At 36.5% G+C, this 129077-nt stretch overlaps 1 protein-coding gene across 2 annotated transcripts; it reads right to left on the bottom strand.

Annotated features, from left to right (window-relative positions):
- Nucleotides 1-50601: 50601 nt before the first annotated feature.
- On the bottom strand, nucleotides 50602-120840 carry epha3 (eph receptor A3). Of its 2 annotated transcripts, XM_046844446.1 has the most exons (18): nucleotides 120537-120840; nucleotides 114120-114184; nucleotides 108765-109425; nucleotides 80389-80544; nucleotides 77356-77691; nucleotides 73577-73701; nucleotides 69897-70059; nucleotides 68781-68883; nucleotides 68213-68277; nucleotides 67942-68067; nucleotides 66867-67052; nucleotides 64537-64598; nucleotides 62400-62609; nucleotides 60634-60783; nucleotides 59867-60060; nucleotides 56576-56725; nucleotides 54051-54143; nucleotides 50602-53411 (listed from the first exon to the last, which is right to left on the bottom strand). In XM_046844446.1, exons 1-17 carry the CDS (start codon nucleotides 120622-120624, stop codon nucleotides 54068-54070), a joined length of 2916 nt encoding a protein of 971 aa, XP_046700402.1. In that variant the 5' UTR covers nucleotides 120625-120840; the 3' UTR covers nucleotides 50602-53411; nucleotides 54051-54067. The 2 variants fall into 2 exon arrangements, with proteins under 2 accessions (XP_046700402.1, XP_046700394.1); XM_046844438.1 differs by lacking the exon at nucleotides 54051-54143.
- Nucleotides 120841-129077: the final 8237 nt, after the last annotated feature.

The following is a 129077-nucleotide window of genomic DNA, read 5'->3' as shown; positions in this document are numbered from 1 at the left end:
ACAGTGTCTGGGAGGCTGTGGTTGCTGCTGCATAATGTTGATGGTGAACAGATCAAAACACTGACAGAATCCATGGATGGCAGGCTTTTGAGTGTCCTTGCAAAGAAAGGTGGCTATATTGGTCACTGATTTGTTTTGTTTGGTTTTGAATGTCAGACATGTATATTTGTGAATGTTGAGATGTTATATTGGTTTCACTGGTAAAAATAAATAATTGAAATGGGTATGAATTTGTTTTATGTTAAGTTGCCTAATAATTATGCACAGTAATAGTCACCTGCACACAGATATCCCCTAAAATAGCTAAAACTAAAACTACTTCCAAAAATATTCAGCTTTGATATTAATGAGTTTTTTGTGTTCATTGAGAACATGGTTGTTGTTCAAATTAAATCCTCAAATAAAATTAATCCTCAAAAATACAACTTGCCTAATAATTCTGCACTCCCTGTATGTATGTGTACGTGACAAATAAAATTTAAATTTTAATATAAAATGAACATTTCTTAACATTATTTTAAAGCTGTAATTGTACAAAACGTAATAATATTTCAGTAATGTATTTAACATGTAGTGTCCAAGTACAAAGACAAAATACATCAAGAGTTTAAAGCAGATACATGGACTAAAATTATATTGATTAAGAAAAACAATGGCATGAATGAAGTTATTTCTCCTCAATGGATGTGCATAGCAACAATTGAAGCAAAAATAAAAAATAAAAAATTAATAAATATAGAAAATTTATTCCTTTTCACTATTGTATTTAACTGATATATTTTACTTCCATAAATGAGTGTAATGCATAATATAAAACGTATACGGTCTGCTGTGTTTATGTTGATTCCTAGCCATGTGCACTTGTTGTTTTGAATTTAAATTAGTGCCTGAAATCATGTTCAACACTGAAAAGCTGCTCAGTCTCAGTGACTGGAATAGTAATCAGCCAAAAGCACATAAACACCAATAAATATAAACAGTCACTATATCAAGCCTCTGTGGAGGTTTAAGCTATATGAAAGATGTAAAAGAGCTCTGAAGTATCTGCAGCTGACATTAGCCAGAAGACAGATCTGTGTTTTACAAGTTCACTTTTCAACTGACCATCACTGTAACACTGACACACACTTTAAACTGAATACAGTCAGTCATAAATCGTCACCTGATTTGAAGAGATTACAGTTTTACAGGACTCCTGTATGAACCACCTGCCAGTGAGACCACCTGCCCCAATAAAGCCACTGTATTCAGTCTGTCAGAAAGGTGAGATAAACATGAGAAGAGTTGGCATTTGAAAGCTTCCGGTTTTTCTAAAGCAGTTTACATTAATACAGAGACAAAGCTAAGCAAAAAAAAAAAAGATAGATCAGCAATTCCTAATTAAGTCTTTTACAACAAATTATTTTTACTCCTTTTATTTTATTACACCACAACTAACTATTATTTTCAAAAAAAATTTTTTTTTATCTCTATAGTGCTAGTTTTACTATCTACCTAACTTCCTAATACAGTGGTATCCCCCGCAGCCCCTATGGAACCTTAGTAAATTCACCTAGACATTTTTTAACTTTAATACAATAATGTGCTTTAAGAGATTTTATAAAATGTATCAGTGAAAACAGTTTAAAATGTTATTCCTAACCTTCCTAAACATTCGGCCCGCTGCGACATTACTTTGCACACACATTATTCAATTTCAAAAATTAGAAAATAACCTAAAATTAAGCATTAAAATACATTTTATATTGTTGGGAAATGCAGCAGATCCACACAGTTTAATGGTGTAATTTCTTCAAATAAACACTAGGTGTCACAACAGGAAAGCGTGTGAGTTTCCTCCAGGCTCTGTTAAAGCGCAGATGTTTCTCTTTATTTAAAAATAAGCAGAATTTCTGACATTTATGTTGCATTAAATATGGCTACTGCCACCTCTAATACTACTAATACTTTTACTATCAATAATAATAATAATAATAATAATAATAATAATAATAATAATAATAATAATAATAATAATAATCATTTAAGGTTAAATCTAGATATATGTAAAGGATAGTTGAACATGCATTTCAAATTTAAAAAATCATCACAGCTAAAAGTTATTGGTTTTAATTTTATACAAATTTATTTAAACTTTCAATTCCATATATTTTTTTTTAATTATAGCTTCAAATACAAGATATTATCAATCCATCAAAATAAAAAAAGAAAAAGAAAAAAAAAAGACTACAAACCACAATGGACTTTAATTCCATTTGCTCAATTGGATAACTCCTTTTGACTTTGTTATCCAGTCAGAAAGATTGGGGAGAGTGCACTGCATTCAGCACTATTATTGCTAACGCAATCAATATATAAACCTGTATATTTTGTCTTCTAAACCTACAGCCTAATTGTCCTTGTAATAGGATAGTAAGGTTCAGTGTTCTTTCTGTACTCTCTGTAATCTGGAAAGAACAAACAATATACAAATGTGTTCTTCATAAAAGGGTAGCTGGCTCTTGCAATCCAATTATAATAGAGAAGTGACCCATGCTATGGCATAGAGTATACATTACATTTTTAATCCTCATCTCAGAAGACCAAGATCACTAAGCATCATCACAGGAGAGAATTACAGAGCTAACAAACTGTTCTGTGACATGAAGCAGGAAGCTGAAAGGTCAAGTACAAACCCTCATTCTGAATTATGGAGTGCATGTAGTGCTTCCTCTCTGATTTACTCATTTAACAAAGCAAGGCAGAGGATTAATAAACGTTCACAATCTGACCACAGCAGTGTGGAATGAATTTCGGTTCTTTGTTGTCAGCCGATTCTGTAATACCCTGGCTGGGAATGTGAAGTCCTGACGTAGTTCTTAAGGCAGATGTTACTATACCTGGAAGAGGACTGGAGGAGTTTTACACCAGGCCCTGAAACACATACACTGGAGCTCCAGCTGGACAGACTGATTTACTAGGATCTGTGACACCCATGAGCTGAACCATGACTATTTGAGAATGTTGTAATATCCAGATTTCTCTGTGCTTAGCGCTCATTATCTGAATGAGGCACCAGAGAGAGCTGTATGTGATCATTAAGGAGTCAGGTTGGAATTAAATCATTTAGCAGGTGTCACCCAGCTAGTACTTTCCTAGAACATGAAAGTTTGCTGAAATTCTGGTTTTAAAATTATGAGGGGAAACAAAATACATTATATTCACACACTTGCTTTAATAATATTGGAGTTGACCTGGAAAAAAAATTCACAGTCAAATTTTGACAATTTTTATAATACTGCAACATAGATATAGAGCTTTAGGTTTTCCTGAAGTGAAATTTAACTCTTAACTGCATATCTACCAACATCTGGTCTAAACCGAGAATAAAGTTATTACATTTGAATGTCTGGAAACCTCAAAAGTGAGAAAACTGCAATGCAAAATATTTCATCTGTTTATGGAAAAATTACTGACAAATAGGAAAAATGTTTCTAATGGGAAATGAGTTTTAACTTTGGTTATCTTCATCCACCTCCCTATACAGTCCCTGAGGTAAAAGTTTCCTTTGGCATTGGAACACAGGCTTCATCATCGTCTGTTCACTCACTGCTTACTGCTCATGCTAACACTGGTGGGAAAATCAAATGAGTAATTTGCTCTTTTCTGTTTACAAATTTCTTGTTATGAATGTCTTATCAAATCTTCTCTGTTTTGCTGAAGATTTGATGTTGCAGGAGTATGAATGACATTTTGACAGTTATTACCTTAACACACACTGAACTGATTAATACTTATGTCTATGTTGCTATTCAATGTACAAAAGGCGAAACATTATAAAAGTTATAAAGTAATCAAAATACAAATATTTCCCCATTGTTCTGGAAAAATCCTTAAAAAAATTCTTAAAAATTCCTTTAAAAATATATAATTTTTAGTTTGTAAAAATTGTTTTGCCTCACAAGTCTTACAATAAAGTATTATATGGAACCATCTATGGCCTCTTCTGTGAGCCCATGTCTACAGAAGTTGGCTTTAGGCATTTAGCTCTATCCTCCAATTGTGTACCATGTACCTCAACATGACAAGCAGTTAAGAAATATAAATTACCTATTCAGAAAACATTCAAAAATAATTTTCTGGCTTCACCAGTCTTAGAGGAAGCACAGGTTAAGAAATGACAGCTGAGCAAAATGAGAAGAAAAATTGGTAAAACAAGTCTGGCATTCATTTTTCATAAATGTTGGAAATGTTAAATGTAAAAGTATGGCTTTAATTTGATAACATTTTCAAACCAGGCATGTAAGGTAACATTTCTATGTAAATTGTTGATCCTCCTTTTTTCAAAAGAGAATTAAATACTCGCAGAGAATTGAATACTCACTGACAGAATGAGTAATGGAATAGAAGAGTGCTGTATCACCTCTACAATGGAACTGATTATACGCCACAGGAAAAGGATGTAAAAAGAAAAAATGCAAACCTCTGTTACAATGTGAAATTCCATAAATATTACAGTACTTGTTGGCATTAAATTGTGTCTGGGGATTAAACAATACACAAAATGAATAAAGAAGAATGAGACAGTATCAAAAGACTACAATGGATTTTAATCTTATGCGCTTCTAAGGCAAATTAAGAGATGCTTGGTGGAAAGTTTTTGCATTCGAATAAATCATATCTGCTGGTGAATAGGAGAGAGAGTGATGGTTTCTGAGGGGGGAACGAGTCGCCACAGTGGAGTTGACTCTTTTCCATGCGTACAGTGACACAGCAGATCACTGCCACACTGCCAAACTGGGGAGACAGTAGGAATGCTGAAATGACACCACAGTTTGACAACTTCCTTATCTATGGTAGAATATCAGGAATAACAATGAGCTGCACACTGTGTTTTAGAGACTGTTGAAGCTCAAGTGACTTCTGGAACATCACACACAGCTATGTTAAAGTGCCTCGGATTTTCTGCCATTCAACTTCATGTTTTCTTTTAATTTTTATATTCAACACGCATTTGTCCAGTTTACTTAAGGAACTATAACTGTCCTAAAATATCGTTTATTTTTTAAAAAGCAATCAACTTTAAATTTTAATGATGATATACAGTTGGTTTATAAATCATTTTAAATAATGTCAAATTGTTTATCACCCCAAATACAAAAGTAAAATCAGTAGTAGTTTTTTTCTACTGGATTAGTCACATTTTGTCATCTGTCACTTTCCCAGGCTCCTCTAAGGTTCTGTTCTGGCAGAAAGGTCAGGATCTGCTGAAATGCGTCTCTAGCTCTGTTTCCCTGTCTAAGGGCAGTGAGATGCACAAGAGTGCTGTAACGACTGGCCAACTCTGGAGGAGTGATGGAGTGATGGTCTGGCTTCCGCACTGAAACTGATACTCATGAATTCCTAGTTGCAGTCTGAAGACTGAAGACATTTTGATGTCACAGCTGCCACAGTTGTACTTCTTAAATTTCTTATTCGAGCAACTTCCATACATATTAGCTATAAATATGTGAACTTTCCTGCAGCTGTTTTTCAGCAACATATTTCCTCAAACCCATTTTTTTAAAGGGTTGTTCACAAACAACTTCTAGCACACTGGATGTTTAGAAAGAAATTCTGACAAAATGAAATATCTATATTGCATCGTTTTGTAATATAATTTTAATATATTGTAACGCAAAACATAATATTTGGGTAAAGTATATATTGTCATGACTAAAGATTTTTCTTTCAAAATATATTTTTAATGTTAAAATATTAAAAATAATTTTTGTCAATATGCATACATAAATAAATAGATTCCACCACACATCTGAGTATTTACCAATTACAGAACACACTGAACTTTTTTTTTTCGCTTTATCGACAATTACTTTTTATAACATCAGTAAAAGGATCCAAAAATGCTAAATAAATATCTCATCACATAAAACGAAACATCAAATTTGTTTCTGATTTTTATGTTCATATTTTTTATATTATTCATATTTAAAAACAAAAAGTTTTTCCATTGCCTACATTATATAGAAGTTATTTCTGATTTATTCTAATTGTATTTTTTTTATCTCATAGGCAGTAGGATACAGCATTTCACTGCATGTCATACTATGTATATGTACATGTGTGTAAGGTCAAATGAACTTTGAATTTGAAGTACTTAAAGTAAGGATTAAAAAAATAAGAACTACAGGATAATAATTTATTATTTATGACAAAAATTGCATTATTATTAATGAATGATGTGAAAGAACAACAGCATTTGGTTTAATCACAGGGAAATGGATGTGATGGGTTTGTGCAAACCAGATGGGTGTGATCATGAGAAAAGAATGAAATGAGAATTACAGAACAACAATGACAGCAGGAGCTGTGGGAGATTCTGCGGTTGCTTTTTGAAAGGCTCTTGTTTCTCTGAGCTTCTTTTTTGGATGTGACAGACAGACAGTGACAGACGGAAAGAAAGCACTCAGCATCATGTCCCAAAAGCGCCAGGCCTTCACCTTCACCAGCCCTACAAATTTCCCTGCTATCCCTTAGGCCAGCAGGCCCTGCTCACATCTGTTGGCAAGTAGCACTCATGCAAACATCGATCAGCTGCTAGCTTATGTCCAAATATTTCACTTTGTTGTACATCAAACTTTTCCAGCATAAATAGCACCATTTATTATTTATGGTGCCATGAATTATTCTCCCCAATATGAGCTGCAGTCACGTAATGCTAATATGAAGATGGTGCTGCGAAAGCCTGGTGATGCTTTACACACACACACACACACACACACACACACACACACACACACACACACACACACACACACACACATTTTTCTATTGATATAATTGTTAATGTAACTAATTACCACCATGTAAACACCAAATTTTAACTTTAACATAACCACATGACCAGAAGAAAACATTTAGGATATTTTATTTATTTATTTTTTATATTAAAACATAACAATGCAAACAAAAAACAAATCCTGGGGACAACCCAAATGTTTTTGTCAGTTATTCTTACTTGTCAGTTATATACTTGTCAGAACTCTCACCATTTCCTACATATATTATAGAGAAGTGCACATGAAAAATAAATCCTAATATAATCGGCTGCTTTCCCCACTAAAAGTAATTGATTCTCTACAGTTTATTTGCTGGCTGAAATTAGAAGAGAGCTTTTAAGTTCAAGCTGACTTTGGTCTATTTTGATGGGATAAGTTAAACGTTTGCAATGATAAAACAAAAAAAGAAAAACACACAAAAAAAAAACACAAATAAATTTTCATTGGTTCCCAAGACAAATAAAAAGTGCTGATTCCGTTTGTTTACAAAAGAATTATTGGCCGTGTCACTGTATTGAAATTGCCATTTGAAATGTTTTGTTATGGGCACTCGTTACTGTTGACTGTTTCCATATGAAGATTTCCACAGAATGGTTTCAAATGCTCCACAGGGAACATTCCCTTCTGTAATTTTCCTTTAATGGACTCATAAATTTTTACTTCAAAGTTTTAGGATTATATATCTCTAACATATTGTTCAGCCATTTTAATTGATTTCGAGCAGAATAATACAAGAATTTTAAAAAAGTGATGACTTTCTTCACCTGAGCAACTGCTGCAAGAGAATAAATATTCCTGTAAAGGTTTTATAGACCTAAAAATTGTCCATGTGACAGAGTTCCCTTTCCCTCTCTAACTCTCTGCCTCACACACACACACACACACACACACACACACACACACACACACACACACACAGAGTTCTGAGGGGCAAATTACCCTCTCATTCAGATAATAATGTTTTTACATCCTTGGGCGGTAAAATACATTTGACGATTTCTTTGAAATTATAGCATAATAAATGAGCTCTGAGCTGTGAGTCTGGTCTGTTTGATCTTTTTTATGTTAAGACATACTAGAATTTTTCGTTTTTTTTATCTGGATTTATATTTTTCCAGGTAGAATCACTTACAGGAGCATTACTTCATGGAAATGAAAATATAGAATAAGCATACTTCAGGAGAACCTCCAAAAATGATTGTGTAGAATAAACATTCATGATTTATCATTTTTACCTGAACTAATATATATTTAAGGGCAGATTTTCCAAAAAATTATGCAAGCAATTTATGCTGTATTATTTCACAAAATATAGTAATGTGCTGCAGTAGTAAATAACAATATACTGTAAATGCTTCAGAAGAGTGAATAATATGTTGTAGTAGACCTGGGGATTCTGATAAAATGTTTTCTTTCTGCTATTTTATTGCTTTAACATCATTACCTCCTAATGTAAATTTTGGAAACAAAACCTAACCTAACATCTAAATAGTGCAATCCTGCAAGGTAAACTATTAAATAATACTAAGAAGTCAGTGTGATTTATGTTTATTCTGAAGAGAGGATGAAAGTTATCCTGCTAATTACTTCACACATTCCAGGATTGCTTAAAAAATAATTCCATCCCATAAATATTAGTATGATATGTACCAACCCATGTATAGCTAAAATATAGATAAAACAGTATGCATAGTTTATGACCCCTAACAAATATTACTTCTAATGTATATTTGTATAGATTTTTTAAATAAATTTCATTTGGCCAAATATGTCCAGTTGAACTTTTAAACAGTTGAGACAAGTTTTGTAACAGCAGGCAATAATAATACAGGTAATCAAGAAAAAAATACATATGCAGTTAGTTATATATTCAATCATTTTAATATCTTTCTACATTTAACATGACAAGATGAGCAGTTATAGATTCAGCTATATTAAGTTAGAAACAATTCTGTGACTCTTTTGAAAATACCCAATTCCACTGGTTAGTATTCCATTTGCAGGTGAGATCAATAGATCGGTTCCTGAGCACTATAATGGCCCAGGCGTATCGGGTTTGGTCTTTTTTGTTGAAAGTGAGGTGAGGGGAGGCATTAGATAATGCAGCTGCTTAATCTCTGTCACTGAATAAAGATTGGTTCATTTTCTTGTCTGCCCACCGGCCGTCTGCCAGAGCACAGCGCTTTCATGTTGGATATGATCGCGATCATGCTCAGTGTCAAGTAGTAGGAAACACAAAGATGAATGTGTTATTACAGCAAAGCAGAAAAGACACCAATACAGAAGCACACACACACACACACACACACACACACACACACACACACACACAGCAGTTTTGTGCAGTTTTACTTATTTAGTATTCTATATATATATATATATATATATATATATATATATATATATATATATATATATATATATATAGCTTTGACTCTCTAGCAATGAATAAATCTACACTAGTATGCAAGATTACAAACTTAATATAAATATAACTTTTGAATTCTACAATGCAAACTTACAAAAAGCTAATTTAAGTGTTTCAGGTATATATATATATATATATATATATATATATATATATATATATATATATATATATATATATATATATATATATATATTTCTGTAGTTACCTACAGTACCTAACCTACAGAACAAGGTCAGAATTCTGACCAAAAATCTAATTTTAAAATGTTACATGGACATGAGACACATTTTAATGATCACTCCATAATCTATTTAAAGACTGGAGCCTGCCCTATAGTTAGAGATACTAAAGTACATTGGGTGGATTCTAGGACTATAATTGAGAATGGAAACCTGATAATGCCTATAAAACCAAATGACTTGAAAGCTCATTTTAGGGCATAATGCCAGGCTGCCGCATTAAATACGGTGTGGGCTGATTATCTTTATGCAGGATTGCATTCTTAAATCAGCTATTTTTTTAAATAGTAAATGACACTTTTAAATGAGAATGTCCTAGTTCTCAAACTCAGACAATATTTGCTGCCAACACCTGATCAGGTGTTTTTATTTTATTTTATTTAAAATTTTCTTTTATTTTAGTAATTACTGCATTTACCCACTAATTGCCATGACAGACAGACTGGAAATCAAACTGTGGCCAGTCTTTTATATGTTTTTTTTCCCCATTTAATCATATAATAGATCATATAATCTCATAAAATCTAATATCATCTTACATTGTAAATTCAGTCTACAAAACAACAGGAAAATGAGAGCAACACTGTACATAATCAAAAATATCTCCAGACATATAAACATGCTTATTACCTGAGCACTGACAGTTTGAATGGTAGCGGACTGGAGATATGTTACGGTTCAAATCCATATTCACAAGGAGCGTAACAGTACACATATTTGTACCAAAGTTTTTCGATACAGAGCTTTCGGTTCACATGTGTGCAGATAGAATCCTTTTTATGTGCGGCACATAGTTAAAATCTAAGTTCCCTCAGGAAAGTATTAAGTGGCAGACCGCAAGTTTGTTTAGTCACCACTTTTTTGAGTGCATATTATTATTATTATTATTATTATTATTATTATTATTATTATTAAATTAAACTTGAAAGCATACACAACAATGCCAGGGGTATAAAAAAAGAAACTAGAGTTAGCGCAGTGTCAGTGTGGCTACTCACTCCATACCAGAAATAAGATTTGTTTTGTGCATGCATGAAAACGCTAAAGAATCCATAGAGCTAGCGTTAGCCGCTAAACACTTCCAGTACTAGCGCTATGGATACTTGTCCAGTGTTAAGAATTTCTCTTAAAAGGAGAAAATCTTGACAATTCCTCATATCGGGGGAGTAAATGAATGAAGGAATGGAAGGAATGAAAACATTTTTTTTAATAGATCACACACACATGCACACGTGCGCGCGTGCACACACACACACACACACACACACACACACACACTTCCATACACATCTGTATTACCCAAATGGGGTCTAAAAATATAAAATATTTAATTACATATTTCCATTTATTTTATTTTATTTTTTCATTTTAATTTGTGGCAGTTTATTTGATTACTCAATTTAACCAATAAAATAAAAAATATTGCATTAATTTGATTTATTCTTTCATTTTTTTAAAATAAAATATTATAAAATATTATTTTATATATTATTTAACCAAGCAGGCATTTTATTTAATAAAAAAAATATAGAAACTGTTCAAATGTTGATGATCACTAATGCTAAAAATAATAAATTGCATTAATAAAAAAACTACAAGCAATTTGATGTTTTGCATTTTTCCCCCCAAACCTTACTGAAAATGAACTGAACTGTGACTTAAAAACTGTGGTTTATAGCGAACCCTGAATTTTGTGTATCGATACAGCCCTAAAATTCACACTTTCGTAAATACACATCCTCAGCTTAATGCTGTCCAGATCTCTGTTACCAATTCAATCTACATGATATAGATGTGTGTTTCATAATATTATTTTCAGTTTTGTCATTAAGATAATACTGTGTACTGTAATATTGGTAATTAATTTCCACTGATCCAAATGAACACTGTATAACACTGAGAACTGCAATTTTACTGCAAACTGAGGTAAGAAAATCACAATTACACATATTACACATTACACAACACAATTACACATATACATCTGAATTTGATTATTTTGGTTATTATTCTCACTGTAAACATAAAGCAGGAAGATCAGCTGTGCTCCAAGCTGTGTTCTAGGACAAACAATAAAAAAATGAGCAAATAAAAAAAAAAAACATAGCAGAGAATATTAGAGAGTGTGTTTGACAGAAACCATGCCGAAAGTGTCATGTTTTAGGCACATGTCCTGCTGTTTCCAAACTCACTTTTGATGGATGACCCACAAACGGGACCCAGGACTATCGAATGCAATGTGTGAGTCACTTTGTATGTCATAAATTAAGTCTGGATGGATGTATTGAATAGCATGTCTTCCTTCTCAAATTGCATCCAGATGTCACTTCGTTTAGATTAAATACAAAGGCAGAAGTACGTGTTTCATAAATGTCGAGTTTGCAGAGCAGGTGCAGGATGATTAGAGTGTTCAGAAATGCACAGGCAATACATGTCCTGTTCTTCTCAGTGATGACCAGAAACATAGGCATGTCCAACTGAGTGAAATCCAAACTAACAAATCATACCCCATGTGGTCATTCTCTCTTATCAGATAGCGTATTATTTCTGCTACATTTATTTTTCCATTTTCCTCGTCATTTATTTTTGTTTAGAAGAAAAAATAAAAATCACTAATAAATGTTGATTTAAACAAGCCCAGCCATATATTGCTTATATACATGTTTTTGGTGGCTTTGGTGAGTCTCATGCTCTCATACTCTAGGCAGGTTTTTCATCATAAAAGCTAAAGCCTTGGGAACAAGCCAGAGTTGTTGCTTGTTAGTGACATTGTCTCATGACCTATCTTTTCATGGCACATCATATCTAAAATAAATGAAGTCAATGGAAATGCCATTATGCTCCTGCACCACTGGCCTATAACTCAATAAATAAAAGTGCACTGTGCCCTTGCTGCTCAGCTGAAGAAGACACTTAGATACAGCTTGTAACAAGAGGTCTACCCTCACGCACAGCCACATATACACTGATAATTGTGAGAGTGCTGTAGGCAATGTCACAAGAACACGGACTAAAATCTCCACACAGTCAAAATGCAGCAGAAAGAGTCAGGCACACACATACACATACACATACACATACACACATACTCTCTCTCTCTCTCTCTCTCTCTCTCTCTCTCTCTCTCTCTCTCTCACACACACACACACACACACACACACACACACACACACACACACACACACACACACACACACATACTCCCACTGGTGGGTAGGATATAAAATGCACTTGAGTAGCATAAAGAAAACACAATAAATTACAGCATTAAGCTTTATGTTACACACAATGTGGGACTACCATTTCCAGTCCATATATAACAATATATTTTACGAGTCATTTAGTGAGCAAGCCACAAACACCACAGGTGCAAAAGCTAAAAACCATGAATTAAATCATATGACTCAGAATCCACTTTGGGGTCTCTGCTCGAAATGTGGTGTGTGCTCTCATCATGTTGGATATTATACTGTTCTAAATATTCTCATTACTTCAGGCAAATACTTAACCTACAAAGTAATGGCTTCTCCAATCTTGCATGATCGAGGTGTCAGGCGTAGGCATTGGCACATGACCCTCTGTTTTTACATGTGTAGTCTGATTTGCAAAAGCACAGGTCTGGTTATATTTTCAATTCATTTCTGTGTGATTCTATATGATTTGTTTCGAATATTTCACTGATTCATTCAAATGCATGGATTTTTCTGTTGTGGACTATGCCAAGGTAAACAACTTGAGGAGGATAAACTAGCTAATATTTGCTATGTGTTATTTTATATGCTTATAAGTATATTTCTGAGGTAATATATTTTATGTACAGCCCAAAATGAGCTGTACAAAGAATAAATGAGTGAGCTGAAACAAGACTAAATTAACTTAATGACAGTTGATTTCCTGATTAAGAAAGAAGCAAGACCATTATATGAGCATACATATGCAAATTTCTGTTGGATAAGCATCAAGGTTTGAATAGTCATTTTGGATTTGCACGAAATAGCCATTTTACGTTTTTGGGGAATTTTAGTTTTTCAAAGGCAGTTACCAGTGACAGAACTGGCATTCAAAAAGAGGAGTAAGTCTGCTGTCTGCACTGTCAGTACTTTGCACCCAGAGCACAGGCCACTGATGAGTAACAGTTATTCAAGCAGGCACATCTGCCCTTAAAATGGATGTCAAAATGCAGTGATGGTGAAAAGTAAAGAAAGTGGAAAACAATCTTTTTTTTCATGTGTAAAGGGTCAAGAAGGGGGACTTTAATGTACAAGGGATAAGTAAAACTAACAAAAATCCCTTGAAGTTTTGTAACATTTTCTGTGATTAACTAAGTGAAAATATTTGCACTTCTCTGAGGTCTGAGAGGCCTGTCTGACATTTAAAAATGATATTGTAGTATTGCAATCTTATTTTACCAGTATGAGTTCAGATTATAAAATGTTTTTTCAGCCTGCAGTTCTTTAAACATTCTGCTTCATCAAATGATGCAGTATTCCTCAGTTGTTGACCTGGTTTTTACTTATGTTGTGCTCCACTGCATTAAGGCATTTGTTGTGGCCAATGATTAGCTTTTATTGCTACAAATACTTTTTGAAATATATCTGATACATGTCCTTTAATACATTGCCGAAGCACAACAACCTTGCTGAGTTGGGGAGAGAGTGAGAGAGCTGGTCACACAGGCTGAACAACGTGGAGGCATCAGGCCAATGGCAGTGGGAGGTCAATGTCTCCTTCTATCACATATGCACAGCCATCAATTTTCCTCGTACGGGTCAACACTGGGGCCTCTAGGAGAAGCCTTATTTGATTTTCTCAAGGCTAAACACAAACTCCAGGCTGAGGATGTAGAGTCCTGGGCTTCTGAATTCTCTAGGCTGAGAAGCAGGAACATTCAACTGCTAAAAGTGATGGCAAAAAGTTTACAGAAGCAGGATAAGGTTCCTGATTAAAACTTCATGCTGATGAAGTGAATGCTGTCAGTGAAAATTTTTACTTTTTTTATGTTTTATGTATTGTGTATGACTGGGATAAAATGGTTATTAAAAAAGAACAGATGATTGAATGCATAAATGGAAACTAAAGTACGACTGATTGATCCTGCTACAATTTGGATACTTTATTATTTACCTATCTTGTCTCAAATTTTGTAAGAAGGATTAAAAAAAAAAATACAAAATTACTATTTTTCTTAAACCTAAATTTTTACTTGCAAAAAGGATGGAATAATGCTGAAGACTTTTAAATGAATTAAAATCAAGCAAAACACATTATTATGAACGAGGTAATCAACCTTAACTAATTTTATAGTAATGAAAGCAATTCTACAAATCCCCCACAGACAGGAGTTGTTTTGCAGCTTAGCAGCAGTTGATGAATATTAACTTCATTTTTGCGCATTTTCCCTTTTTATTTTTAGACCTTTCGCCAGAGGATAATCGTAAGTCAAATTAATTACAACTGCCGGTCAGAAGAGGGCGATCTAGTGGCATGCCTTGGGGTGCAACTGGCGGGGAACCTCTGCGTGCTTAAAATAGCTTCTTTTAAAAAAAAACAAAAAAAATTATTCCCCTCTCTGGAGCAATATAAAATCGACAAAATAAGCAAACATAAATGAGCCTCATCAAATTCACATTCAGCCTCAAGAGGCTGCAAATTCAATAATAAAATAAAAAGCAGCTACAATTTACAGACATGGCATTGGGGCACACAAACTAAATTTGGATTGTAGCTTTCTTTTACACAGAGATGTGAGTGACTACAAATAAGCAAGGATGCTATAATTGCAGAGATATCTAAGCAAAATGCCATATAAAGAAGTCCCTACCGTGGTGTCGATGATTTAAATTCCCCCCTGTGAGAGAACATTCGCTGCTGAAATTCAATGGTGATAATTAGCTCTACATTGTGTTCCCCTGCTCCCCTCCCATTCTGTCTCGTTCCTCTACTCTGCACTCCCGAAAAGGCCCAGGTTTTTCTGCTGAGGGGTTTTGCAGATGAGATTAAGGATCGAGAAGAAGAATAGGAATAATATGCAGACATGATTTGCACCGAAATGGCCTTGAGCTCACACCACATCTATTCATTACTGCATCAAAGACCCTCTCCTCTCTCCCTCCACTAGCATAGGTAAATAGCTATCTGGCTTGCCCTTTTGAAATGAAGAATTAAATAATTTCTTCCCTCATCGCAAAGTTTTAACTTTTTCACCCTTACCAAAGGCTTTTACCCTTGATTTTAGCTGCTTTAATAGGGTCGTTTTAGGTTTCAAGCAAAAACTGTTTTTATAGGTGTGGGATAGTGAAAAATGCTGTAGGCCTATTAAACTGAAAATGAATTTGTAAGTGGCACACAGATTTGATATCTATTTTATTTCTTTAGTGTATTTAGCTGGATGTTCTGTGGAATTTAATGTTTTTATAGTTTTTGGACTTAGCTTAGTTGTATTTACGGATCTGATTAATGAGCACTAAAACTCTGCACAATTTCCTGGAGGGGTTTGGTCTAGTTCAGGCATGTCTACATTATTTTTTTTTTATTAGGGCCACATCAAAATTCCTGAGTGACAGTCACCAAAATATTATCTTAAAGCTCCAATATAGTGAATTTAATTAGCATCACATCTCAGCTCGATTTGCTTTATTTGTGTGCTTCTGTTTGGAAGAAATGATACTGACCAAATTTGTTTAAGAACATTTTCAAGAATTGATTAAACGTTTTCCATGCTTAGTTTTTAGAAGCATCTGCACAGACTAGCTAAGGTTCTTTGTTCCATTTGCTCGATAAAAACTTCTGCCAGAAGAGCTTCCAGTTGCTTCAGTTTCTCTGGCCTCTCATCGTCTGCATATTTTTCTCAATGCCTGTTATTTGTTCTAAAAAAGTCTTATGGTATTAAATTCCTTGTTCATGTAACATTCTTTGAATATATAACGCACATGCATTTGCTACAGCTCAAAAAGTATTCTTTCTCTAGTTTTATCTTTTTTTATTATTATTATTATTATTGCTCCTTCTCCCTGTTAACTTTGCAAAAATACATCAGTGGTGTATATTCTGACACACACAGATTTTTACACACACAGACACAATCTTATAGTATTTTATTTTAGAGGGATCAACTCCTACAGTGTGACAAATAATATTCTTAAAAGTCAACTGTAATCACACTGAATCACCTTTCTGAAATCCTCTCTAATTTTCAAAAACACATTTTGTGCTGAAACAATATCAGAGCTCAGGCTGCACATTTAGCTTGCATAGTACATACAGCACCTGGGACAATGTATGCTACATTTCAGCAAGAGCTGTGCAGTCAGTTAACTAGGTCAGCAGTGACTGGGTGTAGAGAATATAGCCCTCCTGCATGTTGCCTTTCTGGGAAGAAACAGAGGAAGGGGACACCTTGCCAGAGATATCCCCAGCCTTGTTCTAACAGCAGGAGGGAGCGCATGAGTTGACCTCACCTGACAACAGCACCTTTAGAGCATCTACATATAGAAACTGGACCATATCACAGTGGGTGGATTATGTCTGGAATGCAACTGATATTATTACATTGCAGAACAGCACACTGCTAAAATATACACTGAATTTAAACTGCAAAGCATCAAATGGTGAATTTAACTATCTACAGGTACTGTTTAAGTATACTACATATTTTATACCTATGTAAACTTGTTTAATTGATTTCCTTTTTTAATCTCGGTATATAGTTATTGACATTTTGTGGCTTTTTAAGGTTCAAACATATTCTATTAGCAGTGCTAAAGGATTTGTAGTCATAACCCTGTAAAAGGCTATGGATTTTACCAACGTGTACTATCTTACAAAAAAAAAAAAAAAGAAGAGGTAAGCTTGTATGACTTTCATTACCGGTTAGGCCGATTAAAGCAATGCTGTTATCAGATGGAAGATTAGCTTTGGAGCTGGGTTCAAGCGATGTCAAAAAAAGAGTAAAAGGCAGGATTAAGTCCGATTTGAGGGAGGGAAAAGAAACAGCAAGAAATTAGAAGTGTTTAGAAGTCCTGTTTTTGAGCCTCTCTTTTTGACTGAGTTTAGACCAGAAAGCGATGAAGTCACAGAACACCCAGAGCTCCATGCTGTCTGTCTGGGCCCAAACAGCAACCAAGATCAGATAACAGGGATCAACAGACCTGCCTCTGCTGAGAGCCAGAGAGATAAAAGGAGATAAAGAGAGTGACTTATCAAAGCTCTTTCTGTATAAAAAAATACAAAAGCAAAATTTCAAATAATTTGAACAAGTAGCATCAAGAGATTATATCTTTCATATACAAAATAAGATGATAAGAATACGATATCTTCTAAACTACATCCTCATGGGTAATTAACATTGCAAAAAAAATTCACATCTGTACCCATATTCTTGTAAATTACCACAAACAAGTTGCTCTTTTTTCTCCAACCGAGCTAGTTCACCTTTCCTATTGTTGGAGGCAGCTGAGACAGGGCTGTATATGCCAAGCTTGATTACAGCCCCATGCAGCTGTCTGTGTTCAGAACAAATATATTGGCCTCCTTCCATGGCTAATGAGCATAGCCATATTACGAGGCTAGACATTAAGATGTTATAATTTTGGAGATAATTAGTTTGCTTGTCAGTTTTATGTTTGGTACCTCTGCGGCGTTGGGAACAGGGTCTCGCAGACTGGGTGTTTGTAAGTCAAGTGTCAGTGGGTTTTATAATTCTATTTAATGATCACTTCATTATATATTTGTTTAGTTATTACTGTTATCACTTATCACTCTGCGAAAGTGTATTTTTACAATTTCTTTTAAAAAATAAAATAAAAACAACAGAAACAGGAGATTTGGGAATTTTTGCATGCCCACACACACACACACACACACACACACACACACACACACACACACACACACACACACTGCTATGCAAAAATCTTAGGCAGTTTTGAAAAAAATGCTGTAAAGTAGAAATACTTTAAAAATAATAGTGTTAACAGTTTAACACCAAATCAGTATTTGGTGTGACTACCCTTTGGCTTTCAATTTCCTTTACTTGCAAACTTTGTACACTAGCACAAAACCAGGGTTTTTTTGTAGGATCATAATCAGGTGTATGATTAGCCAATTATATCATGCAAGTGCTAATGATCATCAGTTTCATATGCAGGGTTTAAACAGTCATTAACTGAAACAGAAACAGCTGTAAAGAAGGACTAATTCTGGGTGAGGAACAACCCAAATCTGCTACTAAGGTGAGGTTGTAGAAAACAGTTTCATGGCAAGACTGAGCACAGCAACTAGACTCAAGGTAGTTCTACAACATCAGCAAGGTCTCTCCCAAGCAAATAAATTAAAGCAGACTGGGGTTTCAAGATGTGCTGTCCAAGCTATTCTGAAACAGCACAAAGAAAAGGGCGATGTTGAGGACCAGAGGTGGCAAAAGTACACACATCCTTTACTTAAGTAGAAGTATAGATACTCATGTTTTAAAATACTCGGGTAAAAGTTGAACTACTGATCAAACTTTTTTACTCAAGTGAAAGTAAAGAAGTCTTGGCTCTGACATGTACTTAAGTAAAAAGTAGTTTGTGTCGCCATTATGAGGGAAAAACCCACAAAACGCCACCTAGAGGGTTAATTGTGTAAAACATGGCGGATTTTGTGTTTGATTTGAGACTTGGCGCATAAATAAAACAAAAATTTACTGATTAAAAATATTTTTATCTGGAGTTTATTTATTTATTTATTTAATATCTAAGTAAAGAAAGGACATCGTGGATAAATTTATTTTTTTCCGAAGGTTTTATTTTCGCCTCTTTTATTTTTAGATATTTATTTATGTATTTAAATTTTTTATAAAAATGGTAAAAACAGAAATGCGCGCTGAATTGATGGCGCGTTAATAAAACTTAGTGCCGTTTATAATAATTTTAATCTTGACAGCCAAATATATATATATTTATATATATATATATATATATATATATATATATATATATATATATATATATATATATATATATATATATATATATATAAATACAAAACGAATTAAAAATGTTGTTACCGAATGAATGTATCCAGGCTGAAGATCCACATATAGAACACAAGCAGAGAAAAGATGATGATGATCATGAATGTGTCTGTTCTCAGTCATGTTTACATCACTGACTCCCTCTGTCTCATCCACATTAACCTCAAACTTCTTACCACCTTCTGCCTGCTCATTCTTATCTTCGTAAACTAGTCTACATCTGTGGTGAGTGAGAGTCAGGACTTTATACACCAGCGGATTGAAAAAGACGCGCAGTAACAGGAAATCGGTTGTTCGGCTGAAATCGACGCGCAGTGAAAATTACAAATTCTTTTTTTTACCAAATCAGTGGATTAAAACTAAAGTAACGAGCCTGTTTTGAAAATGTAAGAAGTAAAAAGTACAGATATTTGTGTAAAAATGTAATGAGTAAAAGTAAAAAGTTGTCTAAAAAATAAATAGTGGAGTAAAGTACTGATACCAGAAAAATCTACTTAAGTACAGTAACGAAGTATTTGTACTCCGTTACTTCCCACCTCTGTTGAGGACTGTAGATACAGTGGTTGGCAAAGGATGAAATGTAGTAGTGATGTAGTGGATGAAAGACACATCATGTTAACGTCTCTTTGACAGTGAAAGACACCCAGCATTGCCATTAGCAAAGAACTGGTGGAAACCAGTAGGACCCAGGTACACTCATGTACTATCTGTAGAGGTCTGGCAATGTATGGTTTACATGGAAGAATTGTGGCTAAAAAGCCATACCTCTGACATAGATACAAGGCTAAGCGAGGCTATGGCTATGCATTAGAACCAAGGAACTGGGGTGCAGAGAAATTGCAGAAGGTGCTCTGGAGTAATAAGTCAAAATCTGATATATTTGGTTGTAAAAAAAAACCAAGTTGTTTGCCAAAGGGAAAGAGAATGATACAATAATGAGTGCCTGCAGCCAACTGTGAAGCATGGTGGAGGAAGTTTGGGTCTGCAATTCTGCAAATAGAGTTGGTGATTTAGACAGGATTATTGGTGTCCTTAATGCTATTATTTAGACAATAGCAGAACATCCACCCCAAACATACAGCCAATATCATTAAGAACTATCTTCAGGAGAGAAAAACAAGGAGTACTGGAAGTAATAGTTTTGGCCCCCACATAGCCCTGATATCAACAACATCAAGTCTGTCTGGGATTACATGAGGAGACAGAAGGATTTAAGGCTGCCTACATCCACAGATCATTTGTGGTTAGATCTCCAAGATGTAAGGCCACAACAAATATTGATTTGATTTAGATTATTATGTATATTTACTTTCCCTTTGTTAATTGATAAAAAAAAAACTGTTAGTACTCCTATTTTTAAGGCATTCTTACTTTAAAGCATTTTTCCACAAAACTTTTGCACAGTAATTTGTGTGTGTGTGTGTGTGTGTGTGTAGGTCCATGCCAAAAATACGTTCATATGTACAACTCTATATGTAGAACATGTGCCATGTAATTTCTAATGCAATTATCACATACACCCAATACATATTAGCAGTTGTGTTAGTGGACTGTGTGTAGGGACAACCCAATCCAACCCAACATGTGACCCATGTCCCTTATTAATGCAAAGAGTACCATTCCCCTAGGTTCTGGCTCTGGGTTTCAAAAACAACTTCAGCCATTGCATTGTGTGTACATTGCACATTTGCAAATCATTTGGGACTTGACTTGGCAACTTGTGGAAGCCTGAGTGTAATTTCCTCTTTTTGAGTGGAAATTGCACTCAAGGGTCAGGAAAAAGAAAAAAAGAGAAAATCCTTCCACTTAATTCAGACAATCTATCATCCTTCAAAGCAGGAGCAGCATGTGAAATTCTTAAAAACAGTGTTTACTGGCCATAACCCATTAGTTAATTGAAGCTCTTATTATTCATTATTCATTAAAAGGATTGTTGATTTACACTTGATTATTCTTGATATACAATATCAACATGACGATTTCCATAATCATATAATACCTCAATCAATTAAGGTTTGACAGGAGGCCAAATTCTTGAAGCAAATGTTTGATAATAATGTAGTTAAAATTTATATCAGTGATCAGTGATGGATTATTTCTTCATTTTATTGGCTCTATAAATGTACCTTGCACAATGACAATAAAGTTGAATCTAATCTAATCTAATCTAATCTAATTTAATCTAATGTAATGTAGTTACTTTATTTTGTTGATATAATTTTTTCAACAATATAAAGAATTTGATAAACCATATCAGAACTGAGTTTTTTGCGGGTGTGTTTTGCATTTTGTCCTATATATTGCTAAGACATTTTAAAATACTGAACCAGAGAAAAATTGGTAAAAAAATTAGCTGTATGCTGTATGTACATTCTAAAAGTAAATCTGTATATTTACATACGTACATAAGTGAGATTATAAATTAATACGTAATAACAGTACTCTTACAACCGTAATTTACTGACACATGCTGAAAACGTTTGGTTTATGCCAAAACCAACATTGTCTCCTTTTCCAAATATGTGTGTTACCACAATTTTTTTTAAATATTATTATGGCCTATTAGCCACAAGTCCTAAACAGGTAAAAAAAAAAAAATAATAATAAAATTAAAACAATTATATCACATATCAGTTTCTATTTATTGCTTCTATAAAGCAGCTTTGTGTGCACCTGAATAGACTCAACTGTGATAATTGAAAAGAACAGATGATGATAATTCCAGGAACTCTTTAAATTGAGTTGAAATATGATTAATTCTGTGACACTGCCACAGCATGTGTCATGCTTTGCATAATAATTGTCTATGGGAGTAAAATGGGTCTAAACACTGCTTCTTTCAGCCACATCACTTAGGCTATTGTTTATTTCTATTATAGAATATATAAATATTCTTTATTAGGATCAAAATGAAACCATCAGTATCAAAAGTATCAATACAATATTGGGTCTACCAATCACTAGTCTCTAGTTAAAGGTAGTATTAGCTAATTTATTTCAAAATGTCTTCATGGTAAGACAGGATTCAATATTTTATCCCAGTTTTTAATTCTACATTATTTAAATGGGTTTGGATTTAAGACAGATTTACTCCTTATGAAAATATGCTAGAACTCCAGACTGTTAAAACAGTGAAACAAGTGAATTACTATTGTTTGTTTGAATTCCCAGCTCAAGCTTGAGTCCTGAATGTGATGCAAGACCTGTGTTTGGACTACAATATGCAGTGGAATCAGTCATTCATGTGGCATCAGCACTGGGGATAAACTTGTGCAGATACAGGTCAAAAGCTTCACCTAATATTCCTACCAAACTTCAAAAATGAAAAAAATGTGATCTGAGTGACCTTGACCTTGCATGGTAGTATTTTAGAAAATGCTAATCCCCTGGGCTTTCCATGGACAGCAGTCTCTAGAGTTTAAATATACAAAAGAAAAAACAGTTGCAGCCTCTTTTCTTTGGGAGGAAACACTTTGTTGATGAGAGGAGAAAAAGGAGGAAAAATTGGCTAGACTGGTTTGAGTTCAGAGGAAGGCTACAGTAACTCAAATAATCATTTACACCCAAGATGAGCACAAAAGCATCTCTGAATGCACAACATGTCAAACTTTGAGGTGGCTCTGCTATAATAGCAGAAGACCACATCAGGTTCCACTCCTGTCAGCCAAGAAAAGGAAGATTAGGCTATAGTGGACACAAGCTAACCAAAACTGGACGACTGACGATTGGAAAAACATTCCCTGGTTCCACATATGAGCAATAATAAGTGTATATGATTAGATTGACAGGTATTCTGTGAAATATACAATTTTCTTTCTGATATGATTAGAACATTGAAAAAAGCCATTATGTACTACTAGAAAATGTTGAAGGTAAGATTGGTAAAATTATTCCATAATACCTGAGTTCACTTAACAAGCTAAGTTTTCAATAAACCATAAAATTACTGTATATTTAAAGGTAATTGGATACTGATGTATGAAACTCAAATATCATCCTTTTGGTACCAAGGCAGTCAAAAATAACTAATATTTCATCTTCAAATGACAAGTATCCTGCCAGAAACTGATATGGTGAGACAATAGGACCAGAAGACAAGTGTGTAATCCCCGATAACTCATCACTGATCTTTTTCCACCTCAAAGAAAGGGAACTGATTACGGTTCTCACCTCTCTCTACATCTTTTATCATTCAGAAAATATGAAAAAGCCTGGAGTTCAAGGATACCGTACTTTCACACATAATAGGAGGTTCATTCTTAATAGTCTCTGCTCTCTCAGAATGCACTCTTCAACACTGCTCATTCCTATTTATATAAAATTCCCTCTCTGGAAAGGATAATGAGAAAATAAATAATAAAGCAAATACCAAAAATAAAAGACACCTCTCATCTCTATTTATATGCATAACACATGGCTGTATGATAGAGTACAAGTAAAATGCAAAGTCTTGGAATAAAAAGAGTATTCTGTGCTCAATAATTATTTTGTGAATAATTTGCATCTGATTTTAAAATGTCCTGGCAAAACAGGATGCAGTGTCCTCTAACCCTAGGAATACGTCAATAAATTTTTTCAGACTTATTACAGGTTTATGCTAGTTGATAACTTACTTAGTGTACATCAGTTTCATCATGGAACAATTTATATAGCTCTGTTTATTCTGGTTGCTGCTACGTGCTGCTAAAAATAAACTACTCATGCTGAGTTTGTGTTTAAGGTACTACACATATGTGTCAGGGCTTTGCCGAACTGAAACGCACACACTTTCTTCACACATTCGCGTCACACCATTGTGTGCATTCAATCTGAAGCACTCTGCAATTATTTTTATTGACCACACTTTAACACCATGCACTAACTCTCTTTCAGATACTGTGTAAATGCTATCTGATGTTTCTACAAGTTATGTCTATTACATTGAAATCGATTGTAACAACTGTGATATATTTACAGAGCACAGTTTAGAGTCGGTTTTGCATTTATTGCCAATAATAATAGCTAAATAAATTCTGATAACTGTCATTTCATATGGTCTGTTTTTTAACATGACACTAAATAGCTTAATCATAAAGCATTTTAATCAAAAATTTTAATTTTTTTGCATAGCATATACTCTACTTTCATCCATTTTCTTGAGAATAATCTACTCCATTTCTTAGATCAACACAATGCTTATCATCATGTTAAATACATCTTTGACAATGCCTTCTTTTCTGGTTTTATTTTTATGTGAAGCACAAAACAACAGACAGCAGACCATCAGAGTCAAACTCTTCCATATCTTTGACTGTTAAAGATGCATAATGAACAGCAGACAATTGATGAAAATAATCAAACATCAGCAAAGCCCTTTTAGTCTTTTATATTGTAGAAAAAAATAAGGAATCTTTAACCTTTCTATGTGAGTTGACAGTAGTAAATCTCAATTACATTATAGAAACAAATGCATGTGTAACTTCACTCTGTAAAGCATGGTTTGTTTAAACATTTTTTTTTTTCAAAGCTTAGATATCTATGGCATTGAGTTAAACAAAGTTATACATGACTCTTTATCTTATCCTAATCAAACAAGTTACATCGCTAATGCCAACTGCTGTTAAAGCTGCCCCCTCACTCCAGGATGTTTGTATAAGGAGAGAAACTCTTCAGTAAATACAGGCCTATCATGATTCCATTTATTTGAAAGATCATGTGTGTTGATGTCCCATCTGTTTATTCAAATAATACATTCAGCAGAACATCAACAGTATGCTTCTGAGTGATGAGGCGTACAAGGATGGTTAATAGGACAGAGGGATGTGTTATTCTTGTCTGTGGCCTCTTACCACTACCAGGCTCTCTTTCTCTCCTTTGTCCCTTCTGTGTTGTGTCTGGTCTCTCCTTGTCTCCTTCACACCCTGTCTGTGGCCATCTGGGCCGTCATAGTGTCTTTTCACTCAAGGTGAAAGTAAACTACAGTCCGTTCTGTCTGAACACCCATACCACCAAGACTGCTGCCCCTAAAAGCACCACTTTTGGGTCAGAAAGTTATTATGCATGAAATCCAGATACGTCTATAGAGAAAACCAGAGCAAGAAGCCACTAACACTGTTACATGACATTTATGCAAAGGACAAATAACTAAAATTCATAACAGTACAGGAATATGATCAGCCAGATTTAAGTCATTGTCTTTATGTAAAAATAAGGTACGCCAACAGATGTTAGTCCTCAGAATAGTGGCCACCACACCACACACACAGTTTGAGACAGCCATGCTTCAGAAGTGTTAATAGGCTGAGGGTATTGCTTCGCAGGTGGCAAAAAAAAAAAAAATAGTTTTTTTGTCTTGGGGCTGAGTTTGCTATTATATTTCAGCTCCAACCTTTACGCTTCTGTAATTTTTCTACTGTGTGAATACTGGGAACACACATGCTCTAACATGCTGTAAGAAAAAAAAGTAAAAAAAATTGCCAAATGAACATCCATTGAGCCTTGAAATATCCTACGGACATATGTTATCTCATGAGCACCCAATCCAAATGCATTATAAATTTGCTTGTATATACTACTGTTCTAAACAAATTTCTTCCTATATAGACAATTCTGTCAAGGGACAAAACTAAATCTCCAAAAACATACTGGAGAGACCAAATCTCCACTGAGTTTACAGTGCACAGTTTCCAGAATAGAGCATTTCTCAAAGGAGAACCATGGCGTAGACATGAATGTGTGAAATGTCTGACAGTTTCCCCAATGTGAAGAATGTCTGCAGTTAGAATCTCTTCAATATTTTCCTTATCTAGGGAATTGAATGCAAGAAATTACTCTTAATCCGGTCTTGGACAGTAGCATTATTGCCACCAAATTAGTTGTCAGCATTAGAGTGTAATCCTAAACAAACTGTGATTGGAGATCAGTGTTAATAGAGGTCATGGTTGTAATCCATACACCCTGCACTGGATGCCCTCCTGTGTTGTATAGACTCAGTAGCTCAGTAGTGTTATATGCAATTAGGTTGTTTGTTTTACATGCATTTATGGGTCCTGGAGGTCTGACAGACACAGGGTAGATCTCGCTTCCTATTGAGAACCATCTGCCACACAGTCACTTAATATTCAGCAGGCATCCTGCCACAAGCTCACATTCACTTTACCTGTTCACAAAGCTACTGATGAACGGCTGCAGATTCAGCACACTTCATTTAATTTACAGAAAGGTAGTGTGATGGAAAGTGCTGGCAAATGTCTTTTTGGAAGCATATTAAAATCTATTAGAAGTATAGGGTCAATTGCCAGGCAGCACATTTGTCTGAATGTATACACAATCTGCACACAAAGTAGTGTTCTCAGGGCAAGAGTTTTGTATTCAGTCTTCTCTCAGAACAATACATAACATAAATTGTGTTCTTTTCATTAATTTATCATAGCTCCAGAGCCAGTGATTACAGTTTATGAGAGAAATCAAGGCTATGTTCAATGCCACATAATAATACTTGAGTTGTTGGTGTAAGCGGCATCTTTAGAAATGCTATTGTAAACATCAACAAGAGTGAAACATGAGTACTATGTGGAATAGAAATATGCTTTTATAAACATGCAAGTGTGCTTTATAAAACTTACTTAACCATTGAGTCAAGTTGTAAGGATACACAAAGATTTAATTCAATTTGATGCTCGATACAATACATTTTCCTTACAGGAAAAGCAAGCAAAGCATAAAGTTGTCCATTTCTATTTTCAGTTGTACATTGTAGAAGTAGGATAATATAAACTTAATCTTGATAGAGTTTGCATAGTGCTTGTGTAATACATTCAGACTCTTGGCAGCATATAATAAGACAGAAGCTGTGCATTAGAATGTAACAAATTTAAACATTATCAATTAAACATTTGCTCTCCGGCCATGCTTTTCCTGGTGTGGCTTTTAGGCAGGATTGTCTGAAGTGCTGGGCTTTTTACTTTATACTCTGCTGTTAGCTAGTTATGCTGTCCAATCCACGCAGCTCTCTGTAGCCCTGGGCATGTTTTTAATCCTGCATATTTCCCTACCAAGTAGAAACATATCTGCAGATATCTGCAACTTCCTGTTCACCATGGTGATGTTTTTAACCCAGAATAAATCAGCTGAGAAATGCTGCCTGAATGCAGCAGAGAGAGGTGTGTGTGTGAGTAAGAAACAGAGAGAGAGAGAGAGAGAGAGAGAGAGAGAGAGAGAGAGAGTGTGTGTGTGTGTGTGTGTGTGTGTGTGTGTGTGTGTGGGTGTGTGTGTGTGGGTGCATTTTGTTCTGTGATTGACTGACATCCCATCCAGAATGAATGCTTGCTTTCTGACAAGGACAAAGTGGCTACTGAAATTGAGTGAATGATCTTGGTCTCTGCACGTTTCTCCAATCTGATTTGTGTCATACCATACGGTATACAAAACACACACATAGACATACACTATCTAAACAGTCTAGACCTACTTGCTCTAGTTTTGCCTAATCACTGTGAAGTAGAAATATACAAGGAACACAATCTAATCATTATGTTTTTTGCTAGATGTTTCTTTCGTTTCCCCACAAAATTAGAGAACAAATAAATGCCCTACATGTTTGCAAGAATAAATCTAAACCCCATAATTTCCAGCTTCTTTATTAAGTTATTGCAGCATTAATATTTTTTATTCTCATGTTCTCGAGCCCCTTTTGATTTATTGTGCACTTTTTTTTTTGCATTCATGTTATTTATGTAGAACATTTCCAGTTTTCAAGGCTGGTGTATCTAATGTTATCATATTAATAAGTCCCAATTTTTCACGGGGGTTTTAATTGTATCACTTGTAACTACCAGCTGATATTGTCAGATAAGTGACTGGAAGGAGGTTCTTTGATAAAAGTCAGCAGAGAAAACAAAGTTCATAAGCAGTTCCGGGTTTCTGAGCTGACAGACAATATGGGCGAAGGCAAACCCAAGTCCGAAAAACAGTACAGGGTCTGAAGACAACAGAAATGTTTAAAGCAGGCTGAGAGAAAATCGAATCCAGGAACTATACAAAAATCAGACTACTGGACTGACACAAACCTCCTTGAGCCTGGGCATGGGGAAGGTCGGGTGCCAGCAATTTGGAGGTCGGGAAAGGACAGACGAAGCGTGAAGCGAGTGTCCAGGTGGCTGCCCCCAACGGCAGGTCTCTGGTAAACACCCAGGCTTTCTGGACGATGTGATGAAGCAGAGTGACGCCCTCTGTGGCGGTCTGAGGCAGAGTGACCCCCTCTGCGAAGATCTTAGGCGGAGCGATGACCTCTGTGGAGGTCTGAGGCGGAGCAACGCTCTCTGTGGAGATCACGACATCAGCCAAGCCCAGAGGTTAGGCGAACACCTTGGAGAAACCCAGAGGCGGAGTGACGTAGTCAGCAATGTTTGGACGTGCAGTGGTGGAGCATTGTTTTTGTTGGTGCTCGAGAGCAGAGCGTCCCCTTCTTTGCCCTCTGCAAGGTTTTAGAATGAAGCATCATTTTTGTTGGGGCTCAGGTGTGAAGTGGCTTCCTTGTCAGGGCTTGGGAGTGGAGCAACTTTCTTGTCAGGGCTGGGGAGCGGAGAAAGGACTTTGTCGGGCTTCGGGAGAAAAAAAAAGGACCTTGTAGGGGCTCATGAGCGGAGAAACAACTTTTGTGGTGCTGAGGATCAGATCAGTGTGTGTCAGGGCTCGGGAGAGGAGCGACTTCCTCAGCAGGGTTCGGGAGCAGAGCTACGTACTCAGTAAAACTTGGGAGTGGAGCGACGTCCTCAGAGGTGCTGTCAGTGGGGTTAAGGAGTGGAGAAACATTGTCTGCAGTGCTCGGGAGTGTTACAACAACTTTTCTGGGGCTCTGAATCAGATCAATGTCTGTGTCAGTGCTCCAGAGCGAGCAAGGCCTCCCTTGCTGCTAGCTTGGTTAGAAATGGAGATCGTGGCCGACACCACAGCCAGAGTGGATCCCAGCGCTGTAACAGATTTCAGGAACGCCGGTTAAACTTCAGGTGCTGACATTCTCCGAATGCAACCACCAGTTTCAGGGAATTTAGCTGGGACTGCAGGTCCTGGGCATTCCGGGGTCTATTGTTATCTAGATTATTCTGTCAGCGAGTGGAAGGAGAACCCAAATGCAGAATGCAGACTGAAATATAATAAAGTTTTTTAATAAAAGCCAGCAGTGAAACAAAGTTCATAAGAAGTTCAGGGTTCAGAGATGACAGACAAAGCAATATGGGTGAAGGCAAACACATTTCCAAAAAACAGTCCAGGGTCTGAACACAGGCAAAATGCATGAAGCAGTCTGAGACAAAATCTAATTCAGGAACAGTACAAAAATCAGACATGGCAAACTGAGCAATATAGGGCAGAGCAAAAAGACAAACCAAAAACAGTCCAGAGTCCAAAATAATATTTAGGCAGGCAGGGCAGAATAGGGATCTGAGAAGGTTGGGAAACCTCAGGGATTTAAGGAGCCGCTGAGATAATCTGGCCTGAGTAAATGTCTTTTGTGTCCTTAAATAACGGGTGGCGAGGGAAAAATGCCAAGATGGCTGCGGACACAGAAGCGCGCACCGTGAACCCTGAAATGAGTGCCGCATAACTGGAAGTCCCAGAAGAGCCCAGAAGATCCGGACAGTAATGGAAAGCGATTATTTGTTAGTCAGTCTACAGTAGCTCCCTATTAAATCTTGCATTGATTATAAAATACTACTACTGACGTATAAAGCACTTAAAGGTCACTCGCCACAGTATCTGAGTGAACTTCTGTACCATTATGACCCCCCATGCCTACTTAGATAAAAAGTTGCAGGCTATCAGACTACAGCAGGAGGGCACACCTTTCTCTTACAAACCCACACAGTTATTGAACATCCTTCCAATTAGTGTTAGGGTCTCAGTGTCAAAAAGTCGAAAACATATTAATTTTGTAAAGCCTTTTATTGTTTTTTTTTTTTTTTTATCTAAAGGAGCAGATCTGCAGGGATCTTGGATATAGAGTATTCGGTGAACTGGGATATTTGTATGCCGTCATCCCCTCACTCATGCGTTCACTCAGGTTTATTGACAGTGGTCTGGTGTCTCTTATCCCAGAGATCTCCCATGTCTGTGTTACCTTCTGGCTTTCCCTTTTAGTTTTGCTGCCATAGCGATTCTTGCCAGAGTCCCCAACTGCACAGCGACCATAACTTTTATACAACAATAATGATACTTAATAATCCATATCTTCCTCTCCCATTAACCTCTCTTCTCTCTGTCTCTGTCTCTGTCTCTCTCTCTCTCCCCCTCACTCGAGTTTAACATGCTCCTGAGGTACCAGTCACCAGTGTTCCTGCCCCTCTCCTCTCGTAGGATCTGCCCATCTTTGTTCTGGCTTGTCTCTGAATGGTGTTGTCTTTGATTAAAAGCCACTCTGTGCAGCTGGGGATGTTTCAGATCTACGGCCTGAGGATTCATGAAATTATGAAGTAACACAGGAGCTTTGAGGATGGATTTGGACTTTACTTAATGTCAACACTCTGCTACAATGACTCAGGACTACAGTTTGCATTTGATCACCATCACTGCACACCTCAACATTGTTTAGCTGTAATAAATGGACATTCGTTGCCTGACTAAACAAACATGCGGTCCTGAGGGAGCTCAGATTTTAACTACGTAAAAATGGTTGCATTATTATTGCACCGAAAGCCCTGTACCTGTATATCACATATACATACATACATACATTATATATATATATATATATATATATATATATATATATATATATATATATATATATATATATATATATACACATTTTAATTCTATAATTGTAATTCTTCTAACAAATTTTCCTACAGTTAGATAAAAATATATAACATTTCACCTTGAAATGAAAAAGGCAGGTAAAATGAACACCAGCTGCTCTAAGCACCTTTTTGCTTGACTAACCTTGAATGAAATCTCAGATGAGAAGCTATTTTCAATCACCTCACCTCACCAAGGATAGAAGATATGTTATTATCTCTTCTTTGCTAGGCTTTTTTTTAACTCGTCTTTGTTTTCAAATACTGACCATGACGAGTTCTCACAATAAAATACTGCCTAATTTATGCTTTCTATATTTATAACATTCATAACGTGTATGTTGCATTGCATTATTAATATGGGTCAGCCATTCTATTATTCCACTCATATTATGCCTGAAATATGTAATTTAACAAAAGATTTACACATTTTTTTTTTTTAGAACAGGAGATCTTGTCTGTTAGTGTTATTCACAAAAAAACAAAAACAAAAAAAAACAATAATACATGTTTATAGGAAACCGCACCTCTAAATAAACTAAAGTGGTTTTGTCAATCTCACTTTAATAGCTACTAGTAAATCATAAATATTAACTATGGTGGCTCTTCTCACCTTCTACTTCGAATAGGCAGCTATTCAGATATTTGCTGAAGATCGGTGACTTCAGTCAGCTACAGAACCGAACTGTCAGTTCTGCATTTGGTAGAAATGGGTCACAGAGCCAGATGCAATGTGTTTCCCACATCCAAGTACTTCGGCATACTTCGTATCGTATTTACAACTCTGCTCCTTGAACTATCACATCATTTGTGTCAAGTCTTAGAACCTCACTCTCTGCAGGCCTGACCTCTGAACTGCACAACCTCAGCCTCCCTCTGTCTACCGCTGCATTGTTGGCGTCTTGGAAAACCATCAGATGACAGATTTATTGGCATGAGCATTAGCTAAACTCAGCAGAGGGTACAGTCCCATAAGGTTACACTCCCAGACTGTTCTTCTTCTCTTTGAATCGTGAGTAATTTACTGTAAGGGCACCTCAGTGAGCACTGTACAGGATATATTATTATTATTGTTTTAGGAGATATGAATCAGACAGCTGTCTTGGGTTAATTTATAACTGCAAATAATTCTGTTTTATGATACAGGATATGATAAGCACACTGAAGACCTGAAAAAAAAAAACTTAAACAGAAGGGATCTATAAAAATCCACTGTGCCATCTTCCTTATAGTCAAATATTATTAAAGAAATAAACATAGACACTCTGTTTATAGTTTGATATAAGTATAAACATATAAATTGCAAAAGAGAATAATAAAATATAAATTAAATTTGTCTAGTAATGCCAAAATGCCTCTGGCAATGAATAAAAATAAATATCATTATGTCATGAAATTGTCATTAAAGAGAATAGATAAAACTAGTCCTCCATAAGCTCAGAAACTAAAACACCTCTGTGTTAATGTCAAACCAAAATTAGATTAGATTACCATATTTTTTGGACTATAAACCGCTACTTTTTTCCCACGTTTTGAACCCTGCGGCTTAAACAACGAAGCGGCTTATTTGTGGATTTTTCCTGGGTTTTTCCCGGTTTCACAAACTTCAAGCCAAAAAACTGAACCCCATAACATTAGATAAATGAAATTTCCGAATGGAAACGAAAAAACGCACCTCGGCTGTGTTCTGAGCTGCACGGCTCGGGAGAAAAACTTCCACTGGTGTTGATTTTTTGAACGCACGACGATGCAAAAAGATAAATTCGAGAGAGAAATAGTTGTGAAAGGAAGGAGGAAGACAGTGAACAATGACTTTCTTGGTCGGCTACTGTTTAGATACAAGCCGTTGTAACGCGTTGAGTCTGGGTCATGGGAGAGCTCACTAACTCTAGTTGCAAATGAAATCATATAAGCACAGACAGGTTCCCAAAAATCGTGCTTTTTTATTTTTCTTGGCAACAGCGTTATGGGTTGAATTGGGGTGGGGGGTGGGGAGGTGGGGGGGTAGAATTCAGGTAGGGGGTTTACATTCAGCCTGCCTTCCGTGTTTTTAGTGCCTTCTACAGGAAATACGACGGTACTGTCCGCGTGCACGCGAATGGGGGTTGATTTTAGACCGGGGGTTTGAATTAGGCACAACACCGGCAGAATGCAGTGACGTGCTGTTCCCAAAATGCCGCTCTGCTCTTAAAGGAGCCACAACATATTTCACCCGTTACACCGTGTACCAGACACTCTCTTTCGGTAAAGCCTGTGTAAAGTTCATTAGTTTTAGTGTGGCTTATACACAAGGTGCGGCTTATTTATGTTAAAAATAAAAATATTTGTAAAATTCAGTGGGTGCCGCTTAGAAATGCGCGCTGAATTAATTGTGTGTTTTTTGCCAGCCTTAATTAATATATTTATACAAAACTAATTAAACATTCTTTTACCTAATAAATGTATCCAGGCTGAACATATAGAACACAATCAGAGAAAAGATGATGATGATCAGGTGATCAGGAATGTGTCTGTTCTCAATCATGTTTACGTCACTGACTTCCTCTGTCTCATCTATGTCAGCCCCATACCTCTTGTTGTCTTCTGACTGCTCAATGTTAGCTTCATAAACTAGTCTAAGTCTGAGTGTAAGAGCCAGGAAATTATACACCAGTGTTAGATTGAAAAAGCCCTGTATTGAACGGAAATAGGTTGATGGTCTGAAAACGGTACGCAATGAGAAGGCAAAAAAATAAATTTCACCAAATCAATTAAAAGTAAAGTAATGAGCCTTTTATGAAAATGTAGGAAGTAGAAAGTACAGATATCTGTGTAAAAATGTAATGAGTAAAAGAAAAAAGCTGTCAGAAAAAAAAATATTGAAGTAAAGTACTGATAAAAGGGAAATCTAATTAAGTACACTAACAAGTATTTGTACTTCGTTACTTACCACCTCTGGTTGTCATTGTGCAAGGTACATGTGCAGAGCCAATGACATGCAGTTAGCATCTAACAAGAAGTGCATATATCTCTTATTTACAATAAATTAACAGCAGAAAAAAAAATACACCCCCTCCCCTTTTTTCAGTTCAATTTTAACATAACAGACCATAGCCATCACTGGTCACCTCTCAACTGTTCACTTGGCTATTGGTCCAGATAGATATGCATTTGATCCTGTTGATATTGTTGTGCCCTTTTTTTGAACATGTGACAGAATGAGCCTTGGATGATAATTTATGGAAAAAGGTCAAATAAAAAATGTACAGTTTTCATTAATTCTAATTTCATGTAAATGAAGTCATAAAATACAAATGCATCAATGATCTAACCAAATTTGCATAAACAGAATAATTCATAACCATAAAGTCATTAAAATGATGTACTGATTAATCAAATGACATGCACAAAGAAAACGAATCAGGACATGGGTATGATGTCAACATCATACTATACATTTTTATACAACACTGAATATATATTTAAAACTTATAACCTTTATACATAACCACAAGTATAACCACTCTGTATAACCATAGGTTTAAGGATGAAAGAATTCATGTGGTTATTTATTTTTTGTTCATTTACCATTGAGACATTGATGTTTGAAATAAAAGTACATAATAATTTCACCACAGAACACTGTAAGATCTTTACAAAAAAAGTGATTGCAGATGCATGGACTTCAGAAATGACAAATCTAATTAAAATTCATAGAAACTGGATTTTCCGGGCCAGACTATGAAGGAACAATTGGAAATTACTCTTTAATCCTATTAAGATAAGGCTGTGATTTTGGCCTTTTCTCTATCTGCCTCTCAACAGAGAGAGTCATAAATTGAATCTCCTCTGCGACAAGTACAGCCTCAGACCTCCCTCAAGTCATTATCAATCCATTGACCAACACCACACATGCCACAGTATGTTAGAACACTTTAAAAAGAAAATTAAATGTGACTAACAGCAAGCCTTTACCACCTGCTGATAAATAAAAGCAGAAACATTGTAGATAAAGTCTAACTCTTGTTACACTCTTAATATTCACACAAGTGGCGACATGCCAAGCTTCAGATCATTCATTAAGTGTACACATGAACATTTTTTCTTTAGATTTTTTTCCTTATGCCAAACATTTGTTTCTTTAACAGGACTTCAACATGTGTGAAGTTTTAACTTAAACTGAACATGCTGTTTGTTTTGTACCTTTTGTGCAAGTGTACCTTGATTGTATTATTTTTCTCAGTCGCGGGCCGTGCATTTATAATAATAATAATAATAATAAGTTTAATTTTTATAGCGCCTTTCCCAAGCTCATTTGGTACCTGGGTCTTCAGTGAGGATTTACCCGACTTAATCCACCTCTTAATACCACCACTATCACATCGCAATTATAGAAACTATCAATACAATACAAAAAATGCAATATAACAATATGTGGCATTACATAGAGAGAGAGAGAGAGAGAGAGAGAGAGAGAGAGACATTTTACATATGGAGGGTAAATACGATTTTATTAAAGCAAGAAACCCAGTTAAGACTGTGGCACCCACATCATCTGGAGCAGTTCAGAATCAGTTTTTGTTTAATAACGTGACCAAAACATTAAAATGTAAATAAAATACAACCTACTCACCAGAGATGCATTCTCATAATTTGCACCGGTCCTCAGAGGCTGTAATCCAGTGGTATCACTTGTATTCACTGGTCTGGAAGTGGCGAACAAACCCTTTCCCGGGCTGAGACAAGCTAGCTAGCTTTAGGGTTGGCCAACCTCTCCAAATGATGTCTAGCTTTTCTTAAAAATTGATTTTTAAGTATGTCCACAACCAAATCTATTACTCTTCCTCTGTAAGCAGGAACATCTAACATAGATGTATTAATGTGTGCAGCGCTATACATGTGTTTTGTGAAGTTGGCTGTAAAAGCTTCCCTCTGACCAACCAATCAGAGGATGGAAAAATGCTGACACTATTCTGGGCCAGCTAGCTGGCCCTGTTTGGCGAATATGAAATCTGATTGGTTAAAGAAACCGATCCGTTGTTAATTCTCTCTATGGCCAAAAAGCCAGAAGTACTGACTTTGAAGGCCCTGGGCAGATTAGATTGACATGGCAGCACATCGAGGTTGAAATCTGATTAAACAAAAAAATCTAACATCCACATACACATACTGGAAGCTGTACAGCCATGAGAACCGCTACGAAATGAAGAGAATAAACTGTTGGGAATAAATTAATACAATTTCATGGAACAAATATAAGAATTTAGGTTGTAAATGTAGGTCAATGCTTCTGACTGCCCGCCACTGATTGTTCTTTGTGTATTCCTTTGTTTCTCATGCAGCACTGTATTCTAATCTGTTTTAAACATCTGTGTAAGCAGACATCTTTTTCTTAGTCAGCTCTTTATCACTAATCTTGTTTGTAGATATTGATTTACACTGTTCTTTATGTGCTCCCACTTTTTAATTAACATTGTATACTCAGCTGTACTGACACTAGTCAGTTTGATGTTTTTCTGAGAATGACATTCATTCTGAGCTAATTTCTCCTTGATAATGCAACACAGCTTTAGATTTTTTAAATAATGCCATAAAATCACAACAAAGCCAACAAAGTATTTTACAGAAAGGTATAATTTCTGTGATTCTAATATTCAAAATAAGTTTAACCAATCATTATTCAGCTTATTCAAATAATTTCATGATTATGTTGATCTGTTCCCAATAAAAAACATTTTTACATTCATTTCAATCTCAAGTATTGTGCTATCAAAGCAACTCATCGAAATTGCAAGGCAGCTTTTATCTACCTTTCTCTTTCTATGCTGCACCCCAATTTCTTTGTTTAACACTTAACCCAAGCAATCAACTCAATGCCTGCTCTTCCAATCTTAGCCTCATTTACAATTTGCTCCAGATATATATATATATATATATATATATATATATATATATATATATATATATATATATATATGTATATATATATATATATATATATATATGTATATATATATATATATATATGTATATATATATATATATATATATATATATATATATATATATATATATATATATATATATATATATATATATATATATACGTATATATATATATATATAAATATAAATATAAATATATATATATATATGTATATATATATATATATATATATATATATATATATATATATATACATATATATATATATATATATATATATATTTATATTTATATTTATATATTTTTTTTTTTTATTTAAACAAATAATGGATCAGACCACCATATTTGGTATGTATCCCTGTCTTTTTCTTTCTTTTTTCACCTTTCCTCTCACCACTTTGCTTTTCCCCAAAACAGATTTAAGGGCAAATTTGTGTGCCCTTTCTCACCTGACACAATTTGTCACTGGCTGTATTTGCACCTTAATTCAACCAGTGAAATAATCCGACCACACTCTGCAGAATACATTAACAACTCCGCTAAATGCCACCGGGACCAAAATTCACTGTGGCTTGGCGTGACTTATTGAATTGTAGTCCAGCATGAAATACCACCCACAGCATGTTTTCCTCCATGCAGGAGAGCGTCTGTTATTCTTAACTGAGAGTGCTGTGAGACTGCACCTCACCAATGTGGAGAGGAATGCACAATCAAGGATGGTCGTTAATGAGAGCCATTTACAACAGAGCCTGCATCTCATCTTGTGTGTGTCTAATTGCAGTGTGTGCAAGCTCATTTAGTGTTTTGTTTACCCAGGCCTGTTCTGGCCATGCCAGGGCTCAGCCTAAGACCAGGGTGTGGGAATAGTGGATAGTGGATAAATGCCAAAATGGAAATGATCTGCATCTATATGTCATCCTGAATAGGTTAAGAAATCCATCAGAATAAATAGAGCGATCATGCTGTGGGTACTTTATTTTGGGTGGATCTGTAGAGTCCACATGTATTTTCTCCTGTTGCCCTATTATTATTACTAATATTGGCCTGCATTAGGCTTACCATTACTTTTACCCAGTTAAATCAATTTGTTTCAGGGAACCTCTAAAATCAAAGCATAATGAAGGAGCATAAGCTTGAAAGGGTGTGCCCCAAAGCGTGTGAAAGCCTTGGGAACAGAAAGACATCCTACTGATGTATGTTCAAATCTTCAGACTCAATAAAGTGGATACAGTGTCCACAGAGCTAAAATCCAGATGGTGCAGACACACATATACACACATTGCTGTCAAAACATGCTGTCAAATTTATATGGCATAGTGAGTAGTCGTTTCATTAAGGAAATGTGTTGTGTCTGAAATAATGACAAACTGGTGTATAATCATATTAAACAGGAGTTTTTTTGTTGGTTATCAAGTTGGGGCATGTTTTTTTTCTAGCTATTTCTAGTTGTGTTTCATTCTATTAAAGGTAATTAAGATGTCCTGAGCAGGAGGGGGGAAGCATTAAACATTAAACACAGAGTTAGATGATTTATACTTCTTCAGGATTCCAGCAATTTTCTTTGGTTTGGAATTCTGTAAGGAAAAATACCTCTCACTTACAGTCTCCAGCCATTGAGCATCGTCTATGACCACTGTTATTTCATAATGTTGGCGAGCACCAGGACAAACGGTAGCCCTGGTACTTTTATTTCTAACCAATGCTGCAGTGGAAAGCATCAATAAAGAGTGGTGCATAATCCCAGTTGTTTGTATCTTAAGGGAAACAATCGTTTACAGGGTTACAGGAGTAGTTTGTCATGATGACAAAGTAGTAAGGTCCTACATAAATACTGGGTTGTTCATTGGTCTCTGCTGAGTGATGAAAAAACACACAAGCATATTTAAAAGCGTGGACTGATGCTGGCCTGATAATGGTGGCAATGCAATACTTAGTCATCTGAATGGCAGAGAGGAGCAAATGGAACACTGAAGGTGTGGAAGTGTTTTGCAGCAGAAGGAGTGGATGTGGGGGGTGCATAGTGGGGCATATATCATACTGCCAGGTGATAAAGAGAATGCAAATAAGTCATTTTTCACAGCAAGCTTTGGCTTAGAATTAAAAACAGGGCAGATTACAGTCACAAAATGATTTGGTTCGGGTGAATGTTTTCCTTAAAGATTGTAGGTATTCAAGTATGTGAGGAAACTTACTTGCAGAACAGAGAACATGGTTCGAAATATGTTCCATTTTGCTCTTTAAAGAAAATAAAACCCAATTTTTTTCAGGGTTCAATTAGTAGGACTAGGTCAGAAGAGTACAATAAATAAGGATCTACTGCAAAATATTTACGTAAAAGTTAGGACACTGCAGATGTGTTCACACTAAAATTTTGAGATGCTTTATTTATCTAGTGCAGGCAGTTTCTAAAAACAGTCACTTTTTCTGCAGGAGCATGCAGAAAAGTGTCTTTAGTTGTTCAGCAGAGTAATTATCTGACTAGAGGCAAGTGCAGTGTTTGAATATGGATGAAAAGACAAAATATGATGAATTTATTAAACCTGGTAATCATTTGTTATTCATAATTCTGTATATGGAATAAAGCTAGTTGATTTTGAGTAAAACAATTATCATAGCATAGTTAAAATGGGACACATACTAATAGCCAGTGTGTGCTCTTCACATATATATTGTGCCCTTTGTGATGTTTCACCATGTATGTATTAATAATAACCACAGTTAATAGTTTCTTATACATGGTGAATTACATACTGTATGTTAAAATGATAATACATGTGGCAATATAACCAACTGCAAAGTAAACAAAAGTTCTCTTGTCACGTATTGTACTGAAAGACTGTTCAGTTTCTATTGTTTTAATAACCGAAGCAGTACAGTTACATAAGTGCATGAAAGTAGCAGGTGTAAGTTGTAGCTGTTCATTTGTGTGTGGACCAGTTTGGAATTTGACCTTAGGTTCGTTCTTGCTTTTAATATTTTGCAGCGTAGTAGTTTCTGTTTCTAAAGATTTATGAGGGGCCATTTAAAACTATGTAGGTTTGCCTACTGGTGACAGATATCAGAGTAGTGCTAGTTAGCTTTTACCCAAGATGTTAGTAAGTAATGTTAGTGAGGTTTCTTAACATTAAACACCTGGAGAAGTTTGTGGTAGATTTGGCCCACAGCAATGATGGGATGGCAATGTGTATTATTTAACTTTTGCTTACAGCAGGTAGACAAAGGTACAGCAGTACAGCAGTACAGCATATATATATATATATATATATATATATATATATATATATATATATATATATATATATAGTTCCTGTAATGTGTTGCATAGTAAAAAACAAAAACAAACAAAAAAAACCCCTCAATAAATAATTGCTATTGTTCTTGGACTAGCCGCTGGTCTGGTGAATAGTTTTCTGTATTGACTTGGAAATTCTTGGCTTACTTCTCTCATCTCATCCCTGGACATTGATCTCATTGAATGTGTTCTTTGTCTTGTAATAAATGAAGTTTTTCATTGTCTTTGCTTTTTCTATAAAACATAGCCAACATAGCAATCATTAATATGCACAAATGAAGGCAGCTAACTAACTATGTTTGAACCCGAAAATAATTTGATGTTTTTTAGACTCAAGCATGACTCATTCTCATCTTGTCCTGGTCTTGGACTGGTCTTAGATTTGACAATAGATTTAGTAATTTCATGAAAGTATTGCACCATTCAGTGTATTAGTTTTATAGCTGTTTTGCTGAAAATTGCAACATTCTATTTTTTATAAGTAATGTTTTAGACTGTATGGGACCATCTGATTCTCAGATATAAGGATGTCCCAAATTCCATCTGTTTCATACAAATTAAATCACTTATGGATTTAGGCTATAACCACATACCTACATGCCAAATCCACAAGAGGAAATTGAACACATGCATTTGTCTCAGGTCATGGGAGTGAGAATGAAGACTTTCTTATGAACAAATTACTTAAGCCTGAACCAAAGCACGAAACACCAGAAAATGTTTTATTATTTTTTAAGGAAACAGACAGTGCAATTTAACATTTTGGTAGTATTTACTTACAATTATGCTGAACACAATCTACTGATGCTATTAAATAAATGATGGTTAATACTAGATGTCTTATGAGAAACAGATTGCAGTTCTGGCTATGAAAATGTTTCCAATAGAAGAAAGCCAAGTCATCTCTCTGCATCATTCTAGACAACTTCCTTCTGTTTGGGCTCTGGTTGGTTTTGTTTATGAGAGTGCTCGGCTCTCCGTGTCGAACCATGACCAGCCACACAGCTTATCAGAAACACCTGTTGTGTTTGAGGTTGTTGAATAAAAGCTCTGTTCAAGCTCTCCACTCACTCAGTCTCAGGTACAGCATGAACATTTGGCTAAAAGTTTACTTCCTCACTGATGAAGACATGAATATGTAACATGAAAGATCTGTGCATCCAGAAATCAAATGCTCATGGCATGTATTTATCTTCATGAGTAGTAACTTGATTTAATTATCATATTGCTCTAAGCAATAACATTCAAAGAAGAAGGCAACATAAATTATCTACTGAAGGAATATGAGGTAAGGTAATGTACTGAATAAACAAATGAATAAATGAATGGTTAAAAGTGAATTGGACCTTTTTGGTTTGTTTGGAACAAACTTATTTTAGATTCATACATTACAGAAATGATATTAAATAAAACATTCCTCTGACAGGTTAGGCATAAGCCAGAGCAGCAAAATACATAAGTGAAATAATTTTTAGTTTAATGTACAAAAATCAATAGAGACACAATAACACATTCCATTATTTACTAGCCGGGTAAAGTTTCTAACTAAACAGCCGCCCAACTGGGCTGTCTCTATAAACTGTCTCTAACTTTCATTCAGCTAGAGAAAAAAATGTCTGAATTTTTCCTTTTATATAAATATTCTTTTACTTTTTCATTTCAACTTGCCTTGTTTATTTGCTCACTCTCTTTTTATTTTCTCTTCTCTTACAGTCTGCCTGTCACTAAGTAGACAGACTTTGTTCATTCCTGAAGTTGGGGCATGATAACTATTGATGTATCTGAGCTGATGCATCACACCAGTGATACAGCGTTGACTCTGAATTACTATTTAAGGACTGTCAGGGCAACTTGCAGTAGCTCAGGAACATAATATTCTAGTTATTTTTTTTCCCCTGACTCAATAACCATGGCATTTAAATAGTGCACACTGTATATTAAAGAACATATATATCTGAAAAGAAGAATATCACAACATTGATAGTATGAGTTGTAATTACTTTTTTCAAGTTTACTTTTTGTGACTAAACTGAAAACTTTGCAGTTCTAATGCTAGATAACTGGATGTATCTACACTCTATCAAGCATGCATTAAAGTTTAATCATTAAGACTTTTTAAAATGTAATTGCTTTGAGCAGAGGGAACATATCTGAGTCTGAGTATTTTGAATTATTACTAAATGCATCCAAATAAAAATAATACAAGGCAGCAACAAATCTTTTTTCATTTACTTGTCTGACTGTGCTCACTCCAAATTGTCTGGCAGACCAAATTTGACAACCATCTGCAACTCCATGGGATAAACATGGAAGTAGAAACATCTGTATCATTATCGTTCAGCAGCAGTACTGCAAACAGACAGCAGTCATGTCCATATTTAATTTGGTAGAATGAAATGATGAAATAATTGTGAGACTTCTTTTGAAATAGATAATTATGTATTTCATTTGAATTAATGAGTCAATCAAATCAATTAAAAGCAAGGCAAATAAAAAAAAAACAATGAACTTGAATGTTAGTGAGTTGAGATGAACCCAAAAACAGACCTGTGCATTTTTCTCTCTGAAAAAAAATGGGTGTGCAGAAACCCTGGCTTCATGGAATGAGTTCTGGGACATGCTGTCCTGTGTCTCAGCTGTGATTCATGGCATTGGCTGCCACCTCTCCCTCTCATCTTACCATGTGAGAGAGAGCAGACATGTGGGTGCTCACACATCCTCACACTGAAGTGTAATCAGTCCGACAACACCTCTGAGAAAGACCTCCATCATCTGACCTTCAGAACGACTTGCTGAAAACCAGGGTGGTCTAAAGATGAGAGGATGCTGGAGTTCTATTGTGCTTGTAATAGCTTAAAGCTGGAAGTTAATGTATACTGCAGGATTTGTGGTGAAGTAACTGGAGCTCTCCCTCTGTCAAACTTGTACTAAGCTCCGGCTCATGTTCTAAATGTAAATTCACACCAAGAATGAATTGGATTTGACTTTTCTCCATCTTCCAAGCTAAATAACTGTGCAATGGAATAAAAATTAAGCTGGCCCTTAAATGAGATCAAGTAGATAAACTCTGCAGGGTGAGCTGTAAGGAAACAAAAATAGGTCTGAGAAATTGATAAAGAAAGACATGCAGATCCCCATAAGAGTTGTGCTTTTTATATTCAAATGGATTCAGTACACAGAGTAAAAAACCTGTAGATCCAGTTATACAATTGGTTACACTGAATAGATATAGGATTCGATTACACCATCAGTACTTGCTGTACCGATCATTTGAATTGTTTACATTTTTGCATGAATAAAGCGTTAAAAACAGTGCACGTGTTCCAGATCTGTGTTTTGGGCTTTTATGTAAGATGGCTCAGATGTGCTTTTGAGCTGAATTCTAAACCCACACTCTAAACCAATAATACATTACAAATTAAAATCAATGCCAGATCAGCTTGATTACATCTTAAATTAAGTCAGTATGTTTTTGGGTTGGTTTTGTCTAGATTAATGTCAGCTTTGATTACCTGCAAAATCTCTGATTGATAAGAGTGCATAGGTAACATCAAGCTGTACATAATCAAACAAAACTATGCAATACTTTTATGGGTCAACAATCTATTCTATTTGAATAATCCAGTTTGAGACATTCCAGGTAGAAGAAAGGCTTTTTTTTAAATGCCATGTTTAAGTAATTACGAACTTTAAATATGAACAGAACATAAGTTATGTCTTTTATATTTGTAACAAACATGAAAAATTATGGAAGTGGTGTCTTTTTTATTTGCTTTATCAGGTGTGTTTAACCCACATTAGAAACACTCTGTCAATAAAAAACAGAGTCTGTTAAATAATAAGTTGTAAAATAGCTAAAACCACTCACAAGTTATAAATGCACGCATTCATGAGATCGCTCATGTCTGATAAAACTCTTTAAATCAACCTAAATTTAGATCATGTTCCTCTTTTTAAAACAGTTTATTTCTATTCTGTGTCAGTCTAAATTAAAAACAGACATACAGAAACTCTTTTTATAGTGTGGAGCTCATTTTCTACACTATCCTCTACCTACACACAGAGAAGGAAAGGGCAGAGGATAACATGGCATCCCAACAAGCATAAGAAAAGAAATGGAATGAGGGATATTTTAGCTGAGTGGACCAAGCTAACCCTTATGTCAACATTTTCCATAGGCTGAAGTGTTAGTAGACCATCACATAATGAGCGCTGTAATAGCCATACCTCCTTTCAAAGTAAATTAGGCAGAAAAGCTCTCTTTGCTCAGAATCATCTGCTGAAATAATCCCAGGATTATCTGTGAGGAACACTTCAATTCACATAAGGCTTAGCTGCATCATAAAAGGAAAATTTGACTGTGCTCTAGTGCCTAAATATAACTATGTAAATTATGTTGTCTCATTTCCTTTTGCTATGTCTATTTTTTTACATAATCATAATTATTATCATAAGATGCATCATTTCAAAATGTTAATTTGAACAGATTAACATAAAGTATATAATGCATCATCTTGACACCAAATGAAAAACAGTTCCACTGTTGCATCAGTGTTAATGAGGTTAATTATTGGTGACCCCTAAAAGAAGAGAAATAACATCATTTAGCACACTGTGTCTCTGCCCATGACATTAATAGAGAAATGTGAGTCTTTATCATTTCCTATTTAAAAATGAGTTGAATGCCACTATGCTTGTAAAAGGCCATGAACACTGTCTTTACACAGAGCCCTGTGATCTGAGCACTTCTAACACTGTTTGACAATCAACAGCACTTGTAAGCGACTCACAGCAAGAATGTAAAGAGCCGGTAATTGTAAATGTCAGGCAGAATTAAGAGAGGAATAAATAGTTTTACCTTGGTGCAGCAGAACAACAAAGCAAAAAATGGTGGGGAAACACCCACTCTTCCCAACAGGAGGGCTTTGTGCAGTGCTGTACTTTGAATGAGGAGACCCTGTTGTGACAACTCCTAATTGGGGAAACATGTTCCATTTAATGAACAATAGCATGGTAAGTGAATTATGATGTGTGAATAGGTGCGTTATCACTATAACATTTGTTGCATCCCTGGGTGCATGCATGAATAAGTAACCCGTCTTTTCTATTAATTTCATAAAAAGCTGCTTATTTTTATTTTTTTTTTACTACAGAGCATTTACTTATTGTTTAAAGTGTTTACTTCTTTTCTGCAAAACTGACACAGGCAGGATTTGTTCTGGGGTCATAGATTAAGCCTATTGTTAAATAAATGAAATAAGATTTTTTTTTACTATACAACATTCTGCTTTTATTAAACTAATAACAAATGATAAAGATAAGGGGCCAGAAGTTAGATGAAATTATCCATTGATTGCATATAATTACTAAGGTTCTCTGCATTCTCTTGAAATAAGTTCTTAATTATAAGATATAAGAAGAGGGAAATATAAAATGCCTCATTTGAAATTAGTCGTGGAGTGGGAAGAGAAAAGTATAATACCCTTGGAATTAGTATTTTGGAGGTTCAGCTAAGTTTTCTAAGTTTTATAATGGATGGGCGGAAAGGATTAGTCATGTCTGAACTGTATGGAAACATTCTGCATACAGAACGAGGGGCAAACCCAGCTAATGAGAGGAACTAAATTAGAACAAAAAAACAACTGCATTCCAACAATTTTAAGATTTGTGGATTTGGAAGCCATCAAGTTCTCAAAGTAAACATAAAAGCTGTCCCTGTCTAAATGCAGGAATGAAGCAAAGGCTGCTAGCTGTGCTTTGCCTGTGGGCCTGAGGTCAAAAGCAGCCAAAGACCCATGTTGTTTTATAAGTGAGTTATGGCAGATTCTTCCAGCTTCCTCTCGGCCTGGGTAAAGCCTGAGCTCTTGTGGGTTCCCCTCCCAGCATGCTGCTTCCAACAGCTCTGTGGCTTCTTTGTCTGGCGTGCAGTGCGGCCCATAGGGAGCTCCATCCACCCCATCCCCCTAGTGTCCAGATGTTACCTCCTATATATGAACCAGCCTGATCCACTATGACACTGTTTACACTTCACTGTAATATGACCTTTAAATGAATTTCCTCCATTTAGTAAACAAAAAAGTAAAAAAAAACAAAAAAAAGTGTGCAGTTGTCCTCAAAATTACAAAGCAAGAACTAGGCATAAACTGCTAAGGAGTTTGAGAAAAAATAGGTGCTAACATGTATATTAGCTGCATGTTTGATGGGAAAATTGCAATGGCAAGATTAAGTGCACTTTAAGGCATCCCATTTACAGCTCGCACAAAAGCATAATAGTGACAGTAGTCTGTAACGAGTACACAGCAGGAGCCTATACTATAAAAGTCACAGATAAAGACGATAGCAGTTAGAAGTCTGTAAATCATCAAAATGGTCCATTAAACTGCTTCTGATCTGTGACAGTGCTATATGAAATATACATCCAATATAAGTTCAGTGTGTGCATACACACCACGAGGGACATGTTCGACACTCAAGCTTTTGCGGACTCTATAACACTAAGGGCTGCAACTAATGAAATAATATAATCAAATGCATGTACTCAATCTGTTGTGTGGAATCCATGACACCATATTATAAGCAGCTTTTATCAGAGAGAAAAGGCACTAAACACAGGCGCCTTAGCGCCATCTGCTCTGGCCTGTGCTGGTTAGCGTTATGATTTAAACAGACCCACAATTAAGACAAAACACAACAAGATGTTAACTGAATACTTGCCACATTTAAGTACACATGCAATGATGTATTATAGTGACTCAGCTTAGGCTTTGATCATAACATGAGCAAAGCCAATGGTCGTGATCTAATGGACGCTACATTCTTTGAGACACAGCGTGTTGTCTGATTTCAGCTCGGGAATGAAAGTGTCTATTCGTTATCCATAACAAATGTTTGGAAACGAGTCAGTGGAGTAGGTTTACGTGTCTCGCTGCAGATGATAAAGTATAATTAGCCGGAAACAATCTGTCATCTCTGCAGAAAAGCTTGAAACACATCTAATTTGAAAATACTAGTTAAAAGTACATGATAAACACTAAAGGAATTTCAGCAGCCATTTTATTATATCTTCTCATAGGACAATAGTATGGAAATGAATTGGATATATTTTAGTCAATGTGCAGCTTGTATAGCAGTACAGATTTACTGTCCTCTGAATATAACTCAACATACAGCCATTATTGTCAAAATAGCTGGCAACAAAAGTGAGTACACCCTAAGTGAACATGTCAAAACTCTGTCCAAAGTGCAAATATTTTGTGTGAGCACCATAGTTATCTGGAATTAACTCATCCATAATGAAATCATGGAGCTGCTGGTTGTAGCTCCTCCACCTTACGCTTGAGGATGCCCCACAGGTGCTCAATAGAGTTCATGTCTGGAGACATACTTGCCCACTCTAGTAATCTTCACCTTCAGCTTCCTCAGCAATGCAGTTGTCATCTTGCTAGCATATTTTGGGGTTATTATTTTGGAAAACTGCCTTTCGGCTCAGTTTCCGAAGGGAGGGCATGAAGTGCTGCTTCAGAATGTCACAGTACATACTGGAATCCATGTTTCCTTCAATGAACTGTAGCTCCCCAGTACCAGCAGCCCTCATGCAGCCGCAGACCATGATGCAACCACCACCATGCTTGACTGTAGGCAAGGCACAGTTTTCTTGGAACTCCGCACCAGGGCAATGCCACACATGCAGGACACCATCTGAGCCAAACAAGTTTATCTTTGTCTCATCAGACCACAGGACTTGGTTCCAGTAATTCATGCTCTTGGACAGGTTGTCTTCAGCAAACTGTTAGCAGGCTTTCTTGTGAGCCAGCATCAGAAGAGGCTTCCTTCAGGGACGACAGCCATGCAAAATGACTTGTTGCAGTGTATGGCATATGGTCTAAGCACTGACAAGCGGATCTTCCACTTCTGTTTTTTTAATAGGCAGTTTCTGCATCTGATGCACAGCACGAGGACTCAACTTTGATGGACCCTTGCAAGGTCTGTTCTGAGTGGAACCCATTTTGGAAAACCTCTGTATGACCCTGGCCACTGAACTGTTTCAGGGTGTTACTGATCTTTTTATAGCCTAGGCCATCTTTGTGGAGAGCAACAATTCTAATTATCAATTCCTCAAAGAGATTCTTTGCCATGAGGTGCCATGTTGAACATTAAGTGGTCAGTATGAGAGAATTGCACTCAAGCACCAAATTTTAACTGCTCTAAGAATTTGTATGGTCTAGGACTTGTCAAGCAGAAAAAAACATGAACATGATGAATAGGACATGTGGCTTTGCATGGTTACACGACATACAGCTGTTGTCACTTAGGGTGTACTCACTTTTGTTGCCAGCTATTTAAACAATAATGGCTGTATGTTGAGTTATTTTCAGGGGACAGTAAATCTGTACTGCTATACAAGCTGCAAATTGAATCTAAAATATATACTAGTTTCATTTCTATAGTTTTGTCTCTTGGGAAGATATAATAAAATGGTTGCTGAAATGTTAGGGGTGTACTCATTTTTGTGAGATACAATACACACAGACACACACACATATTATATATATTCATTCCATACGTATACAAAATATGCAATGTGTAGTCTTTGAAACTTGTATAAATAAGAAATAGAGATGTTATCGTCAAAAGATTTTATCAGCCTTGATCCATGGAGAGAAGAATATCATAGTCGGGCATTTATGGTGATGAAGTTCCCTCTTGTGTCTGACAGGTCATTCGTTATACAAACAGGAACAGAGGAATGTGTTTAATCCTATGACCTGTTTCCTACTTGAAATGCTATTGACTTTTCCCTTGGTTGCAGAGAGATTGACGAGCCAGTCCCTGTAAAATGTACTACAGAGACTTCAGCCTTTCCATACGGTTCAGTCATCATCAAAACACACACACACACACACACACACACACACACACACACACACACACACACACACACAGCCACAAATTCTGTGACAAAGTTGCTTCAGCCTTGACATTCAGAGTCATTAGTGGCCAGATTAAATGTCTCATTTATATTTAGTCCATTAACCTTGAAAAGGCACTTGATTAAAAAAGGCACAAAGGTTGTAACAATGAGGTTTTAAATGAAGACTCTACCAACTTTAGGGACCAACAAAGAGTTAAAAATTATTAACACATGCCATCTCCATCTTTATTGCTGACCCATGACCCCATTTCAGGAAGTGACTTTGGTGGATATCGTGCCCTTTGGTTGAAGCTGCTAGAGTCAAGGCTGTTTATAGCTTTGCAAGGTGTTGTTCTGCTTCGTGCTGCAGCTGCAAACAGCTGGAGACTTTTTAAGGGCTGGAAGAAGAAGAAGACTGATGTGTCTCTGGGTGTCTTTAAAAAATGCAGCAATCATATTTCTCTAATCTTAAGCAGTTTAGCAGTTGCTTTGTATGCTATTGTTTTTAATTATTTTGCATTCTATTAAGGACAAACCATCCAAAATAATTAATAGCAGAGTAATTTCCACATCATATGCACTATAAAAATAAGCTGTAACATTTTATATAATTACTGCCATTTTACAAAAGTTGTTTACAGACAGTAAACAATATCCTGCACTGTACTACCAAGGTCTTGTTATGTGCACTCGGACTTGTCTTAATGTGTTACATCTCATGTCATGTCTCTTAGCGAAAATGAGCCTTGATGGTGGGCATTGCATCACCTGCAGAATTACAAAGCAGCATCCCACACACTTTTTACATTGCTTCTCTCCCTGATCTCACCCTGGTCTCTCCTTTTCCCGGGACTGCGAACTTCCAGCACATCTGGCCCTTCACATCTGTTCTGTCTCATGCTTTCTGGGTAGAGCAGATTTCCCATCACTCATATCTCAGGCAGTTGAGTTTGATGGCTCTGAAAAACTATTAAAAATCAGTTGCAGTAAAAATAACATCACACAATAAACCCAGGGTTTACGTATGTATAAAAGAATATGGATTTGTTTATTGATGGCATGTAACATGATCTATATCGACTGTAATGTACTGAGGACACAAGAGATTTGGTAAATCGGAACCACATGGATGATGCATAATTATATAGAACATCAACACAATAGGATGCCTGTTTAAAGATTTCAGTATTCACAAGTTGAAGGATGTGTAATTTTATTTTTATTTCCTTTTGTGGGTGAGAATTTCAGACCAATCTCACAGAACGTATCATGAATCAATCTTATAACTGAGCAATTACATTTTATAACTCACTAAATGCATCCTAGTGTAATGAGCTAACTGGTGAAAACTGAAACATAAGCTGTGAAAAAGAAAATTCAAACTTAGGAATTCTTATGAGTTTCTGGCAAAACATATGGCTTTTTACACAGAGTACTATAGCTGGCTTCCTGCTGTAAAATTTCTGATTCTGTAGATGGAACATATGCTAGAACCTGCAGGAACTTTCTGCTTGAATTGTAATGTAACTCCTGTTGCTTTGAAATCAAACCTTACAGTACTTATACAAGAAAATGAAACACAGAATAAGACTAGATCTACCTTGCCTTAAGGTTTAACATGGCTACATAGTTGCTTCTTATATGATGCATTTGACCATGATGCAACTGATTCTGACTAAAAGGTTTATTAGGATGACTGTCCCAATGCATCACCACTACAATCACTGGAGCATAAGACTGGTCAAGTAAAATCATTATGACACAATCCTGTCTTCATTCATTCTTTAGAAAATATTTTGACACAGTTTATTATAAAAATATAAATGTTTCCACTACAAATCATTTTACATTAGTAGACAAGGCCATCTACATATGCACACTTACATCCTCACACACACAAAGAACATTCTAAAGGAAGAGTAGAGGAGGACAGTGTGGAAAAACAGTATTGCTCTCTTTAGTCATGTTTCAAAAAAGAAAATGCACAACACTGATAATGTAATCAAATAACAATGTCATAACTTACTGTATGCTGCAAAACAAAACAAACAAACAAAAAAACAGTCAAATTAGCATGGTATACTGTTTGTTATCAAATAAATAGGTCATTGCTGTTGATTTTTGTTTGTAAAATAAAAAAAACACAAATATGATACAAAAGAGCAGAAAATATAATACAAATGAAATTTTGCTTTTTTTTAAAAGTTTAAACAGATTTTCTTTCATTCTTTTATACATACAAACATTTGTACAAAAGGATGGCTGGGTGCGTTCACCATTGCTGTTATTACAGGGTGTGTTTACATATGTACATGCTGAGAGCTGTGGGAGCAGCAACATTTACAGGCAGATTAAAGGGAAAAAAGAAAAGCTAAATGTTTCCATCATTTTAGAGAAAAACCACAGTCTATGTATTTAATTCATGATCTGAATAAACAATGTCAAAACACACTTATGAAACATTTTTAAGGATTATGCATTTATTTTCCCCTTTCAGATCATTTCTATTTTTGTTTGTAATCACAAACTAATTTATGATCAAATGGAACAGAACATTAGTTTGAAGTAGTCTGTTCATGATATTTACTTATTTTCGGTCTTTTCCCATCCTAAAATCGAATGAGGGCTGTGCATCCTGAGCTTTTGCAAGATGGACATATTACTTCACATTGTCCCTAAAGTTCCTTCCCTCAAATATGTTAGTGCCGTTTGAAGATTTATGAAATTTCACAACAGGAAATGATACATTTTTCTCTTCAATGAGATCCTTCATTTTTGCTGTATCCAACACTTTCAATGCCCTACTCCACTATGTTCTTTGACCTTCTTACTTTGTGATCATACTGGACAGATGCAGATGTTACTAACACTTTTTTAACCACATTTCAAAACATTTCTCTAAATGTTGCCCAGCAGGAAGCCGGATTAGGGATATACATCTAGGAATCGCATAGATTTTTCCCCTAAGAACTTTACAAATTTACATAATCACTTTTGTTTAAAGTAATTGTCCAGATACAGGTTTCCTCACCACCAAAAGCAAGTGTCTACTTGAAGTGGCATAAAGAACACAATGAAGGAGTACATACATAGTCTTTTATTGTTGATCCCTCTTTTCTAAGTCTGTAATGGTTAAACATATATGCTGCTCAATGTAACACATCTACTGAGAAATAAGGAAATGACTGAAATAATAATTTGTCTTTTTTTTGGACATTCCTGCTTTGATAGACAATTGCACTGTAGTTTACTGGAATCCATTCCCCAGCTCTCCAGATCGCTAGTGAAATCTTGAAATATAAAGGCATCTCTTGCGTACTGGCAGGCGTTTTTCTCCTCAGCTAGCTAAGACACTCCCCATCCAACAAGACAGAAAACCAGTGAGGCATGTGGATGGAACAGTCCTTAGACTTGAGTTCATTTTCTCCAAAAGGGTGGCTGCATTATACAGTTTTTGCATTTTATAACCCTCCTGTCATGTGTTAAGAGCTGGTAGTTGTATCTGCACAGTGGAGACACCAAGTTCCTGATTGCTCCATCTCACTCTTCATACAGTGCTCTGCTGATCTGTGGGGAGCTTATGGGAGCCTAGAGTCCTGCCCCAAAGCTTAGTTTTAGCAGAGAAGTTCCCACCTTTATTTTATTCTTCTTTATTGCATAAGGCAATACAATAACAGTCCACAAGGCACACTTCCTGCCTCACCAATGTGACTGGATGCAGGAACAACAGCCATTCTCCAGGTGCACCGCTTAACTGTGCCCTGACATGCAAACATTATTGTTTATGATTCTTCTCATATTCAACATTTCTGTCCTTTAAACTCTAAAGCAGCATCATTCTCCCGAATTTCTCTCTCTTTTGTTTATCCTTTTATCTATTATTTAATATTTTTTCATTCACTTTTTTAGACAGGAACTGGGCCATTTTTTGAGTGTGTTTCAAGTACTTTGATACTGCTCACAATCTTCTTCTGAGGTCCAAGAAACGTTACACCGACCTTCTTGAAGTCCCTGATGAAGGAGAAGGAGAGGAAAATTATGAGTGGTGCAACATTTACTAAATTACAAGTTCAAATCTGTCAAAGATTGCAAAATTGCAGCAAGCTGCTGAATTGACCTAATTGGCTGAGGGAGAGTCCTATAAAAGGCTTTGGACAGTAAAAATCTGATTCCAGGGATCTTTGACAAAAGGTTTAACTTTAATCTTTGGAAACATAACAGAAATAAGTTTACTTTTAGTTGATTTCTACTAGGATAAAAAATACCACCTTTTTAGTTGCATGCAGTGAGTAAAAGAATAGAGTCAGATTGACCAAGCATGTTATACATTACTTATCCCATGCACATAATTTTAAGTTGGAGTGCGTCTTCTTTGTTAATGGAATATTTAACATCCTTAAAATGTGTTTAAAACATTGTGACATTAACAAATTAGTGTAGTGTGGGGGACTTTTTCTGTAAAAATGCTGTCGCATCTCACAGCTTTATATTCGACTTTATCAAAGCATATTAGTACAAGCACATCTAGGTTAGAATTCACACTGTTAATTAGCTATGCCTTTAAGCATGTGCACACAGCATCTTGTAGGGTCTTGTAAGTGAACACTTTAGGAGCTAGGCAGCACACAGTAAACCACAGTCCAAACCCACCGTCCACAGTGTAAGGCCTAAAGAGTCGTAATTCCCATGGATGGCTCCCACTCAGGACAAGTGGCTGTAGGCCTGACCTCAGCCAGACAGATTCTATGGACAAAGCAAACCTTTAAAGTGACTGCTATATTTATTGGCTGTGACATGTTGATCCGTGACCAAGCATCAATATGCATCAGCTATTAAAAATACAATATTCCATGCTAAATGTATAATCCCGAACATAGAAAGGTGTATACTATCTGCAATGTTAATTAAGATGATAAACTACACTATATGTTCAAAACTATAAAAAACACTGACTGTTCAAGGCAAAAGCGTTGAAGCCTGAGTCGTCATTATCCACTCTTGTGCAAGTGTGCTAACTCAAAGATACGTGAGAGTGAGTAACAATAATGACTGAATAGAAAGTAACAATGGACTGCACCATAAACAGGCAGGTTTTTTTTTCTTGTATAGAATTGGAATACTGTCAGAACACTGAACCATTTCCATGTGTTGATTGATGCTTGATTTAGCATTTAGCAGCATGTCTCCTGAGAATGGTTAATATGTACGTATATAAACTAACAAGGTGGCAATTTAAGAGCACATCTACATATAGGTGTAATGTATTTATTGTTATTATTTAGACATTAATGTATCTGAAAACATATTTTGATCAAAATCAGAAGTACAGAGTACATAAGGTTTTTTTTAATTAACAACAGAACCTAAAGAAAGAAAGCAGAAAGTGAAAACACACTTCCGATACTTCTTTAATTACTGTGAAAACTTGAAGCATTGTATCTAAATATTTCAATGGGGGTGGGGGGTGTTTATCATTAATAGGGCTTCTGGTTTTAGCTTTAATATACACATTCATTATTAAAGTCCTGTTTCAATATACAGAACCCAAGTCCTCCACCAATTTCCGTAAATCCGTGAATTTTGGACGCACCCCCTTAGTGAATTCATCTAGACATAATGTCACTTTAATACAATAATGTGTTTTAAAAATTTTATGAAATTTGTTAGTGAAAACATAGTTTAAAATGCTATTCCTAACGTTCAAGATAATCCGCAACTTAGGTTAGGTTCCAAATGATAACCCACGAATTTTCCGAGCCATGAAAATAAGCCCGAATTATTGGGGGTTGACTGTATATTTTTATTTAAAATTTTATAATTAGCTACAATTTTCTCGTAGACGTAACAAATATTTTGTTGATTATTACAGCAATCACTGCATATACAGTATATTTTCAAACAGTTTAAATTTAACTTTAAATAAAAAACTTTAAAGTTATAGCTGGAGCTATAAGACTAATAACCACTGTGTATGTACAAAGATGTATACAGTAACCTTATGTTTTATGGTGTTATTGATAAATGAAGTCAAAACAGTCTCATAGAGATGACTAAAAAATAGCACAATAACAGTTATATCCATATATATATTTTTTATATATTTAAATTATATTTTATATATACATTTTTATTTAGTTTTCATTGGGGTATATATCACAAGCAAATCAGTGTATAAACAGTGTATACAAAATCATAAGCAGAGACTTATCAGAGTAGCTATAAACATGACATTTGTTCAGATTATTTGTTATATAGTACTGAACAGGTTATAATATAAGATTATAAGACATTTGAAGGCCGTTTGACTATAATAGTCATTTAAAGATCAATGTTAATTCTATTATATTAATTTTGGTCCGACAATATTGTACAGTCCACTCCCTGTAAGGCCAAGTCATGAGAAAACAGCTGTGTCTTAAGCTACCACATTCTCGGGCATGGCTATGGGAGAGAAAATCTATTTGCATATAATTATTTACCCAGCCCTCTAACACAAATATACACATAAAACATTCTCGCTCCTTAGTTAGCTGTTTCTTCTAAAGAAGTACAGTGCAGAACAAGAAAACCAGTTCTCCAGGACCAAGGCTTTGATCATGTTGATTATAAATGTCACGTTATTTACACTGTCAAATACCTTATCACTTCAGGGGGGGTGTCTGTACAGATGTTTTTGGCTACAAGAAGATCTCCTGCCAGCTACTACACAGCATTTTTCCCAGAAGCAAACATGCATAGATGTGGACCAAAGCTGGGATTTATATTTTAATTGGAGAAGCTTTGTAAATATGGCCTTTATTGTGTTGAGTGTTTGGCTGGTCACAACATCCGGTCCACATATAAAATTAGACCACAGTTGTGTTGCCTGTCTGACTTGTTTCTAGTTTGCCTCGGTGTGACAGTTTTCTGTATGTCTGCTGCTTTGTCATGGCAAAAACAGAATAGCTGTTGCAGTTGAGAGGAGATGTCTAGGTAGTCAAACATTTCTATGATGTGTTTGCACTCGGAAATCAGCACAAATCACATTATGTTATACATGTACACCAGACACATGATCATATGTTTATATGTTACACATGATTATATATGATATTATTAAATGTGCTAAATTTATGAAAATATGCTCTTTTTGTGTCTAGGTGTTAAGAAGTACTGTGCAAGGAAGGCAGTCTTACTCTGCAGAGGTCTTGGGTAGTGTATCACAAGAGCTGTAGCTGACTCCACTGAAGGCCTCTTTACAGGGTAGAGTCCTTGCACTCTCCAGCCAGTGGCCCACAGTGCTGAATGAGGTGATATCTGTGCTGGTACGGAGCTGATTGACTGACCTGGGAGGCGAAGATAATGTGAAAATGTGTTGTTATTATTCCTTTTGCCAAAGCCCTTGAATGTGATTTATCCGAAGGTGCTGATTAACTTTAAGCATGGCTCTAACAGCAGTGCCAATAGCAAGGCTCATATTAATGTGCTCGTTCTAATATGATAACATTTCAAATTTATTATACATTATCATAATTGTTGCTAAATTATTGTAGTATAACAAAATACATCAAGACGTGCTGTTATTGGAAAGTAATCAACATTAGTGTCATATTATTCCATTACTATTATTTATTCTGTGCTTAAATATCAGTGTAAGTGGCTCCTTACCCATTCATGTCCACCGTAGTAGAAATTATTTCACCACCACTAGATAATACATGTTTCTAGTTTTCTGGTAGTGAATATAATAATGTATTCGAAAAATAACAAAAATGAGAAGCTCATAAAAGTGCATGCTGAAGACAGTAAACACAAAATTCTCATGCGTGCCTAAACGTTCTCTGTGGAGACACAAATCTGTTTCCCTCTATCCATGTTATGGCAAACATTCTCTGGCAACATCCAATACATGCAGAAAACTTTGCTTTATAGTATCACTATCTCTGGTTATTTCTCAAAGTGCTTCTTTGAATGGGTTGTGTCTGTATCAGAAGCACATTTATAAGGTAAATGAGTACAATAATTTAGCCATTCAAGGGAACCGGTGAGAGTTACAGTACTACAAAAACTATCCAGTTACATTTGGAAAGATGTAAATTTGAGATTATTATGCTGATATTCTGAGTTTTTGCAACTTAGTAATATTTACATGCTGTAAATTCTGTGTATCCTGTTTTGCTATATTTCTAAGACACATTCAAATTTAAGCGTATTAAAAATTAACATTAACTACAAACGGATATAACTAAGTGATCTGCATATAAATTCCTATTGCACTCTCATACATTAGATAATAATATTTTCAGACCACTATGCATTAATAATTTAAAAAAATTTAGATTTTCCTTCTACACTTGTTTTGTAATGTATGACAGATCATGCTAAATAAAATGTGCAACTGAATAATATATTTTGTTCTTTTCATGCAAAATGGGCTTTCATTCCAGTTCGAATTTAGAAGAAGGAAAAGATGAGTTCCCGTGAGCATTAAACCTATATCAGAATCAGGAGAATTAAATGTAGGAAATGACATTATGATATTCTCTGGAGAATGCTATTTTAAGCAATATAATATCAGGAAGTCCACCATCCAGCCACATTTTTTCAATGGCAGACAAAGAAAAAGCCAACATTAACAGATGTCCAAGACGATGAGGTAATATCTTCACAGAGTTTCAACAGCATAGTTGAAATTAGAAATAGTCCATACATGTTCTGACACACAAGACAGAGAAAGATTTTAAAGACTGTCCACGAATCTACTTCATTCACCTTAATATATCTTTAAACCCATGCACCAAACATTACGTAAATCACCGTGGTAAAACTTAGTTCCATTGTTAAATATGGTATTCACTGTTAAATATTATGATTTAGATCTAAGGTTGAACAACACATTTGACCTGTACACTGACCATCAAAAGACTGCAGTGCTCTGAGCTCAAAACTGCTTTAACTGTTTCCTAAGAATACAAAGACAATTCATAAGAATGCATCACTCAAAACACTGCACTTAACCCTGTGACTATACCAGTAAACTATGAATGACCTCAACTTTCTTTTCTTTTGTTTTTTGATCTGATGGTTTATTTTCAGACACCACACTGAATTCTCAACAAAACACATACAGCACAGAGGGAAGGCCAAACATGAAAAGAAATGGCTTTGTTGTTGGAAATCGAAGTGATAGCCTAAAACCCCTGTGTCTAAAACCTGCTGGTTCCTCGACTCTGAGCCTTCTCTCGGCATGAGTGCATCATACACGTGGGACAAAACTTGGGGTAAACAATTGCCTCTCTGTCTGTTCCTATCTTTTTTTCTCTCTCTTTTTTTCCCTACTGGTGTAGTGACCTCTAAATAACTGTGGCTGTGTAGTATCTTGTTTTTAATGCTCTCAGGGGAGAAAAGGGAGGAGGAAGAACTTGCCCTTCCCCTTTGCAGGAGAGACATCTGGGCAGCTTCATCACGTACAGGAATGCACCTCTTGCTGTGAAGGAGTGCAGGGTGCATGAGCCATCTCCGAGCTGGAAGACTGCCTTCGTTTCACTTCCTGTGTAACACGCTCTGTGGATTTTACTCATCTCTCTAACTGAGGGTCAGGTCTTGGAGCCTGAGGTTGGATGTTAAAGCTGGCTGAATCGTTGATCTATTAGCACATAGGGCTTGTAGATAAACGAGGTGCATGGGAGCGGGCGAAGCTGAGACTGTAGAATGACTTTTTCAGCACCTTTGAGCAATAAATCACCTGGGTCTATTGCTCCCTGGCTCTCTATGTTAAAAACCAATTAGGAAAATTACAAGTGAACTCCCTGGCATATATTTGCACTTCCTTAAGACATCATTAGTCACAGTTATGTGCTTTGGCATCTTAATAATTAAATAGCTCCCTGTTACATTTAATAGATTGGCACCGAATGAGCAAATGTACCAGGATATTACTCAGGTAAGCTTAGGCCTGTTCTATTTTAACACAGAAAAGACAAGGCCATTTCTAGAATGACAGAAAGTATAAAAGTAAATACTTATATTTATCTTTGTGGGACAAAATTATAAACATTAAAAATAGACAGCATTCTGCTTATCCTACTGATGAGGTCAAGCACACAGCTATTAATACTAAAAGATTTTTCGGCTGTCTAAAGACAATACCTGCTGCCAGAGTGTGTATATATATATATATATATATATATATATATATATATATATATATATATATATATATATATATATATATATATATATAGAGTCCTTATTTAGATAGTAGAGCACAATGACCAGTGTCCAGTGAGGGTGAGGGTGGAAATCTGGGTGATGTGAGAGAATAAAGGAGGAACAAGCTGTTTCCTTTCATTAAAGTTCATGTAGAAAGCTACATGCTGATGAACAGAATTTGACATGGAGCAGTACATGAGTGGGTGGTAGTTTGCAGTAAGCACATTTTCAGAACTGGCTGTCATCATATTGTGGGTGGATGAACAATCAATTACCTAGGGGTGGTGCTGGCCGTGATCTTCAGACTGCCTGGATTACGTATAAGCTTGTCCAGGATGCTGACAATCTGTTCAAACTTGGGCCGGTTGTTTCTATCTTTCTGCCAGCAGTCGAGCATTAACTGGTATAAGGGTGCAGGACAGTCCATTGGTGGTGGAAGACGGTAACCTTCGTCCACTGCCTTGATCACCTGAAGCATTGAAAAACAAGCAAAATCACTGTTATGCTGTAAGGACACATGTAAACCTGTTTTTAAACTACTATCAATTTGCAGAATATTTTCTTAGTCCTGGCATTGGAAGACACATTTACCCAAAAAACTTATATTCTCTAACAAAACATTTCCTCTAGAATAGAATACTATTAAGCTAAAGCCCTACAAGAAAAGAGCATATCTTCATAACAACCAAATGACAATTAAATTATTAGATCCAGAGCTAATTTACACATTTCCTCAAGGTGAACACCAGAAATTCTATGGCCTGTAAACTTGTGCAACAATACAGACATTGATGCAGACAACAATTAGCTTCAGCATTATAACTGATTTCATAACTGATTTGCCAGAACACTAATTTCATCAGAAAGCTCTGGCACTTTTCAGTAATGTCTCTGTATGGGGTTGAGCGTGCTGTCTCGGCATGCACGAAAGCATTCAGGTGATCAGTATCAAGTTATGTTTTGCCACCTGTTCCCTCCATGCTTTACTTCCTCTACCAGCAGGAGGTTCATTATTCTGCCATAGTGATGTTGCTTTACTCACATCCTGATTGGACATCTCCCAGTAAGGCCTCTCTCCATAGGACAGAACTTCCCACAATACAATTCCATAGCTCCACACATCGCTGGCTGAAGTGAACTTGCGATAAGCAATAGCTTCTGGTGCGGTCCACCTGATTGGGATCTTGCCACCCTGAAGAATGACAAAGTCTCATTAGCCATTACAAGAGCTGCAGAAGGAGCATGTGTTCATTAATGCCCTCAGTTTAATGTTAACATGTATTCATATCCAAACTTTTTATCCAAAATGTAGTCACATATTTTAAGCAGGACACGACACATGTAAGATGTCTTACATGAGGGAGGAGAAAATCTTAAACTGTTATGCATGTAATGAATAAAATTACAGTGCTAATGTAATATCTGATGTACTAGCATTAGCATTTGTTTGCTGTTGAAGAGGACCTGCACTGATCTTGGTCTAGGCTTCAATGCCGCCTAAGCTACTTTCATCTGCGAAGCCGCCTCCCTGAGGAGCTGCACTGTATTTACCCAGCTCTGCCTGAGCTCCCAAGCTGGAGTTACTGTGAGATCAGCCCTCATCTTTGCAGCAGGGGTGGAAAGAAAGAGAATGCTGGTGGAGCCAAAGTCAACCATCTACACAGCCAAGTAACACAACTCCTGCCCTGCTTTATCCAAACACCTGGTCCTCAAAAAATAAATGTACTTGCATGCAGGTCTCCCCTCTGAGCACACTCACACAACCCCAGCTCTTTTAGCACTAGGGATTAGCACTAATGAGTGCAAAATCTCAAATGTCTACTTTCTTCTGTCATCCAGATTTAGTAGAGGCTGAAGGTGAAAATTGCCACTTTAAATAGGAAAAGGTACTAAAGGACAGGATCAATCCAGAGACATCTCGATCATGAAAGAAACAACTGTACAGTAAGCTCATTGGCTCAGACTGAATTCAGCATCAGATTTTATTCTTTTAAACTCTGCACTTTTTGGATGTACAAATGATAGAGAATCACTTATAACAACTAAAGGCTGTGACAGTTTTGAGCTGGTAGCTAGAAAAATTGCTCTTTATTTTTAAACATTTTCTTTACAGTATATGTGGTAGCTGCTATTGTTCATGCACTGTTGACAAGGATGCTCTAAATTTTGCTTGGAGAGAGCATGCCATCCCTTAAACCTCTTTTGGTCTTATTGTTACAAGAGGCTGTAGAATTGTCAGGAAGCAAACTTGATCTACCCGCAATAGGACAAATGCTGTTTTGTTGGGCCACTTGGGAACAAAGCAATAAATTAAAAAAATAAAAATTAAATTAAATAAAAATTAAAAAGTGGATGCTGGTACACTGATAATTATGGAAAAGTATAGATTTTCTTCAAAAATGAACATGCAATATACTGTACTCCATTTACTAAACACATACTTGAGGTGTAAAGTAAATTAGGCAGTGATGTAAAGGAGTTACATTAGCCTTATTGGTTGAGCCCAGATTCAGAATGTATTTATACTTTGTCTGTCTGCTTTGTTAACCAAAGGCCACTCATATGCATGTCAGATGGACATATATAGTTACTAATTCACAAGGTTGGCTGAGAAAAAAGGCGTATAAGGCGAGTGTAAAGAATTTCAGTCTCACCATTTGAGATAAACCTAGCCACGTATATTATAATATAAATCTCAATTGCTACCTGAGGTATCTGAGCTCTTGCAGTGAAATTGCAATTTTAAGAATTAAACAATAAGATCAGTACCACTTCAGCTTGTGTTTTCAAGTTGGAGTTTGCACTTACTCTTGTTGTGTAGGCTGCCTCTGGATCATCTTCAAGCACTCTGGACAAGCCAAAGTCAGACACTTTGCATACCAGGTTGCTATTGACCAAGATGTTGCGGGCAGCGAGGTCTCTGTGAACATATCCCATGTCTGAGAGGTATTTCATACCTGATGCAATACCACGCAGCATTCCTACAAGCTGAATCACTGTGAACTGAGCGTCATGTTTCTAAAAGAGAAAAAGAGTGAAAAAGAGGATCAGATGTAGGTGTTTCATATCACTATACCATATAACAACAATAAGCTGGAAAGTAGAATTGTTCTTTTGTCAAAACTTTTCATGAGCTTATTACACCTGACAACCCTTTGGTCTGAACAGGTGGACAGAAAACTCATAAAAGTTTCATTCAGAACATGATAATTTGTCAACACAAACAACGAAGATGCGCAAAATTACATCAGAGGCTTCATATCTGTTTTTCAGAAGCTTGCTGGCAGCCTGCCACTGTTTACATTGGCATGTGTGAAAAGAGGTTTATGCTGAGAGGTATGCTCAGTGCTCAGAGATAAACACCAGGGAGGAAGCTCTTCAGGATGAGAAGAGAGACACACCGGATAAGCAAGATAGCATTGATTTGTCAGCAAGCTCTAGAGAAAGAGGCTTCTTTACTAAAAACAAGCACTATCAACAGATGGCCAGTGTGGGAGCTGGTCTTTTTCTAAGTGTCCTTTCATAAATTCTTTTCTCTTATGTCTTTTTTTTCCCTCTGTCTTTCACTTTCTATATTTATCCACCTCCTTCTAAAAGAAAGCAGGGAACTATGTTTATGTGCTGCATACAAACTAAGTTTGGATGAAAACAAACCCTAGACCACCTGGAACTGCCTGCAGTTTTAGTGAGCTTCAAAGGATGGCTTAATAATAATCATAGAAGCATTGGCGAGAAAAGGCTTTTGGGGAAGCCGTCGGTATTATTATTTTTGTGATAGTGTGCAGGCCATGCTGAAATGCACAGGAAATTACTGCAACTGTTCTGCCATTTTTGGGATGCTGTGCAGGCACATATGGAATACAGTTTAGATCTGTCCTGCTAAAACCAGGCTGTCTCTGCTCGCACTGTTTTAATGCTATGCTAATTTCAGTCATCCAGCCTGTATTTAACCAAAATTGCAAAGTACTCTCAGCTGCTTTATCCAGATGCAGATGTTTTTTTCCTTATGGCAAAAATTTTGCTGTGCTTTGTGAAATAAGGGGCAAATAGGCATAACTATGAACAATATAGCATCAAATGAGGACTGGCATCGTTAACTTTGTTCTACCAATATCAACATCTCTGCCATGGCTACTGTGATGGTTACTACTTGGAAAATGACAAAAGTGTGTGTAGAGTACTGTCAGATGTAACACTGCTAATGCCAGATTGTGGTGGCCAAAGGTTAATCTGACATGTTTAATGAGCTCATTAGTGCTTTTATCAGCATTTATTTTTAGAAGAGCAATCCTTCTGCACTGGACACAGACTGTTTGCCTGTTTGTTTTTGCTGTGCTTATGTAGCCATAAGGGGAAGTCATTTGAAGGAGAGATCATGCTTATTCTGTTTAATTGGCCAGGCTGAGCAGGCAGGCACAAGGCCAACGTTATAGTCTGTTATCTTTTTTTTTTTTCTATCAATGAGATGTCTAGATTATACATTCTTAAATTGTGCAGATAAGTTTAACAAAGTCACAAACACTTGAAAGCCTTTGGAACATCAGGCTCTATTTAAGACAGCTAGCCTTTAGCTGTAAAATAAAATAAAATGACTGATCCTTTTACATAGCAATAACTCTCTGCAGCAATATTAGGTCTCTAACCATCAAACGGATACTAAGGTGTTTGTAGATTTTGTGTCTGTCTTTGGAAAGCAACGTATTCTTAGTACTTCTTAGTACAGATACTGGAGATAATTTAGTGCTTGTTGTGATAAGCAAATACTTTACAGGTGATGTGAGAAAAACAGCAAAAAGTGGAACGAATAAACAAAAACAATGAGAAAGAGATAGAGAGAGAAAATGGCAGAGAAATTCAGGTACTTAAATCAGTTTAAGAACTTTTGCACCATTTGTTAGATCATACATAATGGAGGCTCATTATCTGCACTGCATGTCATACTCACTCGAAGGAAGCTGTCCAAGGAACCATTTTCCATGTATTCTGTCACAATCATTACTGGCTTACCTAAAAGAGAGAGAGAGAGAGAGAGAGAGAGAGAGACAGACAATAGAGGTTCTAAACTGTGTTGACTGGGGCTTCATGTAAGCAAAATTTACCTTGAAATTATTTGTTTTGTGAAATGAACAAAACATTTGCAGACAAGTTGAATTAGCTGTAGGTATGAATTATTTCATGCTGTATGCTACAGACATACTGTATATATTTAGAAGCATTGCAAAGTTATTTCTAGAATAAGCCAGGTTTATAGTTAAGCAGAGATTTGCTGCTTTCAAACCGGCATCATGTGTGCATTATAGAAAAAGCAGCTGCATTTTTTACAGGTTTAAAGAGCAAAGAGCACGAATGCCAGCTCTGACACTTTCATCACGTCTGAGATATCGCCTAAGCTCTTGAGACAATAGCAAGGCTTGCAGTGCTTCGGTGCACTTCTTCACATGACACTCCCGACACAGTGAGGTCAGTCTATGGCCTTGAGTTCAAGAACGCTTCCTGAAGGATAAAAAGAGGCTCTGTCTGAAGCCTCTGTCTAAAGGGCTCACAAGGTCAGCTGTCATTGTCTGACAGCTTTATTCGTTCTCCTTGCTTGTCATAAATTACTACTTTTATCAATTTCATCTTATTCCAGACCCTAAAAAAACATTCATGTACAAATCAAGGAGGATAAATCAGGGACAGTTGGATAAACAGGTCTTTTGCTAACATATGTTTGTCTATATATGTTTTGCCCTATTTTGATTCTATTCTCTTCTAAACATATATACAGGAAAACAGGAACACTACACATCTGGTTAAGGAAGACCTGAGCTCAGGGTAACAGCACAGCACTAAAGCTGTTCTAGGAACTGTGTACAAACACAGTTCAGATAATAATAGCTGTTTTATTCATATGACACTTTCTGCCTTGTAGGAGCTGTTTATATTACATGGCTTACTATGTAGTGTGGATGAACAGTCCAACCTGTTACATATCACTATGGCCTGCCTCATTCTCCAAACACATGGGCCATTCTTACTCTAAACAGTCTGGCATACTATTCAACACACTCTTATATTTCACTGGCCTGTGATGAAGTGCTCTTTTTCACTCCAGTCACTAGCTTCTATGGTTTCTTATAACTTATTAATAATAATAATAATAATAGTAATAATAATAATAATAATAATAACAAAACCTTCTGGGCAATAAACTTGTGATCAGAATGTCTGCACGTGATAGATATTGCAGCCATTCTCTCCCTGGGAAACACCAAATGTAGTTCCACAAATATTTTGTCAAATATTGGGCCAAAAGCACAAGGTTAAATGGGGTGTGAAAGCCTCTGGGTTATTAAGAATTAACAAGGCTGAGTTAATAAATCATGTCACATGACAGGTTATGGAAGACACATGCCAGGCTTGTGCACCCCCACCAACTAAACTATGTACCCAGGGCTGCTTTCACATGTACTGTATTTATGCACCTCTCTCTCTCTCTTTCTCTCTCTCTCTCGCTCTCTCTCTCTCACTCTCTTTTATGCTCTCTCCCTATCTGTCTTGCAGTACAATGTTAATGTATAATAATCACAAGAGAGCCATTGGTAGCACAGTGGTCCCCAACCTTTTTTGCGTCACGGACCGGATTACTGTCAGACCATATTTTCACGGACCGATTTAATGTCAAAGAATATTTTCACGGACCGGCCGTTAAGGTGTGGCGGATAAATACAACAAAATAAAATAATGCGACCCGCATAAAAACTGGTATTTTCTAAATATAATAATAAACGTGACTCCACTGTGTCGTTTTTTGTTAATTTTGCTAGCTTGGAGGTTTGAATTTAGCGGTAATGTATTATGTGTTAGCGGCCGGAGCAGCCCCTTTAAGAAGGTAGCAGATGGAGGTAAGACATGTGACCGAGGCATTGTGACATGCATCAAGAGTGAGTCATAGACAGATGTGGCGGAGAGAATAAGGTAATTTTCCAAAATAAAACATTGTTCAGAATCAGATAATAAATAAAACAAAAATAATGTAAGTTATGTATTCTTTTTGGGCGGCCTGGTACCAATTGACCCACGGACTGGGGCCAATTTAGCTAATGCTGTATACAAGTAAAGTCATTTTAAGAGGGGTCTGGATCAAACCAAAACAAATCTAATAATTTTGTTGTGTTATACTTCTGTAGTGTCATTAAAAACTCTGCTTTTAGGCTTAATGAAAGTTTCACTCAAGGTACTCTTTAGCATGAAAGTGATTAGAGTGAAAAAGACAGTAAATTCGATTTAACTCACTGCGTGTAACCACTCCTTCCAGTCTGATAATGTTGGGGTGATCAAACTGCCCCATGATGCTAGCCTCACTCAGGAAATCTCTCCTCTGTGTCTCAGTATATCCTGCTTTCAGGGTCTTGATGGCCACACAGATCTCTTTTTTAGAAGGCAATTTCAGTCGACCACTACACACCTCCCCAAATTCACCTGCACACATCATTTGAATACAGGTTAATTTTTTTAAATTATTTTTCTTTAATTTGTTAAACATCAACATCATTAGAATAAACATAATTAATACACAGCCTCCTGTGACTCACATTTTGTCATATTGTTCATCAATGGGGAACAGATTAAAAAATATAGTTTGCAGTTTCAAATAGAGTCATATGTAAAAGGTTAAAAACAATGAATTTCCTATACATGGAACACTTTAAAATTCAGCTTATAACAATGCAATCTCGTGTTTTTTGTTTTTTGCTAATTTTAATTGTTTCGTAGGAGAGAATTACATGTGTACATTTTTGTAATTACTATTGTAATTGAGGCTCACACGTTCTTAAACTTGCACAATTATCCACAACAATATATTCCTTAGTTCAAAACCACTCATTTTAGAGAAAGTATATAACTTTATTGCATAAATGTTGATGTTACTGGAATGGCTTAAAGGGTCAAACCTATAATATAGTCTCATTATTTAGAGTTTCCGTGCTTCAGCTTATGTAGCTATAAATTATGAGGCATTATTCTGATGCGTGCTCTACTGTTTAAGACATCAGGAACGCAGAGTGCCTAGGAAAGAATGAGCTACAGGGGGAGAAAAATAATATCCCAGCTGGAGGTATGCTCCGCTTACCCACACTCCTTAGCTCTATCAGCATGCACTTTATTAAAGGCAGTGGGGCGAAGAGGATGAGCACTGGGAGGAATGCTCTCCCCATCTCCCCGCTCACAATGAAAAGCATATACTTCCAGCTGAGGTGCTAAATGATTCTCATTTACATTACGTGTCACATCTGTAAAAATTACATTTTTTTCCCTGTTGCATGTAGCTTCCTCAAAGTTAAAGAAGTATAAGGTGGGACATACGTACCTGCACCCACTACTTTGTCGATGGCAATGCAAGAAGCGTCCAACTCCTTGGCGAATTCGTGCACCGCCTGACTTGGGTCCTCATAAGTGTGGGGGTCTACATAGGTCCTAATCCCAGGAAGTCGCACTGAAAATAAAAGCAAAGTTAAGGAGATATTTAAATCATAATTGAGTTAATACCTAGGTTAAATAATTACATTAGGTGCACACTGAGTTATCCTGTAGTGCCTGTGTGAAAATTAATTACATGGTTAGCATTAACATATACTTACAGTGACCGTTACCAAAGTGAAGTCTCTTTTTGTCTGGATGTTTGGATTTGCTGTATCTACAGCACCTGTTAATTGGAACATGTAAAGGTAACAGTTATCATCAGTGATAATATCCGGGCGAACCTTTTGGTATTCTAGCCTATTCCAGAGACCATCTAATACTTGGTAGATAAAATTCATGGTCTGGAGTAACCTGTCTACTTTGCTATGAGGCAGAACAGTATTTTAGAGTCTTATAATAAATCAGATATTTATGCAGCCTTTCAACAGTGCTGGCTGCCAAGATCAGCCCCTCTGCCTGACTTTGACGCTCAAGTGCTCATGGTGCCTCTTACATTAAGTAAAGCAGAGGCAGGAAAAATAATACAGCTTTTGCCAAGTAAATCATCCAGAACTATATATAGCCAGCTGACATGCAGGGGCATGGTCTTCTTACATTTATGTCTTCATCTAGCAGATATAGGGGTGAGAGATTTGAGAATGAGACATGTATAAGAGGGAAATGACAGGTTCAAGATGCCTGCACTTAAGCCTCTGTAAATTCGTTGAGTAAGAATGGTAAACCAACCTGCTAATCACAATGTAAAACAACACGGTAAGGAGGATGATGGCCGCGGCAGATGCAATTGCAATAAGCATGACCTGACTGTTCTCACTGGAGATTGAGAAAGCTGAAAAAGACAAAAAGGGAAATAAAGAAAAAACAGCAGGAGCATCAAACTGGATCAAAATATTCTGAGCAAAGGAACACGCAAAGGAAACACTGTTTAGATTTTGGTGATCCTTCACAGGTCAAAGTAAAATTCAGAAGAAAACTAGGCAAGAACAAGGACTTCATTTTACTCTATAGTAAAGGCTATTATATGACACAAAACAGATTTGTAACCATCATACCTCATCATCTATTTTTTACATTTGACTCTCATTTCACAAATGAACACATCAAATCTGCTCTAAAGATGCAATAATTTCTTCAAATGAGCCAAGAATCCTGACAAGCCTCTAGAATGTGAACTCTGAATGAAAACCTCTGGTGACTGATACTCCAAATCCCAAATGTAGAATGCTTTTTGCTCAGATTAACAAATGAATAATGAGAGCTATCATCTCAAGGGAGCTGTGCCATCATTTCACATTTGCTATGCATGTGGAGTTCGATAGAGCCATGACCAGTTCAGTAACCTGGAGATAGAAAAGTGCCTCCTGCTTGTACTATATTATTCCATTCCATGACCATCCATTGATTTCCTTTAAATGTTTCATTAGTGAGAGGGGTACAGAGAAAGGAGAGGTTCTGCTCTGATAACAGGAAAAACAGTGTATCAAATACACATTTCGGTGCTAAATGTAGATGATTTACTGATTGAACAATGGCGGAACATTTTTGGCATTAGTAATCTGATGTTTTATATGTGAAAAAACCTTATGCATTACCTACAGGTACAGTACAATTAAAAACAATAAGCAGTTATAAATAACATTGGCTCATGGGAAAAGTGAATCTAATCCTGAAATTATCCTAAATTATATAAATAACCCTACAATTAAACCTTGATTAAGTTTGACTGATGAGACAGAATTCTGTATAATATCCTCTGAATTCCTCCTCTGTGATTTAGTAAATGGAACCGGTAATGCTAACTTGTTATAACAATATAGAGTAGGGGAACCACTTTGTACTTACAGTCTGGGCTGGTCTCAAAGTCAAATTTGCGGCTGCTGCTGCCATAACCCGCAGCAGTACGGGCTCTAATCTGCAGCAGGTATCTGGTATCAGGTTTTAGTCCATTCAGAGTCACATTTGTGCCCTTGCATCTCAGGATGGTGTAGCTGGTCTCTTGTTCTTGCTTCAGGAAATAGGGGAGACAGAAGAAAAAGAAAATGAAAGAGAGACATGCGAATATACTGTAACACTGATACTCATACAGACAGCTCATGTAAAGCAAATCTGAAGTAATTTAGCTTTTATCAGAACAGAATGTCTTGCCTGGAAGCTTTTTTTTTTGCGTCATATTGAGTCATTTCCCAGGTTTGAAAAAATGTATGTGCTACTGTATACGAAACTACCGCGATTTGATAAATAACCACGTTTATATTTATGGCTTTTCTAAAAAATCTACAATGGATTTCCTTTGACAACTTATCTTTGAACCGGCTGTTAACAGTTGTGCCTTTGGTGGGGCAAAATAGGATCAGTGGAATGAACAGGGTGTGGCACTTTAAACGAATTTACTGTATGTTTTAGTAGAAAAAGGATTCACTGTTAATGGCGGGCTCAGTCAAAGTCTCTTTTGCATGTTGCATCATCTCTGATCTTTTAGAAGAAGACGTTTACTTGTTCACACAGTGTTTTCTGTTGTTTTAAATGCATCTGTTGAGATGTAAAAAATTGGATTTTGACCTCCCATATGAAGGAAGATATGCATATGACCCGGCATTGTCTTCAGATTAAATCTTGGATTTCAGTTCAGCAACAATAAAGAGCAAAGCTTTAAATAATACACATCGCAAGAAAGCACTCTGAAACTTCATATGGAGTGCATCAAGTTTTATGATTTAGCAAGCACTTTAAATTCACTGGGAAGATGAAACCAATACCCTGCATCCTATTGTACGTGCGTTCGTTTAAGTCATAAATCTTTTCACAGGTTGTCACTGTTCACTGCTCATGACACCATGTGATTCGCTGAAAATTATATGCAGGTGTGCCCAAACGATTTATGCTGGGAGTATTCTTACCATATGTCTCAGTGGTGCATCAGCTTCTTCCACACACTAAGGCTTAAGTATAAATGTAGGCTATTTGTGGAATTTAATATGCTAATATTCTGACAATCTAAATACTCCAATCTGGGAAACTGCCTTTAGCTTCTATTGAAAGAAAAACTTTGTAAACATAACATTTATTTAAAAAAGCATTCCTTTTCTACAAGCAATCCAGAAAACTTTGTTTTTCTCTAATAGATTAAAATAATAAAAAAAAGCCATGTATTCTTTGTCCTATTTTCCAGTTTTGCACATGAAATATTAAAAAAGTCTGAATGGTGAACTCCACGTGGGTTAATTAAAATTAATCTGCATGGACATAACACTATATTTAGGATGTAAGCTCCCAAAAAATACAAAATTAAATAAAATTATTAAACATATATAACAGAACAAGATAAAAAGACCCCATTAGTAAATTTGCTTGCACATTTTCCAAACATTAAATTTGCACATTTTAACCCTAGATGCAAAAAGGTCAGGGCTATAGAGTTTTAAGCCTCACCATATAAGCGTTTAGCTTATGAGAAGCAAGGCTTTTAAAAAAAAGCTTTTCGTGACTGTTTTCCATGAGAGCTGCATTATTTTAATAAGCAAGCATCTTTAATGCTATTTTAGGAGACATTTTCCACTGTTTATTTATGGTTTATGGTATACACCATTATACAGTGTAAACAGTCTGTTGTTTTGAATTAGGCCGATATATGCAACTTCTTGTCTAAAAACTCACTTAATGAATTCAGAGCTCTTTTGTGGGCATAATGCCATGGACTCTTGGTGTTACTGTGGTTACTGTGAGTCAGTGAGCCCTATGAACAGATTTGGAGGCCCCCTTTCTTTCTCAGTGTGTGTGTTTGTGTATTTCTTAAAAGGGTGAGGGGCACTCTGTTATCCTTTGCCAGCCTGGATAAGGAGCACTATAAGTCTTACCAAGGGTATTCCTTTGCTTTTCCACATGGCAGACCCAGTTGTGTAGGATTTTGCGCAACCCAAACCCCGCTTTTGGAAATGACGCCTCAGTAGCATGTGTAATTACCAAAATCACTGAGGAGATACAATAGATTTGATTGTAAAAGGAAGCTACCATGCCACCCAAGGTCAAACAAGACATGGATTTCAGGGGCCTCAGAGTTTACATGTGCCAGTAAAACTAACCCCAGATGAGATGGCTTTGGTTACAAATAAGAAGATTATGGCCAACCCGTAGCATTTCACAGGCTGAGATTTTGAGTTTGGATGATCACACTGAATGGCATTTCACAAAGGTCCTCTGTACAAAGCAGAGGAGTCAGTCACACCTCACCAGCTCTCCTTTTTGCCAGTGGATTGAACTGTGTTATTAGTGTATCTAAAACATTTTTGCAGCCACTCATCTCAACAAACTTGATACAAAAAGGCCTGGTATTTTTGTAAAAACTGCACAGCAGAAACAAATCAGCTTCTTTAGTGTTTATTAATAACTTTAATAACATTCATTATGCATTATAATTATTAGGTTAATCTTGTTTTTATGGAATTAATATATAATTTAGCCATATTGTAACATCTAAGAGTAAAAGGGTATTTAATTAAATTAAACTATATAGTATTTCATTATTTAACCACTAAAGAACATTTACAGACCGTGTTGGTTGAAATCAGTTGTTGGTGAATAGTCTTGTAAGGTTTCAATAAAGATGATTTTAAACATAATTTAGGAGCATGAATGAAGAGTATCTGTTCTTTAATCCTCTTTTGGAGACAACGGAAGTCTGTGTGCAAATTTACTGCATATTTTACATGCATGTGATTGTTTCTATGTGGCCATAGAATCATGGCATTTACTCAGTAGACTATGAAATGTGTTCTGTTGGAATATTCTGGATAATTGCCATAGGAAACTATGCTTTTTTTCACACCCTCAGATTTGCTGCCAGTTTAGGAAAGACACACAATGTCAGGGTCCAATTAAGTGCCAAAGCTGGAGCCCCACTTCCTGCAGTCTGCCCAGCCTGGGGGACACATTACCCACTTCATACAGGAGTCGAAGATATCACAGTGTCTGACAGCATGAAAGAGCTTCACTGAAGACTGACCCTTAGAAAGCTCTCAGCAGTAAAAATGATGTGGGGCAACAAAGCTCACCCTGCTATTCCGCATATTAAATCAATCAGGGCCAAATCCCTGTACGCTTCATTAATCACACAGCAGCTGCAGCAAACCTGGATAGAGGCTGAGTAAACTGACTTAGGACAGAACAGAACTGCTTGGGATACATTTTGGTTAAATGAGAGATCTCGGGTGTCTAGACGTGTAGCATTTATATCACCGCTTCCTCTTAAGACTCAAAATTAAAAATATTTGACACCCGTCCAGTATTGTTTTTCTTCATACCGTGACCCAGGATTAAGTGGGTAATGAAGATGAATGAATGAATCTATCATTTAAATCAAAAATCTGCACTCACTAGTCAGAAAGGTATATGTGTTATTACATTTTTAGATGAACAAAATACCCTCCTTAATCTCCATTAAACAGGCCATAGAGTAAGATTTAGCCCCAGGTTAAATGCTATTAGTGTTGAATGTCCAGAGTGAATAGCGATTAAACTGCGCCCACCTTCTCATAGTACTTGACCTCGTAGTCCAAGATAATACCATTGGGTCGTTCTGGCTCCATCCATGATAGTGAGATGCTGTTTCGGGATGTTCTGTCTTTCCTGATGATTATAACCTGGGATGGAGCTGCGGGGAGAGAAAAAAATAAAAGGAGATAGAGAGTGAGGATGAGAAGAGGATTAGCTTCTTCCACTCTGCTTCTGAGTTCATTACATTCACAGTTCACAGAAAGTTCAGCAGTTTCAAACTATCCAAGCCTCTTGTGAATTGATTTCATGGTGACCTAATTGAGTTTCTTTAGTAGGGGCCAGTTTTAAAGTTTAAAGGTGAGTCACAATGCTGCATTCGTTGCATTCAATGCTTGGTAGCCAATTTGGGTTTGTCACAATAAATGAGGCCCATGTCTGTTCAGGTGTAGCAGGCTTTCTCAGCTCTCTCATTCTGTTAAATGCTAATATCATTGTATCATATATGTTTCCCTGCTTCAGTACTTCACATGGTCCCAATATGGGATCCTAAAAATTCTGTCCCTCCCTTCTGCTGACTGGCTCACTTGCTTTCTTTTTCAGTTTTACAGCTCTCTAATTGCAAGGCAGCAATGAAGCGATGAAGGCATCTGACTGGCCCATGATTTAATTTTATTAGACCACAGGAAAAAACATGTTGTTCTTTGAAATGTTCAAGGTTTTTCTTGACTATGATTACAGTTTTGATTCACCCCCATTTGGAACCTCTTTTTACTGTTAATGAATCCAGATGGACCCAGTCTTTTGCTTGCACTCCTACACACAATTCTGATAAGGTATTAGTGAAGTTTTATAGTTACTGCAGTTTATGAAGTTTATGGTAGGCAGGATTTATGGTGTATGAACTATTGTACATCTTTCTCAGATGTTTGCTTGGCACTTCAAAATACAAAATACTGCAGATTCTTCAGGCCAGATAAAACTGACAATTACTTGTCTACATTGAAGGCCATGAATGCAGTATAAAGAAAATTCAGTTACAAAAACACAGGGATGAATCACCTCGCCACAACTATTATTGGATTAAATCCCAAAGCACATGCCAGCGCCATTTACAGGTGTGGCCAGGCCTTTTTTTTCCACCGCTGTATTACTACATGCTTGAGAAATTAACATTTGTAAATAATCTTTGTGAAATGCAGGCATGGCACTGATAATCTGCAGAGCACTAAATCACCAAATGTCCTCCACATGACTTTTGAATTGTCCTATGGTAAACACCCTCAATATGGATATAGTTGGGACTTCTCTGTTAAATTCTTTCTCCTTCTCTGTTCACCTGGTTCCTCAGTAGGCCCTGAAGGTTAAAGGAAAGAATCTCGCAACACTCTACAAACAGAACTCTTCATCCCCTGCCTTTCTATTACAGCTCCGGTTAAAGTTATTTTCCCATAAAGTGCAGTCCAACAAAATTAAATAATGGCAAAAGGACACCACATTCTGCCAAACTTTTCTATTGTCATCAGATTTGTTGAAATTGTACATCCTGTGCTGGCAGGAATAAGAAGGAGGCCGTGGTTTGTCTGATGACACCCTGTCAAAATGGCAGGACACAAACATTTGAAAGTTTTTGTAGGCCAAGAGGAGATCACTGTCCTAACACAGAGGGCTTGTGCTGTCTCGCTCGGGGCTGTGCTGCACATGCTAGCTGTGTTTACATGGAAAGGTCTGTGCTGACATCCCTGTAAGACCTCATAAACGTGCTCTCCGACAGGGAGTGCAGCTGCAGAGTGGGAGTGTAGGACTGGCCACTCACATATCTCTCTCTCTCTCTCTCTCTCTCTCTCTCTCTCTCTCTTTCTCTCTCACTTACTTTCATTTGCATTTTATAAGACAATAAATGTAGCTGAAGTGTTAGTCCAAGGTCGAGGGAGTAGAGCTGCAGTGAAAGGGGTTGTGATCTCGCATGTTTTGAACTCTCCTAAAGAGCCAGAAGATCAAATAAAATACGCAGCTATATCCACTGTTTACACTGACATGAGTAAAGCCAAAAGTGAGAGAACACTTTAGCTAAGCAATTTATCCGTGCTTGAGTGCAAAGTCAGTTGCCATATAATAGAACAGAGAAAAGCTTTTTATTGTGAGAGACATAGTGAGTGTAGAGTTGTGGTAAAAACAAAAATATTAATAGAGGTTATAACAGAATAGATGATGCCTCATTGTTCTCTGGAAATTGTAATCCCTATATATCAGCATCTTGAATAAAATATTTTGGTATCTAAGTCAATTTAGGTCACACTTAATGTCCTCTACATTTTACATCAAATAAATTTAGGGCCGGAGGTTTATTTACTGCCTGACTTGTTGAGGGCCTAAAGCTTTTCTCAAAGCATCAGTGTCTGGCAATCACTCAGTTAATAGATCACAGCTGTGACAACATGAGGAAAGCTAAAACCACAACGACATCTGAACAGAATGCACATAGCTTTGACAAGAAAATATAATCAAATTTATAAGGTCAAATGAGTACTTAATCATATAATGTTTGTTCATAAACCAAGCTTTAGAGGAAATATAAGATAAGGAAGATATTATTCAAACAATATTATTATTCAGGGTTTTTGTCTTTTTATAATTACCATAAGCATTTTCTCTTTATATATATATTTATCATAGACCAGAAGTTGGTGCCACAAAGACAAAACATTATATTTAGAAAATCTATAGTCTACTCTCTATTGGTGTAGTGCTTTTACAAGGTTTAGAGGTTTAAACTGGTTCCTGTGGAAAAAGCATACAAAACTATCAATCCTTAGCCTTTGATCTACAGTAGCCCTCTACCTACTGCTTTATGGCCCCAAACTCTAGTGTCTGTAACCCCAGTTCTAAAGATTGCGCTAAATCATCTAGCAGTTTCTGTACCTATCACTTTAAAGCTAGAGCAGAACTGACAGTCAGAGACAGAAGCCAGGACCTCATATGGCTCAAGAGCACAACTGTTCACCTTTACAGAGAAAACCCTGGTGGAATGTAAGGCAGATGGCCCACGTTCCAGCTTTACAGTAACTTGAGAAATCATGACCTTCATGCTGCTTGACTGGACTCCAGCACCTACAGATAGATATGTGCACAACTTGCTCGGATAGCACAGGAAGTTTCAAGGACAGGAGGACTGAAAAACAAGCTTGCTGAGATATTAAATGCATGTTTTCTTCTCCCCAAATGGAATTTTGAGCTTTGTTGCACATCGCCGCCAGGAAATTGAATTGTCTTTATCAATCTGCTTTATGAATAGACTCTGGGGCAAAACATCCTTCCAAGGTTATTTTAACGTATAAAGTGTTTTTATTATTCAAACTAGGTTGCGCTTGATGTAAATGTGCCTAACACTGCTTCATCACAGTCTGTCTATCGACTGTGGGATGGCATTAAAATTGAATGAAACATCATTGACATGTCTGTGTGGAAGATCACTTTGACTTTTAGACTTTGCAGAAATCTTAAGAAAAAGCTTCTCCATGGTATCTGATGTTGAATGTAGCTTTAGCCTTTTCTTTCTTGCAGACACTTTGAATTTTCAAGTAAAAATACGGCATATTTTGTGACATCATGCTGACACATCGTTGCTACGTTAGCACTGCTGTTTGGCCTGATTTCTTTAAATAAGAGCATGTGGCACGGTTGATAAACGCTTTTCATTGGCACTCCTTTGTTTCATTAAAGCAATTTCAGACCATTGTAAGTTGAATACATTTAATCCTTTAACATTTTCGAGCACAGTAAGAGGTGAGGTAAAGAGTGATGTAAATCTTACCTGCTTGGTTAGTAGTTATCGTGACACTGGCATACTGGCGCATTGCAGTGGCCAGAGAGGAAACTCCATTTTCTGCCTCAATCTCAAATGTATAGTTAGTGTGTGCCAGCAAGTCAGCCACAGTTACTGTGGTGTTCACAAGGCCAGAAGCATGAGGCAGGAAACGCACGGCCCCTCTGCATGGCTCGCATTGTTTAGACCCTGCCAAACAACGCTTACACACTACTTTAAACATCAAGTCCTTTCGGCCACCTGTGTCTTCTGGCCAACTCCAGTCCAAGATCACTGACGTCTCATTGATGACTGAGATAACGTTCCGAGGAGCAGAGGGAGGACCTAATAATATTAAAAAAGAAAAAGTAACAAAATACTATTCATCAAGAAAGCATATGCAGTTTTGAAGTAGAGATGTCCATGTCTAATGGTGTCTTGTATATATAAAATAAAGAATATAGAACTGTACATCTAATTGTTAGCTCTTTTAAAGATATGCCATTACTTTACATTTCAGGGGTATGTTCTGAAAGGATTGCAATGATAATTGTAAAGACTGTTGTTATAAAAAGAAAGTAGGGATAAGATTCAGGCAGTCCATTTTCATCTGATTGCTAAAGCAGACTTACAAAAAAATGGTTAGATATTTGACTGGGTCTCACTGTTCTTTCCATATGATCACAAGAGCAATTTGAAATGAAATCCGAGGATAAGGCATGGAGCAAGACACCGAATCTGTCCAGACCTCAAACAAACTTAAATTGCTCCTGGCTCAGCTCTGAAGAAGTGAGTAAGTGCGTGGAGGGGTTAAGAGGGGATTATGTTTCAAGATAAAAACTAGCGTTCGGTCGTTTGATTTGACATGAAGAATTTACACAGATCGTTGTTATACCAAGTGCTGTCTACTTAACTTTGACTAAAGTCTCCTAAAATCCCCTAAAAGATAAAGAATGAGGGAAGGATTCAACCTTGCATTAAGAAAAAACTTACTGCACAAAGGGCCCTCCCACACGCAAATATGCTAGGATTATGTAAGTTGTATCCTATAAGACAGCATTTTAAGATCAATTATGAGATGCACTGCAAACATGATGTATTCACTTGCATCTTTAAAGTGACTTTCTTTTGCAATTTTCTTTTTTTTTTTTACAACAGAACACTGCAAATACTCTTAAACTTTCCTTCCTAATGAAGAGCAATAAAAAAACCTTTCCAATATCACAAAAATGAAACAGCAATGAAGACCACAGCCATAAACAATCTTGTCTGCTTACAGGTCAGAGCAAATGCGGATTTTGGTTGTGGGTAGCATCTTTGCCAGAGCACAGCATCCTTTGATATGTATTTATAATAGAAATCACTGTGTGTCGTTTAACGTTAACAGACTAGCTGGCCTGCCAGCAGGAGATTTTAAGGTGTGCTGGAATAAGCCATTCATTACACACAAACACACACGCACACACACACACACACACACACACACACACACACATATACACACCCCTTCTGACAAGAAGCTCAGCTCCGTGCTCACTGAGGTGTGAATGTGGCATTCAGGGCCACTATAGACTTAAATTAGTAGTGCTACCACAATGCTGAGCCACCACACACTCTGAGCCTATGACTTTGAGAGTGTGACATATGAGGGTTGTTTGTGTGGTGCTGAGAGGTAAATGGTTTGCATGATATTGATTCATGTACCAGATATGTAACATCCCTTGCTTTTAACTCTAGGCCTTTTTCTCACACAGAGAATTTATGCTATTGAAAATTCAAGTTTTATGGGGTCGTAAAAAGTAGACGGGAAGAAATAAACAGATCTATTTTTATATAGTAAAAGCAGGCATAAATATGTGCACCTTTAAAATGCCTGACAATGAATAAACACAGGAGCATACTGGCAGGGGTCTGCAAAATTACACATAAATATTCAGTAGTGACATATGACAATCTGTACTATGTTGCTGCAGCAAAGACATAAAATGCAAATAGATGTTGAACATCCCTAAAGAACACTAAATGAGCTTTACATTGAAAACAGATCATAACAGACTTGAGATTGTATCATATCAAAGGCTTATTTTAATTACTGTGCTGTTCTCGAAACCATGCTAAAAGCTAATCTGTTCTACTCTGAGTACCTTCCTTGCATCTCAGGAGATTCAATCTAGATAAATGTTTCTGCTTAGGGAGCACTGAAATTAAACTCACATATGCAGCTTCATTAATTTCACCAAATAACTTAATTTCTCCTACACAATATTAAAGACAGCCTTGTTGAAATTATGAGTGCATCTAATGTCTCAAACAGAAATTAACAGTGCTTAGGTGAAAACAACATCAGAAGAGCTCTTGATGACACAGATTAATATGACATTTCTCAGCATTACATGACTGCTTTAAATGAGAGACACAAGAGATGAATTTTTACACATAATCCGAGAATGCAACACTTTTACCAAATTTATTTAAACATCTGAATCAGCTCTGATGCAATGCTCTGATTTAGGGATAATGTGCAATGCAATGACACATGTAGAAATGTATGTCAGTGGCTGTGGACCGTCTGCAAATTTGTCCATAAAAAGAACTGATTTGCTTGGATAAAGGGCTGGATAAAGGACCCATTGGCTGGGAGACACAATGTCTAATTGAACTAATATCAGGAAAATCAGAAAACTAAACAGACTGAGCCAACACAAATCTATAAATCCCCAAACAAATTCTAAAAGCCTTGTGTTGTTATTATTTTATAGTTTAATAAGGATAGTTGAATGTTGAATAATATGTACTAATATATTTAGACAATTTCAAAGAAAGTATAGGTATTTATGTTTTTATATTAAGATGTGCAGAGATGAAAAAGAGTAATGATAATTAGTGAGACAAATATAATTTTATATAAAATTTTTAACTGAAGTTATCGTTATCTGTTTTTTTACAACTCAAGAAATATTCTACATTAATATGAAGATGATGATTTATTCGTGAATTATGCTTTCTACATCGGAGCCTGGTAATGCATTTATGAATACATACGGGTGCAGGCCATTGACACAGGGTCTCCATCTGCACGGAAGTAGTTCTTGTCACAGTTGCAATGCACAGCCCCTTCCTTGTGGGTGTAGCTGTGTGGGGGACACTTAGAACACTTCATATTTCCAGATGAAGCTTTATAGAAGCCAGGCCGGCAAGCTGCAGAGACAAACATGAGTGAAAGAAAAATTAGAATGCGTAAAGACTTTAAACAACAGAGTCATCCATTACCTCATTACCACGCTGCCACCTTTAATGGACCCGAGGATTTCACATGACAATATCCATCAGTGGATGCACTAAAACGTCTGACTTAAACCAAGCCAAAACACTCAGAGCATGGAAAGTGAACACTGAACGTGTGTGAGGAGAATGAGGATGAGAATGGATTTGTTCTTTAAAGGAAAAGGGGGTGTATGTCAGACTGGAACCTGGTGATAAAACATATTAAAAAATGTGCTGCTACTCTCTCCCTTTAGTGACACGTCCAGAAGATGTTGCATGAATTATGCAAATATACCTCTTAAAATGGAAAAAAAGAGCTCTTTTTAAATATCTCTGGTATTAAATTGTGCTCAGCAGCTCATCTGCTCCTATTCACGAGAATCCTATTCCATTATACATAATGAAGGGGTAAAAATTACGACAAGCCTGCTAATTACAGGGACTCACACATCTGCATTCCACTCCTTTCTTTTTGCAGGTTCAATACTTGTCACTTGCTATTCTTGGCAAACCAACACTTTTAAGTCTGCAAGAAGATTTTTTTTCTAAATTGCACTTCATAGCTCCCCTGTGGAATTTACAGAAGCATGGCTGAATTATACCTCATACCAGGGAAGGCAGTTCAAGATCATTTGAACACAATACTATGACTCTCTTGAGTATGATTGTCACTAGCAGATCTGAGACAGTTATTACACATTGCTTCAAAAGTGTTTTTTCTCTGTAGCAGCCATGTAGTGTGAGCAGACCAGGGAAGCATGCAGCCATGTGATATATGAGAAATCAGGTTTACATTAACCTACTGCTCCTTGGAGAATACAACAGCCACTGTAAAAACCCCAGATGACAAAAAAATCTGTGGTGCCTATTAGCACAAGTTCTGGGCAATCAAATGTGACACAGTGCTTTCTTGGCAAATCAGGAATTGCTGAGTCACAATTGAGATAAGCATGCAGTCTTAAAAGAGAGACACTTCACAGGAAGATTGAGCACTTCTGACAGCAAACATGACTTGATTTATTTTGTGCTTAGCCTTGAGTGTGTGTGCACAAAAAGAAAAAAGATCAAACGGGCTGAATAACTAAAAATAGATATGACACATAAACAAGTGACTCTCTTTACTTATGAAGCCATTGAAACTATAAGTCATAGGAAAAATTAGATGATTTGCTTCAATCATGAAAGTGCTTCTCCTTGACAGCTCTTTAATGGAAGTTTGAGAGGTAATCCTTCCTGGTGACATCTCCCTCTCATTTCTTACAGCCTTTTATTTGTAGTGAAGTGATAGGGCATGAATGATATTAACCAGAGGCTGGACCTTACTTCCTCTACATCACACAAAGTCCTCAAATGTTCCGGTGATCAGTGTCTGTGTGCAGAATGTGATGAAATAAAAGTAAGACTGTTGCCCTCACTTGTTGGTTAGACATGATCAACTCACTTTGCTTAGAAATGTGTGCACGAATGTGTCTGAGAGAGTGAGAGAGAGAAAAGAGGTACTATTATTGATTGCCCATGTGCAATGAAGAGACACTGGAGCTGGATTCCAGTCTAACAGGCTGGGAAGGGGGGTGACTTTGAAGAGCCACAGAGGTAATTTGTCATCCCACACTTTACATACAGTACACACTCAGTCTTCATCTGGACAGATAGTCACTCTCTGAGGAGTGGTGGTTAATTAGGATCTGACAAATTATATTATTTTGCCCATAATTGTTTTGTAGGGTTTTATGGTAAAGGTTCTGTAAAGGCACAGCATATCTGTATGTCATTGTTTAGAGTGCATTATGGTGAACTGAATATACTGTTAATATAGTGTACACTCTAAAAATATCAATCATACACATAATTGTTTTATATATAGTATTTAAATGGTGTCTGCATGGATTACCTTCAACTGGGATATGAAAATAATTTTTGCACACTGTGCATTCATTACAGAATGAACATAATAAATTAAACCTTGCAATAAAATCACACAAGCTATGGATGTGACAAAAAGAACTTGAGCTAGTCAACAGCTCCATATCAATCAATAATGCACGACAGAAAGTGCTGGCTGGATTCGTTTACTGTTACACCCTTACAGTAGCTCAGAGCGACTGGGAAGCTATAGGGGAACAAATGCATTCATTCAGCAGCTCCTGTTCTGACTAATTGTCTGTGAAACTGAATCTGTCTCTGTAGAGGGCTCTAGATGCTCCTTCCCTGGGGACTGGTGAACAAAGGCCAGGTCAGAATCCCTTCTCCAAGTGCCACTCAGAAATTGCATGTGTCTGCTGCGGTTATTCAAAAAGAGACATTTCCTGGAAGCTTTTTCCAGCTTCCCAGGCCACAAAATGAAAAATCTGGACATTTGCTTGATCAATCAATTCATTCCAGTCACAAAATACCTTCATCTATAATTAAAGTGTCGAGTGATTGTCTCCTTCACTGTAAAGGAGGAGAAGGAACATTATTTTGTTCCTGCAATCTGCAGAGGTAATGAAACCTAAAACCAGATATACCGTAAAAATAAAAAAACAGTAAAAATACTCCTGTTTGGCGATGAGAAAAAGTTTGAAAGACAATTAATAAATAGTTGCTCTAAGCAAAGGTCGACTGTAGACACCATGCTGTGTCTGACTGTATTTTAGTACAATAGGGAAAATATAAAATCTGATTAAAGCACACACATGGGCTTCATCTTTGGTTTTAATCGCATCATAACCAGCCTGAACACCTCCAGAGCTCCCCTGAAGTCTATGCTCAAATGACCTCTAACTATGATCAATGTCTGCTAGATGCTACTATAGAAAAGTTACTTATTTTAGTGTTTTTATGCCAGACAGTACAACTGTGCCTGCTTAATTAACTGCAATGTTGTATTTAATTGTTTCCACTGTTACATGAGCTGTAGCACATACCTATCTAATTATTCTCCAGAGTTGTTCAGGTTTTAGGCAAGCTTATTTTGGACATGTAACTGTAATGTGAAATATTTATAATGGTGTAAATCATTGATTAGTCAACAGCAATTAAAATGATAATGCCTCTGGTTACAATTTTTCTATGGGACATTAGAACACAACAATCCTCAATAAATGTAGTGTTTAAAAAAGTTTCTTCCTATTTTTTTCTGGCACCTTTAGGTAATATTAAAATTGTATTACATAGTCGATGCTTTTGTTTCCTTGTTTGTCTGTTTGTGTTTTAATTACATTTTTTTATTATTTATTTTTTGCAAAGGCTCCACAAAATCATATTCACTGTGTCTGCCCACTACAGGAGATACAAAAAAAACTGTATTGCACTCACTACAAAATTACAAAAATATATATATATTTTTTATCCTAGGTTTGGATTTGTTACAGCGCCATCACATGCCACTTTTTGTAATGGATAAAAAATTCTAAAGATCAGATCACATTTGCTTTGAGTTAATTCAGACTATGTGGGTTATTGAGATTAAGCCAAAATGCCTCAAGCTTTATTGAAAGATAAACAGATATCTCGATATCTAGTAAACATGCCAAAAAAGGAGTTTAAGTGTTCGCTGTCTTTATCACTCATAAACACAATAGTATTGCATTTATTTACACTGACAAAATAACAATTACACTTTTTATGGAATAAAAACCAACAGCCAAATGTTCCCACTTACAGAAAACATACATTCACACAGAGACATGCACACATAAAGCAAAGATGCAAATGCTTAGCCTTACTCTCACATTAACTATCTGCCACTGAGTGGGCCATTTGTAACTGCTTGTACACCGGAGAGCCCAGCTGTAGTACAGAGAGTAGCCTGAAATGTGATCAGAGCTCGTCAGCGAGTCTCTGTTTGTCCTGGAGCCTGTACAATTGCACTCTCAGAGGACAATGAGGCTACCTCACCCTGAATCAATACACACTGCCTTGTAAACAACTCCAATGACATCTCATATCAGTTGGACTCCCCAATAGCAGGGTTTAGTTTGGGTAGAAAAGGGTTTCACCTAGCAGCGTAAACAATATCTTTGAATTGAATACTAAATTATAGTGTAAGCTATATTCCTGATTGGTTACATTCCTGCCCAGGGAAAAAGTCCTGACACAGTAAAATAGAACTTGACAGCAAAAGCAATGCAAAGACGGGAACACTTCCAGATTGGAAAGTGTGTTGGAGGGGGAGAGTGGGGTTTCTATCACAGTACAATGAGAGGTCGGTGCGGTTCTGCTCCACTGCAGCCCTGCCAAAAGAGTGCCACATCTAGCTCGTTCACTAAACAAATGATTTCCTGGTTCCGTTGAGTAGTTTCCCTTCTCTTCTTTTTCCACAACGTCGATCAGGTTTTCACGCCACCTGGATGCCTTACCTCATCTCTCTAACTTTCATAAAGATCTGATCAGTTGTATTGTGCAAAGAGGAAGCAGATCCAGAGTGAGACATCTAAACTCACCTCATTTGTGATGGATATTAGCATAGTAATTTGTACCAAGCTTCAGGGACTGCTTACACCTTCAAACATGTGTTTCCTTCCTGCTTTCTCTTGTGAGCTACAATGCCGCTCCCAAGCCCACACCTTCCCTGAGCTGCTCATCAGACGCCTTTCTCATTCAAATCAGGCCCGGATCAGATTGCTTAATTAGGCAGTACAGAACATAGTGCCAATTTTCTAAAGTGAAACTCCAAATGTGAAGAGACTCTTTAAGGCCATTTTAAAATGAATAAGCCTCTTCTCTAGTACCATTACCTTATAGTTACCAGCACAAACACCAATCTGGGTCTGAAGAGGCACCACAGAAAGTGTCTGTTCAACAGCTCCCTCATTCAGCGCTTGGCACAGTATTCGCATAATATGTTTCAGAGTGTTTCATTTTGATTAGCTTCGGCTGTGGTGAATACACTGCATCAAGGCTAACAATAAACATTTTGATCTTCTATTAAAGCATCAGTGGGATGCATGGCACTGGTACTGATGAGCTTAAAACTGTTTTGTGTTATCTTACAAATGCTCTCTGCCATTAAGAACAAACTATGCAAACACTCTTTTTAGACTGAACTACAGCAACACAACAACTTTAATACATTTATCACACAGTGATGACTACATCTCTTGATGTGTTTGCTTTTAAAAGTACTTAGACATTAATTGTGGTCATATAACAAATCTGATTGATGAGTAAATCATAATATTGTGCTTAAGTGCTCTGGAAAATCTAAAAATTATTTTACAATTACAGGTCAAGCAAATAGGTTTCAAGACAGAAAAGCAGAGAAGACATGTTATGTCTGAGGAAAAAACCTTGCACCATACTACCTCATTAAAAGCAATACTTCCATTCTATTACCTGAATACTAATGTCTAGCGCTGTTCACACATTCTCTCTCTCTCTCTCTCTCTCTCTCTCTCTCTCTCTCTCTCTCTCTCTCTCCTCTCTCTCCCCTCTTTTCATATCTTTCCCGGTGACATCTCAGTTAGGCAGCTTTTCCCATTTACACACTCTCACAGCTGCCAGTGGCCTTGCCGCAGGAAAGACACACACATACACACATCTGCAGACAGATAAACACACTGACAACATAGGCATATTGTAATACAAAACTGTGATTTCAATAGGAAAAACATAAAAATTATTATATTATATTCATCATATTTTAATTAGTATATATTATCAACGAGTTTGTGCATGTATACAAGCTGTGTACTATTTATCTTCAGGAGAAGGTAAGCAACTGCTGGTGGTAATGGCTGTTCATTTTTACAGTGCAAGATACACTTACAGTGCAGAAATGCCCCAGTGGACTTTAATTGCTTAGATGACAGGCCAGCAAGGCCCACCGTTACCAAGACTTTTTTCTGTTCGGTGCCACTACAAGCACTTAAGGTCAAGAGTATGTGCTTTGTGAGAAGCAGCTGCCTGTGTGTACAGACAATAAACAAGTAAGGGAATCAGCTGGGGGTCGACTCACATTCAAACAGTACCTAGACACAATCTGATAATCATGTAGACACTATTGCAAAGACAGATGCACACACATACAGTGTTCTGAGGAACAGAATAAAGTGCATTCTGAACATGAATTAGATTCCAAAATATATTAATATTTTGTATAATATATTTATATAATAAATATATTATACAAAATTTTATTAGTATAAATATATTTCAGACATTGTCGACAAACTCTTGACATCATAAATGTTCTTTTGTGTGTCACTTTTATGTTTTGTTGCTCTAAACACACACAAATGCATTTCCTCGAACTGTGTTTACCTGGCTCCTTACAACTTGATAGTTACGCATGAAGAAAAACGTACACAATATGACAACCTAATGTATTATCTAAAATTAGAATTTCATTAAAACTCTTTTCCATAACACTATTTCACTTCTCAAGACATTGAATGATTCAATATTTGAAAATACCACTAAAGCTGCACAATTCAATACAATTTAATTGAGACTCATTTAATCGATATGTGACCAACATTTTTATGAATCTGTAGTTTAAAAATCATTGCTACATGCAAACCGACTTGCTAACCTATTAGATTAGTTATACATGATTATTTCTTAAATGCCAGTTGTCTGTGTTTTTCAGATTTATATCGGGAATTAATTGATAATCAAACTTAATCAATGTATAATATATTATAATCTATAATTGATTTCTGATTGTTGCCTCCATTTATTTTAACCATGTAAATTAATTCAGTAATCCAAACTGTTACACCCATAATAATAAAACTGAGAACAAGCAAATGGTGGTTTTACATAAAGGATGACTGTCATTTTGTTTAAGCTTTAGGGCATGTCCCTGTATCTACCGAGGAACACACATAAACATCAGCAAATTTGCAAATATTCAAACAAAAAGATGCATGACAACAGAGCGCTAAAAAGAATTCTGCAACCTTTTCTACATATTTTCCTTCAAGCTGCTCAATATGACTGGGTCAGTCAGTAATTTTAGGACACAATTTCACTGAAATCCCCTGACATGTCTCAATAAGCCACCGTGATGCCTGCAGCAAATTGAGCAGATGAGAAGTGGGTGCCAAAGAAAGAGGGAAATAGCTTTGTTACAAGTAAGCCTATTAGCATAGTTTTCAAAGCCTTTTGGAATGTGTTTCTCCCTGCCTGAGATTCGGTCCTCCTTCTTGGCACTATTGTACAGAATGTACAGCTCTCAGACAGAAGGTAGCACAATTGGAGCCCTGCTTTGGCCACCACCTAATCCTCCATTGTGGCAGGTTTATGGCCGCCCCTTTCTATGTCACTCACAGCCCACTGTTCCTCCGGAGACGCTGGACCACACAAAATCCACTGCTACTGATAAATCTCTCCCACAGACAAAGGCAGAACAGGGTCAGCCAAAGGTCCGGGGATTGTGATGGTCACTTTTAATGTACGCAGACTGTCAGACATGGCTGTGACTGATAACAGAGAAATAATTTTCACACAGAATCGGTACGCAAACACCAGCCATAAAACTTCCTATTCAAATCCAAATAACCTGCTCCAGGCTATTGTGGTGCTTCCATGCCAAATGAAAGCAAGATAACCAAGCCATGCATTGGGAGGGATCTATAAGCCTGTGAATTACTGTCTGTCAATCTATTGTGTCTCTAAGTGCCAACAATGATAGCCAACAGTAATGGGAGTTGCTCCATATGCCAATTACCACAACGATGATGAACAAATTTCAGGCAAACTATTTTTTTTATTTCTGCTTTGTCTAGTTCGTCCTCTAGATCTCTGATGTGAAAAGGAAAAAAAAAACATGACAAAAAATGGCTGGAAATGCAGCTGGGCATAGGCAATAATTCAAATTTTTTATGCCTCACTCAGCTCCACACATTTTATATCTGAATATACATTTCACATATGTATATGTGTGCATGCTTGTGTGTGTGTGTGTGTGTGTGTGTGTGTGTGTGTGTGTGTGTATGAGTGTTAGGCAGAGCAACATGAACAAAGGCCTGCTTGAATGAACAGGGCTAGTGAGTTGGAAGTGTCCTCCTTTTAGGAGTGCTGAAATAGGTCAGCTGGAATACTTCACAGCAACAATACTGAGCCCTTACTGAGGATGGCCCACTTCCCCTATCATCAACACACCCGCAATTATCTATTCACACGTCATAATAATATCATCATTGCCAGACTCATATACACACAAAGAACAGACAATGCATAGTGCAAATATTTATCTAATGTAATGCATGTATAAATGCCAACATGCATCTTACAATTGTACAAAATACTATGTGTTCTACTTTGATTGATAAGCCTTTCACATAGTTAACTTTTTTATAATTTCTAAAATTAAATATAATTCTCACAACTGCAGGTTGTTCATACACAGAAACTTGTATAGAAGATGCTTCATATAACCAAAAACTAATTCTAAACATAAAAAGTAAAATCACTGATTTTTGACATTTGACTTTTTTTTAATATGTTTAAAATTAATCTTTGTGGTAAGCACTACAGTTACAGTGTTTTTTGCCAGATTCCCAGTACAGGAAAGTCATCAAGTTTGCAATTTTCCAGTTTTGTAGTAAAATAACAAGCTGTGTCAGGTGTGGGACTGAGTGTTTACTGTTTCTGATGTAAGCAATAACAGGAACTAACTTGTTTAAAAAGAACAACCAATAACAAACTGACTTGGGAAAGTCAGTTCATGTTATTACACACACACACACACACACACACACACACACACACACACACACACACACACACACACACACACACACACACACACACACACACACACAAATCCTATTCTTGGTGAAACCTACAATTCTTGTCTTTGAGCTTTTGCAAGAAATTATCCACTGTGACATCTGAGAGGGGTTTTCCCATAACAAAACACATTTGTTTACACAGTTCAACCCCAAATTGGCAACTTTATAAATTGAAATAAATAATTTCTTATTTCCCAAAAGGAAATGCAAAACAGTGTTAAAAAATATTTCCCAAATTTACCTTAATTTTTCATTGCAACCATATGGCCTGTTCCAGCAGGTACATTAACACTGTTTTCTCACCTGAAGCAGTTCTGCTTCAAACCAGAGAGTATTTAATTCCCTCCACAGATGTGAGATGATTATCAACACTCAGCCAGCTCTCTGTATGCACAAAAAGGATCTAAGAAATAAAGCCTCATGGAAGAATGTGGTAATGGCATTTTATGGGTGGCAATGACATTTTATGACTTTGCCCTAATGAAGCTGTAAACATGCAGGTCTCATGAGAAGACCTGCAAGATCCCTACATATGAAATATCCCAGGAAAAATTTGTGTCTCTGAACAGGGTCATGTGACATCCCTACTGTTCCAGGGGCAAACAGGAGCAGCAAGCAACTTAGATTCCCCTGGCAGGTGTCACTGTCCTAGAGCAGGCACAGGGGCCTACAAATCAATCTCTAATGTCAGGCCACACGGCAGGGTGTCCACACATTTGTTAAGGCTGGCCCGTCCCTATTCATCTACGAGTGAGGAAGAAGGGGCCACTCAAGGGAGAAGTTTGAGGTTATGGAGAAGCACACCTCCATAAATCAGACGAACTGAATGTAGTGCTGCATAGCAAGGCTGTCAGGGCCAGAGAAGACACGCTATCGCAGCTGATCCCCAGACACTAGTGTACATCAACCATCTCTTCTTACCTAGCCACTAGCAGCTGCTGAGATTACCTCTCTTTCTCACCCCCACACACAAATATTAATGCACATCAATTATATACTTACACAAACACTCAAACACACAAACAGTGAACTTCTGTCTGTAAGTATTGCGCTACATAAAATGCCTTCCTGTGGAGCTTCAGATGTTTTCCGATGGCACAGTCGACAGACTGAACTCATGAGTCTAAAGCAATGGTTAAATAAAAAAAATACAAGGGCAAAGACACAACATCCTCAGGGTATGGCCAAGGTGAATGTGAATGGAGCTGCCTTTCTGCGACGTTCCCTTTCAGATCTTCAAATCAGAAATGCACCTTGGGATACTCTTGAACAGAAAGAGGTCCTGTGGGTCCTCTTTAGATATCCAGCACCTGAGAAGGGCTGACATTTTAGACGTTTTTACACAAAAGACCTTCAATGCTTCTGTTCTCTTATAGAACACTGTGGCAATTATCAGTGTGTTTGCAGCAGACAGGGGGCAATTACCTCAGAGGAAGGTCAGAGACAGTGTTCCACTCCAGCAGCTTGCTATGGGATCGATTGCTCACCTAGTCCCCTGACACGCATGGTCTCACCTGAAGCTGTCCTCTCCTGACACCCAGAGACCCCTGATGCATAGCTTCTACAGTGCCAAACCTCTAAGTGAACCTTAACATGATGATATGTTCAGATTGGGGCCTACAAAGTAATGGACAGGTTTAATATATAAGCAACCTTAAAGAAAATATAAGTTTCAAATAATTTTCTGATAACTATTCATTCCAAACACCTTTGTAACTGTGGTGTGTTGTAACTTCAATTTATAATGAACCAAAGATTCATCTACCTCACTCATACAGTACAGACCAAAAGTTTGGACACACCTTCTCATTCAAAGAGTTTTCTTTATTTTCATGACTATGAAAATTGTAGAGTCACACTGAAGGCATCAAGGGCTATTTGACCAGGAAGGAGAGTGATGTGGTGCTGCGCCAGATGACCTGGCCTCCACAGTCACCGGACCTGAACCCAATCGAGATGGTTTAGGGGTGAGCTGGACCGCAGAGTGAAGGCAAAAGGGCCAACAAGTGCCAAGCATCTCTCCGGGAACTCCTTCAAGACTGTTGGAAGACCATTTCAGGTGACTACCTCTTGAAGCTCATCGAGAGAATGCCAAGAGTGTGCAAAGCAGTAATCAAAGCAAAAGGTGGCTACTTTGAAGAACCTAGAATATGACATTCTTCAGTTGTTTCACACTTTTTTGTTATGTATATAATTCCATATATAATTCCACATGTGTTAATTCATAGTTTTGATGCCTTCAGTGTGAATCTACAATTTTCACAGTCATGAAAATAAAGAAAACTCTTTGAATGAGAAGGTGTGTCCAAACTTTTGGTCTGTACTGTAGCTGCCTGATATAGGTACAATTCCAGTTAAACTCAGTGAATATTTTAATTAATCATAATTTTAATACTCATCCCAACTCCCTTGTCTCTAAGGTTAATGTGAACAATTTGGGTCAACTCTCAAGATGGTGTCTCAACATGTATTCAGCTGCCATATGACTGCCAATTAAAATGTAATGGGTAAAAATAACAGAACATTGAAAGATGCATAATAAAAAATAAGATGGTGGAGAAAACTAATGTTTCCAGTATTCTTCCCTCTAACCTATAATGAAGTCTGTAAGAATGTCTTTCACATTTTAATGCCTCTACCCCACCTGAAATTCTCTCACTTATCTCTAAAATTCAGTCCCCGTGCTGCTTGTACTGAAACTTTTTCTCACCTTTTTCTCACCTTTTCTATCCTTGAGGCTCTTGCCTGCTTCAGATGTGCTCATGCAGCAAAACCCAACTCCGCACACACCACAAAGTCAGGTTGAGCACTTGTAAAAGCCGTCAAACCTCTCTAAGTGCGAAATACTGTCCAATATCATATTCGTATCACTGCACATCACGATAAGACAGAATTGCTTAAATGCAACCTTTGTTCAATAACATCTACAGTCTGTGGAATAATAACAAATCAGAGATTTTCAACTTTGGCACATTTTACACCAAGAAAACAGTAATCAATAAGTATCTCTTTCTGTCTGCCTAAAAACATTTCACAGTTTGATTGGAAAGTGTGAGGCTTGTAAAGAGATTTCTTTTATAGAGAAATTGTGGAGCAAATGCACAGAGCAGGTCGATCATTAACGGTGATCTATTAGTGGATCATCTTTTGTCTCTGGTCGACAGAGTCTCACGATTAGTTACACTGATGGATTTCTTAAGACATCAGAGGGGAGATTAGAGTACACTTGACTGTGAAAAGTAATCCCTGCAGTGGGCCTCTCTTCCCAAGCCTGATCGATGCACACTCAAACTGGGATTGTCAGGACTGGGCCATACTGATTGGCTTGCACTGAGAAGCTGACAGTACACTAGCTGACGGCGGCCCATTTCCCTGCTCCCTCCCATCGATCTTTTTATGGTTCCAGTGTTACACACATACACACAGACCCACACTGACTGTCCCACCTCATTGCGCGGCTGCTGCAGCAAGCACGCAGCATGTCACCACAGCATGACACGTACACGTCAACACATGCTCACTTACACCACGGCACACATTCTCACTTACCAACATGCAGTGAGAATCATATCCATAAAGTTAACACATTAGCACACTTACATGCGTATTTGAAAAATATGCAGATTAGATAAAAAAAAACAAAAAATAAAAAGGCAGATGTTGGTCAGTTGAGCCGCTCTCTACAAAGACAAAAATATTACTCAGAAGAAGGGAAATGACTTCATTTGCACAGAAGACTTTGAAACAGGATCACTTAAAGTGATCTTAGAGTAACAGATTGCTGCACTTATGTGCTAGTCCACAATATCTCATTAATCACAGACCGCCAGCTTCTCCATCATGACAAAGACTGGGCACACACTCAGGAATGAACAATCAGGGACCCTTGCTAATCGAGGTTCAACTTCATTAGAACCAGGTTTGTTTATGTTGAACTAAAACTAATCATTCGAGAAGCTGACAGAATCCAGTCAGCTCAGGACTGTTTATCTTCAGCTGACAAACTGAAAATGTGATGAATATATACATAACTATTTGGGTCTTTATGGCCATGAAGTCAGTGAGAAAATATAAAAAATATCTGCAGTAGATTCTGTGCATTTTTGTTCATTATTTCCCAGGAGTATGTCTCTATACATGTGACTGCTGACAGCAGTGTCAAATAATATTTAATTTTATGACATGGCACCTGTTAAGGATTTTTTATGTTAAAATTAGACACATGCCCTTAATTTAATTAATATTTGTGCATAGACTGTGCATTATTTGAAAGTTTTAATCATTCAGTTTCTTTTATTCAGATGCAACCTTTCTACCTTGAGGGTTCACATTTCCAAAACACGCCTATGCAAAATCCCAAAACATCTCACACAACAACAATAACCTCATGGTTAAAACTAAATCTATCATTGCAACAGCACAAACATTCATCACAAAAATGACTTTCTCTGGGGGTCAGCTTGTAAAATATTCACTGTTTATGATGTAGGTGACAAGGTGAGAAAAGGTGAGATGCCATTATTAATGGCAGTTGTTAATTATGCACCGCTGATACACTATAAAAATTTACTGATGATAACATCTGCAGGATTTCTTTCCTAATGAAAATGCACATTTATCAAAAAAATGTTTTCATGAGATTATGAGGGATTTGCAAGATTTTGGTAAAACCTGAAGTTTAAGCTGTTTTATTCTATTGTTTGTTAATTTAACTTGTTTTATGATTAAAAATAAAAATTGTAAAACATAAATGACCCAGCCCAATTTAAGTTTATATAAATACACAAGCACAGTAAAGTCTGAGAAAACTTTATGTTCTGTCCCACCTCACTGCAGTGGAAAAAGAAAACGTATTGCATAAAAAAAAAAACGTATTGCACTTAAGAGGAAAATAAACCAGATTAGTGCCACCTCAGCATTGTAATTTCAGCATAGCAGTCTGAACCTGTAACAGTGTTGCTCTTTTTCCAACTTGACACAAGCTGACCTACTGATAGTAGAGATTGGTAGGGAGTTAAGGCCACGGACAATGCGATTACAGCGGGGTTTCCGGTGGATTAATGTGTTGAATGTGCTGAGGAAATCACAGGCCTGCAGGAATTTCCCCCTACTGGGTGCACACATGGTATTTCACTCTGCTTCTCCACAGCCTCTGAAGCTGCAGCTTGGACAATGAATCCAGCAAAGCCCATGACCACTCTTATTAGTGCAGGATCACAAAGCCATGTCAGAGAGCACTGGGCCTTGTAACTTCGCCTGCTGGACCAGAATCCCATGCTGCTATGTGGCTTCCATATGTTCTTTCAAATGAGAAAAGAAAGTAGGATCACATCAGGGCTTTTAGTATTACTAATCATTCCTGTGTATATAATATAAATAATGAATACATATTTAAGATTTACAGAACCAGAACCATAAATAGTGTCTGGCGTAGATTCAGTGACCCAGTGCATCAAATGACATGAGAGTAGGTGATGATGATGAATGGTAGCTAATTATTACCATGGATCTCACTTAGCAAAAATATTGGCTTTGGATGAACTCCCCTCTGCTCCACTGTTGTATTTTTAGACCTCTTCTGGCATTAATTTTATCCTAAATATAGGCTAAACAGCAGTAATCATAATTAGCTCAATTAAAATGATAAATAATAAAAATGGCAATTCTTCATACACCTGGAGACAATTTTTAGATGCTTCATGCACTCTAGTGCAATAATTCACTTTGATCTCCAGGATATAATTTCCATTTGCACATTGTTCTTTAAAATGCATAGTAATTCACTCTGTACAAACAGATTTTCTAAAAAAATAGAGTAATAGACCACATAGATATCGACTGTGTTCAGACATACAAACACAAACCATGTACTGTGTTCATTACCACGTATTTACATTGATAATTTAATTTATTCATCCTTAGTAAATTAAATACCTGGTCTGGGTTGTACTGGGTAAAGTTAGGTAATCATTTCACATGCTTTTAGAATAGATCAAATAAATGATTAAATAATGCAGACAGTTTCAAATATAAATGAATAAATGTATAAGTAGAATTAATAAAACATTTCCCACTTCAATCTGAGATAAATGATGAGTGACTTGTGTGACATATCTTAAGTTAGGGAATTAAACCAGAATTCACAGACCTTGCTGATACTGTACAACCACAGTTTTTTCCCCCCACTTTCCCAGGGCATGGTGGCAAGATTCGAGTTTTATCACAAATCCCCACTTGTTTTAAACACACACACACACACACACACACACACACACACACACACACACACACACACACACAGTACATTATGGGCCAACATGTTTTCATTGAAATAATCAGAGCTCAGTAGATATTTTCATTAATTAAAGAAATAAGAAAAAATTAAGGCAGCGCTTTATTGTGCCTAAATGTACATGTTTAATTTATGTGGTGATTAACTTTTACTGTAATCGTATGCATCCTGTCTCTAAGGAATTTGTATGGTAAAGAGATGCAAATGACAGTGAGCAGATACATTTGCCTATCTATTTAAATGTAAATTGATATATTAATTGGTTTGTCCTTACTTAGCATGGCAAGCTGTCATTTAAAATTTTTATTTTTCATTGTAATCTTCACAGATGTGCCTTCTATCGTGGAAAAAAATGAAATTAATTTAATTAAAATTTTCCCTTTCTTTCATTCCTATAATATGCTATAGTATTGCTTTCAAACAAGCATACATACAAAGTGCAGCCTTGTAGCACAGTTGCTATAGTTGTGGTCTCACTGCTCAGCAGTCTCCAGTTCAATCCCGAGCTTGGCTTACTGTCTGTGTGGAGTTTTGCATGTTCTTTCTGTCTCTATGTGGGTTCCCTCTGGGTTCTCTGCTTTCCTATCACCTCCCAAAACATGTCAGTACGTGGATCGGCTATGTTAGATATCTCTTAGTTGCCATGTGGCCTGTGATGGACTGGTGTTCCTATCCAAGGTGTATTCTCAACTTCAATGCAACTCTGACCAGGATACAGTGGTGTATTGAAGACAAACAAATAAATAAACACACCTACATAAAGTAATTAGGTATGCCTACAACATTATTTACATACATATTAACTGTAATGTGGGCCGTTTCCAGCTATAATAATTGTTTTGCTCCTTTAAGGGGGAATTAAGAGCTTCAGATGCCTTTGTTTTACTGCTGCACTGGGAGCAAGCTTTTCCTTTACATTCTAATGCCTGAGCATAACAATAAATGTGCATGGTCTTTAAGCTTTAATTGTGTGCAACAAAGCTTCACTGAGTATCCCTTGGCAATGAACAGACATTCCTTTGGCAAACTCTAAGAAAAAAGAAAACCGTGATGATAGACAAATAATTACAGTTATTCTAATCACCAGATGTTTTTGGGGCTCAGTACAGTTCTATTGTGTCAACTGTGAGGAAAGAAAGAAAATATCACACCATTTTCTGAAAGACACTGCGATAAGGATTAGGTATCTTTTAAATAAAGATGAGTATATGTATAGGATATGCTCAATATAAAGAACTCTCTGATGCCTAACACAAAAAATCTTTCCAAAAGATGTATTTGCAGAAACTGGATCATTTACTGTATAGCCTCAGTTATATTCCCTTTTGACAAATACCTTTATGCTTGATTTAGATTGGAAATTATTCCCTCCACTCAATTTCACATGATAGGTATATTAATCTTAGTGGACTGTCCTCACTGGCATTTCGAATCTCCATGGTCTCTTGCCCTGGCCGGATGTGTTTAAAGACTTATCTTTCAAACAGGCTTCCTGAAAGGTCACTGCTCATCTCAAAGGTATCTCCCAACCTTTAAAGGTCTCCTTTTCTGTCCCCTCTTTAAGTGGCAGACATATCAAAGCGCTACTGTTTTGCGATTCTTGCCACAGCTAGATTACAAGTTCTGATCTGCTGGCTGTATTAAAGCACAACGATGCCTCAGGGTCTAGGCTTTATATGCTGCCTGATAGCATCACCATAGAACAGCTTTCATGAAAAAAATCTTGCTGCTTGTGACTTGACTTGGATTCCAGGCACCTGTCTTTCATCACCTTAAGCCACATAATGCTGTGTTTTCCGGGTAGCCATTGCAGCAGCTACGCACTGCTGCTCAGAAAGATTCACTACTATGCTTGGCATTCAAGGTAGAATGCATGCTAAAAGGTTGAGGAGCTTTGCAAGTGCACTGGAGTCTAAAACGCTTTAATAAGTTGTGGGTGTGGAAATTGTGGCCTCTCTGGAGCGGTGTAAAGGCTCAACCAGGTTGAACTGCACTACAGTGTAAGGGCATGATGTGGCTCTCCTCTCTCTCTCTCTCTCTCTCTCTCTCTCTCTCTCTCTCTCTCTCTCACTCTCTCTCTGCAGCTGAAAGCAGAAAATCAGAAACACATCCTTAAACACCAAGACCCAGCCTCCTAATGCATTTCTTCTGACAATGGATTTCTTTTTCTGAGTTGCTGTATCTAATTTGCGAACAAGGGGCATCTAATGACTTCATGTAAAGAAAGTGAGCATTATGTTCTCACACAGAATCTGTGGGCCAGTTAAAAATGACAGTATGTATAAGATTAAAATCTTATTCATGTTAATTCAGACTAAAAAAATGCATACAAAAGAGTACATTTCAAAAATTACACTAAAGATTTAATACTCTGCTTTTTTTTTGTTTGTTTTTTTTTTACATTTTGAACAAATGGCATAAAGTATAATAGGATGTGCTGATAAACACTTAAGGCTTTATTTTTTGCCAGTGCAAATGCAATTTGCTGGTTAACACTTTGTAAGTTTGCAAGTTTTTTTTTGTGTGCAAAATGTTATTTCACTGTTATTTCTGTGGACATAAATAAATGTACTGCCCTGATTTTTTTAAAACCCATTTTGTTTAAAATGATAGCGTGTTTTAGCTCATCTCAAGATACCCCCCAACCCCCAAGCATGGAGTGCTAAAATGGTAATTCCTGACTTTAAGTTTATCGACTTTAAAACTCGCCGATTTATTATAAGCAGGCTTTATAATTCCACTATTATTTCTTTAAAAAAAAGCTTCAACACCCAAAAATAACTAAATATAACAAACTTTATTATTTTTTAAGAATACACTATTCAGGTGTGTTCAAGTTCACAACTTACAATTTTAGCAGGCGTCTTTTAGTCTTGAACCAACTATTCTTATATTTGCTGATCAGATCTACATGTGGGAAATGCATGAACTCGTGAAGCCAAAATGTATACAGGTCCATCCATTTATCTATTCTTTTGCCTTGTTTTTTTTTCTTTTCTGCCATGATCATAAAATTAGCCCTAAATGTGTCAGTTAATTATTAAATCTAGATGTAATATAGGATAACACTGCTGTTAAAACCAAAATATAATACATAGGTTTTGATTATGTAATTTGTCAGATATTTTCATTAAAAATATCCATTAAAAAAATATTTTTTTAGGGTGTGAAAGTATTTTGAATGTCTCTCTTAAACATGAACCAGCCCTTCTTACAGTTTCTGGTAAGGCCACTTAGTCATGTGGACACAAGGAGCTATCTCAGGGGACTTGGCAAGGTGCAGATACAGAAAAAGTACACAGAGGGAACCCATGGGACACGGTCACACAAGAGACACTGTGTACTCATTTACAAAAAATAATAAATAAACAAACACTTGCAGTCCAGCGCAGAAAAGCTATTAATCTGTTCAACTCAGCCTGGACAACCGTGTCCCAAATATTCATTCATGAATCTTTTATTTATATAAAAAAGACTTTAAAAGACTTAAAAAAAGTGAGCAATTTAAAAATAATGGATGTATACTTTACACTGTATTTAATAAAATCAACCAAATATTACAACTTTTTTATTTGCTTTTATATTTGCTATAATAATAAAAATTACTGCAGGATGCAGGTTAATAGTAATGAGGTGCCGAAACTTTGCAAAAAATATAGAAATGCTCAAGACTCAGAATCTACCATTAAGAAAATATATAAACACAAATCACAATGCCTGTCCTACATATCCACTGCATTTTTATGTATCTGTTACTGTAATTATAGCCTAACCCACAAGTGTGTGACAAGATAAGAAAATCAGAGGATTTCTGTTGTTAACACTTTAAAAGCCTCTGCTAATTGCTCAGTTATTTTTAAAGCATTTTTCTAATTACTACTACCTCAACTGAACTATGGTCAAAATCAGCCACTACTGCTTAGAAGCCCTCCGTCTCTTTATTAAGATAAAAAATTACCAATTAATAATTGAATATTTTTATAAGCAAATGTGAATAAGAGTAATAATAGAAATAATACATCAGTTAAATCACTGGAGCAATTTTAGTAGACTTTTTGTAGAAATAATAAAATTAAATAAAAAAATGAGAAGATATTTTCTTACTGTTATTTTCCAATCTTTTGTTTTATCTAAAATGGTTACCGCTGTGATGCTTGAGCACACCACAAATGATTTTTTTTTTTTTTACTGAGTGCTTGCTGAGAGGTGACATAGTGGCACAGTGGGTTGCACTGCAACCACACAGCTCCAGGAAGCTGGTGTGATTCTGGGCTCGAGTTACTGGCTGTGTGAAGATTTACACACATCCAAAAACATACCAGTAGGTACTCTGGCTTCCCCAGGTGTATGTAAATGTGGGTGCGCAGTATGTGTCCCTGCCTTCTGGCCAGTGAAACCCATAATTAATAAAAACTTGCAAAGGTACACTTATAATTAACTTTGTGTACTTTTTCAGTTTTTGAAACAGATTGTTAGTTTGATAATCTGTAAGACTGATGATAATTCATTTTATTCCAACATGTATGGTTTTTATAGCAGGCGATACAAACAGCTTATTATGATTTCAAAATAATAAATCTTTAGTATCAGGTTTATAATATGGAAACGCTGTTAGTTTGAAAAATAATACCAGAATAGTTATTTTTAAAACATTAGTACGTGAAGATAAAGATTTTTAAATAACTTCATTAGGAATGTGAGATCGGGAAATAAGCAAACAATATATCATTATTAACATTATTCTCTCCACGGTGGTTTATAATCCTGTGTTTTCTTCAGGGCTACAGTAACCAAATCGTAGAAGAAATCTTACAATCCTACTGCAAACTGCATTGACTGAAACAAACTCGGCACTGATTTCAAAGTATAATTGCCAAGGACTCTAGCCTAGGCAGCATGTGTCCTAAAACAGGGCCCAGGGAATGCAGCCAGTCCAAATAACTCAGTGGATGGTCCATGGGTAGACGGTCTGGCAAACAAACACCAGCTTGGACTTGTATTGTTTTAGCATTGCTACACACACTAGGAGAGATGTCAAGCCAGAATCGTGCTAGTGTAAGAATTCAGAGAATGAGAGTGTTTAGATTTGCAATTCAACTGCAGTTGTGTTTTTTTTACAACCTTACTGAATGAAAGGTCACAGAAACAGCTTAACAGGGTAATTTACAGATGTTCATTTGCCATTCCTCAAAGAGCAATACAGCACCATAGCAGCTTAAGTGAATAGTTGATTAATGACACTGCTGTCAAAACTGAGATGTGATTTTTGAAAAAAGTGTGCAAGGCCAAAAGAGACCGCCATTGTGTTTATCTTGGTGAATGGGCCACTTCCCCCTGAGCAAGAGGAAGGCAAAGGACTCAGGGGGAGGCAGACTCAGCCTGAAGTATGCCTGAAACAAAGGCTGTCAAAATGGCCTTGTCCAGCTGTCAGGCTAGCAGCACGCTCATCGATCACAGTCACACTCCCCTCTAGCCCACATCCCATCCACCAACAGGGGCCATCCCAAATAAACAGCCTGACCCAACAGTTGTATCTGCGTCATGGGACTTACATTCCAGGACTTGCGATAAAGCCTTCTTTGGACTAATTCTGGCCAACCAACTCTTTAGTCACAGAAAAAAAACAACAACAACAACAAAACAATTATGCTGGCAAGAATAGATAATGCCTTATAGAAAATTGGGAAGTAAAGGCCCATGCAGAAGCACACACTATTCTCATCCACTGTTGAATGCTGTTTTTGCTAATGAATTCTTTTGGTTTCGATATGTCAATGGTGCCTTCAATAAAAGAAATTCAGTATTTGTAAACTCATGCTGTTAGTTAGATTGAACCTTTCCCCACAGGATTACACCACAGTTAACCTCTGCATACAAACAACATTAAAGCTGCATGGGTTTTTAATTTAATATTTTTTCCTATATACAATGAAATGATGAGTTTCAAAAAATATCTCTCATTGGGTGTTTAGTGGGGAATATTACAAATTTAGTAAACTATTAGCCCTCTAGATTGTAAAGGTCCCACTAAGATGAATAAAATATCTATCTATCTATCTATCTATCTATCTATCTATCTATCTATCTATCTATCTATCTATCTATCTATCTATCTATCTATCTATCTATCTATCTATCTATCTATCTATCTAATCACATGATTAACATTTCACATTTTTGCAACATAACACTTTTTGTTTTAAACTGTCAATGAAATTGACTTAAATTGATCATTTATATAATATTGTGTTCATGGGTTTGCTGCTGTCTGGTGCTATCTGGTGGTGTTTTTTTAAAGGAATTAAAGAATTGTCTTGCTTTGACCATGTATGATTTCTAAGCCTTATACTTGTTACATGTGTAAGCCCATCCTGAAACAATCTCACTCAGTTTGCCCATGGAAAATGTCAAACATTAGTCTTTACGGTGGAAAATGCTTTAGGGTCAGTCAAAAAACAGCTAGAAAAATAGTCAGGGAGAGAGTGTCCCCTAACTTCAAATTGATAGAAAAACCAAATGCAGTGAGTCAGAGGTACAATAATAGCTTCCATCTGGGACCTGACCTGGGTTTATGAAGAATAATTCCAGCATAATAGGCCTAAAGCAAACCTGGCAATGACTGCACTGTGAAGAACAAAGCATCTGGTCTGATGTACGAGTAGGTAGTTTGTCCTGCAAAGGTGTCAAACTATTACCATACGAAGGAAAGACAGCAAAAACCTGTCTTACATCCAAGGCCATGAGTCAAAGCCTGATTATTCTGTGCGTATTTATTGAGGCAGGAGGAGCCTGCGGCAATGCACTTACTGTGAGGTGCTTAAACCCTATAACTACTCTACTGCTCCCTACAGCACACAAACCCTATCTTCTCACCGATTCTAGCTAATTGCCAGCAAACTCAACACTCAGGAGGCATGTGAGACTGGATCAACTTTGTGTTCATCTGGCAACGACAGCTAGTAAACTAACACAGCATTCCTCATAAGCTAGCTCAGCAACAATATTAAACTTACTTCTACAACATTTTTCTCTTTTGCTAGCAGGTCAATATAAATGATTGTATGGTACAATGTAAATGGTTGTATGGTACATAAAATATACACACACACACACACACACACACACACACACACACACACACACACACACATTCTAAGATAATTTGTTTTAAGGGTGGAAGCATGCACTATAAAAACCAACAACGTAAGGCTAGAAAACAAATCAGCCAGTGATTCAAAAATGAAACTCCAGTGTTTGACAGTTAAACATGTTTTTACAGTTCCTACTTAAATACACACTCAACCATAGCTTTCTGTGTAATCACTCAAAATTTGTGCAAATGTAAAACATGCAAGGAAGTTTAACTTGCAGATTATTTCTAGTCGTTTTGTAGTCATTCACTTGACTACAAAGTGAGAGTACACAGTGCATTTCCTAATAAGTTAGGTGAGTATTTGCTTCTCAAGTCTCTCTTAGGTCTGATAAAAAGCAGACCTTGTCAGAAGCCTAATTTGGTCTTCTCATGATTGTAAATGGCCCCAGTAGAGCCCTTAATATGAATGAAACGTGAAAGCACTACAACTGCAAAAAGCAGAACAGTTCACACTCAGTTTTTCATTGCATGTGGGAGCACTTTGGCCATTTTGTGGCTTTGCCATTGTTTAGGAGCAATGATCTGGACTATCAGTAGGGTGACAAGAAGCAATGTCTTGACAATGTACATAAGCCCTGCAAGGTGTATGAAGGGCGAAACACAAGGGAAAGTATTTAGGGAAAGGGTGGAGAGTGATAGAAAACATGTGACTAGCGACCGCTGCCTAGGCATTCAACACCAGACTTCAATCCTCCAGCTAGGACTGTCAGGCAGCAAGACAGAACATTACCACCTCACAGAGCATCAGCAGCGAAGTGCAGATTAATCAAGCAAGCATTCTGTTTATTGTCTCTCCTCAGAGGACCCTTGGCTTTATTTACTGAGGCTATTGCTACTGTTACATGTTATATGAGAATGTTAAATGGCTACAATAGTTTACTAGCCTGACATCAGCAGGTTATTTGCAATATGCAGTGTACAGAATGCAGGACAAAAATAGAGAGATCAGTACTAAAAAAAGATATTAAAAAGATTAGCTTGATTTTAATAGGGGTTTGATTTAAAACTGTGTTAGATTTAAGCATTTACTGATTTCAAGAAAGTGCACTTCTTTAACAAAAGAACAAAATTTTTCTTGGCTCCACATAACAATGTACCGATCCTCAATCTTTCAGGAGGAAATCCATTAAAATGTTCAAATGAAGCATCTGTTTTATATATACACAAATGGGCATTTAAGGGAGCACGGCTTCTCTTGAATAGACATATAATGATGTGAAAAAAAAGTTAGTCCCATTAGTGGGACAAGAAGAAATACTTATTTTAGACATGCAGAGGAACAGAGGGAATAAATTAGGGAAGAAATGGGACCCTGAGACAGAACATCACACAAACAGGATGAGCACTCAAAAGCTCCCTGAAATGCATTGGTGAACTCTTAGGGTGAGCAAAGGGTTACTCTGCTGACATAAAAATAAAAAAAGGGTTGATGTGTTGATATTTATACTCTCTGTCATTGAACTCTCCATTCTGTATAAAGATTTTGACAGTGAAAGGAAAATGGTAAAGGTGGTTTCAGCCAGCTGGAATTTGTTCTCTAATTTTTCCACGTTTGAGTCTGAGGTCTACTGCTTATGACATTCAGAAAGTAGCCATATTCCAGCCAGTTATGTTCAAATGCAATGGGTGCTTTATTTAGATGTATTATTGCCACATCATATTGGTGAAAAGTTGAACATTGTGTCTATATAAATCTTAAGTTGTGATTCTGGGCTGTGAAATTCAGAAAATAGGCCAAAAAAGCTACACGTATTAGTGTGTGTCCATTAAAATAAAAATGAAATATATCAACCTGCTGCAATGGCAGAAGGAGGACAGCTGGATTTCATCATAAATCCCCTGGCGAATCCATTTTGAGGACAGATTTTAATGAAAAAATAAAGACAATAGAATAGAGATCAGCACCACCATTAGCGTTGACCCATCCATGGATCATTAATTAGTGTTACACTTTTTTTTACACTGATACATACAATAACACAATTAATAACATTTATTACATTAAAGAGAAACATTAAATAGCAACAACCCTATGTTTCATTGAGGCATAACCAAATATAGCAAACACTTTCTATTTATGTGTTTTAGGTTGAGTCTACTTAACATTTCTTAGATTTCTTGTACTTTTTTTTTGTAAATGTAAAATAGTTTATTTCAGCAGTTTATTGTTATTTCACATACCGTGTAGCAATCAATCTGTGTAATGATTTAGTCCTTTGAATAGAAACAGGATTTTCAAGTAATCAAAGTAATTTTTGAACTATTATTATCACTGTGTGGTGCGGTTTTTAAAGACCAGTGTTCCCTTTCTATTTTAAGGCTGTTACACGTTACGGCTCTGTAAAGTATGATGTCCATGCTGTGATCCATTCAATCCAAAACTGTTTTCTTAGTGACATAGACCCCACTGGAGGCCTATGCCTAAAGTGCATGGAATGCCCCACTGTTGAAATGTAAGAATAGGGTCAGCATGCACTATACACAGTTTTCTGGCCGAGCGTCTTTCATTCAGTAAGGCTTTAGGGCTTGTTAAAATACCCATTGCACTTTCTAGAGCAGCATTAATAAGATCTGATAACTAATCAGGGATAGTGAGCATGGGGATTGTATATCCTGGTAAAGCCAGCAGGAATGTAAACCACTGTGGCTCTCAAAGGAGCCCTGTGGCAGCTGCGAACATGGGAAGCTCAAAAAGCAGACAGACATCCGGATCACATAGTCTTTTTATTTGCTGTTTTAAGATCAAATTATTGTTAAGACTTTAATACAGATTTTAGTGCTCTGTTTCATTATCGTAACACTTCATGCATTCAATTCAGAGTTGCAGAGTTGCACTGCAAATTTAGCTGTATTGAAAGCAAATTAGCAACACAAGCTTATAATAAGGTGAATTTTAGAATGTCACCCCTTCTATTGATAATACTGTTACAGTAGATAATGAACAAACGATAATCTATGTTGTTATCTACTTTAGGTTAATTATCTAGTGATGTGTACAATGAAAGGAACCTTCAATAACAAAGTCACATTCATTTTCTTTCAGTCTAACAAAAGACAATTTATTCTGCTGTATAATCAGTATTTAGAATACTTAAACCATTTCGATCCTTGTAAGCTTTTAATACTTTGAGATCTTGGCATTATAAAGTACTATCTGACAACTCTGTGTGCATTTCCTATTTCTATATTTTGTAATTACTACTTTTGCTTTAAATGTTCCACATATACCCAGTCACATTTTGTTAATTAAATAATTTATAAGCAAAATAAATACATTTTTATCTTGTCTGTCAGTGCAAATGTACTAAATCGTACAACTTCTTTCTCATAAACAACAGTACATGAAATATGCAACACAGGATCTCCTTCAGTACTGTGTTCTCTCTATGTGTCAGGTCCACACTTTAAGATGATGAAATTCTGCATCTGCATACCTCAAAATATCTGTGTTAGAGCGACACTTGGACTCCGCACAGTAATCAATCCATTAACACAGCAGGCCTGCAGCGTGAGCTGAGTAACACCCTTCTCCTACAAATGTGCTTATGAGTATGGAGGTGCAGCTGTCACACTCCTGTAATACAAGCCCTTATTAGTGTCCATTAGTCTGCCCCGAAACTAATATGAGATTGTCAAATACATCTAAACTTTCACACAAGCACCACACAAATAGGAGAACATCGAAAAATAGATGGTGCCCCAAGGGGAATCGTTGTTACATTATCGTTGTTTTGCTGCAGAGTAATCAGGGGATAATGCACAAATCTCCAGTTACTACAATGCTATAGGATTAAACAACAATTTATCTAAAATCAATTCGAGCAAACACAATCAATCATTCATTCACTTGCTTACTTACTCATTAATTCACTCACTTCATCACTCAGTCACTCTCGTTGTATTGTCATCATCACTTACATGAAAGTAACACAAAGGACCACTTGTCAGGCGCCTGGTTTTACACGCCACGAATCGGTGTTGGGATTGATAAATTGTTTGGAGCAGTCACCTTCAGATGCATTGAGTTCATGCCAAACCACAGGCTAGAAAACTGGAGAGCAAAAATGCATGACCACGCACAACTATTTCGATGTATGGTTAGGCCTCAGACATCAGAATTTGTATTTAGTTTCAGTGAAAGAGTCATTTTGGCTGCTTCTACAACTCATTCTTTTCATGGAGTAAAATGAGAGAGGGGAAATATATCACATATGTTTTTTATGATTTGCATTTGATGAATAATAGATTGGGAGAAAACAATCCCTCCCAAACATGTCAAAAGCACTTTCAAAATGTTTATCTTTTTTATTTCTTTTTTTAAATATTGCACATAATGTTTTGTTATTATTATTATTATTATTATTATTATTATTATTATTATTATAAATTTTATTATTAGTAGTAGTAGAGCAATATTTTTATTGTGGTTACCTATTACAGTTATAATTTTACATTTATATATGATGCAAAAGTACCCAAAAATCTAAATGTGTTAAATTAGTCCAATTAGTCAAATTTGCTGAGTTTACATTAAAACAAAACCTAAAATGTACTTTATGTAAGGCAAAAAAGGATTCGTACAGAATGAAGTGTAGGATATCTGTTATCAATTAATTAAATAAATATTAAATTGAACAGATCAGAAATTTACTCAGGTTAGAAGCAGTTATACATTTAAATAAATAAATTAAATGGACAGCTATTAGAAGAAATGTATACCACAATTTAATTGACAAATTTGTTCACTGTGAACATATTACTATGCACTATATTTGTTAATTGTGAAACCTAATAAACTACTAAACATTTTCCTAGTCCTCCCTTTTCTAAATAAAATCTTTTCATATATATTTCGCTTTCTTTTTTTTTTTTTTTTTTATAAATAAATGCAGTCTCCAGCAGTTTCGCAGCAAACATGTTGCTGCAAATAACATCTCCATCTATCTCTTTCTAAGTCGGGCCCTCACATCTTCAACCTCAATGGCTCTCAATCAATTCTCACGCATCCATGAACATTGAAAAATATCACACAGAATTCCAGAACTGAAAAACATCTTGAGGCCCTGTTGGAGAGGAGGCGAGGGATACAGAGCACTTTATGAGCTGTAGTGATTTCTCCTGGGAGCTGGCTTAACTCAAATAATACCACAGACAGGGCTGAATCTCTCTACATGCCAGCTGCCAGCCAATTTATTATCATCCCTCTCAACCACAGCTCCTCGCACAATTATACACGCAGCCGAATGCACGGCTCAGTATCTTTTCTCCAAGACAGTGCTTTCTGTAATGAAACTTAAATCATAACATTAACGTTCTTGCTCATTTAACAATCTGAATCGTGAAAAAAACGTCTATAATAATGCTTTTAACTTAAGAAATATAAATCATTTTCTTTTATATTATCTATATTACATTTATAAAACTATCATCACCAGGCAGGCAGAATAACTCATAGGATCCTCTAAGAACACACAAACACACACACACACACACACACACACACACACACACACACATACACTTTCCACCACAAAGTCTTGGATGCCAAACAGACATCTATTCTGTCTCCTGATGAGGTGACACCATAGAGTATTTTGCAATCTTAACTGCTTCAAGCTGCTCTTTGTGGACACCTACACCACAGATCATTCTCTCTACTATTAGACAGAGAACCCCTCAGTCCCAACAAACAGCCACTATGACTTACAGATCAAAGGTGTGTCTGTATCTTTGTGAGAAAAAACTATTTTTGCATTGTAAAGTAGTAAAAAAAAATTTACACATTTAAAAACACTTACGTTCTCAGCAGACAACGAATAAATGGTTTAAACAAACAAGTGAATGAAACTACAACAATAGGTTCTGCATATCATTTAGAGTGCTTGTGTATAGTAGTGGTGCTGGTACATTATGCTGATGAAAGAAACAAAATGGGCCGTGAAATGAAAGGCTCTGCAAATAGGAAATGAAAAGGAATGAGAGACTATACCTTGGCAGGTGACTCCCCGGTCCTCATAACCAATGTTACACAAACATTTTCCAATGGGTACCAGCCATTCTCCTTCAGTGCTACAGTACATTTTGGGAGGGTCCTCTTCCTTTGAGTTGTTAACGCAGGAGCCTCTCACCTCCACTAATGATTGAGTGTCCATGGGCACTGTGTCAGGAAACATGGCCAGGTTCCGTACTGTGAAAGGGCATTTCTTAAAGTACACCCTTACTGACACAAGGGCCACGCAAGCCCCCACATCCTGGAAAGCCAGGTAAAAACCCTTCTTTGTGACTGGGCCTACTTCTCGCACTTCTGTATTGAGTTTAAGAATGCGATCACCCAGGTCCATCTGAGTGAAGCTCTCATCGGCAGCAATGGTGTCTATTTTCGAGAACTGGTGTTCACGAAACTTACTGCCCTGGTCCTCGTCTGTCTCGAGGTAGTGCAAGTTGAAAGTTTCTTTGCAGGTTCCCAGCACCAATGGGATGCTGTTGCAGTCTCTCAGGGTGAACTTGAGTTCCACATAGATCTTCTGAGCAGAACTACGAGGGATCCAGTTGGTTCTCAGCCAGTTGTTCTGGCTGTACTCCATCACATTGCACACCTGGAAGGTCCGAATTGGTGTGTAGTGCTCATCCACACCGCTGATCTCTTCCCACTGGGAAATGCACAAGGGAATAGGTATGGTTATGAGTGTAGAATAGGACTACAGAGGTTCACTCTAATATTAAGTTCTGGTATTTTCACACTGCTGACACAAATAAAAAGTACATGCATTGTACAGTAAGATTAAATAAATTATTTAACTTTTATTTAATTAAAATATACATAATGAATTGGTCACTCCAGTCTCTGATGTAATAGGACTGTGAATCTGACTCATTTGATCTGCCATCCACAGAACAGCAAAAACACTCACTCCTACAAAGTACACTTCTAGTCTTGATGCACACCCCTAGTATGGACAGAGAACATTTTTTCTGTTTTTTCTGTTACAAAAACAAAAATCTGTCTGGCCTCCCATCAAACTGCAGTTTTTAAAAGCCCTTGATAGGATCAAGTGGGTCTTTAATGGCCTTGAACTGTTCATTAGCAAGCTGGACAAGCGTGCCCTCAGACTCAATTGCCTATTAATGTTTCTCCTGTGGCAGTGGATAATGAAACACCCAGGAAGGCACATTAAGACAGTTTAATTTCCACATTTGCTTCATCACTATTAGTTATGAAGGCCACAGTAGTAGTTTATCATAATTAGTAATAAATAAATAAATAAATAAATAAATAAATAAATAAAACGTTTTAGGGAACATATGTCACAACCTGATGTAAAAGCATAAAAAATTTGTCTTTAATTAAAAAACATTTTATCTTAAATATTGCAGAATTAGCATAAAGTCCAGTTCGAGTAATCTGCCTACAAGTGTAGCTTTTCTGGCCTACAAGTGTACTGTTTTTTCTTCCAAAAAATGCTTTGTCTTCTATAGTCCATATTATATAGTTTGTCTAAGGTCACAGCCTTTTTAATGAACAGCTGTGCCATCTGTTACTTTTCTCGCACCTTTTAAAGAATGGAACCTATATCAGTTAGTGACTTTTAATAGTTAACTCAGATTCATGGCTCGTTTTTTTTTTTTTTTTTGGCTTGTATTTTTTGTGATTTACATCTACACATTATACACACACCTTTCAATTTACAAAATGTGACACTGATTCTCTGAATAAACTATGTCACTCTGGGCTATGGGCTAGAGCAGCTACAACTACCCACCTACACTAGCCTGTATGGTATATGGGCAGTTTCCTTTAAAAACTTTGGATCCTAAAGAAGCGTTATGACCACAGTTAAATAAAAACTGTGTTTATACATTTCCTAGCAGACAAAGTGGAATAGTGCTGCAAAGTCAAATACATCACTGGAAAGTTCAAGTGGTGATTTGTCAAAGTTACTTTCATTCCACGAGGTATTTTTGAATTGCCAGCTTGTGTTCACTAGCGTAGTTGATGCCCCAAATTGAATCCAGGTGCCTGGACTGCATTACATTATCATATTTCAGTGAAGGACTATGTCTAGACCATGGGTGCCAAAGTAAATGAAATATCATATATGATGCATATGTCACACATTTGAAAATGGCATATTACAGGAACGGTCTGCTGTCATTTCTGACATCATCATGGCATGAACCAACCATCCTGTAGCACCCTTTATTAAACCACCATGCTAAGCTACACAGACATACATCTGTCTGGCCATTTCTTTTAACAGGTAACAGTTTTCAGAAAGTGATAACCTCTAATATACAACTTTATGCTATGTAGGATCTCTTTAAGCTACAAGGGAGACATTATCTCTCTGTTTTGCAACTTAACACTCAACAGGCAGACTAAAATTGACTGAAGGTTTTTTTTTCAAATATCACTTTACATCAATAATCCCCTTGCAGCGAGAAAAGCAACAAGGAAACACGGAAATCAGCAGACCAACTGGTAAATACTTTTAACTAATAGATGCTCTGGCACTAGAGACATATTGAAAGATCAATTATGTTTTACAGATATGTAATAAAATAGCAAAAAATAAATAAATAAATAAACAGCTTCTTTCTTGTACTGCAGTGAAATTGCATTAGTTACATTTTAAAAGTCTAAGACTATGTCCTTTTGGTATCTTTTGGTATTCCTTTTTTTTATTCACATACAAGACATAATTGAGTCAGGCAGAGAACATTGAAGACCATGAAAATTTGGTGTTATATAGGAAAAATATGGCTGTACCAAGAGATATCACCTATGGGTTACAGTATGACATAGATACATCGGATGAACTCTAATATTCACCTTCTGCTATATGTAAATAAATAAAAAAAACGACATAAATTCATATCTGATTTTAGTGTATGAGTGTTTTTTCTTTTCGTTTTGCAGGAAAAACAGCTTGCAATTTTATCCTACCTTAATGTTAGAATTTCAGTTTAGTCTACATCATTCCCACACCAAGGCTAGAAACAGCAGAAGTGACTGCAAATGTTTCCCCGGCTAAAGTTTCCTACACTAGGCCATCAGGACAACTGTAACCTATCAGTCAATGACTTTTCATCGCTATTTTATGACTGTGGAACCATAACACATTGTGCACTGCCCATTTACCACACCGAAGCCATATGATGTGCTAATCCCAGTTTATATTGCAGCTTTTCTTCGCACTTCATACAGCTGGGAGCACATTTAGGTTTTTCTTTCAGAGTCCAAAACATACTGAAGCTCTGACATTTCTTGGCCCTTATTTTGATACAATTGTCTTTTTTGAAGTCATAAACATTGGTTTTGGCTAAATAAGGCTCAGTATTACAAAGGGAAGTGGAATATGTGAAATAGAGCCTAGTTTGTGCTAGTAAATATTGCCCACAATACATTAGCCTGTAGTGAACCAGACATTCTGTAATGGCCAGGTTTTTGGTTTTCAGGAGTTTACAGAGTTCCTCATTACTTCACATTTCTATTAAATGGATACTATTTTTGCAAGATACAGAAAGCTCTTTTGGTTTTATAGCAAAGTAGAATCTAATTTGCAGTTATTTGTTTAGAGTTTGAGGTTTGGTTCTTTTACCAAAACATTTGATTTTCCACATAGCCAAAAAATACTCAATCTATCCAAATTTATTTGGGCTTCTGAATATTGCCTGTCTGTGCAGTTCAAAACTTTGGCTTTTTTTTTTTTTTTACAAAATGTCCCTTTTGTATACAACCAAATGAAGTTACACTTTAAAAGCAGTGATAAAGTTGTGCCAGTGAGATGTTAAAATGGATGTTTCACTCTTTTTCTTCCAGATTTAGGAAGTCCAAAATTAGGATGCCTGATCTACAGTGTTGAGGCATTATCAAATCCCTAATCTACAGTTCATAATCACACCCTACATCTTTTCCCTCAACAGCATAGATGATCCCTAATTCAGCGCTGAGCTACAAGCCAGGCACTCTGGGTAATCATGGAGCAAAGGCGAAGTAATCCTCCTGCCGCAAGTAATGAATCCCAGACTGAGGTCTGATGCAATACGGAGGAGCCATAATAAACAGAGCCCCACGTTTAAAAGCCAACCACGCTGAGCCGATTTATATTTACTGTCCTTATTGGGGCAGGCGGCCACGTGGGGAGATTCTGATGGGTTTAGCTCCCAATTTGCTTTAACCGGTCCGATTTGTGCTTACACCGGCAGAAGGTGTGGAGCCCATCCATCAGTGTCAGTGCTGTGCCGGTACATTACGTGCAATAATTTTTGAGGGCATGGCTCTTAGGGCAAAATGCTTATCAATCAAAACTACGTAAAAGTCATCAGTAATTATAGAAAATGTATTTCAAGGCCTTGATCTGCTACATTCTCCTTCACCAGTGATGACAAATAGAAGAGCTAAATAAATGATACCACATTCACTTTATGATTGTAGGAAAGATTAATTGTGTCATTCCATTACCTGTACCTACAATTATAACTAACTACAATACCCAAGATCCTCTGCCAAACTTCATGTCAGTTGACAAACTCCATGTCACCTATCCAATCAACAGACTTCAAATAATGGACACCTGTTTACAATCTCCAATGTCTCCTGGAGACTCAAATTCTATTATTTTATAAGCCTTTCTCATGATATGCATGTTTCTCTAGTTTGACCTTAGACTGTTTAGTTAACTCCTTGACAAAACTTAGCTATCGTGTTTGCTGATAAGCCAGCATATGTCTGTTTATGCTTGGATATTACCACACACTCCTTTGGGTTTACCATTCTCTATTTGTCTTAATAATCTTTGTCTTAATACCCCCCCCCACCCAGGTTTGTTAGTTGTACATTTAGTAATACATATGTGGAACTATACTTTTAGTAAATAAGCTGTTTACATAAAAGATACATTATGCTGAAATGAAATGTATCCCCTTTAAGCCAACCATCTACAGTAAAAGGATGGTGTACCCTATATTTTACAGTGCCAACTATAAAAAGAGCAAGTGGAAACCAGATTTGGCAGCTACATGAAGAAAATGACTGGATTACCTTCAGCAAGTGCCAAGAAGTCATTTTAACACTTAATAAAGTTTAATAATATTTGGATTAAGTAGCCCCTGGGGCCAATTCACAGTATGATAAATAAACACGGTTGTAAATGGCCACTTTGGGTTTTGAAGATAGAAATTATTTATCTATTTCAAATACCACAGCATTGTTTTTAAGTCTCTTATTTTAACAAACTTCTACTGAATTATATTTGTAATACAAAAAATGTTTATGTGTTGAATAACCCTTCTATACATCAATTCTGTTATAATGCACATTTAAGGTTAAGATGGACATACATACCCCATGTGGTGGATATGATATCCATCCCAGCTCCCCTTGGCTTGCTTTGGAATCCAACAGGTTAACTGCAGAAAATGAGAAAGAATGAGAGGAAAAAATGAGTGAGTATCCCTCATTAGCCCCTATTACCCCTGCACAAGTCCCCTGAGAGGCACGTACATTCTGACCAAAAGAGTATTTATTCAGCTGCACTACTCTCATGAAATGATCAAATTAAACAAACATTGCTAGCTTCTTCTCTCAGTTGATCGAGATCATCATCCAAATGACTGTGGTGGGTGCAGCCACTGGGGAAACAGGCAAATACCTACACCATTCGGACAGTTTGATTTTAATCCATGCCTTGCTGACAGGAAGAGGCTGTCGATTGGCGACAGTGTCTCCTGTATCCATATCTACTGCATTGATCCTTTGTCTACTACACAGTTTTTCTATCGATCTTTTAGTTGAACACATCTGGCAAGCATTGTATGAATGAAATCCAATATCCAAAAAAGAATATAAGATTAAGTAAAAGTTGTATTAAATAGCTTGTAATAAGTAGAGTACACTACATAACTAGAATATGTTTTTGCATTTGTCATCCTTAATTTATTTATGGAACAAGTACATTATTGCTCACAATGGAATAAGTGAGCAATCTTAATGCAAGGACTTAAGCCATTCCTTGATAAAATCTATTTCTTGTTCTATTTAATTTTTATTAATATAAAAGAGGGGTGTAAATATAAGACTATAGAAATATAGAGTTGCTGTCTATAAAACATAAGAACTATAATACACTATTTAGTTTGTAATGCATTAAATAACAGAAGAGGTGAGTGTATACAAAGACGTTGTCCTACTCCACTCCTGACAAGCTTTTAACATCTTTCGGCCTTGTGTTCTTCTCAGCTTGAATGAACAGAACAAAAAGAACAAAGACTGCCTTCAATGTGCAATAAATGCACACTAAAGCAGCCATGTGAGATGTTTAGCAGGAAGCGAATGACTCATCCTCTCTGATGCACTGTCCAGTAAACGTTTATCACAAACAAATGGTAGATAAAACTAAAAATATCAATTGCAATTAAGTAGTAAAAATGTTCGTATTTAAATCTGTTTCATCATATAAAGACCTGACAGAGATTATAACATACTTTCAAATGCAACAAATACTGGATCCACATAAAATAGGAGCGTGATTCATATAAATACTTTGTGGCATGCAGTGTACATGGAGAGAAAGATGTATTATATTGTTAAAATCAAGCACAGTATTCTGTACATGGGACCACACCTACCAAAACAGCTGGCTGTTCTAATACAGCAGACAATTTCCTATTAACTGTAATGAAGATATCTGCTTGTGTCCGGTAATGGCAGCTGACATCCAGCTCCATTGGTTCCAATTTAACTTTCTCAATGAGCCGCGCCAACGTCTCAAATTGAGCCGACCAGGGGAATTTGAGAACAGAAAATTAGATGGCTATATTGGTGAAGCAAATTCTTCAGCTGCAGGAGCAGGAAATCGCAGCCAAAGACACCACCCTCACAGCACCAAGAAATGGGGGAACATCATGTATACACTCTCAGCTCAATACTGCAACACCAGCTTATTAATAGCATATCCACTGCTTGTCCATAGGAATAAACATCGACAAACAAAACAGATGCAATCAATACATAACAGAGACAGTAATCTAGGATCACAACCACAGGCTGTGCACGAGCATCCACTGTCCTGATAAATCATCCCTGCACCAGTAACTATTGTTTTCATCAGCACATTGCACATTTATTGAACACATCAGCAGCACGGAGGAAGAAAACATAAAGGCTTATTTCATTCTCTAATCTATCATATGACAGCCTACGACTGCATGCAATATCCTATTTGTCAAATGTTTACAGTATCAAGGGCAAGCCTGTACTGTACAGTAAGCACAGCTGTATATTACCACTGAGACAAAAATCCCAAAACAAAAAGTGTTTATAATGAGATGGAGTTTGATCAGACAACCATGCGGCTTTTTCCATCATTCAAATAACCTTCACCTTTCTTGTGTAACTAATTAAATCTGTTATTGAATTAAGATGAGAATCGGGTTGTGCAACACCTCAGAAGTGCAGTCCAAGGGGGATGAGGCATGCTGAGGCTTGGCTTTATTAAAAACTGATTATACACGTGTGTGTATGTGTGTGTGTGTGTGTGTGTGTGTGTGTGTGTGTGTGTGTGTGTGTGTGAATTGAGAAATTGATGATTAATTTAAAAGATTTTTAAAGAGGAATGTAAGACAGAAGTTCCCTTCTCCTGATTAGTGAAAAAGGCCTCTCAAAAAAAAAATAAACAAATACATGTGTGCTGTCACTGTGTTTATGGTGCCTATAAAAGCTGGAATACGTGTAAAATGTGCTGTTCAGTATATAAATGTTTTACTCAGTTTCTCAGGCTGAAAGAAAACAAAACGGAGATGGAAAAAATCATAAGTAATTACAATAAATAAATACATTTAGAAATGCATTATTTCTAAATATAAAAAGGCCACAAGTCATTTAATTAAAACAGTATTTTCCAAAATATTAAAATAACCATTAAATAAAAAAGACAATAAATCCGCACAACCTACAGCAGTGTAGTGAAGTATTAAAGTGCAGAGTATGAATTATTTAGCTCTGTCTGCATGTGTCGTCTGTTTCAGCCTCTGTACAGGTTTTTCCCTCAATCATCTCCCTGTGAGCACCAAGCAGTTTCTGCCCGAACAATGCTGGCAGCCCGCGAACACTCCTAACCCCAAATGCACTATTTTTTACCATGAGCACATCTGTAAGCAGATTTTCACTACTTTCGAATGGGACTATCACTCACAAAACACCGCTTTCAGTGAGCACAAAATGCTCCTCCGAACCTGCCAAAGTTTCGCTTCCTCTGCTATAACAGAGACGGCATCATGATGGAAACAACTGGTTCTGTAAACACTAAAACCGAGAACATTTGTGTGATGTATTATTTAAAAAAATTGATTACAGCATAAAAGTCTAGAATTAGAGAGCTTCCAAGAATTTTCGAAAACATTGAAATGCGATGCTTCTCTCCAAATCACAGTCATTGAAGAGGAATATTGTTTTAGACAGGCAATCCAACATACACTGAACTATCTAACCTTACGCCGCATAAGAAATAAAAGTCCCACAGGTTTGTCTAAATTGCCCAATCCTGACTTCACAGGGTCTGCTAAATGGCACCAAAATTAATTTGCTTCTTTAAAACAAAAGTATGTTTAACTAGGCAGTCTGCCCAGAGTAAAGAAAAGGCAGCAATACATTTCCACACATTTAGCTCTTTCTGTTTATTGTAGAAAAATTGCAATATGGAATGAGACCTAAAAGTAATACTGGAAATAATTATGGAAAAAAATGCCTATATATTTTTTTATATTTAATTTTTTTATTTACTTTTTTATTTTTTATTAACTGTGCTCAAAAAAAAAAAAAAAAAAAAAAAAAAAAAAATATATATATATATATATATATATATATATATATATATATATATATATATATATATATATTTGTAAAATGTTTAAAAAAAAGGTAATTCTACCCCAATAATTTTTTCTAATGTTTAATTTTAAGAGGTATGTAATTACAATTTATATTGCTATTATATCTTACTATAACTAAATTAATGTTAATAAGGCATTTTAAAGAACAATAATGTCACTATGGTTTTTGATTAAATAATTTTTGACTGCTATAATAAAAAGTTGTAGCTTGTGTAGAGAGGGCCTGAAACCCCAGATATCTGATCTGATAGGAACCACCGTAATCCATGTTTCGGCTCGGCCTGTACCGTCTATCAAACCCGGGTAAATGCTTTGATGCCACTTTTAATCTGTTAGCTCATTATGAAAACCCTTCGTGTTAATGATTGGTAATTGGAATAATCTGTATAGAGTGGAGTTTGCGTAGACCGGGGTTCACACAGCTTTTTCACTTTATATACTGTGCCTTAATGGGGATTTCTTTTAAGCAAAAGAGAAAAATGTGGCAATCGTGCACACTATACTCATACTCATACAAAGCAACCACAGATATGATGAAAAAGTCATCGCCATATAGTCCGTTTTTTTTGATAAGAGTTAAAACCTAAAACCGCTCTTCTAACCCACCGGCTGCAAGTTTGAAATATCATTATTATAACTATTATTATTATTATATATTGCTTTACAGTTCTTATGAACAAAGATGCATAAAGAAGCTTAATCCAGAAGCAACAAGCACAAAAGAAAAGTTTCTTATTTACTGCTAAGAAAAAGAAAAAGTATTTACAAAATGTATTGCTGTAATCTAAATCACAATACTAGGAGGTTTATAATATGGGTCATCCTAAACTAGGCCTAGATCTACAAAGGTAACAAGTAAAGGCAAAAAAAACAAATGTACTGTGGGAGATTTTTACAGCTTGGCATAAAAGCAATTTAAAAACAACAACATGGCGCTACAATAATTCTATATTTTCACGGCAAACTTTAGGCCCAATTAAAAGTGTGAAAGCCATGAGACGGCCACTTTTCTCTAAACCATGTGAAGGTGTAGCGCAGAGCGAACAGCTCTATACTGACACTCACTGGTGAGAAACCTGCACCTAAAGCGCCTTTATCCCATTAGCACACCTTGAACCTGATCTAACAACCAAACTCAGAAAAAACTTTAATATTTGCGTGACTGCTATGTGATTAAAACAGAGAGAGAGAGAGAGAGAGAGAGAGAGAGAGAGAGAGAGAGAGAGAGAGAGAGAGAGAGATTGTAAAGGCTGATTCAACTTCAATATAATTCTAAATATTCTCAAATAATATTCTTACTCAATAATATTAGTAAACCACTACGCATATTATTGTGTTTAAATATATTTTGTATTTGATTGTGGTGTTTTATATTTTTCTCTAATTAAAAAAATATATATCAAATTTTGGAAGTTTGCAAGTAAACATTAAAACAAAGTTCATTTGCATTTGTACCCATGAGGAAAAACTTACAAGTTAAAGAAATTTGCTTATTTTAGTCTCTGTCTCTCTCTCTCTCTCTCTCTCTCTCTCTCTCTCTCACACACAGACACACACACACGCAGCTTCATCCGCCGGAATAAACTCCTTCTAGATTCGCTACACCATATAAAACTTATTCTAAAACTTTTGGGGTAGTGGAAATAATTAAGAGAAAATAAATGTATTTTACAGTAGCACGTGACTACATTTGTCTTTTGATTTCTTTATAATAGTTTCGGTTTGCTCTCTTCACTGCAGCCTACTTAAAGACGATCATCTAAGATGAATGAATGATAAGTGAATAATGCAAAATGTACATAAACCTGTATTTTATAGAAAAATCTAGTTTATATGATTGTTACGATTGCAACTCTCTAAATCATGTATTTCATCAGGAATCCAATCTGCAGTGAGATTGACGCATTTACAGCAAACCGGCCGCGACTCAAGATCGCAAAATCATTGTTTGACCTTTAACTCTGGATAATTTACCCACAACTCATTTTAAACTTAATTATCAATTTTCAAAGTAATCACTTATTGTTTTTTTTTACAGCAAGCAAATCTATCCGTTTAAATCTGATGCGGTAAGAGTGAGTTCAATTACTGTTTAAGTTAAAAAGAAAAGCTCGACATCGGGCCCTGATCCCGAACAATCGCGCAAATATTAAACAGAACGTCATCAAATGAAAAAAAAAACCCAAAAGAAAACATTGCATAGACTTCCATGCATTTAGTAGTTTGAAAGAATATAAGGACGTTAAAACATGTCCAACTTGTTACTAAACACATCTGAAATGCGATAAGTATAATATAGTGACAGCCTTATAATATAACAGTAGGTCAATAAAGGCCTTGAAAGACTTTTGATCGAGCAGCTCGCGGGACATGTCGCCCGGTGCATGCATGTAAAAACTACAGATTAATGCATGATGTCTGTTCCCGTATAACTAAATGATTCCAAGCTGCATAAAAACAACACAAAGTTCAGTGAAGGTGATACAATTCACCAAGCGCTTAATAATCCTTAATAAACCATGAATATGAATGGTGTCTCTTTTCAGGAGTGTCCGAAGTTGATCCATGGGATACGGGTGACCCGAGTTCAGTACTGAGTAGGACAAATAAAGCAAAACTCGCCGAGGATACAGCTTCACTGATAAACCGCTTCAAGGACAGTAATATCAGTTACCCAGCAAGAATGCCTATTGCGGATTTATGCGCGTGTTTTATGCAACGAGGCTGTCAAATTTTATGAGTCTGCGCGACCTGAAAGCTGGAAAGAAAAACTTTTAAACGCCGCGGACAGCACTGCGGAGTGCGTGAGGCGCGAGCGGAGAGTGTGCTCTCTTGTTCCACCTCGCGCCACGCATTCCACGCGCCTGCTTACCTTCGTTGGACGGATAAACGATGGATTCGGCGCAGGACACGAGCATGAAGAGCAGGAGCAGGAGGGTTAGGAAGCGCGTGCAACCCATGACGACAGTTGAGCAGGCAAAGAAAGGTACATAACTCCATGAAACATGCCAACGACTCGAGTGAGCTGTTCCGACGCCGCCGCCGCCGCCGAGCCCGTTACCATTCTCGGCGCGAGCGCTGATGTCAAGTTTGACACCGGAGACAAGGAGGAGTCTGCGCGCGCGCGCGCTCACGCACCCTGCGCACTTCCGCTGGGTCCCTACACCAACCACCCCACGCTGTTCTTACACCTAGCACCTCCACGCAGGTAAACACCAGAGTGACGCAATTAGGAAGAAAAGATTGCATTTCAGTAGCGCTGCATACACTACCATTTTAATATTTAAGCTTTTTTTTATTTTTATGAGAAGCCACCTCGCACACTCCACGTGAGGGGATAGACTACACCATTCACTGTTTCTGAATGAATAGGATTTATACTCTATATTCCAAATAAGACTTAACACGTTCAAGAGACACATGCAACAATGTCATATGTGAATAATTCAAAACAAATAAAAAATATGGTATAATCTAAAGTGAATTAAACCTGGGAGAAAGGTTGTGCATAAATCCAAAATAACAGCAATGTTTGCATGTTTATTGGATAGTTTTGACTTGATGCGTTTTTACAGTACAATTGTGAAACTGTTCGTTTGTTCTAATAAATAACAACGCGCGACTTACTATCTTCAAATAAAGACTATTCTATATCTGTTCTCTTTAGCTCGAAGGAATTCTAAGGCTCTGACCTTGTTGAACTAGCATGTGTATATGTTTTTAATAAAAGACTACAAAGCACTTATGTAATTCACTCTGGTTAATGTATTCTAAATGCTGCCAAAGTAAAAGGAAATGTAAACAATGCATTATACTACATTATAAAATCTGTTTCAAGGATTTCTGTTTGGAATAAATGTTATGCATATAAAAATGTATCACTTAAAATATTAAAATATATAAATACATATTTTACTGAAACTTCCTGTGCCACATCGAATACAGAAATAGGTTTGTTTATTTTCATTAGTAAGTAGATTTCTGTAAAAGCCTTTATTGTCGAATCAGTAAAACTTACTTACAAAGTTAAAAGTTGAGCCAGAATTTACATACATTCAGAAGGATTAGAATTTTATTTGTAATTATATAAATCTGGTTGTTTTCATGTGGGCTCTGCACAGTGCTACATTTACTTTTTATTCACCTAATGGGTCATTCTATAGTCTTTGGCAAAAGGATATTAATTTATTGTCTTAGGGGAAAAATACTTTTCAATATGTATTTTTGGTCACTACATCCAGAACAGTGATGATCTCAATTATTTGTAATAATGATTTTTAAGGGCTGCCAGCAGGAAAATCTGGTTGGAATCCAGTGGTTGAATGACGAGTTTGGGCAGCAAGATTTGGAGCATGTATTTTATCGACAAACCTGGGTCTAAGCCCAGGCAGCCAGAGGGGACATTCCCACACAACGAGCCCAAAATCAGCCAGTGTTATTTCACATCACATTCCTTATCCAAAAGTACTAGAGTCATGGAGCATGAGCCCAAATCCAACAATCTGTTCAGCAAGTAAACATGACTGGCGCATGATTTAGTGAAGAAAAGTTAAACAAGGAGGCAAATCATCAATAATGGCAGTTAAAAGAAGGAAAACAACATTTGGTTACTCCTGATGCCATTGAGGTTTTGTGCAGAGGCATAAATTTTGTCAGACTGTCATGTGTGGCTCTTATTACAGCATGTGAGCAGTGAATGGATTTACTTATGTTGATCACATTATATTCAAGACTCCACCAAATGGTGCAAAATTCAGATATGTTTACATAATTCAATCCCTAAATAATAATAACCACCCATATGATTGCAATTCATTTCTAACAATCATCCATTCCCTTGCAGAAGGGTTGCTTTGATTTTTAAGTATATTTGGCCCCAAACTTTTTATTATAGAGACATTAAGACATGGTGCTGTAACTGTTTTAGGAAAACCTCTTTTCCATCTTGTCCTTTTGTGGCTTCACATATTTGTAGTGCTACGTTATGCTTGCAGTGCCAGACTTGTTTGGATGCCATCCCTCCACCATCTGCTCTTGCAGTATGCCAATCGGAGTTTGGAATGGCACCTCTGTCTCATCAGCCAGCATAGCAGTTGCACTGCAGTTATTCTAGTGTAAATTATTCCATGAGCCACAACCATCTCTTTATTAGCCATGGATCTCAGTATTCAGCTGATCCATTATTCCATATGGTGAATTATTACTTCTATATAATAAAGACCATCTACTTAAAAATAAATACTTAAACTACACTGCTAGGGGTGAACTGTATGTATGATCTGCATGTATAAACTTAGTTGCAATAAGATACACAATATATAATATAATGAATACATTACTAATATTATCATAATGATAAAGTATTACTAATATTAATCTGTAGTGCAGCAGAAAATATTATGAAGCGTATACATTAACAGAGAAGTGAATCACATATATGAGTGGCTATTAAAACAGTAATAGTTAAGTATTTCTCTCTTGTTATCTCTTTCTGTTAATTATCTTAATTACTTATGCACTACATCATTGTAAATTAGATAGGTTAACTGAATTTATATTACAGGCTATGATATACATTTTTGTCACTTGAATATTTGCTTTCCAGGACACCTAGTTCTGATCTAAATCCTAACATACAACAGATTATAATACAGTGCTCTCACAGCTATACACAACTCCAATTTAGGCTTTAACAGCTTTAATTTTATTAACATATGCTACAGTTTTGACATGTTTCAATATGTATGATGTGTTTGAATAACATAATGAGTTAGAATGTGACTTTTATAAATTGCCATTATAACTGGCTACATTTATTTGACTCCTAAATAAACACTTATTATTGGCTGGATTGAAAAATAATGATGCATGTATTTTCTTTATTATTGTGAAAGCATTGGTTAATTGTTTACATATTGCTTTCTTGTGGACTATATTATAGTTTTACAAAACTAACTACTATCTTAATTCTTTTATAAATAATAATTTTTTATTAATATATGAGTAATTAATATATAGTAAATAATAAAGTCATGGTAACTGTGAGAATGGTGGGGTTTTTTTTTGCGTTTTTGTTCATGTATTGTTTCTTTTTTTCCTCGGTTTATATATTAATATGAAAAAGTACACAAATTTTAGATCCTGACATTTTTCTTGAAAACACAGAATATTTCCCCACCCTTGAAATACATCCTGAAAATAATTCTTGCCTGACTCTATTACACTTCCAACAGATTTTACTGATTTAGTAATTTAATATTTACATATATCATAGTAAAAGAGAATATTTAGGCTATTAGGTAATATTTATGAAGCTAGCACCTTACAACATGGCAGAATTTAAATTAATAGTTTGTAAACAAAATCTTAAAAGATTTAAAGTGCCTTTAGAAAGAATCCCAAAACAGTTAGGCCAGTCATAGAGTGAAATGCCCTTCGCATATAAGAGAACAACATACAACTGCAACTCTTTTCTCCAAAGTTGTGCTACCAAATCTGCATTGACCCTAAAATCCAACTTACAGTGTGTATATCCCTTATTATTATGTGGGTGTCTGTGATTAATCAGCTATACCTATACAATTATTATAAAAGCCTTGCATCATTCAAGTGACCTGCCAGGGTGACTTCTGGTCAGAATCAGAGAATTACCCCTTACCAATTCATTAATCACAGCCCTTAATTATAGCTGACTGAATTACTAGAATACAATGCAATGAAACTGGCCAAAAATGCCTAGGGAGGAAAACCAGATACTAACCAGTCTTCTGGGCTTCAAATACACATTACAACATCACTATGATTACAATCACTTTGATTGCATTTATTATCTGTATTCCAACTCTTATGTGTATATAATGCATAGTTTTTAGAAGGAGAAGTAAATTGAAATGACTTTTGTTTGGGTAATATGTATTATTTCACATGTAATATCCTTATACTAAGTTACTTTGCAGGTCAACTGTTAAGAAAACAGAGACCCTCTGAAGCAATTAGCTGTGTAAAACTACATTTACAGCTGAATGTAATAATTGGACCTATAATTAGACCCACATCTCTGCCACAAAGTACTTTAAGAGACACCAGATTGGTGTTGCAGTCTGCAGAGACCTATGTCTAATAATGCTCTATAAACACAGAATATATACAAGCAGACATACAAACACATAAATATGCAGGGCTTTCAAACACGCACAAACACACACACACACTTTAGTAGTGTCAGATACTACTACCCTTAGACTTAATCGACCAAAGCGATTTGTCAAGTAGGCAGTCATTGTGCTCAGTTGAAAGTAATCTTATCAACTAATAATAGGATGCTGACAGACAAGCTGCATGATTACAGGCTGTCTGGTTGACAGCTTTTGCATTTATTAAGCATGACTCATGGGCGAGTGCAGTACTGCTCTGAAACACCATTTGAGCTCGGGAGACACCCAAAAGTTGCACTGCTGACAGTAAAGCTCAGCACGTTTGCTTTTTTCTGTGTCTTCCTGTAAAGCCACAGAGTTTTTTCTAAATATAGCTGGGTATACTTGGCTCAATCAGAGGCCAAGGGAAGAGGAGCCCTTGAAAACCTATAAGGCAGAATTAATTACAACAGAGCAGCATCTGCAGATTCAAGGGGACCTTTGCTAAAACTGTGGATTTTAGGGGGTAATTAACTGGATACAACGTAATTACAGCTGTCTTGTCATTCCTATGACTGTGCTGTGCTGTGCCGGAGTTTCTTAAAGATGATGGGCGTCTCAGACCAGGCACAACTCCCCCACCACAAGTCAATCATCTAGTAAGGACAATCTGACACATTCTGGAAATTTCAGTTTATTAGAACATTCTTTGCTGTAAAAAAAAAAAAAAAAAGACTTTGCTTATTGTTCATTAACAACACTGTGTACAATGGGATGCACTGGTGGACATCATGAGATATATATATATATATATATATATATATATATATATATATATATATATATATATATATATATACACGCACACATTATTTGCTGTATATTTGACATACATGTGCATGTTTGGGGCAAATGGCCAGGCCTCAAACACACTAATAATTACTATACTATGACTGTATGAAATTCTGGAAAACCATACATAGGTCCTCCATTTCGGCTGAGGAAAGCATAGCAACCAAAGGTAATTCAAGCTGCAATCAAGTATTATCAAACAGTCTATCGTGTTTGTGCATATTTTGGGAAATCTAGATTTAAAGCATTGCAGATTTGACCCCCTGCAGAGAAATTTGCTGGCAGTTGAACAAATATAAGAGGCTGTCTCTGGCCACTCAAAGACTAAGCTTTTCAACAGGGAGGAGATTACCATTATTTATCTTCATTACCACATTAGCTTACATCTCCCTCGTCATCAACCGTTAGAGGGTGTCTACTCTTCCCACAGCCAGCAAAAATACAGCACAATAAACAAAGTTATAGTGTGTCACCTGGTATTATTTTTTTTTTTATATGTGAAACATAGACAGATGAAAACTTCACAGGCATACTGCCTCAAATTATCACAATGTCACTACTGAATTTGCATCAAAATTCAAAATAATAAAAATATATAATAATCGTGTTCTTTAATACAACAAGTAGACAATGAAAGATCTAACTAAAGTCACAGGGGCAGGTCTGAGTAACAAAATAATCAGGAATTCAGTGTAGAGAGGATTTAGGGATGCTAGATATGAATGCTATTATGTAGTCAGGATTCCGGTCAACTTGAGTTCATCAAAGGTACCAGATGCAGTGCAATTTTATTCTGGAACTGAATGAAATAAATTTGAGTGGTGATGTGGTGCATGCATAATCATAAAAGAAAAAAAGTATTGGCAAGAGCAATCCAACAAATCTGTGTGGTTACTTGAGTTTCAAGGAAAAAGTGAATACGTTGTACTAGATGCATCTAAGCCACCAGAAGTGGCTAGGCTATTTATACAATTTGTAGTAGAGAGTGAAGTAGGCACACTCATAGTGGTATAGCAAGTAGTGTTAAATATAGTTTTATTAGTCTATATGCTTCTTCTGTCTGATTCTGTTAAAATCGTTAGTAAATTGAAACGAGCAAGAGTTTTTTTTAAAGCCTTTTATATTTTAAGCTTTAGGAAAAATAATGTGAAAACTAGCACCAAACATTCCTCTTACCCAACCATTAGCAAAACTTTTCCTGTTTCTTACTTTTGCCGTCAGGATTTAGCAAACAATTATCCTGGTCTAAAATACAGTTTAAAGTTCCATAAACAAAAAAATGCGTATGTAAGGTGAGATGCTATTAGAGGAGCATTGTGCCTAGTATTCCCTTGTCTGATGCATGTGATGTGGATGAGGCAAACAACATAAAAAACATGGCTATTATATGGAACAAAAACAGGAGGTCTGCTAATGATAATTAAAACATTACAGTGTTCTATATAAATAAAGGCAGTTGCAACCATTTAGTTAAAATTTTCAGTGACTATTCACTAGACGATTTTGTTACAAAGACTTTATATAGGCATTATAACAACATTAGCTGTCAGTGTTGTTTTGTATCACATAAGATGCTACTTCAAATAAATTTGATGAAAGTGCAGTTGGGCAATCCAATTAGGCAATTACATTAAACTAACATGCCTGTCAATAGATTCAAACAAATAAGGCTGTCGGAACAAGCCTGAAAACCTGAAATATTACCAGAACCTGCTGGAGCTGACAATCACTTTGGAATGCTTAGTATGGTCTCAAAAAGAACATTGTTTTAATCAGTTAGCAACTTAAATATACATTGCTCCACTGTTTACTATATATTTATCAAAATTAGTAGAAGTAATTCAATTTTGTATATTATATGAGGGTTAATGCTTAAGATTTATTTTTGTGTGTGTGTGTGTGTGTGTGTGCGTGTGTGTGTGTGTGTGTGTGTGTGAAACTAAGAAGCAAATTTCTTACGTGCTGGCCGGTTGACACTGTTCAATTCATTAAAATAAATATCAGTGGAAGCCTTTTCTTGTACTGACCAACCTCACTGGTGTTAACTGCACCAACGCAATAGTAGAATTCTGTCATACAGTGAATTGGTATTAGTAATAAGATTAAGCTTATACTACAATTCCTCATAATCAATTTGCACAGTTTGCAAGACAACGGCCATCATTTATATCTGTCAGCTGGCTGCAAACTGCAACAAAAGACGGTGTCTAAGCTGATCCCAAAAAAGAAGCACATTTCCGCTATCCTCCATCTGTGATAGCAGTTCTTCACTTATCCTTAACACATCACTAAAAAGCACACATAGCCGGTGCTAGGTTTGTTTCTCTACTCACTGCACATAACACTCACTCCATACTCAATTAAGAGCATAATGTTTACTACAAACATAGATATCTCACCTGATTAAATATTAACCTGCGCAGGTCACAGTTTTCCTATTTGTCATATTGTGTTTACTGTGAAGCAGCATGAACAACTTGCAAGGGGAAAGTCTCATGCTTGACGTAAAAAAGAGATGCAGAACAGGTACGATTTGAGTAATGCGTACAAAACAAACACAGCCATCAAACATTAATCAACAATTCCTCTGCCACTGCCTTTTCTTACACACACACAAACACATACACACATGCGGAATGTGTTATAGAGTTTAAAAGTGTTCTGTGTCACACATGGATCTGGATTTCCAGCTTGTTTAAAAATGCTGCTCCTTTAATGAAACACTGCCATAAATACAGCATGAAACATTGTATATGAGATGAAGTTCAGTTGTATGTTGTATTTTTCTGTCTTTCTATATAACACAACACTAAAGAGAATGTACAGTGTGTGTTTTAGTGCGCCTGTTCTGAACGGCTGCTCACTTATATGCATCTTTTCAAAACAACGCTGTCACCTCATATTTCTTTTCAGGTTGACATGTGACATAACAATAAACAAGGAGAGAGGATAGAGTTATGTATTTCACTGTGTAATATGCCTTTTATGCGCTTGTTTAAATGTGCAAAGGCTGTGGAAAAGATAGAGTAAAGGCTCTTTTCAAAAAAGGCTCTGCTCAAGCAAAAGACAAGTAGCAGTGTCAGGCACTGTTTATCACAGACCTCCCAGCTGACAGCTTTGATGTCCCTTAGCACAAATCTTTGACATAACTCAAAGCAGGCCAAGGGAGTCCAGTCCAGAACAGACATGTCTGTGACAGACGCAAGATTCGGGTTGGGTGTTCGTGTGAATCTAACATTATCTCTGTGGCCTTGTTAGTCATTTAGAAGACCAGTCACTAAAACATGACTCACTATTTACTACATAGCTCTCAGGAAATTAACCAAATGTGTGTGCCTGTGTGTGTGTGTGTGTGTGTGTGTGTGTGTGTGTGTGTGTGTGTGTGTGTGGGTAGCTGGTTGTGGTGAGTAAGTGAGTGAGTGAGTGAG

Source organism: Silurus meridionalis, chromosome 3, assembly GCF_014805685.1.
Source record: "Silurus meridionalis isolate SWU-2019-XX chromosome 3, ASM1480568v1, whole genome shotgun sequence".
NCBI classification, from domain to species: Eukaryota; Metazoa; Chordata; class Actinopteri; order Siluriformes; family Siluridae; genus Silurus; species Silurus meridionalis.
The sequence above is the reverse complement of the archived record's forward strand: the minus strand, read 5'-3'. Positions and strand labels throughout refer to the sequence as shown.

Excerpts from the sequence above, each read along its gene's own strand:
- epha3 (XM_046844438.1), bottom strand. The coding sequence starts at position 120,624 with ATGGGTTGCACGCGCTTCCTAACCCTCCTGCTCCTGCTCTTCATGCTC. Across the intron at positions 68,884-69,896 it reads CTTTGAGACCAGCCCAGACT|CTTTCTCAATCTCCAGTGAG; the intron begins GTAAGTACAAAG and ends TGTCTTTTTCAG. Across the intron at positions 67,053-67,941 it reads CGACAAAGTAGTGGGTGCAG|GTGAATTTGGGGAGGTGTGT; the intron begins GTACGTATGTCC and ends TGATGTGTGCAG.